This window comes from Acomys minous (genome assembly GCF_964271855.1).
Source record: "Acomys minous genome assembly, chromosome: 4".
NCBI classification, from domain to species: Eukaryota; Metazoa; Chordata; class Mammalia; order Rodentia; family Muridae; genus Acomys; species Acomys minous.
The window spans coordinates 11,344,016-11,488,194 of NC_140486.1; the positions used below are offsets into that span (position 1 = coordinate 11,344,016).

Consider the following 144,179-nt stretch of genomic DNA (forward strand, 5'->3'; position numbering starts at 1 on the left):
GCGTTACCACACTCAGCTGCACACCTTCAGTCAACACGCAAGTTCTCACTCTACAGCTCGAGACTTAGATGTTCACTCTCTCCTACTCCTGGGGACTTGGTCCTGTTTCTCTTTCTTTTCTTTCTATTGGTTTGGTTTCTTTTTTAAAAATATATTTTATTAATTTATTCATATCACATCTCAATTGTTATCCCATCCCTTGTATCCTCCCATTCTTCCCTCCCTCCCATTTTTCCCCTTACTCCCCTCCCCTATGACTGTGACTGAGGGGGACCAAGAACAGTGGTTAGATGCCACGATGTAGGTGGCAATGCCTTAACTGTATGTGTGTTGTGAGGCCCAAGGGCCTCTTCCATCCGTGTCAAGGGGAGGGCTAACCTTCTCTCCTTTCATACAACACTTTGTGTCCTATATCTTGCATGGGTATAGGGAACACTGATCAGAAGAAAAGACGAGAACCTTAGTAATGCCCACACAAGCCTACGAGGCCACACAGTGCTGGTGTCTTTCGGTGGACTGAAGATATGGCTTTGGGGGACAGAGGGTAGGACAATTGAGAGGGGCGATGGGTCAAAGCACTTAGCTCCTGGACACTGATTCCATGTGTGAAAACCTAGTTTCTAGCTCATTCCTTCACCCAGGCTTTCAGCATGGGTATTCAGGCATAACCAAAGGCATTTCCAGACTGTTCTGTAATGGTAAGGCATGTATAGAACTTTTTGTCTATAATTTTTCAGAAAGATGGGTGGGGTGGGGTGGGAGGATTATGCATTTCAGCCTCAGCAGTTGTTAGAAAGAGTCAGCTCCCTGGACAAGGGAGTCTCCTTCAAAACATGGGGTGCATGCGCAGGAGCCCAGAGATTGAGGAGGAGTCAGAAGACAAAGCCAGGATGTGTGTTTACCAGGCAGGAGACTGGCTGAGAATAGCAGAGAAGAGGAAACATGGGCAGCCCTGATGTCCTCGCTCACCTTTGTGATGTTGCCCCTATGTCACCTGGTTATTCCTGAGGCTGAAATCATCCTGGTTATCACCAGGTGGCCTCTCCCTCCACAGTGGCGGGATGGCTTCCGGGCCATAGCCTCCTTCTGAGGAGAGAAAGGCTTAGCTCTGATTTTTGTTCCTGTAGAGGCCACAGCATGAAAGCAATGGCAGACAGAGCATCTGGTAACCGGCTCAAGGATGGTGTGGTCATACTTCCTAAGCCTTCATGTCCACTCGCTGAGCCGGCTACTTAAAACACTGGGTTTGTTTCTAATTTCTAAGGGAAATGGAGACAGAAGGAACTTCAGTGACTTGCCAAGGTTGTAGAACCAGGACACAAGATTTGACGTAGACTCTTATCCCTTATTCAGGCTTTGGTGTCATATTCCAGGCATGTCCAGGGATGCCTAAAGGAACTAGAAGGTGAGGGAAATGTTCCTCTCTCTATTAGGGTATGTTATTAAAGATGCTTCTCTGCCCTGATGTCTAAGAGACGGTAGCTCCCATTTGCTGCTCACTTCGGAAGCAGATCAGTAACCTCAAGCCCTTGCCTCCCATAGTCTTCTCTCTGTCAAGAAATGGCGGCTCAGATGGATGTGGTAACTCATGCCTAAAATTCCAGCACTTGAGGGGCTGAGGCAGGGGGATCACCACAAGTTCAAAGCCATTCTGGGCTACATAGTGAGTTTCAGACCATCCTGGGCTACACAGTGAGACTTTATCTCCAACAAACAAACTGACGTTGAGTCCATACTTTCAGATGCACAGCTAAGTCTTCTTGCTTTCATCAGCTTCTTTCCAGATCTCACGTTTCATGTTCAGTTGTTCAGGAAAGCATGTGGCTCTGCCTTCCAGGAAGATGCACAATCATACCATTCTGAACTACTCTCACTGCCACTGCTCTCGTCAAAGTCACTCTCTTGTCTTGCTTAGGTGATTGTCACGGCCTCCCATCAGGTTTCCCTACTGCTGACAATGTAGCAGTCTGGTACTGTCAACACGTGAGTTAGACAGTGCCACCCTCTGCTCATAAGCTCCAGTAGCATCCCATAGCTGCCCAAGCACATGGCAGAGACCTGCAGGTGCTCAAGAAGTCTTCTGGAACTTATCACTACTGACCCTGCTAAACATTCGGCTCCTTCAAGCTTACACACCTCTGTCACGTGTCCATCTTAACGTTCTTCCACATTCACAATTCATGCTCGCTGTTTCCTTTGCCCTGAGGGCCCTTCCTTCTGATGCAGACAGGACTGGTCACCTCTCCGTTAGGGGTTGATTTATTCCATATCATCTCTCCACCACTTGAGTTAAAGTGCCCTACAACCCACTTATATCTTTTCCTTTCTTTATTTTTCTTTACTATAAAATGTTGTGTGACATAAAATAAAGTTGGGTTTATTTATAATTTTTAATTAATAGACTTTAAGTAGCAGAAGGGAAGAGTTTTATTAGTGTTTGAATGAGAGTGACTTCCATAGGCTGGTATATTTGAATGCTTGGTTCTGAGCTGGTGGAACTGTTTAGGAAGGATTAGGAGCCATGGCCTTGTTCAAGGAGTTGTGTCACTGGGGGCTGGCTTTGAGGTGTAAAAACCCACACCATTCCCGGTTAGATTCTTCTCTATTTTGTAGTTGTTGTCTCAGCTTGGAAGCTCTTAGCTATTGTGACTGTGCCTGCTTCCTGACTGCTGCCATGCTCCCCACCATGATGGTCATGGCCTAATCCTCTGAAATTACAAGCTCAATAAACTCTTCTACACATTGCCTTTGTCATGGTGCCTTAGCATAGTAGCTAAGATACATAATATCTTTTAGATGCTCAAGAAATGGATAGTTCTAGGCTGAACCAGGAATTCTGGCATTCGCCTTTCCCAGCCCCAGCAGTACACATGTGCTCCCTGAGACAAGGGCTTAACATGAGATTCTCCTGAACAGTCTTTTCTTTCATACACTCCAGAAGCAAGTTTACGGAAACTACCAGCTGATACATAATATGCATATTCCAAGTAAGATTTGCAATCTGGTATTAATGAATTTAAGACTTCCATTAATGGAGAGGTATGTTGCAAGCAGATTAGGCCAAAAGGCCTTTGGAGAAATGACTCAGACTGGCTAGGAAGGGTTCATATGGAATAGTTGAAGGATCAAGAATGTTTTTTTCTTGAAAGAATTCTGGCTAGAAGTAATAAAATTTGGCCTCCTCAAGACCTCAAGGTAGGACAAGTCTCAGCAAAGAGGGTATTCTAAATACTGAAATAAATTCATATGTTTATATCCATCTATTTATCCTCTCAAGAGCACATCTAACCACCTCTCCATCCACTCATAATGTACGCATCCATCAATGTATCCAACCATTTATCCCTCAGTCCACCCACTCACTATCCCATCCATCCATCCATCCATCCATGCATCCATCCATCCATGCATCTGTCCGTGCATGCATCCATCCATCCATCCATCCATCCATCTATCCATCCATCCATCCATCCATCCATGCATCCGTCCGCTCATCCATCCATGCATCCATCCATGCATCCATCCATGCATCCATCCATGCATCCATCCATCCATCCATCCATCCATCCATGCATCCGTCCGCTCATCCATGCATGCATCCATCCATCCAGAGAGACGTCCTTTCCTCTCCTCCATCTACCACCCACTCACATACACAAACACTTATTTACTCACTTATCCTTCCTTCCTTCTTCCTTCCTTCCTCCCTTCCTTCCATCCTTCCTTCCATATACTAGTCTTCCAGTACCACATAGGTTTAGCACACACACTATGTCCTGGGCCTTATGATAAATAGGATTACAAACATGAATTGCACCCGATCCTTCCTGAAGACTCATGGTCCAGTTAGAGAGGCAAACCTCCCACAACATACCATTCATAGATGTGGGCACAACATGAGGCTCCCCTCCCCCGCAGATCTATCCATGAGGGAGGGATACTGGAAAGATTTCCTGGCAGTAAATAAAAACCCTGAGCTGAGACAAAGAGTGTAGAACACTGGCCCTGGTGAAATGGAGGGGTGGATGGGCAGCAAGGAACTGCCCAGCAGAGAGGAGAGGCACGGGCAGGAGGACAGACTGTGAAGGCCTGCTGGAGATCAGCATGCTGGCTGGCCTCAGAGCTGTAACTGACTTCCCCAAGGTAGGAGTGGACCAGGTCTCAGGAACCTGGGGAATGGGTGGACGGGAGAAGTAGGAGGGGCCCTGTGGGAAAGAGTACACCCAAATCAACAGAAGCATCAACAGTTTAATTGAGAGTTTTCAGTAATGGTTTCATCAGATCCCGATAAGCCCTCTAAGGAATGTAAAGTAAGAAGGCAGGTTGAAGATGGCACGAAACCTGGCTACGTGTGGTACACGGTAGGGCCAGGCTTGCTCTGTTCCAAGAGCATAAGATCTCTTCCTGCCCTAGAGACGGTAGATGCCACATTCCACAGTGACACCACCGTGGAGCACTTGTTAGAAGGAAGTGGTGTGGACTCTGATCGGCAGAACCTCTCCACGTTGTGATGGGGGAGGAGGAGCTGAAAGAGCAGAGCAGGACAGACAGAAAGACAGACAGATGGGGCATGGGATGGGGATTAATGTGTCAGAACCTGAGAGCTCCTGTTCTCTTGGTCTCTGTAAAGCGGTGGGAAAAAATTATCTACTTTTCACAGGCTCATTGGTCCCCCAACACTTCCTCCTGATTTGGTTCTGCATTTGCCCCTGGATTTGATGGAACTGGGGAGAAAAAAACCACGTTTCTCAGCACATAGATGCCCAGCTGCGTTCTCTGTGGGGTGTGGTTGGTAATAATTTAATTAGCCCAGCTTTTTTTTGGGAAAAAAGTGTTAATTAGTTTTTGCTTAAAATACACCATCTTGATAACCTCTCCTTCCCCACTTGTCTCCCCTGAGTGAAGCCCCAATTTTCTAACTACACCTTGCAGCAAGTCCTAGCTTGGGACCATTGCTATTATTACACAGAAAGGAAATTTTAAAAAGATAGTTTGTAGAGTCATGGATTATGACACGTGATGAATATAACTCTCGTATGTCTGAGAGACGGAGAAGGCAGAGCCCAGGATCCCACAATGACATTTGCAAGGCGCAGCCTCTGGCTGACATGAGACCTCAGGTCTGCCGCCCTAGTCCCCACCCCTGGAGCGCTGCGTTGATGGCTGTTGAACACAACGCAGAGGGTAAAAGGTGAGGCCAGGGCATTCTCAGACAGATGGGAAGAGCTCTCGCCAGGTGAGTCCATCACCCCTAGACTTGTCCAGCCACCTGCCACAGGAGAAGATGGTGGCCACTCCAGTGCTAGTGTTGGTGACCTCCACCTTCTCCACCAGCCAGCCTGAGTAGTAGCCGCTGCTGTCATGCTCCAAGCGAACCTTGCGCAGCTCTCCCAGCTCCAGTGTCTCCAGGAAGAAGCGGTCCGTGCTGCCCCGCTCGAAGAGGTTGCGCATTTTCTGTTTCAGTTCCCGCTTGCCCGTGTCCCCGTTAGCTCCAAAGATGGTCACGAAGACGTTGGCATCAGTGCCTGCCCCTGGTTCATAGCCTGTCGTCACGATGACCTCGTACTTGACTGGCACCAGGCTCTGGACCTTACTGGCGAAGCTCTCTGTAGTTTTAGTAACCTCAAATACCTTGAAGTACTTCCTCTTCCTCTTGAGGGGGATGAGGCAGTCACAGTTAAAGAAGTACCTGACAGGGATAAAGAGCACATAGACATCAGCTCTGGAGAAACCAGCAGAGGGGCCCACAGCCTCGAGTTCCACCCAAGATACCGAGGCCGGATGTCCCATCCTTCCAATTGCTCCTTGCTTTTTCTAATTCTACCCCATCCCTCGGCCCATTCCTCATATACTGCTTGAAATCTACAGCCCAAACCTGTTGGTCCTGTCTTTCAAATGTGCCTAGAACGAGTGTTTATAGGCAGTTAACCATCGCCGAGGAGTGTATGCGTGTTAATAAGATCCCGTCCCTCCTTGAGAACTTATAGGCAGTGAATGGTTCTGAGGGGGAGTGGTCTCATGAAGCCACGCCCCTCTCTGAGACTAGTTTGTCCAGTTGTTCAGCTGCTCATAACTTTCCTAGGCTCTGCTAAGAAACCCCAATTAAACTCACTGGCTCACCAGTCCAGATGTGGATGGAATAATTTCTTTGTTCTGCCACTGTTTTTTTTCCCCTCATCTCCCCAGAAAAAGGTCCGCTTTTTCTGCAAAGGGGAAATTTAGTTTGAGTAGTCCCCCACTGGACACATAGAAACAAGGCCAGCTCTGGCCTTCCGCCTTGTGGTAGCCTGCAATAAAGGCAGGACCTGCACCTGCTGAGCCTCCAGGAGAACTTCCCACAGGAAGGATTTATACCAGCACCCCACCAGTGAGAGAACACACGCATGACCAGCCCAGCACCCATGCCAAGCATCTGTCTATGTAATAGACAACAGAAGTAACACCAGCACTCATACCCTGGGCACACCAGCACACACGCAGAGGCAAGTCCACAACTGAAGTGACTAGCAAGCACCAGTATCCTTCCTCTATGAAAACATCAGTGAGTCCTCACATAGGCAGGGGCAGCACCAAGTCCTGCAAGAGACTGGTTTCACTAGCAGACATGGAATTGGGAGGCTCCTTGTCTCAGTTTTCTAAGTGTTGGAATTGTTCTGGGTGCTGATTGCCTCTCTCTCTCTCTCTCTCTCTCTCTCTCTCTCTCTCTCTCTCTCTCTCCTCCCTCCCTCTGTGTGTGTGTGTGCGTGTGTGTGTGCTCATGCACATGTTGACACACACATATAGAGGTCATAGGTCAACCTTAGATGCAGCTCTTCAGGTGCTACCTACCTGAGTAGGGTCTCCTTTCTGAGTCACAGTCTCTCAGTGATTAGCCTATGCTGGCTAGCTAACGAACCTCAGAGATCTGGCCGTCTCTGCTTTCCCAGCTTTTCCTGGGACTCAGGCTCAGGTTCTCATGCCTGCGTGACAAGCACTTCCTGGCTGGGTCATCTCCCAGCCCCGACTGCACTCCTTCCCACCTTCTCTTTTCATTCTATATTCGCTTGCATCTACCTTGTCTTCTTCCTTCGTCCTCTTCTTCTCTGATTCACCTTTCCCTCTGCATGTTCCCTGTTGCTCGAATACTAATTTCTGACATCACTCTGCTTATTTACTTCCCTCCCTCCCTGAAGCAGCTAATATCTTAGGACATGGCATTCCATCTGTATTTCTTACCACCTCCAAATTTTTGCAACGGAGGGTGATTGCTTTCATCTGAATTCTATTGTATTTTTTATAAGTCTATGTATTGTTTATAGCCACTGATGAAAACAGGATTTTACTGTTGTAGCAAATTTGAGAGCTAGCAGACAAACTGAGGTGGTTAGCCACACACAGGTCAGTGAGGATAAATGACATATTGATCTTTCCACAACCTGCTACTACCCAAATATTTCAAATACTAAGACTGAATAAATATGCATGACTAAAAGTAAGATTAAAAGCATCTAACCTACAACCTAATGCATAAAACCCAATGCAGAAACACAAGAAATAAAAAAAAACAAGCAATGCAACTCCTTAAAACCACTAATTCCACCATAATGAACTACAGCGAGAGTGGATGAGGTGTTATCCTGGATAATAATTTAAAATTATTATAAGAATGTTGTACAAAATCAAAGAGGGCATGAAGAAAACCTGGAATGATAACAAAGAGAACACAAACTACTGAATAAAATAAAGAAGTTAATACAGGATGTTAACAGAAAATCCAATAGAAAGAAATACTATAATTAAAAAAAAAGAATGGAAAAGAAAAGCTCAATAAAGGAAAAAAACAATGGAGAGTTTCACTAATAAAATGAATTAAGTAGAAGACAGACTATTAGGGCTTGAAGACAAAGTAGACAGAACATTCAGACAATTAAAAAGATAAAATAGTAAGAAAGCACAGCCGAACACTTGAGACCTATGAGACGCCATAAAAGACGCAAACATGGATGGTGTAGAAGTTCAAACTAAAGGCACAGAAATCATATTCAGAAAAAGCAGAGCAGAAAGCTTCTCAAACTTAGAAAAAGTGATGACCAACTAGACACAAGAGACACTGAGAATACCAGACATACAGGACCAGAGAAGAAATTCCTCACATTATACTTTAAATAAAGCATTAAGATGACAGAGATGAATGTGGAAAGCCACAGGAGAGAAGAACCTAGGAACACACAAAGGCAACTCCATCAGAGCAATAGCAGGTTTCTCAACAGACACTCTCAACCCCATGGACATGGGCGTGGACAGTATGTTTGAACTCTTAAATACAGTAACTCCTGATGCAGATTACTATATCCAGCAAAACCATCTTTCATAGTTTAAAGAGAAAGAAACACTTTACATGACAAAATAAACTTAAAAATTCATGGCTACTAAACCCTGAATGAATCTACCTACCGTAGTGAAAGAAATAACCGCCAGGTCACAGGAAAAAATAAACTACACCAGAATAGCATATAAACAAATAAGAAAAAGGAAAACCTCAAATATCACAAAACAACAAATGACATGCGAAGCCTTTCGTAATAACTATGAATACTATGATTTTGGTCCTCTAGTCAAAAGACACAGACTAGTAGATTGGATTTAAAAATAAGACCCATCTATTTCTTGAAACCCACCTCCCTGGAAAAAAAATGAGCACAGCTTCAATGTGAGAGAATGGAAAATTATATTCCACATAAATGGAATTAGAAAGTAAACAGGTGTAGTAATACTGATGAAACAGGCGACAAAACAAAATTAATTATAAAGATAAGGAAGGTCATTTTACATTGGTTGGAGGGGGACAGTCCACTAAGACGATGTGGTAATTGTGAGGCTCTATGAGCTGAGTATTGACACAGTATTATAGAACAAACACTAATGGATGGAAACGTACAGATATTCTCCAACACAATAACAGTGCCCCACGCTCACCAACAAACCATCTGAGAAACTAACCAGATTAACAAGGAGCATCACAGCTAAAGGGCACCGCAGATCAAATCAACTTAGCAGAGACGTACAGAATGTTTCACCCGAACATTACATAATATACGTTTTTCTCAGAAGTCCATGTAGCTCTCCCTAGAATAGATGACATTTGAGGACACTAAACAAATTTTTAAAAATACAGAAAAATTCAAGTAATTTCTTATATCTTGTCTTTTTAAGTTTTGAGATTACAATTCAATTAAACACTTCTCTCTGTTTGCTTGCTCCAATCCCTGCCCTCCCTGCTCTCCTCCGTTATATCCTGTCTTATTGCAACAAAATCAAACAAGGACCAAGAGAAGTGACAGAACTGACAGAACAAAACTCGTGCGGGCTGAGTAGCACAATACTGAATGGTCAGTGAGTCACCGAGATCAAGAGGGTGATTAAAAAAATTCTAGAATCAAACGAAAATACAAATGCCACGCACTAGAACTTGTGGAGCATGAGGAAAGCAGTATCAGGATGTTTTTATCTACAAATGCTTACATTTAAAAACCAGAGAAGTCTCAAACAGAGAGCTTAGTGATGCACCTGAAGGCTTGGGAAAAACCAGAGCGAGTCAAACCCAACTCGGTAGACGGGAAGAAATAGTAAAGACCAAGGCAGAAATGGACAGAACGGAAACCAAAGGAATAGCACAAAGAATCAATGAAATAAAGAGTCGGTCCTTTGAAAAGATAAACAAGATGGACAAACTTTTAGCCAAACTAAACAGCTGAAAGAGAAGACCGAAATCAATAAAATTAGAGTTCAAGAGGGAGACATCACGACAGACAGCAGTGAAATCCAGAGGATCTTTAAGGCACACTTTTAATGCCTCTATTCCAGCTTGTAGGGTAGCTAGATGCTAAGGGTGCCTGCTAACAAGCCTGACCGCCTGAGTTCAATATCTGGAACTCATATGGTGGAAAGGGAGAACCATCTTCCACACGTTCTCCTCTGTGTGTGTGTGTGTGTGTGTGTGTGTGTGTGTGTGTGTGTACTAAAAAATGAAAATACAGAATACATTTCTAGATATGCAAATCTACAAATATTAAACGTAGATGATATAAACAACTTAAATAGATGTGTAACAGGCAATGAGACTGAAACATAGATGTGAGGCTTCTCAAGCTCAGATCCAGATGGTAAATTCCACCAGACCTATAAAGAAGAACTAAGAGGGATATTTCTCAATGTAGTCCATAAATCAGAAAGAAAAGGAGTGCTACCAAAGTAACTTTAATATGGTAGGATCACCCTGAAATTAAAACCAGATAAGACACACACACACACACACACACACACACACACACACACACACACTAATCTCCCTGATGAACATAGACAAACTACCTTGTAGAATATATTCAATCACACATCAAAAATACCATGCACCACCACCAACTGGGCTTTGTTCCAGGGAAGTAAAAATAGTTCAACATCATAAATCAAGAAACGTAATGCATCACATTATAGATTCAAGGACAGAGATCACATCATCATCTCAATGACTGCAGAAAAGATTTTTCTGACAAATTCCAATATCCCTTCATGATAAAATCCCAGAAGGAACTAAGGCAAGGACAATGCAATAAGAATTATCTATCACAAACTTATATTTAACATGGCATTAGAGAGGGGGAAACTCAAGGCATTTCCACTAAAACCAGGAAGAAGACAAGAGTTCCCAGTCTCTCCGTGTTTATGCAGTACAGTCTTTGAAATTCTTTGCTAGAGCACCAAGACAGGAGAAAGAAATACAAGGAGCACAGATGTACATGAAAGAAGGAAGTCAGATGATGTGCAGATCATGTGATGTTACACATACTGCACAGGACACTAAAGAGTGGCATATATCACTCTGAATCGATGAACACCATCAGCAAAGCATCACAACAGAAGAAAGCGAGCAGAAGACTCTATACAAAAGCTTTGAAAGACCCAAGTGAAGGTGACAGAAGACAGATTTACTAAAATTAATTTAGTAAATTAATTTGCAATAGAGATTTATTGCAAAACCCATTAAATTCCCATGACATTCCTCACAAAAATAGGAACAAAAATCCTACAACTAACACAGAAGAGTACAGAAGGCCCTGGTGGATTGCACAAAGCCAGCCCGAGAAACATGAACACCTCTGGAGGCATGCTCATAACCACTTTAAAGATATAATTCAGAGCCATAGGAACAAAAGCACAGCACCACAGAAAAAAGGTAGTGGGAAAGATTTAAGGACCCATATTTAAATTCACAGCTGTAGACACCTAATTTTATTTATTTATTTTTTACCAAGACACCAAATAACATACACTGAAGACCAGACAGCCATTTTGGAAGATTTTGCTAGGGAAATTGCATATTCATATGTAGGAGAACAACCATAGATTCTCATGTTTAACTGTACCATAATCATCTCCAAATGGATGAAAGACCTTAATTATGAGACCTGAAACTCTGATACTGTTGGGAGACAGTAGGAGAAGGCTTTGAAGATACAAGCACAGGCTGGGGCTTTCTCAAAAGGAGAAACTCAGGGAAAATGCTAATAATTGGCCACAGGAAACTGAAAGTACAGCAGGTGCTGGAGATTTGGGTCAGAGTCTTAGGGTACTCTCCCAGGGTTCCCAGGGTTCAATCCCAGCGCCTACATGGTGGCTCACGACCATCCATCGCCCCAGTTCCAGGTGATCTGACACTCTCTCCTGACCTCTATGGACACCAGGCATGTGTGTGTGTGTGTGTGTGTGTGTGTGTGTGTGTGTGTGTGTGTGTACATACATACAGCCAAAACACTCCTACATATAAAATAAAATAAATAAATCTAAAAGAAATTAAAAGCACAGGAAAGGGATCAGCAGGGAGAAGTGACAGTCTATAGAACGGGAGAAAATATTTGTTGCTTCTTTATTGGCTAGAGGGTGACTATCCACATTATATAAAGAAATTTAGGGAAAAAACTGAATTCCAAACAAGTAACAGTGTAGTCAATACATGGACTAATAAAATAAGCGGTTCTCAACAGATAAGGTAAAAGTGGCCTAGAAGTATAGGAGATGTTCAACAGTCTTAGCCTTCATGGGAACACAGTCAAAACTACACCGAGAGTTCCATATAACTCTGGTCAGAATGTCTATTACAAAGAAAACAAACAGCAACAAATGCTAGTGAGAATGTGGGGAAAGGGGAAACCTTTACACACTGCTGGTGCAATGTAAACTGTCCAGCCACTATGCAAGTCAGTATAGGGCTCCTGGAAAAAAAAACCAACTAAAAATAGAGGCATTGCTCCTTAGGTATAAACTTCAAGGACTCTAAGTCAGCACTCCACACCCGTCACTGTGGCCACACTCTGAAACCAGCCTGTCAACACGAAGGAGTGAAAGAATAGGGCATGTGTGTGCAGTGGAGTTTTATTCCACCACAAGGAAAAGTGAAATTGTGTCATTTTATGTAAACTATACCGTTAAGAAAATAAGCCAAATTACAAACTACAAAAACAACATTTCCCTTCATTTACAAATCCTAGTTTTAAAAATATATATATTCATAAAATCAGTTATGTGTGTACATGTTGTGAAAATAGAACGAAGATTCAGAGAAGGCAGACGGCTGACAGAAAGGGCACAGGGAGAAAGGAAAGAGTAGCTATGGTAAAACTTCATGATATACTCAAAAAAAATTGCCTTTACAAAGCTCAATATATGTGAATAGATGCAAACAAAGAATTAAACATTGCTTACGTCTGTTCATTTATTTTATATGTATATACTTGGATGTGGGTAAGCACGTGCCATGGCATACATGCAGAGGTCAGAGGACAACTTGTACGAGTCAGCTCTCCCTCCCTCTGCCATATGTGGCCGAGGCATCGAACTAAGGCTGGCAGGGTTGGTGGCAAGCAACTGCCGAGCCAACCCTCTGGCCCTTGATGCCAATAAAGGAATTTTAATTAGAAAGAAAGCAAGAAAGAACATTTGAAGGAACAATAATGAAAGTGCCTCACAGGAAATGTTTCGTTCTGTTTTCAGATCTCTCCTCCTCAGATTTGTCACTTGACGTAGTTGGATTTGTATTTCTTTTTTACTTACCAGAATATCTTCAAAGGAGATGTATATTCATTGTTCAGTTCAAAATTATTCTAAAATGTGTTTTTGCATAGATTCAGTAACATTCATAATTGGATGTAAATGCACAAATTGTATGTTCACATGCATGGGTTTCCAAGAATGGTATCTTTCTTCCTTTCTGTCGGCTGTGCCTTCTTTCTCCCTGGTTCCTACTGCAGCACCCTACTCTTACCTTAGATAACCCTCATAGCAGCCGAGGGTGCAGCCTGCCAGACTTCCTTCCACCACTGCTGACAGACCCACGTACACACAGACATATGGGGACATCAGTGTTCTCTTTTCTGCACAGCGTCATCGTACAAAACGTGTTTCCCTGCATCTTGGTTTCCTCACTTGGTAATACTTCCTGGGAGCCGCTCCAAGTCATCTGGTACACATTTAGATCATTATTTTAAATGGCTGGAAAATTCCCCGGTACAGATACAAGGACACGTTTCCTAACAGACGGCTGGAAACACGGCCCAAACCAAGACCTGGGTCTCATAGCCGGTAGAGTCAAGGCTGTGGCTGGACGTGGATAGGGTGTGGATAGGTGGGCTGGCCTATAAGACTAAACGTGAAAACAGTGAACAAAAGAGAAATGAATTGTCTTAAGACCCAGGTATAGCATGGCCACCCTTCTGTGAGCGCTGTGCCCATAAGGGATCAGCAAACTAGAGGGGAGAATGAGGTCGTCAAAATACTCACGGTGGCTACACCTGATGGGTAGGACCTTAGGGAAATTTTGCTACCATTTACCCACTTTTGGGTCTTATTTGAATTTCGTAGTGATTATCTATTGGATAAACTATTTGACAAAACAACATGTATCTTATGTTTTAAAACACAGACAAAAAAAAGCCTCTCTGTGTCCTTCCACTGGAACCTGGAGGGTATTAACAATGAACAAAAATGCCGGGAAGGCTGTGGATGCAGCTCACTGGTAGAATGCTTGTGTAGCACATGCATGGCTGTAGGTTCTACACCCACGAGCATCCTACACACACACACACACACATGTACGCGCACACACACACACACACCTGTATACACACATACACACATGTTTGGGGAGAGAGAGTTAAGTGATATTACCCTATTCAGAGGGTTAGTGCATTTCTGAGATGCCATAGGTTATGAAATAAAAAAACCCTAGTGCCAGGCGAGGTAAACTTTTCTTCACACTGTTGGTCAGTGAGGACCCATAGACTCCCAAACAGTACGTGTTCCCGCCATTGTTCTCCTTTACTCCCTGAAGCAAGGCGATAAGACCCTAGCACTGCAGGACTACTTACTTGAGCCATAGGAGATGCTGACACCTGGCTGCTGCTCCTGTGTGAGCAGTGGCCTCCTCCCCCTAGGAAGCAGGGGCTTCACTGTGTGGAACAAACAGGGACAGTTCCCGGAAGCAACATGGTGGGAGGAAGGCCAGCAATGGCACTGGGTGAGATGCCCTACAAGCAGCCAATGGCACGCTGGCCTTGTAGGCTGCATATACCTCTATCTTATCTCGCCAAGTAAACCTTGGCCTTGGCTCCATCCTGCTAGGCTTTCTTGGATTCTTCTCAGCCTCTCCCAGGCTTTCTAGCGCCTTAAGGGAGTGAGTCTCAACCCTTTAATACAGTTTTTCAGGTTGTGGTGACCCCAACCATAAAATATTTCATTGCTACTTTATAATTGTAATTTTGCTATTGTTATAAATTTCAGCATAAATATTTGTGCTTTCTAATTGGTCTTAGGTGACTCCTGTGACAGGGTCATTCAACCTCCCCCAAAGGGGTCATGACCCACAGGTTGAGAATCTGTTTAGGTTCCTTTCTGGTTTGCCCTAACCTTACCAAGTGGTTTAAAATAAGAGTTGATATCTGTACCTGTGTTGCCCAGGTAACTAGGGTTCTCACTCTCTCGGAAATGGCTGAGTCTTCAGAAGACTCTGATGGTAGAAACGCAAAGCCATAGGTATCTGGAAAGCAGATGTGCTATTAAATTGCCTTGCTGGCTTGTTCCTTCCCATAAGACACCTCCTCACTGAGACCTCCTAAGCCACTGGCATACGAGCATCATTTCTGTGTCATAGAAGGAAGGAAGGAAGGAAGGAAGGATAGAAGGAAGGAAGGAAGGAGGGCAGGCAAGGAAAGGCTCCAATATTGGCCACTATGTGCCCTCCTTGGTGTTCTTATAAGGATATCTCCCTGGACTGAAAAGCAAGAGACACCCAAGGTCACTCAATCGAACCCCCCATCTCTGGTAGTAGATACACAGTTCAGATAACTCTAGCACAGTGGTTCTCAGCCTGTGGGCCCAAACCCCTTTGGGAGAGGTTGAGTGGCCCCCTTTCATAGGGGTCACCTAAGACCATTGGAAAACACAGACACTTATACTGCAATTCAAAAGAGTAGCAAAATTACAGTTATGAAGTAGCAACAAAAATAATTTTATGGTTGAGGGTCGCCACAACATGGAGGGCTTTATTAAAGGGTCGCAGTGTTAGGAAGGCTGAGAACCACTGCTCTAGCAATAACAGCTGCTTTCTTCTGTCCTGTTTTATAGGCTTATATTTATGACCAGGGTAACCATGGCCTTGAAGGACACACCTTCCCACACACTGCCCTCCCTCACACATGCGGTTGAAGTTCCCACTGCACCCCGGGCTCAGCTCTGTACATACACGTTGCCATACTCCATCTCGGTGATGGTGATTGTCTTGACATGCCAGACTAGCTCTCTCTTGGGGATGAAACGTTCCTCCCTGGCCAGGTGGCCCACACAAAGAGAGGCAATGTCTCCCAAGAAGATGCTGTCAAACTCAAACGTGTCTGTGGTCCCCCTGCAGGAAACAGAGGTGCGAGCAATGAGCTGCCTGTGCATACTGGTGCAGTACACATTTACTGAGAGCCTACTGCGTTCCCGGATGGCATGGAAGGAAGGACTTGCTGTCAGCCTAGCGTTCCTTGAGGAATTCCAGCTAGTTTTAAATCGAGACAGCAGCAATGAAAAAGCATTGCCCGCAACCTGGTCCCTACACGTGGATGGCAATGCCACTGAGCAGGCTGAAACTTAGCTAGGTTTGGAGCTGCAGTGGGAGGAGGAGAAGGAAGAACCTCCTAATAAGGACATGTTTGTGTTTTTAAATCATACAATGGGAGTAAGGGGTATTGGGGAAACTACTTGGACCAAATTAGGACCCATGGGGGCATAGTAATGGGGAACGTAGGGCATGGGCAGTCTCTGGTGGTCTGCCAGTACTACTAGTCTATGGGGCTCAGACTCTGTCCTCACAGAAGGAGAATTTGAAAAAAAGGCTTGTGGTAAACAGAACGGGGTATCCTGCCAAGTTTGCATGTTGAAGCCTAGTCCCAAGTGATGGAATTTGTAGCGGGGGCCTTTGGAAGTTGATTAAGCAGGTGAGAGTAGAGCCTTCGGGAATGAAATCTTGTAAAACAAACCCCAGGGAGCCCCCGCACCCTTCTGCTGCATGAGGACACAGTGAGAGGAATACCCTCCCCCCACAACCTGTAAACTAGGAGACAAGTGTCACCAGACACTGGATCTACCCGCAGCCTCAAGAAGATGGGGAAGATATTTCAGTGGTTTGTAAGTCACTGCTTCATATGGCAGCTTGAATGGGATAAGATGGAGGAAGTTGGGGCGGGGGGAACCTTGTAGTTCTGGCCAGAACAGCGATGAAGTGGACACAACCACAGAGGCCTCCCAGAAGAAACACGGGGAGAAGTGGGTGGGGCTGTGCGATACCGCTCTCAAGGGAATCACAGGCCCGGCACACAGTAGGCACTCTATAACCCACTTATAGACCACCCAGTGAGGGTCTTTGGCTCACCCTCCCCACCACCATTCCATCGCACACCCTTCTTCTTACTTCCGAAAGGCCCGCTGTCTGCCCGAATTTTCCACAAGGAACTCCTTGGATCTGTTCTTCCTGCCTTCCAGGATGAGCCAGACATTCTCCCTGGTCTCGCCTCCGTTGCCGGTTTCTATGACAATCTCGTAGGCTGCATGGAGGCCGTGGGAGAGGGTCAGCAGCAGGAAGCACCCACTGGAGCAGCAGGAAGCGGCTGCCTAGGGGACTTTTCTCTGGCCTTGGCCACAGTCTGGATGTAGGAGGCAGGTTAGCCTTGCTGGGACCCGGGCACCATACGCAGAGCTGGGGACTCTGGGACTGCAGTGGGCAACTTCTTTGCTGGCAGATATGGGAATGTAGCAGCCACAGGGAAGGAAGCAGGTGGTATGGGGTGAGTTTTCAAGAGTGTGGGTCTCACAGCTGAATGAGCTACTAAACTAAAATGCAGCATAGAAACCACATGCCCAGAAGAGGAGGGAAAGGAGGCAGGCTTGGCTGCAGACAGCACAAGGCAAAGACCCAGCAGGGTAAGAACCCCAGAGAGCATTGAACTTACTCTAGCACACAGCTGGGCCCCACTCCCATCATGCTTTACTCTCCGTGCCTTGCTCTCCTCAGCGTGGCTGCACTGGCACCTTTCCACCAACCGTCATATAAGGGGTGCCAAGTGTCAGGGGTACCAGACCAGTGACTAGAACTCATGTGATAGCATTGTAGCGAAGGGCCCGATGCCTGGGGGTAGGAGGAGACCTGTTTTCATGCCTTCTCCTGTCTCAGCTCCTAGCACTTACTCTCTTTCTGCCTCCAGCCTCTGACCACCCAGCCCCTGCTTACACTCTGCCGTGTTCCCTCTTTTCACCTGACACTACTCTACACCTCCTTCTGCTTATGTCCGTATTTAAAGTGGTGGCCTGGTCCCCTGCCACTTCCGTTCCGCCTTGCCTCACTGTTATTTCCTCTTGTTCTCCTCATCTTCATGCATTCGATATCATTTCATCTATTTATTATTGTTCATTGTACCTTCTTCCCCTTCCTAAAGGCAGATATGTTCATTACTGAATGCCCAGCTGCCAAGAACTGTGCCTGACACATGGTGGGCCCTCACTAAATGTATTTTAAAATTTAATTATATTTATTTTGTGTATATTTAGTATATTTATGTCTATGTAGTGCATGTGGATGCTGGAAGAGGGTGCTGGGTCCTGTAAAAACAGCTGTGAGTCACCACATAGATGCTGGAAACAGACCTTGGGCCTTCTTCAAGAACAGCAAGTGCCCTTAACCACTGAGTCATCTCTTTAAGCCCTCCCCGACCCCCATGAAGGGATGAATAACTAAGTGGACCAATCACTAGGAACCTCATGAGGAAGGAAGCCCTGAGCTCGGTGTTGCAGGATAGCTGTGATGCCGCAAGCAGAGGATGGAGGAAGGTTCCCAGGAAGAGGGAGGAATGTGAGTGAGGACACAGAGGGTGCATGTCATGTGACCCAGTCCAGAGATGGAGCCAGCCTATAGGAGCACTCATTAGATGGTTGTCTGAGATGGTCCTTATGCATATAGAGTAAACGGATAGGTAGACAAGACTGCCAGGAACACATGACAGCCATGGGAAAACGACGGGAGAGGACAGTGTGCTTCTGGTCAAAATCCAGAGTTTTACTGCCCTCCTTTGTCAGGACTCTTATGGTCTGGGGAGCTCCCTATCACGTGCTAGGATGGGCTGAGAGTCTCTCCCCAGGGATGTGCTGTTTCCTCTTCTTTGGAGGCTATTCAGCAGTAAGAATCCAGCTTGGTGCTGCCAGCAGCCATCTATCTTCCTGGGATCCAGAGAAAACTCACACTAAACATACTGCGGGAAATTGAGCTGAGAAGAAAGAGTCACACTGACAGCAAAGGTAGAACCAGTGCCACCTCAGGTTTGCAGGTGCTGGGAGCCAACACATTTCTTGCATCCAGCAAAGATACGGCTTCCAGGCATGTGCTACCAAGAGTCCTATCCATTCCTAGAAGCTTCTCTTTGACCCTGCTGAGCCCTTCAAAGGATGGAAGCTTCAAGAACATACATGTGAGCCAGGCGTGGTGGTGCACGCCTTTAATCCCAGCACTCAGGGAGGCAGAGGCACGTGGATTGCTGTGAGTTCGAGGCCAACCTGGTCTACAAAGGGAGTCTGGGCCAGCCAAAGCTGTCCTGTTTCAACCCCCCACCCCCTCCCCGAAAAAGAACATACATGTATGGATAGATTCTACTGCCTGTTGGAGCCTTGAATGTTGTGTCCCCAGGACTGGCCAACAGAGAAATGTATTAGAGCTAGAAACAGTGCAGATAAATGGACAAAGCAGCCAACCTAACGGTCAAGAGTAGTGGATAGAAAATGAAGGCCTGGCTGGAAAGGAAGGGCACCCGTTAGCTGGAGGGCATTCCAGCAGGAGAGATGTGTGTTTGTGTGTGCATTTACACACACGAGCATGTAATCTGGAAAAACTGCAACCCGATAGATGTCTGACATACGGACACTGCCCGGGGCTCTTGGCCTTGGATATGTGTTGGAGTCAGCTGCAGAGGTGAATGCCTTCAAGACAGCCGGAGCCACTTCTAGGAATACTTGAGAGAACCGGAGATGGAAGCCAGGAAACAGGATGCTGGCTGATAAGGGCAGCTGATAGGTAGATCTGCTGTGCCAGCCAGGCCAAGTATGGAGACGGCATCCTAGAGCCATGCAGTGGGCCTTGCATAACCTTTCTGAATGTTTGCTTTCCTTACTTTTTGTCACAGAGGTGTAAACTACACCCTGCCTTCTCCTTAGGATGGATGTGGGGTTTCCAGGGCTTAATGAAAACAGGGTGTGGAACGCCTTCCCGCAGATGAGGCTTTTCAAGACTGAGTACCCCAAAAAGACCCAGGGTCACCAGAAGGAAAACCCCAGGGTGTAGGAATGTCCTCTGAAGTCAGAGTATGATATGACACTTATGACGCTCACTGTGGATTTGTCCCGCCATTAAATGAAGGCAACTGAGAACTGGGATGAAGGGAGATCAGTGCATGCCGCCTCCAGGACCAGCTGCCACCTGGGAACAAAGGTATGGCTGGCTCTGTTATACTCCCCGAACACTCGTGGGTTCGGGCCCTCTCCTGGCTCCCTGTTCATTCTCCCCTATTTTCCGCCGACAGAACTCCCCCACCCTCAGCCCGAATGCTGTAAGCATCAACAGCTATTTGGCTGTTTGGAAACCTGAGAAGAGATGTGGCGATGGAGGTGGGATTTACAGACTCTTTCTCTCCTAAGCTCCAATGGTCTGAGCAGTCTCCTGTGCTCATCTTGGTTCTGTGTGAGGAGCTTAGGCTCCTCCCTCTGAGAAGCTCTTTCCAATGTAAGGGTCTGCATAAAGAGAGCGCAGCATCCTGTCACTGAGCGCCAGTTCACTGAGCCCCAAGGTCCATAGTACCGAAGTCACACAAACATGGGTGACACTGTCCTGAACCTGTGTAGGTCACAAAGCAAGGTATATCACTCATAGCATCTCAAATAAACTGGGCACCCAGTAACTCCTTAGTTCAATTACGGAAGCAGAGAGTACGTTCTCTAATCAGGCTATAAGTTCTCGCCCTTGCAGAAAACTCAACAGATAGGTGCTCTGCCTCCATTTGCGTGTGTTCCCAGGCACACAATGCTCACCACCTCTCAAGGCAGCTCCTTTAACCACTGGGCAGTTTGATGGTAGGTAGCTTTCAAGTGGAGAAGCACACGTCTCTCTCACAGTGTGTAGTGGTCGTGCAAAGAGCTTCCCGGTTAGGCCCAGGTACCCTTGCTTCTGGTAGAGCCATGAGACTAGTGATCCCAAATAACATGCAGGTTAATGTGCTGAGATCACACGGGAGGGCTGTCTAGTTTATTTTTGTGTGATTAATGTGGGAGCCACAGCTTAGAGATGGTGGAAACATAGACAGAAAGATCTCATCTCGAGCTCCTGAATCTCCGTGGAAGACATCCCACCCCACTCCCACACAGGACTATAGATTTCAGAAGCTAGAAAGAAACCGTGTGGTGCTAAGATGTGGGGTGTGTGCGTGTGCGTGGGTGGGGCAGTGTGCTGCCTTAATAACTGTGGTTGAAAATCCCTTTGTCAAATCAGATTCTGCCTTTGGTGCATTTTCCTCTAACCCACGGGGCCCAGATGCCAGCATGGGTACCAAAGAAACGTCTTCTGAAGCTTTGATGGCCGTTCACCTTGGGAACTGGCCACTCCTTTCTTCTCTGTATCCTTCATAGGAGGGAACAGCATGTGGGGACGTCTGCTGTCCATGCTTTCTGTTTCTAGAAATTCCAGGTTGGCTGCCATTATCACAGGCATCAGTTGGAACCGCCCATGACATAAAGATAGCCCAAGGGAGCTAGCGTCACGGGTACCCAGCCTGGCCCCTGGCTCAGGGAAAGCCTGTCCCCAGTGGGTTTTACTTCATTAGCACTCATGACTAAGGGCCAGGAGTGCCTCGGCAGTTCTAAGAATTCAGTGAGCGGGGTTACTGAGGAATCTCCCCCACAGCCACATGGAGGCACGTCCTTCCCACTTTGTTCCCTGCCTCCTCTAGACAGCCCTTCCTCAGCTAGGAAAGCCAACCCTGGTCTCATGGCGGGCTGGGCCCACACAGTCTCATTACGTACTGGTTTCTTCCAGCTCATCGTGAATCTCATTGTTGGCACATGCAAAGTCTCTGACGGTTTGTCTGTCGCCCTCGCTCTTGGACAGCCAGCAGTCGCACTGGAAGCGGAAGGTCTCGTCACGGGAGTTGTCCTTCACGTCAACATAACTCAGGTGCCAGCCAGGAAATATCCCTGTGGAAGAGAGAACTTGGAATGGAAGGAATGGAAGGTGCCCCCTTCCCCCTGTCAGGACCTCTCTTCTTCACCCATATCTGTGTGACCTTGGACAAATTCTTGTCCTCTCTGTGGTCTGCTGTCCCCATTGATGACGTGACCAGCTGGGCTTGGTGGTTTTAAGGACTCCACCAATCCCAGGAGCACAAGGGTCTTTGTAAAACGCATAGAGGACTCATGAATGGTATTTCAGCTGTGGGCGCCAAGAAACTGCACTACTTTGCTCCTGCAAAGTTCTCCCACGGGAATCTATCCAACATGAATATTTCACCAAGTAGAAGGCTTATTGCTCCCGTCTGATCCATGGTAGGGGTCTTCTAGACCTTTCTAGAGCTCCTCAGCTGAAGAACGGCTTCTGTTGTTTTCTGACCTGTGTTCACTAAGCTCTTGTCAATGATCATTCAGCATTGGTTTAGGTATCAGCTCTACCAGGAAGCCTTCCCTCATGTCCCCCATCACTCTAGAGGCCGAATCAGAAGTTCTCCCCCATGCTCCGTGGTACCCTGCATCAGCCTTCGGCGCACTTTCAGGTTTGTGTTGCCATTATTTACACATCTCTTCCCTGTGACCAGGCCTGTGTGAGGGCCGACTGTCTTCATGGAGCTTGTTTTTCCAGCACGTAGCCATATAACTGGCAGATCACTAGTTGCTCAATGAACGCTGGGTGGATAAATATGGTTTGCGTTGGGGTTCTTGGCTGAACTGTTCAGCAGTCTTGGATGGCCCAGAAGCTGCCATTTCTTGGGATGTGTTCCTGAATTTGACACATCCTGGGCTGATCATGAGCACAGAGCTGCTCTGTTGTAACTGGCAGGGCTTTTCTCAGAAGTGTCCCCACCACAGCAGAGTTGGCAGTGTGGGCTAATGAATGCGGGTTTGCTGTGGCAGCTGTGTGTGCCTTACACTGCTTCCATCACACTCTACTCAGATCCCCTGAGACAGAACGTGGAGCATCACAGGTCCTACAGAGAGAGCAACCTCAGTGCTCTGGCAGGCTCGATGCTAATGTTTGCTACTCATAACATAGCCATGAGGCAGCCCTACAAGCTGCATGCAGTTGGGCCTCTCTCACTGACACCTCTGTTTCTAAGGCCACCTAGGGCTCCAGAGACATTCTGCTATGACCAAAAAGCCTTTCTGTCAGATCAGACACCATGCAAAGCAACACCTCTGGAGATCCTGCCTCTGCTCCCAAGAGTACATGAAAGTATAAATTCCAGGATGCTGATGCCAAGCTCACGTTTGGGATACATATGCTGGCATTATTTCAATTAAAAAATATTGTTTGAGAATCTCATACATTAAGTGTTTTGATCAACTCTATCCCCACCCCTACATTACAACTACTCTCACATTCCCTCTTCATATTCCACACCACGTTTCCCTTCCAACTTCATGTGTCCTTGTTTTTTTTTTTTTTTCTTTTTAAAACCCACTTAGTGCTGTCACTATTCAAGTGCCTGTTGGTCCATGCACTGAACCATGGGTATCCTGATCAGGGGCTGAACCTGAAGAAAACAGAGCCTCTCTCCCTTAGCACCCACCAACAGCCCTGGAAATGGTGGGGCTCTAAGTCCCTGCCCAGCCACATTGGGATCTCGGCTGGCTTGCTCTTGTACAGGTCTTATTCTTGAAGTCACAGCCACTGTGAGCTCATGTGTGCAACAGCCCTGTCATATACATAAGATACCGTGACAGGAAGTCTTCTACTACCCCTGTCTCTTACACTCTTCCTTTCCCACCTTCTATGACAATTGCTGGACCCTGGATGTAGGGGTGTGGCCCAGCTGTCACATTGAAGGTTGTCACTCTGCATATTCTCTGCACTTTGACTGGTTGTTGGTCTCTGAATTAGTCAACATGCGCTGTAAAAAGATGCTTCTCTGATGAACGGTGAGAGATATACCAATCTACTAGTAATAAGGCAAGAATTTCAGAGGCAGTTTAATATTGTGCCCATTAAGCTAAATTGTCCCCTAAGACCTGTAGCTTGCCCAGCCATGGGTTCTTGGCCCAATATCACAGTTCTGTCCTGTGCAGTAGGTCTTAAATCCAATCTTAATGCCATTGGGTAGCCTCAAAACAGTGTCACTATTGTAGGCCATGGGCATATCATGCTGGGCAAGTCATTACTGTGTCTCTCAGTGTTCACAGCTGAGTAAGACCACTGTTGACTTTTCTCTCTCAACACAGCACCTTCTGGCACTGTGAAAACTAGCCATCAGGGAGGAAGGCTCCAGGTTAGTACCAGCTTGATTCCTCTGAGCATTACATGGCTCAAAGTGTCTTCAAAGTAGCATCAAATTAGCAATGCCAGTAGTTTGTATTGTTTTGTGGGTTTATGGGCTCTCCCACTGTCCAACAATTTGAATGGAAGTAACCCACACCCGGCACTTGTCTTTATGCTTTATTGCCTATGACATCTGAGAGGCATTACTCCCCTGTACAAGGTAACGCCATGTAGACCCTTTTATATGCTAAAATACACTATTTTAGAAAGCTTCTACAAGTGTGAGCTTTCATATGGCCTTTTCAAAGATCCTGGAGTTGGTTATCTCTCACCATATTTCTTGGGTTTTGTGAGATCAGACCTTTGCTGAAGAAGAAAACAGTGTGAGCTAACAGAAGTGAGAGTGGAAAACCCTTCTGTTGAGCTGTACGGTAGGGATTTGAGGTGGTTTAGTCACAAACTTGCTCTGTAGTCGACAAATCTTTTTCAGCGTTATGGCCAGTTCCATCTGGAAGTTTACAGATTGGCTGCGTCAGGCATGGTCCTTGGAAGTACCACGAAACTGATCTCAGAACTTAGCAAGTTTCCAGGTATGCAGAACGGAAATGGTGAGCGAGATGGTCGGAGACGTTTTCTCAAGGATTCTCCTTAGAACACAGAAAGGAAGCAGCAGGCAGAGAAGAGAGGACACATGGTTGATTGTGTTGTAAGAGATCCAAGTGGGAGAGATGCTGGGTTTTCCTCTTCCCTATATGCTGCCGTGAGCAGTGTGTGTGTGTAGGTTGCCTCACCCTCTACCCAGCTCCCTTTTCCAGTTAAAATTGAGCAATGCAACTCTTACCACGAACAACAGATTATCCCCAACTCCCTTTACATAAAAGAAGCCTTACAACTCTCTGCTGGTTTTCTTGCCCTGCTTTGGAAATACAGAGTGTAACTGATGGACTTTAACTTAACAGTTTGTGCTACTAAGATTGTATCCAATGTGCAAATGGGAACATGCAGCTTTGTGCAGTCTGATGTCGCGCACATTTGCTGCTGAAGGCAACAGGATGGGAGACAGACTCACAGGCACAGCATGCCTAACTGACAGCCAACTCCAGTAGTCTGGTAGATCAATAGCGCATCACCTTAAACTAGTTTTTAAAGAACCTATTTCTTGCAAAGTGCCTCTTTTGGTGTCCCCATGCTTTTGCACACAGAGAGCAAAGACTTCACACAGTTCACCACAGTAGAATGCAGGTGTGTGTGTGTGTGTGTGTGTGTGTGTGTGTGTGTGTGTGTGTGTGTCCCATTACTTATCAGAGCTGCACAGATCACCAACTGCTTACCTTGTCCTTGCTGCTGGAAACCTACTGAACTCCCCAGACTTTTGCATCGTGCTCTTAGAAACACCCTGTGCATCATAGGGATTTTTAAACTCACAGACTGTATTTTAATAAACTTTCCACTGGGCTTCTCATCAGTACAAGAAAAAAAAAACATGGGATGTTCACAGAAAACTGTATAGAGTGACACACCAGACTCCACTTCTCTATGTGGACTCCAGACTACTCACAACCTCACTGACTATGTCACACCTACGTTGCACTTCCTCTGAAACCCTGATTACCAGAACCTTTGATGATCCCCGGGCTCTAGGCACCAATACCACTTTTTTTTCTTTCTGAGATCCCTGGGAAAGTGCTTGTTTGCATGATTTCCTTGAGCTTCAGTACTTGCTTTTGGTCTCCGTATACTCATCACCTGATCTGCAATCACTCTGCTTTCATAGCACCGTATATTGTTTCCCCTGTCTCCGTCAATGAGGTTATAACCCCCTGAGATCAAGAGGCTGGCCTCATCTAGGTGTGCTATCCAATAAAGCTTATTGCATGCACGAGTCCACACCAAGCCTGAAGAGGAAAGAACAGGAAGCCATCGACGGTGGTGGTTTTAAGGCAGGAACTTATCGCCTTACCTAGGAGGAATGGTCTGTCCCAGTACTATAGGTTATGATATCCCAAATGTCCTAAATTCACTTTCAGTCAAAGGCCTAGCAACCCTAACCTCCTGTGGGGTCCCAATGTCCCAGACAGGAGGTGACAGGCGGAAGGAGAGTGAGGCCGCTGGACTCCCATATGATACTTACTGACCACGAGTCTGACAGCTTTCTGCATCTGGTGGGACGAAGGGCCCTGGGCTCCCTTTAGCCTGTTTCAACCAGGCATCCATTGGGCATCCATTTGGTATCTCCTTTCTCCTTGTTATGTCTCCAAGCTATTCCCCTATGCTTAGCGCCTGCCTGTTTTCTTCACAACACGGTTCTCACTGCCTCTGAGCCTCTCTGCTGTGCCCATGTCAACAATGTTCCGTGAACACAGTATTAGTTACTTTGATTATCACCATGACCCAGATACCTTACTGGAACACCTTAAGGAAGGAAGAACTAATTTGGGCTCACTGTTTCAGGGGATACATTCTTCCCTGCAGGGAAGTCATGGCAGGGTTCACACAGTAGGGAAGTGTAGTAAAAGACTCTCACATGACAACAGACTCAGAAAAAACGACACAGCCCTGTTTCCTCCAGCCAGGTCCTGCTTCCTAAAGGTTCCACGGTCTTCAAAACTGTGCTGCTAACTGGAGACTGTTTAAATTTTAACCCCTTGGGGATGTTTCAGATTCAAACCATAACATGTATATTCTCTTAGTCATGGGCCCTGATATCCAGAGAAATCTTTGCTGCTGAGGTCATAACTATACCTTAATTCTTTTAAGACCATTTTTATATTTGGGTCTGACTTCTCCAACATCAGGGAGCGGAAACCGTGTCTTACGACCTCTTAATTATATTACTTAGTATTCAATGATCATAGAAGCGATAAATTATTTTCACTATCAAAAAGCCAACTGTCAGTATTTTTATCCAGTGCAAACCATTGAGATTCTTCTCAGGTAGAAAGATTTGCTTCACCAAGCAACACCTTCCCTAAAAATAACCTGTAAGAAGCTAAAAGCCCATATGGGTGACTCACATTTTCTCATCAAGTTCATGGATGATTTGAAGTGAGCTACAGAGCCATCAGAGAGCCCTGGGTATGACAAAGTACAAGGCTAGCTATCATCTTTTCAAACTCTCTCAAGGGCCTTATCTCGGAGGCTGGCCCAGGTAACTCCCTGGGATTTGGCAGATCTGAGTTCAGGCCTCACTGCCTAAGTAAGCACGATATGACATCCCTATGATTATTTTTGAGCTCCTTCCTATTTCAATGGACTTACATTATTTAAAAACTGTCAATCAATTTGTGGTTAATATAATTTTTTTTTTTTTTACTAAGCAGAGTTTCCATTTAACTGGAGGAAGCAAGAAGAACAAGATGGATTAGAAAACAAACACCTTATCATAATTTGCTCAGTACTGTAAAAAGCTATCTGGGTAATTAAAATTAAGTAGGAGCATTAATCGTTTATCTTGATTTTCTTCTTCAAACTGTATTTTGTGGCAATCAAATAGCCGCAGGGAAAAATTTTTAAAAAGAAAACCCCTAGCTGGCAAGTGAAGAAGAAATGATAGAATTATAACATCACATTTGTAATTCTAATTGACCATCAGCAGATGAAGCCATTAGCTAGACAGTTATGAGGGAAATTCACAATAGAGCAACCAGGCTTGCAAGGGCTGAATCCAGAATTTGACATTCACACAAGCAAGAGCGAAACGTTTTCCTACATACTATCCTATTAGTACACAACATTTCTTTTCTGTTCAGTATGCTTTTCTGTGTATGACACACACATTTATCAGTAAGCTTGCCTGACACATGCACTGGGAAAGTGTGTTATACATATTCATTGTTATACATTAATCATTGTTAAGTGCGATGCTGGTGGTGTGGCTTTACAGAAAAAAAAAAGTTCATTTCCAAAGTAGAAACACACCAAGTGTGACTGTGCTTGGAGTGAAGTGGCACAAAATTTAGGATTTAGCTTCATATTTTCTGGCAACCAGAGAGGAGTCAAGAATGAAAGACAAAAATCCAACAGTTAAGTTGATGTGATAATGCATGATAGTTTTTCAACTAAGCTGATAGACAGGTGGGAGTTGGCACTGCTGTTTTCTTCACTTTTGGGCACATTAAAAAGCTTTTACTAAATTAAACACACCCCCAGAAGGTTAAAAGTTTTTTACTAATTTAACACTTGCTCCCCTTCCCCCAAGCAGATCCAGAGGATGAGAACACTAGGATTTAACTTAGCTAAACATTTGTAGCCTCACTTATATATTTGTTTAGAAATATTTACCTTTTGGTGGAATAATTTCAAACAATACACTTGTTCTCACAAATTTTTATGCAAGGAAAAGATGAAGTTGGAAGGGTGATTTTTTTTTGTATGCAGAAAGTCTGGCGAAGAGAAGCGTTAGTGTGCATGAACATGTAAATTTCCATCCTTGAAAGTGAAAGCTACCATAGAGAGGAATTGAGTCCAGGCACTGGCTCTTCTCAGGATTTGAGTCCCAACCACATAGGTTCACCTACACATGGTTTTATCTCGCTTTCAGGACCAAAATCTGCCTGGAAAGGACACCTACTTCTCTCTGCCTACAAGGGAAAGAGGATCACATCAATGACTCAAAATTTGTTTGTACCCAAGAGCCATAATAGGGCCAAGGCCATCAGATAGTCTTTGATATCCAAAGCAGGACTCAGTATTGGGCTCTGAGGAGTCAGACTCAGTTTTTTCTTTTTTTTTTTCAGGTTTAAAAAAATTTGTTAATTCATTCATATTATAGCTCAATTGTTATCCTATCCCTTCTATGCTCCCATTCCTCCCTCCCTCCCACTTTCACCCTATTCTCCTCCCTTATGCCTGTGACTGAGGGGGACCTCCTCCCCCTGTATATGATCATAGGGTATAAAGTCTCTTTTTGGTAACCTTCTATCCTTCCCCTGAGTGCCACCAGGCCTCCCCATCAATGGGACATGGCCAAATATGGGGCACCAGAGTTCACGTGAAAGTCAGTCCCCACTCTTCACTTATCTGTGGAGAATGTCCTGTCCATTGGCAAAATCTGGGTAGGGGTTCGATGTTTACTGCATATATTGTCCTTGGTTGGTGCCATAGTTTGAGCAGAACCCCTGGGCCTAGATCCGTCCATCGTAATGTTCTTCTTGTAGGTTTCTAGGACCATCTGGATCCTTCTATTTCCTCATTCTCCCATACTTCTCTCACCTAGGCATTCTAGGTGGGAGTTGGACTCTTAAGGACCATGAACAGCATCCAGCACAGCGTGGAGGAGGCTGGCGCTGTCCGCAGTGCTGAATGCCCTCCTTCCTCTTGCAGGGTTTTGACAGTGATGAGAAGAAACTGGATAATTGGGTGTTTGCATAGTAAAATATACATCAAGAAAGCCAAAAATACTCTAGATATGTGCACAGCAATCTAAATACTGGGGGTGTAGACATCTAGAGAACTTAATCATGAATTCAGCTGAAGTTTATGGTCCCCCTCCTGCCACTTTTTCTCCCAATTAAGGCACAAAGAAATCTTTAGCCCTGGAGGAAATCAAGTCTCCTATGATGAAAGCATGAAATACAAGGAAGGACTTGAGGGCCTTAAAGAAACATGTAATTGAATTCCACTCAACTATATAAATTCCCTGTTATATCACAGGTAGGTGAGTTGGCATCAGAGAAAGAGCAATGGTCAAGATAGTGGAACTCATAGAGCTACAAATCAAGTGTGCTGGCTGGTTTTACATCAACTTGGTACAAGATAGAGTCATTTTGGAAGAGGAAATCTCAGCTGAGAAAAGGCCCCCAACAGACTGGCCTGAGGGCAAGGCCATGGTTCATTGATTAATGATTGATGTGGGTGGGTCCAGTTCACTAGGAGTGGTGCTTTGGCATGTGGTCCTGGGTGCTATAAGAGATCAGGCTGAGCAAGCCATAATGAGCAAGCCAGCAAGCATCACTTCTCCATGGGCATCAGTTCCTGCCTCCATGTTTCAGCCTTGAGGTGGAACAATGAGCTTTTAGTCCAGAGGTGAGGAAATAAAAGCACTTTCTAACTAAAGGTAGGAAAGTACAGTTGTGACTGGGTACACACCTGGGATCCTGACACAAGGCAGTAATACCTTTGGCTGGAATTAAGTGGAAAGTCCAGAGTGGGAGTCAGAGGTAGTTGATGACACCTATCACACCAGACTGTTTCCTTTTTAAAGCTTAGAGAAGGCCCAGTTTCTGTCCCCCCAGTTCCCGAAAGACTGATTTCAGGGCTGTGGAGACTCAAGCTTTGAAAGTTGATGCCATCTTAAGCATTGTTCCTGGACCATTCAGCCTTGTTGTATTTAATTTCCAGCACTTAGCTTCTCTGACACTGAGCTCACAATGGAACTGTACTCTGGTGTGCTGTGTTTTCCTTGGTCCATGTGGCCTTGACTCTCTTTCCATCGGCTGCAGATCCTGAAGTAGAATCTCTGCAGCATGCACATGACTAAACTGGGACTCCAGGGAAGTCTTTACTTTTCTGTAAAGGTTCTTCCTCACAGTTTTATTTTCCTGGAACTACAAAACAACAACAACAACAACAACAACAACAAAAACCCAAAAAATAAAAAAGATCACCATAGATCGATGTTTAGAAAAACAACAGAAATGTATTATGTGAATATTCTAGAGACCAGAAGACTGAAGACAAGCTGTGTCCATGGCTATTTTCTTTAAGTAAGTGCCTCTGGTTTCCCTTATATTTAGCGGCTCCAGCAATGCTTGCTGCTTCTTGGCTTGTAACTACTGGCTAGGTCTACCTCTGTTCCCACATTGCCTCAAGTGTTACCTTCCTGCATCTGTCCATGGTCTCTCCTCTTCTAGAAGGAACACACATAGCATTTGACTTTAAGAACCACTCTAGATCAATGATGATGCCATTTAAAACCAACTCCATCTGTAAAGACTCCATTTCAAAATATAATACTCTGAGGTTCTGGGTGGGCAAGAATTTGGGGAACAGGAGACACTATTGAGTCTACGACACCTATGCTTAGAAAATTACAAACACTTTACTAAGTGCCAGATGTGGTTGCTACATCTAGAAATTGCTCAAATATTTGGAAAAGAGAAAGAGATCTGCATGGATGTCTATAACAGAGTCTGGAGACATTCATATCAGATCCAGAAGCTGACACAGAACATCAGCCTGTTCACTCCCTCAGATAATTATTAGGGACCTACTAAGTAAAAACTTGGCACTGGGAATATAAATGTCAATCAAACAAGGTCCCCATCCTTGAGAAAATGGAAGTCTGTCAATTGTAATTGGCAAGACTGTTACGATTTGGCACCACGCTACAAACAGAGGTATTTATAGAAAGGAGAGGAGCAGAGAACAGAGAGCATTTGACCTCATTCAGGGCATTCAGGTAACTTTACAAAGAACTTGATAACACTAACATGGATTCTGAGGAGTGGATAAGAGAATAGAAGAAGGGGATTGTGGATATACAACTATCTCTTGGGAATTAACTTATGAAAAACTTGATTAGGAAAAAATATGTGAGTTCTTGTAAAATAACATTTAAACAAGGTTTGGCCTCCAAATGTAGGGAGATATTAAAGAAAGCAAGGAAAAGAGAAAGCCTTTAGAATGGGAAAATAGTCGTAGGGAAAAGTGCTCTTAAGATTTCTACCACAAACTCAAGTGTACCACATCATTTTGTGGATGGAGTGGAATTATCAAAAATAAAAAAGGCAATTCCACATTTCAAGGGCCAAAGAGCAGAGAGAGTGTGGCTTTCTGAAGGTGGTTCCCTGGCCTTGTGCATGGTGGAGAGGGGCTCCCAGGAGACAGTGAACAGCAGTTTTGTTTGATGAACCTAGGTTCTTAGAGTTCATAAATCACAGAAGCCTCTGTTCTCTCCATTTCAGGGGCGGAAATATCTTTCTCTGTGACAAAGCTTCTCAACAAGAAATTCTGGGAACTTATAGGAAGAAACAGACCTTTTATTGTAGGATTCGTTTATTTTATTTTATGTATATGTGTGTATATGTATGTATGTATGTATGTATGTATGTATGTATGTATGTATATCACATGCAGGTCTGGTGCCCATTGAGGCCAGAAGAGGGCATGCGATCCCCTGGAACCACAGCTATAGACAGTTGTAAGATGCCATGTAGGTGCTGGGAACCAAACCTGAGTCCTGCGTAAAAGCAGAAAGTGCTCCTAACCATTGAGCCACCTCTCCAGCCCCAGAGAAACATTTAAAACATTTTAAATTGGTTCATGATTTGAAAGCACATGCTACTTTGTATTTCCTCTATTCAGTTTATGTCCAAGAAACTATGGAGTCAGAACCAGCACATCACAGCTTGGGATCTCACGGCCAGTACTCAGCACTAGAGTTCTCTAGATGAGTCCCTCCCCCCAAAACACGCTGTAGTTTAGAAGTAAAAAATTGTAGAGACAATTTCTCCACCCCTCCTCTTCCGCCTCTTTAGTCATCCTACTCAAACTCGACCTTCTCTTAGCCACCTCTGCCCTGGTTATCCTGCGTTTTATCTCACTCAACCATGCAAATAGCTTTAATCCTGTCTGCTATAGTGTGGATCTTAACTGTTCCCTGAAAGACCCAAGGCTAACAGCTTGGTCCCCAGGGTGGTGCTACTGGGAGGTTGTAGAGCCTTTACGAGGTGAAGTTCCTTAGGTATGTGAGGATGTGCCTGTGAAGGGGATGGTGCACTTCTTCTTCTTTTGTTTCCTTGGCTCTGCTATTGGTGGCTTTGCTCTGCCAAGAACTCCAGCTGTGATGTGCTGTCTTGCCACAGGTGCAAAGCAATGAGGCTGATCAGTCATGGGCTGGCACTGGCAAACCCACACAGCTACTTTGGCTAGCTGACTGTCATGATCTACTAACTGCTATTGACATTTGAAGGGCTTGGGCTGCTGTTTGTTTGTTTGTTTGTTTAAAGAGTGGTCATACAAAATAAGAGGGACAACCCACAAGAAACATGTAAAATTGGAATCACTGCAAATAAACATTGTCCTCAACTTACGAAATGTTCCTGGAAGACCTAAAATTATCAGAGATCTGAGCCTTTTCTCTCTTGGATTGGAAGGAAGGGTACAGAATGAAGTCAGAAACACCCAAGAGGATTCCAGAATGTTCTTCATGAGAAATATACAGGGAAGGAATGTGGAAGCAGACATTGCAAGGGTTGGCAGCCCCAGGAGAAAATAGATGAGGGATAAATAGGTAGATAGGATGCAGATTTGGATAAGATGGAGCTTTTATATATGGAGGGCAGAAGTGTGAGCTATGACCATTGACCCACAGTCCTGTGCCTTTCATGCTGTCAGCTTGGGACAGGATGCATGAGATATGGACCATTTTGTCAAGCCTCTGAGCATCCGCAGTAGGGTCAGGATGAAGATAGCCACACCTGGGTACCACAGCTGACATCTTTAATCATGACACTCATGAAGTTGAGGCCAGAGGATTGTCAGGCCAGAATGAAGTACATAATGAGTTCCCTGCCAGCCTGGGCTACAGTGTGAGAACTCAAAACAAACAAACAAAAACTCAAAAAAGCGAGCAAGAAATAAAAGAAAATAAGAAAGGAGGGAAGGAAGTACACAAACAAACAAAGTAAGTCAATGAATCAGTTATCAAGTCACAAACGCTGGTTGTAAAGTCCAGAGTGAACAGAAACTAGGAGTCAGAACCTCGGACAGTCCCCACACCTTCCCAAAGAGGGCTGGTTTCTCCAAAAGCATGGCCTTTCCTAAACAAAGACACCCCCAGTCTTTCTGGTTATGCCTCTAGTCTCATCCTATGAATTAAACACCCACTTTGTAGTGTTCCTTGTGTGATTTCTTTTTTTTGAGAAAGGGAGATGGGCTTAGTTGACACAAACTCTTCCCTGCCTACTCTGCTGACCTGATGGAGGTTACTAAGGAACCTGTCTTGCAGTGCGGCCAATGAGTTGGCTTGCTTGGGATTGCAATCCTTCTTCCTTGGGCACTAGGCTTTGGTTCTGCTGCTTCTGAGGTGGAGGATGCAACAGAACCATCTCAAAGACTGTCTTCTGCCCCCTTCCACACTGGTGCCACTAGTCTAGTCTATCGGGTCTTTCTAAAGAGGCCTGTGCAGACATACGCATGTGGCTTTTGGGTTGGCACGTTTTTCCTTGACTGAGCAAGTCACTGTGGTGTGTCCTGCTTGGGGCTGAGCATGATCTTTTGAAGTGTCTGGGGCAGAAGACAGTCTTTAAGACCATGGTATCATTCATTTGTTCATTCATTCATTCATTCATTCATTCATTCATTCATTCAGACTTTGGGCTGCCATCCAGCTTTCTGACAGGACAATCATGGCAGGTGGCAGTGGGGAGAGAACTCAGGATCTCTGTGATAGCTCCTCTGTGAAGGAAGAGAGACCTGCTATGGATCCGTGAGATAGTCTCACCGGTATGGGTCCCTCCACAGACTTGTGGTACTCCTCAAGGTGACCAATCTTTTAAAACTAACTAGACCAGGAGGTCTAGTGACCTAGGACCTAGTGAACGAATTTAAAATGTAAACAGGTGAGCGGGAGGTGCTGGGACTGTGCAAGGTGGGGCCTGGTGGAGGAGAGTGGGTTATTGGGGTGGGGGTAGTTATTGAAAGGCAAGATCTCAGGCCCCTTCCTGTGTTCCTTTCTGCTTCTCTCGGCTACTGTGAGCTGAGCACCTTTCCTTGTAGATGTGCAGCTGGCTGCTGAGTCAGGTTTGTCAGTCAACAGCTGCAGCTGGATTTGAAGAAGTAAAGCACAGTGGCCTCAGGACAGCTTTGTAGGAGGCGAGGAGACCACAAAGGCAGGAGAGGACCTTGAGCAGACAGCTCGGGGAAGCTAAATTTGACTCAGGACACTACAGAGATGAGTCAGAGGAAGCGGCAAACATGAGGTGGGTGAGTCCGATAATGAGCCTTCAACTCTGATATCAAACAGAAGTTGCAGGTGCAAAGCCAGAATAAAGAGACGCCTGCAGAGAGCAAAGCGGTGGTCAGAGGGCTGTGAGGCCATGGACCCCATCACAGCATTGAAAAGAGTACTCTGTGAGTGCCTTGGAGTTAAAAAGTCAAGGTCTCCCTTGGCTTGTATCCTGCTTAAACTTGTGCATATGGCTGCCTCCAGACTCAGTGTTGTAGGTGAAAATATGTAACAGTGATAGAAAATCCATGGGAAGTGGACTTGATGAACCTTTCTCCCTCCCTGCCCCCTCCATCCACCCATCCTCTCCCCCTCCTTCCCTCCCTCCCTCCCTCCATCCATCCATCCATCTCTCCCTGTCTCCATCCCTCCATCCATCCCTCCTTGCCTCCATCCATCCCTCCCTCCCTCCCTCCCTCACACATACTGTCTTTCAGGCATAGAACACAGGGCCTTATGCATGCTAAGCAATTATGCTACACTTGAGCTACTGACCTAGCTGAATCCTTTTTTTCCTTAAGGATTTTTTCCTTATGCCTGAACTAAGTAGAATTCATGTTCTGATATTGCGAAAATGAAGAATCATTAATCTCCAAGGGAGAAAGTAGAAGGAAATAAGTTACAGGTATAGCAACTGCCTGGGAACACCAGCCCTCCAGCCGATGGTACATCCAAATGGCACGAGGGTGGCTGACTCACCTCCCTGCTGGAGTAGGCAGAGCTTTCTTACCTAGAGAGGCAGGGGGCTCAGGGAGCACCGTCCCAGGGAGACCCCTTACCACCCTTGTCTCAGGCAGTAGGTACCTTTGTTGTCATGCCAGACCCTCAGTTTGCAGAGGTGGCCCAGGCTCAGCATGTCAGAGAAGTTGAAGGTGTCTGTGTTGTTGCGTTCAAACTTGTTCCAGTTGGCTGACTGTTTCAGGGCCAGGGTCCCGCTGTCCCCATTTTCTCCAAAGATGATGATGAATACATTGGCATCTGTGCCTGCCCCTGGAAAATACACAAGGTGAGACTCTGAGAGTCGGCATTTTGTCATAAAGCCCTCTGCTTTGGCCTTGCTTCCAGACATCTGGGGCACAGTGGGATCTGTCCCTACTCTGTCAAGAGTCAATGAGACTAGGGGTGAAATCAGAAAGGCCAGGAGTGGTCTGGGCCTCTTAAGTGTTTCAGGGAATCATGGAGTTGGATTGGCCTAAGTGCCTTGAGAGGACTCTAACCTAATGGTGAGTTAGCTCTATGAATGTGAGACTTATGGGGCCCCTGGAGTCACATGTCTGTCCTCAGCCCCCGGGCCAGAGTCACACACTGTGAAGCACAGACATGCCAAGTGTCACAGCACTGGGGTGGGTGGCATCCAGCAATAGCAGAAGCTGCAGGGCTCTGAGCTATGCCAAGGGTGTGTACCCGAAACTATCTTCTCCGTTTCTATGAGGGGTCGTGGAAGAAACCAGCTTGGTTGCTGGGAGGAACTACTTTGTTCCTACAGACAATGCGGAGATGATTTGGCTACAGAAGTTTATGTGAAGAAAAATGCCCTGACCAGAAGCTGGTCTCGAGTCATGACTCAAGAGCAGAAGGCAAGAGGAAGTGGAGGTTGGGGGCCACAACCTACCCAAGATGTCACTGGTCTTCACCGAGACCGTGTAGGATGTCCACTCCATCATCTCCTCTTCATCGATGACTGCACACATTTCACACACCAATGTCTTCTTGCCCTTCCTTTGGGACAGCCAGTCCCCGTAGTAGAACATTGTCAGGTCTCCTGTGTTCATGTTCTTTAGCAGGATCTAGAGAGGGCCCGTGTAGGCATGTACTCCCCATTCCCTGAAAACCCGCCTCCCCGAGCTCCCTGATCCATACTTGTGGGTGTGGGCTGGGCTCTGCTTATGTGCTTTGCTGAAAGTCACATGCCACCTGGAAACTGGAAATTTATCTGCAAAGGCTCCCACAGCAATGCCTGGAATGGTGTGTTAAATTTTTTTTTTTTTTTTGCAAAATAAATGATAGGAAATAAAACTAATCAAGCCGTTCCCAGCCTGGGAGTAGGGCACTGATACTTACTAGGTTGGCATGGATGCAATATTGTTGGCCCAAGGAAAGTCTGCAATGGCTCTACAGGGAAGGGGGGGCGGGTCCTGAGGAGAACCAGAATAGACAGCCTTGGGTGGATGAGGGATGGCAAGACTGTTTCAGACAAGCTTGCACAAGCGTTTGTATTATAAACTAAACCATGTTTCCCAACCCTGAGTAAGTACATTGAAGCTCTAGTCGTCAAACTCTTGGGGGAAGACCTTATTTAAACTAGGGTAAGAATCGGTTAAGACGAGGTGACAGGTGGGCCCTACGCAGAGCAGGATGGGGGAATTTACACACAAAGACATGTGCACATGGGGAAAGTGCTATGTGACACCAGCTAGAGCTTGAGGACAGCCGAGGTCAGATCCGGTGCTGTCTTCAGAGGGCACGAGGCCTGCCTGAACCTCCACAACTGCTCTTCTGATCCCCAAAGTCTGGAGTGTTGTCACACAGCTGCAGGAAACTGTCTCACGTTGTACAAGGAGGGCATCTGACACCAGCGCCAGCCCATTTGACACCGGAGCATACCTGTGGGACTGTCATCTTTGTCATTTGTCCTCATGAAAACTTAACAAGCTGAACTGTGCACTGGGAGCCCTGTGCTCCATAACAGTGTCAGTGCCTGTCCCCTGGTCCCCAGCATCAGAGTCTCACAAGGCCAGGGGAGGTTAAGCAAAGGATGATGAGGAGTGCAGACACCTTCTATCCTTGGGAGAAGCTGAGCCTCTGACTGTGTGTGGCGTGTGATGTATTCTCTATCCTGTGTGCTCAGGAGGGGAAGACGGAAGCAAAGCAAGAGACATCATGCTTCTGCTAGTTTTAAGTTTCTCCTTAACTCTGTTCAGGATGCAGCCAGCCTGCCTGAGAGCCCAGGGATGGGCCATAGCCTGGCTGCCTGCATGAGCTCAGGCTCCTCCAGAGAGAGAAGACAGGGGCGAAGAGCAGCTACCTAGCAGTGTAGTTACAGGGGGCACAGGAAGCCCACCGCCCACCCAGCTCTCACTGCCTCAGTCTGTTCTAATTTCTCCACATCTCTTGTCCCAAGTGACATTCACTCCAAACCTTCTCCATCCCAGGCTCTGCCCACTGTGCTGTGTTCTCTGGCTGTAAATCAGCTCTTATTAGACACAAACAAAACCTTACCACCCCACCCCACCCCGATTAATTCACACAGAAGTTCATGGTCAGGACGCCTGCATTACAAGAAGGTCACTTATAACCCAATGGCATGGAGGACAGGTGGGCAGGGACAGAGGGAGGGCATCACCTTACCCTCTCCAGGAACCACTCTGGCCGGCTACCCATCCCATCGATGCGGATGCGCATCTTGGTAAAAGGAGCAATGTCCAGGATCTCCATGATGAAGGTGTCATTTTGCTCCCGCTCAAACCTGGAGGTGAGGCATGAAGAAGGGAAGTTGGTAAGCTAACTCCGGCCATAGACTAGACGCCTCCCGGCTCCCGGCAATTCCCCAGCTGCCCAGCTCTTGCACCCCAAGTGGGGTCCTGAAAGAGTGAGTTAAGAAGGCATGGCTGACAGACACAGCTCCTAACCAAGAGCTTTGGGTTCTATTCTACTTTGCTGGTTTCCTACCTCCCTTTCTGGGACTGGGGTTCCTTGCTTCTGGTCTAGGAAGAGTGACACCCTGGGATTTCACAAAGCTATCCTGGAGACCAAATGGGTGTGAAGCAAAGTTTAAAGGTCAAAAGAAGTTCATCAGGAGACATTCTATGGGTGACAAGGGCCACCTGAAGGGTGGGGTAGGTTGTACACCTCCAGGTTGGCCTTGCTTCTCTGTGTGCAACTGTGCAACGGAGTGCACAATGGCTCTGGATTGTTCCATATCCCTGTCAGTTGTGAAGTGGCAGCAAATGGAAGGCAGTGTAGCTTCTGTGGCTGCCATTCTCCTGTCCAATGGCTCCGTCCTTTCAGAGATGCTCTATCTTTTTGTCTTTGCTGCTCTTCCCGCAAGGTCACCTGCACGATGCAACCTTCACTCATGACTGACTGCTTGGGTGCTGACTGACTCTATAGTACTGCTGATGGGACCCTGGGGTGGTGCAGGTGGCCCTGAAGAGGTGACTCCAAGGGTCAATTGTTATGGTTCTTTGGGTACAAGACACACTTTTAAAAACAGACCACACTCAGTGCGAGTGAGACTATGAAGGCGTCCTTGCTTTGGAGACAGTGTTAGCTCACAGGTCATCTCTCCTTTGACAACTCATGGCCATGCGTTTCATGACCATTAGAGTTCTCTAGAAGTGGGGCACTTAGATGAGGAGAGAGGACGACTTGCTCCTGACTGCTGAGCACACAGCATCTGACAAGAAGGGCCTACTGCAAGCACCCTGCGGCGTCTCTGTACATGTGTATGCACAGGCACGTGTGTCCTGGCCTCCATCCTGGCCACACAGCTTTTCTTGGAGATAAGTGTCTCCTTGCACAGCCCCATGCTGTGATGATGACATGTGCCCAGTGCTCTTTCTGTCCTCATCTACCACCCAGATGTCCCTGACAATGCCTCTCAGGCATGGGGGGGGGGGACACCTTCTGGGAGTGGAGGCAGTAAAGCAAAGCAACGGCTAAGGGAGGGACAGCATGCCATATCAAGTAGGAAATGCGGCTCCCCTCCCCTCTCAGCGTTAAGCTCTGCAGAGAAAGTCCTTCCGCCTGACCAGGCCTCACGGTGTTTATAGTGTGGCCACTTATGACAGGACTGCAAGCCATGGCGCTAGAATTAGCACCTGGAGATGTCTGGCTTCCCTCCCACCCTCCCTTCCCTCTGCAATTAGATGTTGGACTCTGCAAATCAGGTAGAACATAAGAACGAGAGAATAGGCCAGAGAAAAACCCCAGAAATTTTAGTTGGGGTTGGGCTTGGATTAGAGGGAGGACACTAGCAGGAATCGAGCATGCTATGGGGCATAGCCAGCCATGCTTGGACATCGGGCTCTGACCCACAGCATCTTTGGCACCTGACTCACAGTGGCCACTTGTCTGGTAACTACCAGCTTTCTTATTTGGTTCCAGTTTCCCAGCTCAGGGACCAGAGGGAGAAACACAACACTTTTCTTAAATGTGGGTCATATGGGTTGCCTGATTTTTAGCGTGCCTCACTGTACCACAGTGATGCTTTACAACACATCTGTCCACCTTACCACACCTGGTAACGTTACCTGACCTGTGTTACAGCAAGCTTTAAGTAAATGGACTCTGTCCCCACCAGTGCTTCATTTAGCCCCAAGATTTCTCAGTCCAAATCCCAGTGACCTTGAACTATTTACTTTATTTCTTTGTGCCTCAGGACTTCATTATAAATGGTGGGTGCTAACCATGCAAACTAAAGGGAGTGCCCTGAATTAAAACAGGTTGACAAAGCTCTTTCAGCAGAGCCTGGCATGGAGTGGGTACTGAATGTTAGCCATCTCAAGGTTATCACCATAGGAACTGCATAACAGGAAGGTGGAAGTGCTAAGAGAGGCCATGAAAGGATCCTTACCAGACCCCAGAGATGAGCTGCTCTGTCTGTGGGGAGAAATCTCTGCCTGGTCCGCATTGCTTCAGTAGCCTAGTCCCCATAGTCACCTCCATCACTACAACCATCACCCTCATGGGCCATTTGTTAATGTTTTTAAAAACTGATCATTTTTATTTTGCAATTATTTTAGATGCAGAAAAGCCACATAAGTAGAATTCCATGCAAGCTTCATGCTGTTTCTCCCACTGGGACATCTCACACTGACACGGTGCATGGAACAAAACCATAAAATGAGCAAGATGCAGCAGTGGCAACCATATGGGCCTTAAGGTGAACAGTTTTGAAAGATCAAATGAGCAAACAAAAGAAGAGAGAACTGGGTTGCAGAGACAGCGTCTAGGTTAAGAATATTAGCTACTCTTCCAGAATACCAGGGTTCTAGCCACAGCACCCACATGGCAGCTCATGACTATCTGTAACTCCACTCTAAGGGTGTCTAACACCCTCTTCTGGCCTCCATGGGTATTAGGCACCCAAGTGGTATGCAAACATACATGTAGATAAAACACTAGTACACATAAAATAAAAATAATTAGATTTTTTTTAAGGAAGAAAAATTGCTATGGGCTTTGGTACTCAAGGCAGGCTTCCTAGAGTAGGGAAATTTAATCTGGCTCTGGAAAGAGAAAATTGTTGAAAAATAGCAGCAAAGGTAAGGCAGCTAGGCCTTATGGTGTACAGTAGGTGGGACGGAGCAGTATGGCTGAAGACAGAGTTGGGTGGGGGTCGGATGTGTGCAGGCTGTGGGGTCAGCTTCCCGCTGGGTACCTGGCCTTCTTTTTGTCCAGCTGCACCTCTTCTGTGCTTCCATTGATGCCATAGAGGGTCATGAAGATGTTGGAGTCGGTGCCTCCACCTACCACGTCACCGGTCCATACAGTCATTTCATAAAGCACCTGCCATGAGAGGGGTGAGTTCCTGACCCTCAGCCCCACCCACCAAACCACCTGACCCACCTCAGTGTCCCCAGGGAGAAAGGACATGATCTCCAAGCCCTGAAGGTCTGAGCTGACTCTGGCTAAGCTGACTGCACATGTCTAGGCGGGTAGAGCCGGGCCAGCCACCCATGGCCTTACCATACTCTCACAGCTGGTGGGGCTCTGGCAGAGGCTATAAGTTATGGGAGCCCATCCATGTGTGCCCATGTGAAGGCAGGACAGTGGTCTCGGGAGCATGTAGAGCTCCATCTATCCAGGTGTGCCCTCTGCTAGCTTTTCATCTGTGACAGATGTCCCAGCCCTATCCTTGCTCCCTTTATGGAGAGTTGTGGGGACATTCCTTAAAGACTCATGAGATACTCAGGTTGACCAAATACAACTGGTGCTGGCCCTGGGACTACCATGTATGTGGTGTAGGTAGACAAGTACATGGTATGGTACCACGTGAAGATATCCATATGTGTATATGGTATAGGGAGCATTTGTGTAGTATGGTGCTATGTGTGTGGTGTGACACTTTGTGTATGGTAAGGCCATACATGTGAGGATGTCACAGTGGCTCTAAGTGTCCCCAACTTCCTGCCATACCCAGCTCACCTCTGATGTCTGTGAGCAAGGAATGCCATGAGGGTGCTTTGAGGATTCTGCCTCAAGCTGCTTATGAAGTGGGCAGTTATTTACCTCTTCATCCAAATGCCACTCTGCATGTGGATTTTGCTCCTAAAGAACCAGATTCCCTTTATCTGTAGGCCCTGAGGGGAGAGCAGAGCTTGCCCTTCCTGAGTGTCTGAGTTGAGCACTTGGAGGGCTCTTCTTGAGAGCGGGCCTTGGGTGCAGGTGTCACCTGTGTGTGACATCTTGTGGTCCTGGGTTTTTACTCATCCCTTCTTAACAGGTACCCACAGACCAAATAGTAGGTCTGAAAGTTGGAGAGATGGGGAGAAATTGCAAGTATGCCACATTCTGCCATACATAAGCAACTGCCCAGGCCCCATGCTGTTCAGGAAGATTTGGACCATGAGCTGTGCGGGCTATGTGTGACTGTGGTCATGTCCTGGCCACTGTTCCATGTAGCACCTGGACTGTTCTCCAGAGCAGGACAGGGTCGGGGTAGCATGCGAAGGCTTGACTCACAGTAGGTCCCAGGACATCATTGTGGAGAGTTGACCCGTAGGACTGGGAGAATTACTGACCACAGGCAGAGACCTGTCCCTTCCTTGCTCTTATCCATACAAGCATAAAACAATAGAAAGGGTGTTGATGGCCTGGAGGAGACCAGCTTCTGAGGCCAGGCCCAGCTAGCCTCTGTGTTTTCTGTGTCCCTCATTCCCTCCATTTACAGACACATATTTTTATGTAATTGGCACATTTCCAAAGCAGGGCTCCTGGAGAGAGGCCGGCACAAAGGGCCCTGCAGTGTGTGCAGTGGCTAGCCTGTGTTGTTTGAAGGGCCCTGCAGTGTGTACAGTGGCTAGCCTGTGGTGTTTGAAGGGCCCTGCAGTGTGTGCAGTGGCTAGCCTGTGTTGTTTGAAGGGCCCTGCAGTGTATACAGTGACTAGCCTGTGGTGTTTGAAGGGCCCTGCAGTGTGTACAGTGGCTAGCCTGTGGTGTTTGAAGGGCCCTGCAGTGTGTACAGTGGCTAGCCTGTGGTGTTTGAAGGGCTCTGCAGTGTGTACAGTGACTAGCCTGTGGTGTTTGAAGGGCCCTGCAGTGTGTACAGTGGCTAGCCTGTGGTGTTTGAAGGGCCCTGCAGTGTGTACAGTGGCTAGCCTGTGGTGTTTGAAGGGCCCTGCAGTGTGTACAGTGGCTAGCCTGTGGTGTTTGAAGGGCCCTGCAGTGTGTACAGTGGCTAGCCTGTGGTGTTTGAAGGGCCCTGCAGTGTGTACAGTGGCTAGCCTGTGGTGTTTGAAGGGCCCTGCAGTGTGTACAGTGGCTAGCCTGTGTTCTTTACTCTATGAATAGTGGGACGTGGATGTGAATTACCCCAGGCTGAGCAGGGAGGAGCTGTAGCTACACAAGGTGTGCTGTGCATGGGCAGGTGGGTGGGGTACATCAAAGACACACAGAGGCTGGGAAGTGGGTCAGGGAAGAAGCCCAGGATAAGCAGCAGGTTCACCCACACTATCCATCTGGCCACAGAGGAAGATGTCTGTGCTTCAGAAACTCCCCCTGCCCCCCACGCCCCTGCTGAGGAGGGGCAGGCACATGCACAATTTCCTGTGGAGGATTTGGAGTGCAGAGTACAGCGCCTCTTGCTGCTCCCATCACAGGACAGGCAGGCCTGCTTGACCTTGACCTCGGTAGGTGGCCTGACTGAACAGAGCTGGGCTGTTGTTGGCTCTGCAGCTCATGAAGGAGAAAGAGATGCACAGGGCCAGGTGACAGGAGGCCTCGGGATCACTAACCAGATTCTTGTCTTTGGACTACCTGCCTCCCGCCTCCCGCCTCCCGCCTCCCGCCTCCCGCCTCCTGCCTCCCGCCTCCTGCCTCCCGCCTCCCGCCTCCCGCCTCCTGCCTCCTCTCTGACAATGACCTATGAGGTTTTGCAACTTGTCCCAGCTCATGTGACCCATTAGACAGAAAGTAAAGCTCCTGCCTTCTTGGCTTTTCCAGATGTCACGTGACCAACACTGCTATGAGATCTAAAGGCCCTCAGTCTCTGGTGTCCTTCGCCCTGTTGCTGTGCTGTGAGTGTGGAGAACAAAGTGAGGCACATCTGGGCAGAGCTCCTCAGGTACTGTCAGTGGTCTCATGTGTTTTGGCCATGACTGAGCACAGAACAGGCAGTGAAGGGAAATGCTATTTGCCTGTGGTGTAGGAGAAGACCAAGGCCCAGAGAAACCAGGAGACGTCTCCAACGTCACCCAGCAACAGACCAAAAGAGAGCAGTCTCCTGGCCTGAGTCAGTCCAGCCATCTTTCCAGGCGACAGTTTTTGCAGTATCCCAGCGCTGACCTCCTACTTCCTTCACTTTCATCTTTCCCGCGTCTCCCACTTGCAGGGCACACACACATACCTTCACCCCAATGTTCACAACCATGGCATCCAGGAGGTCAAAGACACGGGAGGTGACGCCATCGCCTCGGTCCTTGGCAAGCCAACAGTTGCAGCGTAATGTGTACTTGGTACCCTGGGTGGGCACTGCCAGGCACAGCTCCTCTACCAGCCAGCAGCTCTCAGGGGAGGCTCCATCGTGGCCCAGCTGTGAGGCACACCATCCCAGTGAGGATCTTGGCAGAGCTGAGGAAAAAGCCTTCCCTGTTCAGGGTCCTTTCTCTGCCTTGTGCTTTCACCCCCTAGTACTTCCTCCCAAAATGCTGGACACTCGTTGGCCATGGGGCCTTCCAAGGAAGAGAGGATACTTAACTCGGTTAATGAAAACATGACCTCGGTGGGCCTGGCCTCATCAGATGAGCTATTTACAAGAGATGGTGGGTGTTAGGAATGGAAGAAGTCAGGGGCATTGAAGACAAGGAGAGAGCTTGTTCCCTACTGGCCTGGAAGGACACGGACAGGTTTTGTTGAGTGCCACAAGGCAAGGACTGACCAGGAACTAACAGCCTGACTCCTACAGCAACAGGAGAATGGATCTGGCCAACAGATAGTAGGCGTGGAGGGGATCGAGGCCCAAGAAGACATCACAGGCCTGGTCACACTTTGCCTTCATCTTAGGCGGCCTCGAGAAGTCCGAGCCAAACTCCGGACCCAGGACAGTGCACCCACACGAGTTGTTTTCAGTTATGAACTTAACAGTAACTTGTTACACAGCAATGAGAGAATGGGGACATGGGATATCTCTACTGATCAGGCAGAAATGGGAAACCTGGGTTCATCCCACCCTCTGACAGCGGAGGCTGGAGATCTGCCTCTAACTCAGAGGGGCTCTGGGTCATTCTTCTGTCTGTTCACAGTTCCCCACCCCCACAGGTTGGCCAGTTTTTTCCCCACTCTCCAGAGGGAGTCACCATCATGGGGACCCAGGGCCAGCACCTCTACTTTCTTGATGATGCCCACATCGAGGCCACCGAGGTAGAACTCCTCCACGGAGCCACAGCTGAAGCCTCGCTTCCCCTGGGGGTAGTCCAGCCAGATGCGGTTGGTGCGCTCATCATCTTCCCCAATGAGCAAGACAAAGGCCCGGCTGTCAGTGGCCGCGTCCTTGTGCTTCCCGGTGGTCACCGACACATAGTAGGGGATCACTGCAAGAGATAGATAGTGGGGAAGGGGGTAGCTTCGCAACAGGCCATGGGGGCAAATGTTCTGTCCCTGTGGGCTTTGAGAACTTGATCTTAAAGGGTCCTCTCCTTCCTCCCTTGCTCAAGAGACCAAGTGCAACAAAGCCTTTCAGATGGGCTGCAAGCTCATGGTGTTGTGTGTCTGTCCTGTGGGGATGAGGCAGTCAATAATGCCCAATGAAGACTCAAGAGAGTGTCAGTGTGTCCCTTGGAGTGCCAAGCTTCTGAGAGCCTCATTGACCAATTAACTTATTTGAATCTTTCCCTCCTGGACAAGGAAGATGAAGGACAACTTTCCACAGGTCTGGGGGTCACATGCCTGAAACACTAAGCACTGTTGAGAAAGAAGGTCTCATGGAAAGCAGAAATTGGAGGATGCTAACCAAAGTGTACCAAACCTGTAAACACAGCCAAGGAGGTCCTTGGAGGCAGCCATTCCCAAGCCAGACCACATTGGTTCGGTCAGCAGACAAACTCATTCAGGTCATGTGGCTTAGATTGTAGAGACTCAATCAGGATTCATTTTCCTTCCACTAGGGGCGCTCCGAATAGGTAAGAGGCAGTTGCTGGGTATGGTTCTGGGGTAATTGTTTTAAGGGTCTGCCTCTCCTGAAAGGAGTGTCCTATTCATTCTGTGTGGGATGTGGATGTGAGGACTCTCGGCTCCCATCTGGGAAGGCTACCTTGAGTAGCCTTGAGGGTGGTGGGGCCAGGGTTTCCAGGTTGTAGGAACAGTGCTCCTTAGGCACCCTGGAGCTGTTGCGTTAGCTTTAGATGGCTTGCCTTGGAATTTTTATGCACTAGAAAAAATGCTGAAGTTGTTTAGGCAACGGTTTCCAGGTCCCTGTCATTTGCAGTTAGGAATCAGTAAGTGAAGAAGCCTCCTGGCCTGTCATTCAGTTGACAGGAGTCACTTCCCTGCTGCAGTGGGCTTAGGCTATGTCATCTGTATCTCTCTGGAAGGTATCCAGGACCAGCATCTCCTGGCTGGAGCCCCTGGCACTTGTTTAGCTCCCCTGGCCTCCCCACAGGTGATCACAGAGCTGGGTGAAGGACAGCCACCTGTGGGTCTCATCGTTTTTCACACAATGAGAAGGGGGCATGTAGGAAGGATGTCGGGGTCTGACTCCATAGACCTACACCATGCTGTCCTGGAGGGTGACATCATGCTGGCCACGCTCCTAAGTCTAAGAAGGCAGGACCTTTAAATATTCAAGAAACAAACATAGAACTGTATTATCTCAAAAATGTGATTGGTGAAATGAGTTTCTCGAGGACACTGCTTCATGGCGGAAGCAAGCACAAAGGCCAAGAGACTGACTTATCCAAAGCTGGTTTTATTGTCAGAACAAGAAATGGATCTTGAGTTCCCAAACAAGCAGCTTGGGACATCTTTCCTAGACCCAGGAACACACCACATGAGTCTTTGGGTGGCAGATTCCTGTTGATCCTGCTTTCTGTTGGATTGTCCCAGGTCCCCCGGCCAGAACTCAGGTTCTGAGTGTCCCTGGGTGGGGGCAGAGTTTAAGAGAGCACCCTTCTGGTGGGTCAAGGAGGCCATCACCACAACTTGATCCACTGCTTCAACTGTAGGGGGCTTCTCTCTGCCTGCTCACCTTATAGGACTGTTGTACGTGTAAATGCCACAAAGTACAAATCTCTAAACCCACTTCATCAGTGACAGTACAGTGACATCCTGTCTAAGAATAGCTTAAGGCCACTTTCCTGTACCCGTTCATCTTCCAAAGAGCTCTCTGCTCTGCTTACCTGGGCCATCCTGAACATAGTCAACCATGGGTCCTGTCACTGTGGCGATGTCCACGTCTGCCATCTTGGAACTCAAGGCGATCTCCCAGAAGTCAGCAGGGCTGCTGCAGTTGCTACTGCGGTCCCCAGTGTACTCCTGCAAGGAAAAGCACAGCCTGGGCTCACGGGGTAATGCGGACACCTTTTCCACTCCAAGGATCTTCCCTGAGCATAAAGTTGACCACAGGCTATGGCGGCATGGAGGTCCCAGCGCCCCCTTGTGGTACCTTCTCATAAAAGAGCCTCTCCAGCCGCCCATCCTCCTTCTTCAGGGACAGCCAGCGTCCGCACAGGAATAGAAACTCGTCCTCGTTGGTGTCATTCCAGATCTCCACCTTTTCTACATACCAGTCTGCACACCATTTGGTGTTGTCATGGCGGAGCTTGATCTTGTAGATGACGCCCAGGTCAGCGGCCTCAATGATGAAGGTGTCAGCCTGGAGAGACCAAGTATGGAGACTTGGCGGGGACCTCACTTTGAGCCCTCCAATCCCATTCTCCTAAATTACTGGCTTGAGTAGAAACTCCCAGCTGGAGATCCCCTCTAGAACAGAACCCCAAAGATCAGTGTTTAGTGTCCACATTCAAGACTTGCTTCTTCACTTGCCCCGTTATACAGTCCACTCATGTATGTCCCCCTTTGGGGAAGATCACCTTTCCTGGATTTCTTTTGGGATGAACCTTTGGGTGTTTGAAGAAAATGTCTCCTGAAGTGGGTCAAATACCCGAAGGTTATGGCCAGTACAGATGAGAAATGTTGGCCCAGGTCTGTTAGCCAGAAGCTGCAGCCACTGAGTTCATGAGAGTCCAACTGAGTGCAGCGTCTACTTGACTGCCTGGGTGTTAATGAAGGATCTTAACATGTGCACTACAGTGTTTGCAGCAGGACAGCTCTGACAGAGGAAAGTCAGAAGCCATCTGGGGCTTCACCCCTGTGGGAACAGCAGAGTGATTGTGGAACAACATTCTCCGTGGAGTAGGTGGTTACAAAGAAGCACCAACCTCTGACCCATTTTAATATCTTGGTGTAGAAAAAGATTTCCACTGCATCCTATTGAATGCTAAAGGCCAGATAAGGAGTAATTAGACAGTGTCATGGCTTTTAGGAATAATTAGGCATCCATGGCAGGTGGGAGCCGGGAACTCCCCTAAGCCCAGCATAGCAAGCCAACTGGGCACAGGTGGACATCTCATGGTCACTCAAAACTATTTTATAAGACTCAGAGATATTAAATAAGTTGTCCAAGATAATATAACCAATTAGCATTAGAACTATCACCTAATTCAGGAGATCTGAGCCCAGTGTCTGGATACTTGATCAAACATGTACCTGATCTAGAGCCAGTGACCTCACAGGAATTCACTTTGGCTTCTTCGCTTTCTATTTTTCTAAAGTGGAAAGAGAAAGATAGGACCTCTCCTGTACCTAACTAGTTACATCTCTCTTGATGTGTGTGTGTGTGTGTGTGCGTGTGTATGTGTGCGTGTGTGTGTGTGCGTGTGTGTGTGTGCATGTGTGTGTGTGTGTGTGTGTGTGTGTGTGTGTGTGTGTGAAGGAGGGGGAGGGAGAGAGAATTGTAAATTATCTTCTTCAATATGATGTCCATTTCCTCTTTCTCAGTGCAGAGGTCTAATTGGGAATCACGTTATTATTCCTGATTCAGAAGCAAGAAAGTGAAATTAAAGGCGGATGGGTCTTATCTAGCTGGTGATAAGAGTGCTGGGACATGCCTTCTGAGGGCCCAGCAGCAGGCTGGGGCTCCTTCTTTGAGCTTGGCATATGGGGTCACCAGGCATTACAGAGCCGCTTACAGGGACACCTGCTGCTTCTCCCACAGCTAATTCATTCCTCATCAGTGGCAGGTGGATCAACACAAAAAGGCCTGTCTGGGTGGGAATTAGGCTCTTGGGACATGCATGTGTGCCTGCGCAGGTACGGCCATTGGCAAGGCAACAGCTGGACCCGTTCCATGACTCTTCTCTTTGGAGATCCCCTGGCCTGTGAGGTTTCAGGTAGGCATAGGCACATGGAGAGGAAGGAGAGGAACTGAGGGTCCAGTGAAGGGTGTGGCGGGGGCACAGGGAAGGGAGAGGAGCTGTGGTGGGAGAGGGAAGCTAGCTGCATGGAGGGAAAGTTTGAGTGACTTCACCCTTCCTGTGATCACAGATCAGAGCTACAAGTGCTGCAGATCCTGCCTGCGTGTCTTTCAAGCCTTTTGTAGTCACAGAACCTTAGTGGACAGCATGCATGGCCCTCAATAGGCAGGTCAGGGTCAAAGGGAATCTACCCGGGGGAGCAAGTGACCCTTTTGTTCCCTAGTATTATTCATATTGTCCCCAAGGGCCCCAGCAATGTACAACACACTTTAGCAGTTATATATTTGCTTCCTCATCCTTGAGTCAGGGAAACTAAGGCCAGCGAAGTTGAATCAGACAAGGAGATGAAGGCAGAGCCAGGCTTCCAGTCCCCTAATTAAGTCTCTGTCAGGCCAGCCACTGCCACCGAGCAAGCTCTGAGCTGGCTTTCTGAAGAGGCCGTTCCCACATAGAACACAGTCTAGAGCTCAGGCTGAACCTCCACTCCACCCCATGGACAGGACCCAGAGAGGTGCATTGGCTGGAAAGGTGGACCATCTCTGCTTACAGAGGGAAAGCATTGTCAAAAGCCCAAAGGAAGATGCATGGCACCTCACAGAATACCAAGATACCCTCAGGACTAGAAGATCTGGCTCTCAGATGGCTGGACCCAGAGGGGAGACAGGTAAAATGCACCCGGTGTGTCTCTCCTACCGTTCCTTTCTCAAACTTGTTGGTGCGGTTCTCTGACTTGCCAAGGTACCGCTCCCCGGTGTCCCCGAGGTCTCCGTAGATGGTGATGTAGACCTTGGCATCTGTCCCTGCCCCAGGAACATTCCCTGTGAAGATCTGCACCGAGTACAGCACAACTGCCCATCAAGTTGGACAGACAGACAGACAGACAGACAGACAGACAGACAGACAGACAGAGGGAAGGAAAAAAAGGGTGGCAGCACATTAGCTCTAGGGAGCAGGGCTGGTTGGTACACAAAGGTCTGCCCCAGGCCTGGAAGCGGCAGCAGCTTCCTTTTGCTTCTTGGCTATGCATGATTAGCCGCACACTGCGTAGGGTCTTCAGTCAGAAGTCACCCATCAGATCCGGACTCAGGAGGTTCTCAGAGAACCAAAAGATGGGGTTTTTGGAGTGCCCTACAATCCATTCACCCTTTCAAGCCAGTCCAAGCTGACTGGCTGCCTTAAGTATGACATCACTATGGCCACCAAGCCTTTATGCTGTGATACTGACAATGTAAGGCCTTGCAATTTAACCACACCAGTTCCTTCTAAGTGGATTGGAGGGGTGGTGTGTGTGTGTGTGTGTGTGTGTGTGTGTGTGTGTGTGTGTGTGTGTGTGTGTATAACAGTAGATGTTGTCAAATAATCATCATTGTTCTTATCGTGATTTATTCTTCAGCGCACTGGTACCACTTACCTTGCCACAGTACCCCAAACTCTTCACCCCAAAGCCAGTGACTGATGCCTTCTCCTTTGTCCCCATGGTGCCTGGGAAAGGGCTCAGTGTCCTGGGTGACTTGTATACAGGGATTTTGAGGGGAATGGAAATGAGTGTGGCGTCTTAGTTTTCTCTGCTGATGTGGCTCAGCAAGGAGAACGAGAGGGCTGCCTCCCCAGCCTCCACCCTGTGGACAAGCAAGTCCTCCACGTGCTCCTACAGATGCTGGGAAGGCTGTGCTCCCTCTTTGTATCTTTTTGCCCTGGGAAATTCAAGGGACCAGGATGGGAAGAATCTTTTGGAGTAGTTCTTGGAAACTGGGAGGAGGGAAGGTTCCTGCTGTACTGTTTTTGGTCACCCAGAGAATTGACCCAAGTGTTGGTACAAACCAAGAGTGTATTGGTGCTGTATGGCAGGGTAACTAGGGGTGTGTGATACCTATCCTGTACTGAGACCTATTCCTGTGAACATTGGAGACTTACAAGACCTTAGAAATGGCTTCTCTTTGCTACAGTGACCGAGATGAGCTTTCTTTTCAACCCCTAAAAAGCAGACCCACTGCCACGTCTAACTCAATGTGCTATAGACAGCATAGTTAGGGACACCGTTACACCCCCATATGGCTCCTGATGTACTCCTCTGCCTTTCTCGGGTCCCTCACCTTCCAGGCAGACCATGGCCTCTAACTTCTTTAGTTTCACCCTCACCCTTCTGCTCTCACTTTGTACAACCTGGTGCTGTCTTCCTTGACAGCCTGAGTCTCTATCTTCAGTCCGGGTCCCTGGGCCTCAAATTTCCAACTCCTGTCACCTAGTGGGCTACCTCCACTGTGACTAGACACCAGCATCACAAACTCACACATCTACGTGGGAGCTGGTCCCTCCTGTATCCTACACCTTCTCCAGACCCACCCTTACCTTCCCCCTCTTCATAGCCCATTCGCCCTCCTTCTCCCAAGCTCCTTGTTGTTTCATGAGACCTGATGGACACAGACATGTCCCCTGATACAGACAAGGGTCGGGGACCAGTCCTCTGTGCTCCAGCTTCACCCTGCTCAGCTTGGCGCAGAAGCAGCCAGGTTGTCACGGGCCTCAGTAACCGATGATGAAATTGTCTCTTTGTTGCTTAAAAGAGGCAGCAGTACCCAAGTCTGTCGGGCCAACACCAACATGAGGTAACATTAGGAATCTTGTCACAGCTTAGACACAACAGTTGATGACTGTCCTCTCCCTGCCACCCTCCCTCCACTTCTGGCTGCATTCAAGCCTGTTCCGCGTGCGAAATTATCACAGGTGGGTGGACCTGCTAGAAATGCCTTTTCTAGGCGCCCTTGTCCCAGACTGAGATGAATGATCTTCTAACGCCCCCACCACACCTCCTGCTGCTTTCTCTGGTCCTCTGGGAATTAAGAAAACCAATTCAGCTTCTGGATGCTGAGCAACACGGGCATCCAGCATCCAGCTATTTCTGGATCCTCCTCCCTCCCATCCCACCCAGGCCACCCAGCTTGTCAAGGAAGAGGTGTTTCCTTAGAAACCTCAGAGTGGCTTCTGTGAAGTACGGTTTATACGGAACATCCTGAGAGTGATGCTGGGAACAGCAGCCCGGGGTGTCCATCTGTGGTCCAAATAGAAAAAAAAAAAAGATACAGCTCCCTGACTGACTAGCAAAGAAAATTTGAAGAAAGGGATGTGAGTGGAGAAAGATAAACTCTTGGACCAGATGGCTCAGATTAAAGAAAAGCAGGGGCTGTCGCCGCTTTACATAAAAAGGAAAACATGTTTGTCTCTTGGCTGACTCTCATTAGCAGAAAGATCTGTGTCCCACCCCCACTGGCTTCCTAAGAGAAGCTTGAACTCTACTAGAATTCTGGGTTTTTTCCCAAACCATTTGACTTGGTTTGCCAAGTTCTTGGAGCTCCTATGGTCTGTGCAGACTGCCCTGCTGGGGAGAACCATGGCCATCCTTTGTGTATTATCAGGGGTAGCTTGCCCAGAGCTGAGTCGGTGGTCAGTGCTACCCATGCGGTAAGGGAAGGACACGTGTGTGTGCATGTACATGCGTGCACCCACCGTGTAGTGAGAGAAGGCTGGGGAGTGAACCTTGAATGCCAGTAGGCACAAGAAAGGGCCAACTCTCATCAGACTATTTAGAGAGATAGGAAGATCACCAGAATATGGTGATGTCACCGAGACCAAAGGAAGAAGCACAAGAGGTGGGTGGTCAGGATGATTCAAGCGCTGCAGAGAAATAACATCCATGGCTGACAGGGAGCAGCTCATGCAGAAAACACAACCTCACGAACCTGGACAAGCCCATAACCTGGACCTAACCCCCAGAAATCTCTTGTCAGGAGATTTCAACCTTGTTTTCTTTCTTACAAAATGAGTCTTTTATAGTACGGGGTTTCGGACTAGGTGCTCAGGTGTTAGGCAAGTACTCTCCCACAGAGCTACACTCCAGCCTAGACTGTCCAGCAAGAGTAGAAAGGGCCATGCCACACCAACTAGTGGCCAAATGAACTGAGCAGCACAAAGCCAGGAGCAGGGTAATCCAGGCAGTGGGTGACCTGTTGGGATATATCATGCTATACAAGTAGGAAGGGATTTGAGCACAAGCTTGCTGTGAAGTATGCCAGACTCCGAAGACTGGTTTGCCATCTACCAGCTGTGTGAACTTGGCAACTATGTAACCCCTGTGAGCCTCAGTTTCCCGGTGACAACATATATTATGTTTCTGTGTGAAAAAGGCTCAACCTGGCAGGGGCAGGTGCTCTATGGGGAGGAAGGCTGTGGTCCTGGCGCTACTTGTGTGACAAAGGCCACCTTTCCTGCCTGCACTTACTGTCTAGAGGCTCCTCCACTTCCTTGTAGACTTGTCTTAAGGATCCATCTTTCATGTACTTCTCAGTGAAGATGTCATAAGGGACCAGTTCTCGGATGGTCTTCTTGTCATCCTCAGAGGTGGCAAGCCATCGATCACATGGGAAAGTCAGGGTCTCTGTGCCCTGGTGGGGAGGAAGAAGGAGGAAAATTATTCTGTAATGAGGGACCACCAACTCCAGAGATCTCCAGCACGACCAAGCTCATGGTAGACAAAGACAAAGGAGATGTTGCCTCACAGGGAACCTTCCTGGCCCTATTTCAAAAATTAGCCTTAGAGACTTGCACAACCACAGCAGGAGGAGTCAGATTTTAAAGCCTGCACTTCTTGGTTCATTTAAAATTCAATATCTGAACCCTTTCTCAGATACATGGGGTTAATGGGTGAGGAGAGGGCTCCATCTTGTCACCGGCTGCTCGCTGCCTCCTAACTGTGGAAGTTTACATTTATCTGGTGTTTTCCAAGTTGTTCAGGTTAGGTTTTCTTCTGGAGCTGACCACCTACTAGTCCTGTTGCTTTGGGACTTGGGCCAGAGACATAGACCAGACTAGATTGACTAGACCAGTGGCTCTCAACTTTCCTAATGCTGCAACCCTTTATTACAATTCTTCATGTTGTGGTGACTCTAGACATAAAATTATTTTTGTTACTACTTTGTAACTGTAATTTGCTACTGTTATGGATAATAATGTAGATATCTGATTTACAAGATATCTGATATGCGGCCCTTGTGAAACAGTCCTTTTACCCCCAAAGAAGTTGGGACTCACAGGTTGAGAACCACTGGCCAGACTCTTCTCTTTGATCTCTGGAAGATTCCACCGTGGACCTGAGCTAGTTAACATGCCCTGGAGGCGGAAGTAGCCAGCAAGTCAGCATGCTGTGAAAAATCAGATGAGGCAGTGGGACAGATCCATCTCAGACTTACATCTTTATCTGGGAGGAGCCTGCGGATGTCCACATGGGAACAGTGCCACCCTGGGTTTATGCCTGTGTTGTCATGACCAATGCGAATTTTTTCAATGATTTCACCCACGTCTTCTAACTTCAGAGAGGAAAAAAGGCACTACATGTTAGTAGAAAGGCTTCAGTCACATTGCATATCCTCGGGGGCATCCATGCTCAGATCCCTCTGAACTTCTGGGTGTTATTACTCTCCTCGTGTCTCTACTGAGCAGCCAGGCCAAGCACATGGCACACTAATGCTACTTTCCCTTGGTCTGGAGATGGTTGGCCCTGATTTGGCACTGGGGTCTTTCAGGACTCTGTTACCTCTGCCACTTTCCACTACTATGGACATAGTAGCCATAGTAGCACATTCTCTGAGAACTGAGTTGGGCCTCAGAAGAGGAGATCTTGTACAGCCTGTGCTCCTGTCTCGCTGGGCAGGCTGTGTTCCAATCTTCCAATTCTTAAGAGCCCCAACACTTCTGTAATTCTTTTTCTCTATTGCTACAAATTCTACTCCCTCAAACTTACAGACAATGGTGTCTTAGTCAGTCAAAGCTGGGATCATGGCTGGGGCAGCCCACTGAGATCCTGACTTAGGGCAAAGACCACAGCATGGTTCTTTTTGTCACTTGTTCCCTAGCTTTAATGGCCTGGTCATGCACCATTCTACTCTATAGAGTGAGAAGGATGTCACAGCTGCCACAAAGTTGCTGCCCTCCCAAGATGCTCCACTACCTGTCACCTTCTCTGAATCAGAGAACAGAATCCATGGCCATAAATGGTCCTTAGAGGCCCTGTAAGCCCAGAGGGCTGAGTCACTAAACAAAGATGAGCGCCTCTGGGTGATGTAAGGCTTGTAGAGATTTTTAATGGATCTTATTGTTCTCTGTCAGAGAAGTGCAGATGTCCCAAGTGAAGGCTGTGGTCCACAGCATCTCAACTGACCACCTCACTGCCTGAAGTAGCCAGGAAATGAGGGGTCCTCTGGCTTTTCTTCCACCCAGGGGCTTTTTTTCCCCTCTCCTCTCCCATAGGCTTTAAGGTTTGAGACATGTGGCTTCAATGGTGCTTTTGTAAACTAGGTTGCTTGTATCAGGGGACCATCTTGGCTGTGGTACCATAGACAGCAAAGAGGTCTTCAGATGACTGCTAGTCAGGGGTGTTGGGCCTCAGAGCGGGGCTCAGAAGACTCAGGCATCAGAAAAGGCACTGGCACCCTCCCTAGGGAGGGGTGAAGGCATTGTCCAAGAAGGCTCTGGAGCCAAACTCCCTAGCTCGCTGTGTAATGCCACCTTTGTAAGTTTCAAACCTTTCTTGTTCTGGGTGCTTATGTGTGAGGATTATTATACCACCACCCTGTAGGAACTGCCACGAGGAGTCAACAACTTAGAACATGGCAGACATTTCAGAAGATCTCAGGAATCCTGTCAGTGTTCGTCTCCCAGGCAAGCCCTCAGGGTGGACCATAGAGATGGGCAGCAGTTTACTAATGGCTGATCCAGAGTCAGGACTGGATGGTGAGTTGGGGACTGAGAGATGGATGGAGCATCCATCAGAGTAGAATAGAGAGGGTGAAGATGTAGGCAGGGAAGAGAAGCTAGGAGACAAAGCCTTTTCATTTGTTCAAGCTCCCTCATTCCCCTAAGATCCACACAGTTGAGAAAGAAACACCAACAGCAAATTAACTAGTAAATCATAGCTGCCTACTAATGGGGACCTCACTGATGAAAAATCCCCAGCAGTTCTGCTGAGGTGTAACCTGGGCACTGATGACGTCAGGCTCTGTGATGCACCCATACAGTCTTGTGTGGAGAGATGTTAGCCTATGTAGATGAGTGAATCAGTTTTCCATAACAGACCTCCTACCAAAGCTGACAGGTCCCAGAAAGATGGGGGGAAGGGATGTAGATTCCCTGGGGCAGCGCTGAATGAGGATAAGAACAAGCTAGACACTTTGTTTCCCATCAGAATACAGGCATGCTACCACTGGTCTCCATAACCCAGCCAAGGTTCCTGGCTCCTCCTCCAAGCTGGCTTCATCCCTGCCCTCTTCCTAAGTCCCACCATGCTCCTCCTGTGTCCCCAAGCTCCATGTTCCCACCCATGGACTATTGGGCATGATGTTCACTTCCCAGAAATGCCTTTCTTCCTTGTCCTGAGAATGCCTACTTCCATGCTTGGCTTTGCGCCATCTCCTCTAGGACCCTTTTTCTTCTCTGAACACTATCCACTTGGGAGTCTTCCATGGGGCGTAAGAACACACATGCCAGAGCCAGCTCCGCAGGTTTCATCACGGTTCCCCTGCATGCTGGCTGTGTGGTCTGGGGAAAGCCACTAACTTTACTGTGCCTCAGTCTCCTCCTCTTTACACAGGGCCAGTATATCACAGAATTGTTACAATGGCCCAGTGAGTGGACATAATTAAATCCCATATGCCTGCGCCTCTGACCCATAGGATGGTGACCATCACTAGATTTTCCATCTTGTGTGGAGGGCTGGGCTCCTCAAGTATACCACAAGCTCCTTGCAGGCAGAGTCTGGACTCTTCTGTTTTGTCTCCTGCCCAAGCTGCTCATGGGAGAGGACAGGGAAGGCATAATGAGTTGCTCTGCAGGCATAACGAGTTGCTCTGCAGGCACATGGAAGTTTCAAAGTGCTGGAACCCACATTTTCAGCAAAATCAGATGACAGAACCCCTTGCCCAGACATGATAGGGGAAACACAGCAGCTCTGTGTCCAACTGGCTTCAGCTTGAAAGCCAAGCAAGAGACATGGCTCTACATGATCCCCTCTGAGAGATTTACACCACCCAGTGCCCCGGCTCCTGCCTGCCTGGAAGCCATGCTGTACTCATGGGAGAAACTGGAAGATGTCCCGCTGGTGTGCCTTTTGTTCCCAGGTACTGGTCATTTCTCCTCACCTTTACTCAGGACACTTGTTCTAGAAGGCCCGGCTAGCTTTATCACCCTCCCCCGTCTGGCTGGATATAGAGAGGCTTAGCAAGGCTGGGCAAGCTAGTCATCTCCTGTTGGCTGTGGCCCATCTAGATGAAGGGCTACGCCAACCCCACCCCTCTGTGGTGGTGCATGGAGCCAGGTACCTCCACAATGAAGCGGGAAGCAGACTTCCTCTCAAAGAACAGCTTCTGCTCCCTCTTGTTGGTGCACAGGAACTTCTGCTGGGTGCACACGGCATCACAGCCGTAGATGACAATGAAGATGTTGGCATCGGTCCCAGCAGCAAAGACATCGCTGGTGTAGAGGGTGATCTCATAAGGGACAACTGAGAGGGGTGGCAGAGGGCAAGGCCAGGCATGGCAGGAAGAAAAGAGAAGACACAGTAGGTCAAGTTCTTTACAGCATCAGCGTCTCGTGCCTCGTATCCAAAATCAGGCCCTGATCCTTCAGACAGTGGGCTTACTACAGCAGAATGGCCGAAGATATAGATTCTGAAATTGGAAAAGCTCAAGCCGAGATCTAGGACCTAACTTGATGATCAGTGTAGACCGGACACATTATTTAGGAGCCTTAAAGTGGCCCCAACACGAGGCTTAGCAGCATTCTGTAAGCCAGAGCTTTCGACTTCAGAGGCAGACCGTCAGTCAGGTGAGCCAGGCTGCAGTGGGATGCCAGTCTCTCCTCATCCTGCTCTCAGCCCCTCATTTGCTCCCTTGAACAATCCACATCACACCTGGCCTCTCATTTGGCTTCCCTGGTTTTATAGATGTTTCTTATAGGGGAGTGGCCAGGAGGAGGAGAGGGATTCGCTATTTTTTTTCCCCCATAGCTACAGGACTATCGGCCCTTAAAGGAGAGTAAGCACATCAGAGCGGCTGACAAGCAACTTCCCAGTGCAGCTGCTCTGTGACAAGTGGGCTGAGGATCTTCTCCTCGGGAGCTCTTGGAGGGATTGAGATTGGAGGGATTGTCTATGGGGTGGGTCTAAATCACACCTCACACTATGAAGCTATTAATCTAAAACAGCAGTGTTATCTACAGGGTGAGATTCATTAGCAGGTTATGAAAGGTAAGTGAGTAGTCAGCAATGTTCTGGGTGTTTGTTTGTTTTTTTGTTTTGTTTTGTTGAGACAGGGTTTCTCTGTGTAGCCTTAGCTGTCCTGGACTCACTTGTAGACCAGGCTGGCCGGGAACTCACAGAGATCCGCCTGCCTCTGCCTCCCTGAGTGATGAGATTACAGGTGTGTGCCCAGTGGTCAGCAGTATTCTGAACAAAGAATACAATTGTGTATCACAAAGAGTGAAGTAATTTTTGTGACATGTTTGTTTGTCACACATGTACATGAATGAATATACTCATTATAGATTCTGTGTGTGTGAGAGAGAGAGAGAGAGAGAGAGAGAGAGAGAGAGAGAGAGAGAGAGAGAGAGAGAGAGAGAGAGAGAATGAGAATGAACACAGTCTGGGAAGAAGGCTCAGTGGGTAAAGTGTCCGCCATGCAAGCATGAGGACCTGAGTTCAAAGCCCCAGAACCCACATCAAAAGCTAGGCACCGCAATCAGGATTTAAAGTGAATAAATTAAAATTTTTTAAAAATTGAGTTTAAGCTAGGCACTGTGGAGTCACATGCCTATAACACCACTAGCCCTGTGGGCTAGGTCAGAGATGGGCGGACCCCTAAAGTTCAGTAGCTAGCCAGCCTAGCCAAATTGCTGAGAGCATCCGGTTCAGTGACAGACCCTAGCTTGAAAAATAAGCGGCACAAAGCAATCGAGGAGACACACAACACTGATGCCTGACCTCAACATCCAGCTACATACATGTACATATAGTGTATCATGTACATTACCAAAGAAAGAAAGGACGGAAGGGAGGGAAGAAAGGAGGGAGGGAGGGAGGGAGGGAGAAGGGGGAGAGGAAAATTAAAGCCCCAGAAGGGTCCACAGGCAAATACACCTTATTTTGTGCTCTTGGATCTTAAAAGAAGCCGTCCATATTAGGAGCTACCTGCTCTTAAAGGATCCCAACCTTCTCCAGGTGAGGAACCTGCCTCCATTGTACTAAATAGGATTCCCTGAAGAAGGACAGAGGCATCCAGGCCTGGGGCAGTGCTGGTCTCACCCACTGGGAACACATCATGTGCCAGATCTGACACTATACCTGGACAGTCACTTTAATCCCCACAGTGCCAATGGAGCGGGATCATGCTGACTTTATCAGAGGAGAGAGCAAGGCGTAGAGAGGTGAAGTAACGTGTTCCAGGTCATATGGTGGAGCCTGGGCCCAGACTTGTCTACAAAGTCTACTTCGGGGTGAACTGGAGAAAATTACTGCTGCCCACCCACAAGGCACAGGACGAGGTGATTCCTGGACACTTCCAGATCCCTGACTGGAACAGCTGGAGGCTGTTTTCCACTGTCCCTAGGCACAAGGCTTCCTCGTGCCCTGGAGCTCCTCGGTTGTGGGCTCCCTCACCCTGACGTATTCTTCAGAAGCGTGTCTGATCCAATCCCTTCCTCCTTGCTTCCTCTTTGGTTGCAGTTCAGTTCTTTCCTCAGCCCATATCCCTTTTTAAAAGGCAAATGTGACTCTAAGATCCCCCTGTTGTGGGTTACGATAGAATGCTACGCCAGTTCATATGAAAGGCCCGAGCATCCACTGTTGTCTGCAGGGGTTGTAGGTTACAATAGGATGCTACGCCAGTTCATATGAAAGGCCCGAGCATCCACTGTTGTCTGCAGGGGTTGTAGGTTACAATAGGATGCTACGCTAGTTCATATGAAAGGCCTGAGCATCCACTGGTGTCTGCAAGGGTTGTAGGATGTGATAGGATGCTACGCCAGTTCATATGAAAGGCCTGAGCATCCACTGTTGTCTGCAGGGGTTGTAGGATGTGATAGGATGCTACGCCAGTTCATATGAAAGGCCTGAGTATCCACTGGTGTCTGCAAGGGTTGTAGGTTACAATAGGATGCTACGCCAGTTCATATGAAAGGCCTGAGCACCCACTGTTGTCTGCAAGGGTTGTAGGTTACAATAGGATGCTACGCCAGCTCATAAGAAAGGCCTGAGCATCCACTGGTGTCTGCAGGGGTTGTGGGATGTGATAGGATGCTACGCCAGTTCATATGAAAGGCCTGAGCATCCACTGTTGTCTGCAAGGGTTGTAGGTTACAATAGGATGCTACGCCAGCTCATATGAAAGGCCTGAGCATCCACTGGTGTCTGCAGGGGTTGTAGGTTACAATAGGATGCTACGCCAGTTCATATGAAAGGCCCGAGCATCCACTGTTGTCTGCAGGGGTTGTAGGTTACAATAGGATGCTACGTCAGTTCATATGAAAGGCCTGAGCATCCACTGGTGTCTGCAGGGGTTGTAGGATGTGATAGGATGCTACGCCAGTTCATATGAAAGGCCTGAGCATCCACTGGTGTCTGCAAGGGTTGTAGGTTACAATAGGATGCTACGCCAGCTCATATGAAAGGCCTGAGCATCCACTGGTGTCTGCAGGGGTTGTAGGTTACAATAGGATGCTACGCCAGTTCATATGAAAGGCCTGAGCATCCACTGTTGTCTGCAGGGGTTGTAGGTTACAATAGGATGCTACGCCAGTTCATATGAAAGGCCTGAGCATCCACTGGTGTCTGCAAGGGTTGTGGGATGTGATAGGATGCTACGCCAGTTCATATGAAAGGCCTGAGCATCCACTGGTGTCTGCAAGGGTTGTGGGATGTGATAGGATGCTACGCCAGTTCATATGAAAGGCCTGAGCATCCACTGGTGTCTGCAAGGGTTGTAGGTTACAATAGGATGCTACGTCAGTTCATATGAAAGGCCTGAGCATCCACTGGTGTCTGCAGGGGTTGTAGGATGTGATAGGATGCTACGCCAGTTCATATGAAAGGCCTGAGCACCCACTGTTGTCTGCAAGGGTTGTAGGTTACAATAGGATGCTACGCCAGTTCATATGAAAGGCCTGAGCACCCACTGTTGTCTGCAAGGGTTGTAGGTTACAATAGGATGCTACGCCAGCTCATAAGAAAGGCCTGAGCATCCACTGGTGTCTGCAGGGGTTGTGGGATGTGATAGGATGCTACGCCAGTTCATATGAAAGGCCTGAGCATCCACTGTTGTCTGCAAGGGTTGTAGGTTACAATAGGATGCTACGCCAGCTCATATGAAAGGCCTGAGCATCCACTGGTGTCTGCAGGGGTTGTAGGTTACAATAGGATGCTACGCCAGTTCATATGAAAGGCCCGAGCATCCACTGTTGTCTGCAGGGGTTGTAGGTTACAATAGGATGCTACGTCAGTTCATATGAAAGGCCTGAGCATCCACTGGTGTCTGCAGGGGTTGTAGGATGTGATAGGATGCTACGCCAGTTCATATGAAAGGCCTGAGCATCCACTGGTGTCTGCAAGGGTTGTAGGTTACAATAGGATGCTACGCCAGCTCATATGAAAGGCCTGAGCATCCACTGGTGTCTGCAGGGGTTGTAGGTTACAATAGGATGCTACGCCAGTTCATATGAAAGGCCTGAGCATCCACTGTTGTCTGCAGGGGTTGTAGGTTACAATAGGATGCTACGCCAGTTCATATGAAAGGCCTGAGCATCCACTGGTGTCTGCAAGGGTTGTGGGATGTGATAGGATGCTACGCCAGTTCATATGAAAGGCCTGAGCATCCACTGGTGTCTGCAAGGGTTGTGGGATGTGATAGGATGCTACGCCAGTTCATATGAAAGGCCTGAGCATCCACTGGTGTCTGCAAGGGTTGTAGGTTACAATAGGATGCTACGTCAGTTCATATGAAAGGCCTGAGCATCCACTGGTGTCTGCAGGGGTTGTAGGATGTGATAGGATGCTACGCCAGTTCATATGAAAGGCCTGAGCATCCACTGTTGTCTGCAGGGGTTGTAGGTTACAATAGGATGCTACGCCAGTTCATATGAAAGGCCTGAGCATCCACTGGTGTCTGCAAGGGTTGTGGGATGTGATAGGATGCTACGCCAGTTCATATGAAAGGCCTGAGCATCCACTGGTGTCTGCAAGGGTTGTGGGATGTGATAGGATGCTACGCCAGTTCATATGAAAGGCCTGAGCATCCACTGGTGTCTGCAAGGGTTGTAGGTTACAATAGGATGCTACGTCAGTTCATATGAAAGGCCTGAGCATCCACTGGTGTCTGCAGGGGTTGTAGGATGTGATAGGATGCTACGCCAGTTCATATGAAAGGCCTGAGCATCCACTGGTGTCTGCAAGGGTTGTGGGATGTGATAGGATGCTACGCCAGTTCATATGAAAGGCCTGAGCATCCACAGGTGTCTGCAAGGGTTGTAGGTTACAATAGGATGCTACGTCAGTTCATATGAAAGGCCTGAGCATCCACTGGTGTCTGCAGGGGTTTTGGACCCAATCCCCCAAAACACAGAGGGACACTGTATACTCAGTCAGTGCAGAGCATGGCCTGACGGTGCAGGATGGGAGCTGGGTGCCCTGAATACTGCATTCTCTCACTCCTGCTGAGTGCTGAGTGTTGAGTCTGACCAGCCCAGGTAGGTCCTCGGGCAGGGGCTAGACTCAAGCCTTGACTAGTGCTAAGGTCGCTTCAGTTCAGGTTTTGGACCAGAAAATCTGCCAGTGTCCTTGGTTCCTCCTTTGACTGCTTTAGCAAAGCAAAAGCACTTTGCTGACCCATACTGTTTAAGTGTGAGTTGTTTGAGGGAAAAAATTTTTAGTACAGTTCATTATTTAGCCAGAAAAAAATTGAACGTTCTGTGTGGGTTTCATATTTCACCAAATCCTGACAGATTTTCACAGTTGGGCTGATTTCACTTCAGATGTTAGCACCAAGCGTGGACTTAGGAGCACATGAACATGAGGCGTGAACGTTTTCATGACAGGGAGTCACTCATCCACCTTCCCTTTGATTTGTCCAGTGAAAAGAATTATATTTACCCTCAAGTTCTACCCCCACCCTATCAGCAGAAAATCTCAGAGCAGGAGTTTCTCTGGCTTGGTGGAATGTAATGAGGATTGTGACCGGGTGGGCCATGACTCCTCACGACCACCCTGCATCGCTGTCTACTTTACAGATGAGGAAACTGAGGACCAGAGAGGCTGGACGATGTATCAGCAGCAGCAACTGCTGGGTAGACTTTGGAATAAATCCCTTATTATTTGGTGATGGGGAGGAGAGGGGTGGTCCAGGGCTAAGCCCACAGGACTCCCTCAACCCTGGAGCTTAGGACATTTAAGGAGAGAACCAGAGAGGTGAACAGAATCTCTGAGGTGGGTTTCACCCCAGGCCAACTATGGAGGAGGACTAGGGGCTGAGTTGGAATAACAGGTTATGGGGTCCCCCAGGAGGGCCAGCCTTGCCGTGAGGGTTCCTACATGGCGTGTAAAGCCTTGTCTGAAGTTCTGCATGGAAGAGGTCCCGAACGATGGCTCCGTCATCCTCATTCTTTGCCAGCCAGCGGCCACAGGGAAAGGTCATGCACTTTCCAAGAGATGGGGCATCCACCTCCACCCAGTCTACAAACCAGCCTGGGGCCTTGCCTGCAGATGGAGAGAGAGAGACACACAGAGCCCATTAAGAGTACAGGCTTTCTGGAGGTGAGCTCAGAGATCCCCCAATAGCCTTTCCTTCTTGAGGTTGACACCCAGAGCTCCACCAGAACTGAAACACTGTTTTGCTGACATCATTGTCAAGATGACGCTTATGAAGATGTGCATATGGCTAAAAAAGCTGCATCACAATCGAGGCTGGACCAGTGAAAGAAGTGACAGTGGCAGAGCATCAGCAGAAGGTAGCTCCTGCCATTGATGGTCTTGGGGAATTACTGGGAGCGGGTAACAGGAGGATGGGCAAGTCTGAGCAAGGGATGCAAGGATGCTGCCCAGGGTGGGCAAAGCTTTGACAGGAGTTCAGGGATGCTGTGTTCATGCAGACTTTCTCATATCATCATATGTTAGAGATGGTACCCACAGCTCCCTGGTTCTATCTGTGATGGATGAAAGGTGAGGCAGCAAGTGCTCAACCTAGGGAAGGAAATAAAAGCCAGGTAGACCTTATCCTACAGTCTACAGTCTCTGCTTCTAGGATGGGGATCCTCCTCAAGCTAAGAAATGGAGCGTTGGGGAACAAGAGTCCTGCTTTACTATAGAAAAAATGGACACATCCTTTGTCTGCTTTGTCAGTGGGCTCCATGAAGGTTTAGCTGGCTCATTGGTTCCTATACTAGGCTCCTTAGGTAGCAACTGTGTATGAGCAAGGGACTAGAAAGATAAACACAGTCTCAGAACCGCCAAATCAGAGATACAGTGGTGGACCCTGTGTCATGTTCTAATGTCCCCTCCCACTCTGGGTGATGTCAGCTCAGAGGCCCTTTGAGCCATTTTGGGGGGCTTTCTAATCCACTTGCACATTAAAATCTCTGAGGTTGGGATCTGGAGAAAGGCTCCCAAAAGCAGCTGTGTCCAGGTCCCAGTGCAGATCAAGCCCAGAACCTGTGGCAGCCAGGGCTCCGCTGGGCGAGTGGGGCTCAGAAGCCCGATCATTATGGAAGATGTGCAGCCCACACTGTTGACTTGTCCATGGGCTCTCTAGTGCTACCAGAGGGCAGAAGGGAGGGAAACCAGACCTGTGTTGTCATGGCCGATCCTAACTTTCCACAGGTCTCCCAGATCCAGCGTCTCCACAGTGAAGATTTCAATGCTGTCCCTCTCAAATTTGTCACTGTTGGTCTTAGAGGACTTCAGAAGGGTCATTCCTGCCAACCAGATACCTATCGTGACTTTCCCAACCTGCTCTCACCCACCGTCCTTTTTTCTTCCTAATGATGACCAATCTTCTGAACTTCCATTAAACTATCAAAGGTGCTGTAATGCCCACAATGTGTGTGTGTGTGTGTGTGTGTGTGTGTGTGTGTGTGTGTGTGTGTGTACACATGTGAGTATGTATGTATGTATGTGTGTGTGTACACATGTGAGTATGTATGTGTGTATGTGTGTGTGTCTGTGTACACATGTGAGTATGTATGTGTGTATGTGTGTGTGTGTCTGTGTACACATGTGAGTATGTATGTGTGTATGTGTGTGTGGTCTAGTTCCTCCCTCAGAATGCCTCCTGACACTCTGCTTTCTGGCAGACTGATGTAACTGCTCAGGCAGGCAGGCAGATAGACAGAGATCCTGTCCTGGTGCCTGACTTTGCCTCCCACCATCCATTGCTCCTGCTTGGTGTCTCTGACTCACTACCTCAAACATCAGAAGGAGGTGACCTGGTGCTTTCCCTGCAGAGCTCTTGTGAGGCCCGAATAAGACCACAATGATGAGTGTTCAACAATGTGATTACATCAGAAAGCCCCAGGTAAGAAAGGCAGTGGTCAGAGCCCTTCACCTCCTTTGAGCATCACTCAGGAACCATCACAAGCTCACTAATCATCAGCTATGACATAATTTTTTCATTATACACCATTTGCTTTATTCAACCTGCTAAGCAATAGTGACAGTTGATGTTTTTGATTGCCACTTTGACCCCCAAATGTTAAGTGTTCTGAAACACACAGCCCTGTAAGACACATAAAGCTTTATCTCTATTTTACAAATGGGGAAAACGAAGGCACAGAGTGGTTAAGCAACTTTCCCCGCATCACAAAGCCAATATTAGAATGAAGTTTTGAACTAACCAATCACGCTCCACAGCCATGCTTTGAGTTAGCACGTCACTGACTAGAATGGAAGCATCTCACAGTCAGGAACTATGTACGTTAGTTCCTCGGTGGTGCTTGGCCCAGGGCTTCAAGCTAATGCATGAAGACCGTCTGAAGAATTGCTTCCTCTATAGACTTGGGCAGAGTGGCTGGGAGAATAGAATCCTATTGAGGGGAAGGTGACAGCACTAAATTGAAGGTGCCACCTGCCCTGAGTTCCTGTGCAGCTTCTGGAGTGACTCTCGCCTTATAGTGAGGAACCCTGACACACCAAGGGCTATTTACTAAACTTGAATAGTCCTTTCTTCCACATGATTATTGGGGTACAGTTAGGGCAAGAGCAACAGGAGCAGGCTGGCTCCAGGCAGAAGAGAAGCCTTTGTGTTGTGGGGCCCAGTGCTGTGTAATGCTGTGAGACGGGTGTGCAAAAAAGTTTACAAAGGCAGAGAAACCTCCTGCTAAGTCTACCAGGGTGCCCAGAAAAGCCCTGTGTTTCTTTCTTACCATTGTCGTCTTGTGTGCCAAAGAGTGTGATGAAGACATTGGCATCTGTGCCTGCATTCTTCTTGTCCCCAGTCTTTATGGTCACCGAAAATGTGGTTGATTTATCTGCCAGGAGGAGAGGACAGAGATGTGAACCATAGATCACCTGGGGATCCCAAGAAGTGGAGGGGGGCGCTACTTGATCTGTCCTGTGTGGCTCTGCCACTCCAGTTAGTTCTCTGTATCAGTCCTATACCTGTGAGCCCCTTGGCCAACAAGAAACATGTCTGTTCTTATGGTTAGTTCTGCAAATTGCTTTCCTTGCAGTGCTGTTAATTCCAGAAACTCCCCCCAACTACATAGAAATGCCTCTGTCCTGGGTTCCTACAGGAAGCTGTCATGGTCTACAGAGGTGGCACGTGGTCAAGGAGACATGAGCTGACTGCGCTTCAAAAGTCAGAAGTTCTGCTCTGACCTCTCTGGGCCCCGCGGGGCGTCAATGAATAGAGATGGGCAGAATGGGCCTCTAGCTACATACTGCTAATATTTTTTCCTTAGATATATGCCTCAGGAGCCTAAAGATATGCCTGGAGGGAAGACAAAAGATAAGTCAGAGCTAGCACCATCGTGTTGCTTAGGAGCACAACTCACAGCTGTGGACCTCCTTGTTCGGAGCCCTATGCTAGGCATCCGGGAGCACCCCTCCCCCAACCTCTACAGTCTCTCCATGGAGGGAGAGAGGGCAGGGCAGCTAGAGTGCCAAGGAGGAGTCCAGAGGAAAAGGATAGAGCGATAGAAGTCGGGAGGAGGGGGAGAAAGGGGAGGAAAGAGAGAAGACGTAATGGGGGAAATCCTCTAAGAAACCTTTTTGTTCCAGAGCCAGGTTGTCAAGGGGGTTATTGTCACCATGTCCCCCTTCCTCCTCATCTTCACTGGGTAGCACGTAGGACTCATCCACTGACAACAGCTCCCTGGACAGCTGGCCGTCATCCTCCTCAACAGCTAGCCAGCGCTGGCACGGAAAATAGTACCTGTAGGGGTAAGGAAGATTGGGGTGTCTCTTTGGAAAGATCTTAAGAATTATCTGCATGTCTGCCTGGGATAAACAACAAACCCAGAGACACTCTCAGTCTGTGACACATTGGGTTGGAAAATATGGCACGAGAGGGACTTATGATACCATTGTCACATCCTTCTTGGGCAATCTGAGTCCAGCTCCTGTGGCACAGTGCTGCACAAGAAAAGTGTTCCACAGCTATGAATGGAGCCCATGGACTTTGACCGCATGAACCAAGTGTGCTTATGGGAGATACAGAGTGTGGCTAAGGAGCAGAGCGTGACGTCACAGCCATTGAGGGAAAGGATGTCCATGAAGGTCCTTCCATGGAAAAGCAGTACCTGGCACAATGGAGGGGCCTGGAGAGGAAGGGGGTGATGATTGGGTTACTAAGGACTCACTCCTGCAATTCAACTCTCTGATCCTATCTCCTGTAGGCTCCAATGCCTGTGTGATCTTGAACAAATTCCTTCCTAGGATTGTCAGATTTGGCCAATGGTGGGCCGGGACTCCCAGTTATACTTAAACTTTGGACAAACAATGGGTAATGTTTCTGTGTGTGTCCTACCTGACATCTGGAACATACTTGTGTGGCTAAGGGTGGGGGGAGAAACTCTCTGTAGGAAATTGCTAGTTCAACCTCTGTTGCTCTTGTTCCTTTCCTTCCTTCTCTTTCTTTCTGCTCAGCTCGGGCACTCATGGAGGCTGTAGGCCAGCAGCCAAGCTCCAGAGCAGCTCAAAGGGTCTGAGAATGCAGCAAACTCGACAAACTGGGGACCATTGCTCTCCGTCATGATCTGTTCTCCTTGCCCTGATATGAAAAGGCCATTTATGAACTAGTCCAGTTCTGGGGTGGACAGTGGCAAGGCTCTCCTGTTGCTGTCCATGTCCTCAGCACCTCCAAATGTTACAGAAGCAGACCAGAGGGTGTGACGTCAGCCCCACACTCAGAAGGGTAAGGAAGGGTGTTTTATACTGATAGACTGGGAGGACAAGAGTCACTGCGCTGGGGCGACACAGAGTGGGGTAGCCATGACAGCAGGGCTTCCGTGGGAACCGGGCACTGCTCTACTTCTTAGCCTTTAAATGTGTGAGTCAATAGGTTAAACCTTAACTCAATCAAATGGCTTAAGAATAGTAGGTTGAGGTTCTAAATTATGTGAGAGATGGGGTGGGTTGGGAGGTTTTGTGGCAGAGACAGTGATAGGCAGCAAGGACAAGGACTGAGACAAAGACAGAGACACTCACAAAGAAAGAGGTGAAGGGTGTGGGCACAGAAGGCAGGAAGGAAGGCTCATCTCTCCCGTAGGCACCTGCTGAGCTCGTGCAGCACCGAGGAGTGACTGACTGGCTTTGTGGAGTGTCATTGTCCCTGACACACTTGCAGCAGGATTCTGAAGGCCGCCACACTCTCATAGCTGCAGCAGCAGCCAGCAGAGCTCCCCTTGGAACCTGCTTCAAACAGGCACAAGCAGATCTGAGCTGGAGCCAGGCCAGGATTGGGGGTTTAGCTCTCTTCCCCCAGGGCCAGTGATCACACATGGAAATCCAGGGGGACTGGGCCGAGTGACCCTTCTGTCTCCCACAGAAGTAAGTCCTGCTCAAACAGGTCCCTGGAGCAAGAAGATGTAGCAGTAGGAACTTGTAAGGAGTAAAGGAGAGAGGCAAGCAGGCATTCTGGGCCAGAGGCAAACTATACATCTTAGGGTGGGGCAGGAAAGAGCTCCTTGCTGAGTGAGCAAAGGGTTAACATGGCATCAAATCTTGGGACCAGTTTAAATCACACACACACACACACACACACACACACACACACACACACACACACACACACACCTTACTTGAAAGTGAAAACTGACTGAGAAGATTGCACACTTGAGCACTGTTAAGTATAAATAGCCAGCCAGGCCTTGTGGTACGAAATCTGTAATCCCCACTGCCAGAAAGGCTGAGGTAGGAGGATCAGAAGTTCAAGGCCAGCCTAGGTAACTTAGTGAGACTCTGCTTCAAATTAAATGCAAAAAGAAGGCTAAGTATACAGCTTGATGTACAATGAATGCCCCAGGTAAGTAAGTAAATAACTATAGATGGTATCCCCACGTTTTTGTATAAGTGACAGATGGTGACTCTAACAGCGATAGCCCTAGTCTAGGGCTCAGGAACTTTGAACTTGGCTATTACTTTACAGCCAAGCTTTCTTCTAGCTATGGAGGTGCCATGGTATTAGCAGCAGAGAGGAAGTAGTTTCTTACATGTGCCACTGTAAGAACTGATAACAAGTAAATAGGTCAGATAAAAAGGGACCCAGAGAAAAGAGTAAGGACCGCATGCCAGGGGTCCATGAGGCAGTGACAGCTAGGTGGAGACCTGCCTAGATGCAGGGAGAGGGAGGTCTGGGGTGAGAATGATCCTTTTTTTTTTTTTTTTTTTTTGGTTTAAGGAAGAATAACAAGAACTGAGAAAAATGGAGGTGGGCCCAGGGCATGCTGGTATAGAATTAAGAGCTAGGAGAGGAGATTGAGAGATTATACAAGCCACATAGAACATGCTTGTATTCATCCTATAGAAGACAGGAGCCTCTGCAGGTCTTAGAGCAGAGGTCTGAAGATTCTGGTCTGGGTGACACAAGATGGCAAGTCAGGAGGCTGTGCTCGGAAGGGTGAAGCGGTAGGATGCCACCATGGACTCAGACTCATGCTCTTCTGGGCCAAGAGCTACCACATTCTACTAGCACACTGGGGCAAAGGTGTGAGACAGAGAGGGACCCAGGAGAACCAAGTGGAAGGGACGTTGCTGTCATGGTCCCCAGGCAGGTGAGGAGTGATGTTAGTGTTCTCAAAACCCCTGACGACTGGGCATTACCCTCTCTGCCCTGTAAAGGCTGGGAGAGCAGAGGGGAGGCCCTGGGACCCCTCTCTAGGCCAGCAGTGTCTCTCTGTAGACCTGCTGCTGGGACTCTGTCCTCTGTACTCCAGTGAATTTCTCTTTTTCCTCCAAGATTAAGCTGTGCTCAGCATCGGCATGAAGGCTGTTGAGGCCAGCTCATTTCTTATTAATGAAGCGCAAACCAGTGACATGTGCACAGAAAGGGGTGGGGCAGGATGGAGAGACGAGGCAGGAAGGAAACAAAGGGCAAAGCAAGACCAGTGAGAGGACTCCCTGCCCAAGAGCAACAGAAACGCACTCTGCCTGGACATAGCCTTAGCCAGAACCGGTAGCCGTTCAGAGTAGAAAATTGTTGCAAATTATTGAGATATACAAAGGAACAGTTGGACAAGAAAGGAAATGTACCCGGGGGTAGCACTTTAATTTCTAAATATACAGTCCCCCACAAATTCTTTTAATGGTAGAACACTCAGACACTCAAGTGGAGCTCCCCCCCTGCCCCCCCTGTCCCAAAATCACTTAATGTCTTGATTTGAAAAAGGCAAGAATAGGATAATGAAAGAGGACAGATGCTGACAGATATTCAAATAGATTACAAAGCTACAATAATTTTAAAATTGTTGGTCTGGACCAGAAATGTCAAACTAACAGAAGAGGGTAACTAACCCTGATGGAGCAGGAGGGGAAGTGGGGTGCTGTCTCCCCGAAGCCTGTCTCTCAGCAGCACTCTGTCCCTTCCTAGCTCAAAAGCTTCTGACTTGGCGGGGACATCTTGGGAGGTAAGCAAGGCGGTGTCACTAAGCTAATTTGTTGGAAGAGGAAATGGCAGCCGTATAGAGGTAACCTAGCATGAGTTTGGCAGAGGATCCACCCAGGTCAGGACTCCATGGTCCCTGGTCACAGGATGCTTTTGGCAACCAGAATACTGAGCTATCTGTGAGGTGCGCTTCAGGTCCCCTGGGAATGACCACGTAGGGTCTAGAGGAAAGTAGGAAGAGTCCTGTAACTCTACGTCCTGTAATGGAGCCTACGCAAGAAAAGGACATGGCCCAAAACACAGCAGGATTTAGGCCAAGAAATGTATTCAACAAATATTTATTTATTAAGTGCTCACATACTGCCAGACCCTCAGCAGTCCTGATATCACTCCAAAGCCAGCATGCTTTCCCGTATGCCTCTGAAGTCCACAGGGAGGGACCTTCTTTCTGCTCAATTTCTCTGGACTCCTTCATCCAAGAGGCAGTGCGATCCAGAGGAAGGAAACACACCAGAGCTCACACCAATGGTCTGGATGTCAAGTCCTGCTCTGGCACCAGCTAGTTCTGGAGCAAGGGCTCCTTCATCTATGGTGAGGACAAAACACCCCCTTCCCAGGCTAGGTCAGAGGGTGGCTACGCGACTCCAGCAGGTACCAGTCCAGCCCATCACCTGCTTACATACATCAAGCTAACCGTAGGTTTGCATCTAAAAGTTGTTGGGAAGAAAAAGTTGAAAGAACAATAGCATGTTGGGGCATGAAATTCAAATTTCAGCATCCACATATGGTTGGCACACAGCCCCATCCCCCATTTCAGTGCCATTTAAAGCTGCTGTTTTTGTTGTTTCTGTTTTGAAGCAGGGTCTCTCTCTATATAACAGCCCTGCTGTCCCTGCACTCACAGAAGTCTGCCTGCCTCTGCCTCTCAAGTGCTAGGATTGGGGCGTGCAGCTGCACACTCAGCTAAGGCTGCATTTGTGCTTTCTACAGAGACCAAGTGCTGTTCAGAACTGGACATGTGTTCTGTGTGGCTGTTTTAGAAGAGTTTACTGATCTCTGGTCCTCGGAGCATTAAAACCAGGTGCTCTAAGCTGTGGGTTAAATGAGAGGTTGAAGTAGGTGTTCCGGAAGACAGCAATCTGACAAGGCAAGAACCTCTGGGAGGGAGAGAAGAGAAGCAATGCTCCCTCAGGGTCCTTTATGGTCAAACTCATCCAGGCCTCAGCCACCGCCCCCCCCCCCCCCCAGAACACCTGGTCCTCTCTCCAGGACAAGACAAGCCCCAAACATGACCTCCTCTTCTTCCCCTCAAGTCTCACTCACGTGACGTCATTATTCATGTCAGTGATGTCCACCCTGTCCAGGAACCAGCCCGGCCTGTTGCCTGTGTTATCATGGCGAATCCGAATCTTGGTCAGAGCCCCCAGGTCAATGGCATAGATGGTAAAGGTGTCTGTCTAGGAATAGAGAAACTGACTCAGAGGGGTAACGCATGTCCTTCCTCCCCTTGCCATCGGCTCTAGCCTCTCAAGCGCCCAAAGGAAGACCATAAAACTCAAAGTGACCAGAGCTAGAGTGTGGAAAAAGGCAGCTCCTTGGCCTGGTGTTTGCATTCTTCTGGGTTTTGTTTTTGTTTTTTTTTTCACTCTGCTTGTTGCTTAGGTTGGTCTTGAACTTGTCGCCATCCCGCCTCTGCCTCCCAAGTGCTAAGATTACTGGTGTACTTGACTATGCACAGTTCTTTCACTATTGCTTTCTAATCTGGGCCCAGGAGAGCATCTTCTGTCTATTATTGTATCAAAGAAGGTAGAGAAATGAGAAAAATAGTGACCTTGAGAGAGGCAGAGGAGAAGACAAGTAATTTGGCTTTCACTTTTTTCTTTTCTTTTGTTTTGTGTTTTCAAGATAGGGTTTCTTTTGTGTATCCATTGCTGTCCCTGAAACTAGCTCTGCAGACCAGGCTCCACCTGTCTGTGCCTCCTGAGTGCTGGGATTAAAGGTGTGCGTCACTACCACCCCACTGGATTTCACTTGTGATGAGTATGTATGTGTGAGGAGGGCTAGGCTAAGACCCTACTCTCAGTGTACACATGTGTACAGTTTCCTTCTACCCTAGGTTTGTGTTCAATACCTGCCATGAGCCAGGCCTGAGCAAACCCACAAAGACTGGCAGAAAAGATGTGGGTGTGCTCCTCCCTTTGGTTGAAGACAGATGGAACATGAGCCATGCACAAGTCAGTGGGTCACCATATGCATCAGAGGAAGAAGATAAAACAGAGACCCATTAAGTGAATAGGGTCTTCTGGATATTGTCTGAAAACTCTATTTTTAAAGAGTTGAAACCTTCAGAAAACTTGCAGGAATAGATATAACCATGGTCGGCTTTCTCTTCAATGCTGCCCACCCCCCAGCATTAGCTGAATTTCTCTCTCTCTCTCTCTCTCTCTCTCTCTCTCTCTCTCTCTCTCTCTCTCTCTCTCTCCTGTCTTTTTTTGCCTGTTTTTTTTCTGGATCAGTTTAAAGTAGGTGGCAGATACTATGATCCTTTACCTCTAAACACTTCAATGTGTATCCCTAATAACAAGGGCGTTCTCGTTCCATACCTTGCAATGGTCAGATTTAACACAATACAGTCATGGGCTCTTAAGAATAGAGACAGCGCTTTGTGTTCACACAAGCTGAGGTGGTTCAATGTCACTAGGTGATATTCTCTTAGGGGACCACAGCGCACATGCCTTTCACTACCGCCTGCAACGTTGCATGGCACATGGCTGTGCTATTATCCAACGTGCAGTCAGTACTAACACAGACCGCACCAACTCTACCAGTCTGTTCTCTCTGGCAGTGCCCTGGCGCAGGAACACAATGGCTGTAGTTTTCCAAGGTGGCCACTGTGATGCAGAAACAAAACCCAGTACGGAATCATGGGAAGGATGCTGAAAGGAAACACGGGATTGAAGGGATTGGAAATAGCCCACGGTGTGAGCTTGAGTATGATAGTATTATTTGAAATGTGCTCCCTTCCTGTGTTGACAAGAGAATCTCATCTGGAGAGAGAGGCAAGACTAGGAGAGAGGGACAGGCGCTCTTTGTGCGATCTTGAAGGACCGGAAACCGCGTTCTTTTTCATATTTCCTTTACACTTGGAAGAGTGAGGTGCACACATTTTGTTCGTGGTTTCCCTTCCTCAGAAGAGGCTGCAGGCTTCACAGCCACTATTTCAAGGTCATGGCAAGAATGGTGTTGTCCCTGTCATACAACTACACCATACTTATCTGTCCGGATTAAGTTATTCCTGTCCACCAAGCCTCCCCAAAGTGTCTCTCTGTTTTGTGAGATGGAGTCTCACTATGTAGTCAAAGCTGACCTCAAACTCAGAGGCTGGAGAAATGGCTCAGCAGAGAGCGTTTGTCCCTCTTCTAGAGGACTAAAATTTGATTCCCAGCCCTCACATGGTAGTTTACAGCTGTCTGTAACTCCAGTTCCAGGGGCTCTTAAACCCTCTTCTGACCTTTAAGGGGACTGCGTGCACATGGTGCATAAACATACACACAAGCTATACACCCATACACAAAAATGTAATTAAATATATGTTTAAACCCTCTTATCTCACTTAGTCCTACTGGGCAGTATTCTCAGGCTGCCTCCGAGGACCAATTAGCCTCTGGGATTTCCTTGCAGAAATCTGCCTCTAGTTTCTTCGTAGTTCTCTGCAAAACACTGCTGCTTACAGAGGGGTAGCTGTAGCCAGGCCTCCGTGGCCTGAATGCAACCCACACACTCTTAGACGCACAGCAGCCATGGTGTTTGCTGAGGTTGCCATGGACAAAATAGTCCATATCTGGCTCTCACCCACCCAGAAGCCAGAGAGTTCTCACTCTACCTGGCCCTGCTCAAACTTGTTGGACTTGTCTGATTTCTTCAGGGGCCGCTCCCCTGTGTCCCCGTATTCCTCACCGTAGATGGTCAGGTAGACGTTGGCATCAGTGCCAGCCTTGGGCACGTTCCCTGTGATCACCTGGACCTCGTAGGTGTTGGCTGCAGACACAGAAAGATGCAGCAACTGAGAACACTCTGAACCGCAAGTTAGAACCACAGCCCATCCCTCGTACCCAGGTAGGTCCTGGAAGCAAGAAGGGTCTACAGCTACGTCCGTAGCAGCCTACCCGCTATCACCCAAGACTTGAAACCAAGAGCAACCCTCCTACCTTAACCCCAACTGTGACTATCTCAAGGTGTATGGGAGTTCTTCCCTAAGCCAATGCTTCTCCCTTTGACAGGCACAGGCCAGAGGCTGTGCTTGGCATCAAACAGTTGGGGTCAACGGTCACCTTCCAGGTGCAGGTCAGGAGAGCTATTTATGAACCACAGTGGGGTCTCGTCTACTCAGATTCTATCTAAGGGACACTGAATCACCCCGGCCCCTCCCTGGTTCCTTTAGGGGAAATATGCACCCCTGACCCCCTCCAGCTTTTTTTTTTCCAGGCTTACGCTCAGGACCAGGCCGACCAGCTGGGACCAATTCCACGACAAGTTCATTGTCTTCCTTGCCCCGGGCCAGCCAGCGGTTGACTTCGAACTTGTACTGTTCAATCACCTCCTCCATCCCTGGCCCATACTCCTCCTCTTCCTCCTCCTCCTCTGTCTCCTCCTCTTCTTCCTCCTCGGATGAGGACTCTTCCGATGATGACTCTTCCTCCTCGTCACCCTCATCCTCCTCGTCACTGCCTTTCTTCTTTTTCTTCTTCTTTCTCTGCAGCTTGGCCTTCAGCCTCTCCTTCTTCAGCAGCTGCCGCAGCTTGTCTTTCTCCTTCTTCTTCCGGGCCTCCTCCTCCGGCGTCAGGTTCGCCTCCTGCACCACCAGGTGCCGCAGCCACACTGCATCCACAAACCAGCTGGGCCCAAAGCCCTCGCCTGTGTGTCCCAGCCGGATCTTGTAGATCTCACCCACGTCTGCCGCTTCCAGCTGTGCAAAGTGCAGGGCAGTAGCTGACATGGCTCCTGCCATCCTTCCAGCCTCTCCCCCCACCCCCACCCCCCGCCCGTGAAGCCAGTGCCGAGCTGCAGTGTAGAGCAGTCTGGGCCTCCGCTCAGAAGTATGGAAGTTCCCCCTCTCCCGCTATGCCTGCCTCTTCCCCAGGCTTAAGGGAAAAAAACATTTCTTTCTAACTCCCACAGAGTCAGTCTCCCTGTTCTTTTGGGCTTTTTTGTTGTTTGTTTGTTTGTTTTGTTTTGTTTTGTTTTTCATCTTTTCGCCCTTTCTCTTGCTTCTGTGTCTTCACTCAAACAGCCCCCTCACAGCGCCAGGCCTACTGTTATTCCCTTCTTACCCCCAACTCCAACTTGTTCACAGTCCTGGGTCTCAGTATTACCTTAGAAACACACAGACAGAGCCTGGTACTGGCGGCGGCGCACACCTTTAATCCCACCACTCAGGAGGCAGAGGCAGGCCGATCTCTGTGAGCTCGAGGCCAGCCTTGTCTATAGAGTGAGTTCTAGAACATCTAGCACTACACAAAGAACCCCTATCTTGAAAAACAAACAACAAACCCCCTCTCCAAACTCAGCCAGTATCTTCCTGGTTTTTCTTTAGAAATGTATGCACTATCACGAAGATGCTATTTTGGCAGTAACAAATAACATTGTCACCCATTTCCTCAGAGGTCCTCATCCCTCATAGTTACCCATCCTTGGTTTACCAGACCCTTGAGCTCAGAAGGGGCTGGCCCAGGACTTAGCTGGCTCTGGTCCTATCCTGCCACCTTGGGCCTCTAGAGCCTGTGTTTGGTTTGAATATGAAATATTCCCCATAGACCTCTGTGTCTGAACACCCAGTCTTCAGATGGTGGCACTGTCTTGAAGGCTGTGAAACCTTTAAGAGGTGAGGCCCTTTTGAAGGGACTGAGTCACCAGAAGTGGGGCCTCAACTTTTTAATAGCCTGGCCTCACTCCCTGCTGCTTTCTATGTCGTCACGGTAGATGCAACATGGCCTCACATTTCTGCCACTTTGCTCCCCATGCCACAAAGGACCTTATCGTTCTGAAACCATAAACAGAAATAAATTCATTTGTCCTTAAGTTGATTTTTTTTCAAGTATTTTGTAACAATAATGAGAAGATAAACTAATACATGCTGTGAGTTCCTTTTAAGGACCAAGACCATCATTTCCGGTCTCTTTCCATGGGCCTAGTAGTGCACAGCGGCTCATCGCAGCCTCAGACTGCATTGTCACTGTGCCATGTCTCACAGTCTCAGGAAGAGGGGAGGGCCTGAGGCTCAGACACTGTGGGTAGCCTAGCCTGAGTTCCTTTCTGGATGTCTCTCCCGAGCCCCTTGATATTGAGCCCATCATTTCAAAGTCCTGCCAGTTACAGCATCTGAGTGCCAGGCATCGGAGACGCGAGGCTGCTGTCCTGAGTCAGTCAATGTCCTACACCCTCACTCCAGACCTAGGTGAGAACCGACTCCCCCAACTCCATAGCGAGAAAACCACAGCAGAGCTAACCCACCTCTGGAAGGGAATCATCAAGCAAGATGGTGCTTAGGGCCCAAGTAAAGCAGAATTTCTCTTTCTTTGTTGCTTAGGGAATGGCAACTGTGCTCTGTTCAATTATGTTTCTATGACTGCTCACAGTTTCCCAGGTGCACATCTGACACTGGCTCTTTTATTGCAAAGGGGACTGTGACGCAAGCCAGGCAGTAATTACAAGGCTGGATTATACTGACAAAGAGACTGAGGAGATCTGGAAAGGTCAGATACATAGGCTCAGGCCTGTCAGAAGTGTTGTGAGGACATATGACCCAATGAGGGCCCTGTACCTGTAATATTCCAGACATTTGTGATCATGGCCTGACTCCAACTAAGCTAGGACCCTTCCAGGGCATTGGAGAAGTCTCTTCACTGAAGACCAAGGTGTTTATGGCACAAAACCACACATGGAGCACCCAGCATGATCATGTTTCCTTTACACACATCTGCAGATGCACACACATGTGCCTGTACACATATATACACGCAAACATGTTTTCATGTCCAGCATAAATTACCCAATGGCCTCTGCATCCTCCTCCCGTACCAACAATATGCTCACATTTACATCTTTTTTTTTTCCTTCTAGCCAAAGACTTGAAATGTGAAGGGAGGAAGCCCAAGGTCATTAAAAACTCATTAGCAAACTCTGCCACCTCTCAGGGGCCTGCCTGAGAAATATGGATTTGTTACCAGCCTGGGAGAAGTTCAGAGTTACAGCCACAGGCGAGGAGTAAGCAGAGGGACCCAGCACTGGTGCTATTATTGGTAAGAAAAGAACAAGTCCAAGTCACAATAGAGCTTCTGAGAGAACCCTATCTCAGAGAGCACACCCCACTTCCATAGGCTGCTGTGCCTGGTTTGGGGTGTGGCTGAAGCAGCACTTCTCCTGAAGGGTCGATCACCAGATAATTCAAGCATGGAGCCAGCGTGGGACCAGGAAGGACTCAGTCATTTTAGGCCCCAAACTTAGGTCTAAGAAAGAAGTTAGCACTCAAGGTAGAACATGGGAAACTGTCCATGTTTTCTCCTTCCCAGGCCACAACTCTACACCTCGCTCCTTGCTTCCAGGGACCCCACCTGTCCTTCAGGTAGCACCTCCTATTCAGCTGGAGGGAGGCAGTGCATTCTCCTCCAATGGATGTTGGCCGAGGAAATAAGATTACCCAGCACATAACCTTAGCGACTGACTGCCAGGCGTCAGTTGGCATCCCCTTTGCCTCTCTCTCACCTACCTGGAATATGTCCTTGGATGCCCGATCAAACACTTTGGAGCGGCTGGAAAGGAAGAGCACTTCAGTCTTGCCTTCTTCCCCATAGATCTGCATGAAGACCCGGGAAGTGGTACCTGCACCACCCACGTCCCCTGTCCAGATCTCAACCTCATAGTGGACCACTGGTGGACACGAAGGAGAAACAAAGTGGTCAGTTATAACAACAATGGTAGCAACAAGCATCCCTCCCCAACCCTTCCCCCATGCGCTTGCCAAGCCCATCCCCCATGCCTGACCCGTCACAGGCACCATCTTAGCTAACCCCACCCCCAACACTATGAGCCAACATTTCACAGATGGACAAGCTTAGGCGTAGAAGAATTGAGTAGGTTGTGGAAATGGCAAACCTATGCAATCAGACTGCTATGTCTAGTCATCCATTACAACGCCTGTGTCCTTGGAGACCAGGGATGAGGGAGACTTCGTGCACCAGCTGGCACTTTCTATTGTCTGCCTGCCTGCTACAGTTTGCATGTTTGTTCCCTCCAAGACTCTGTTGAAATCTAATTGTTATTATAAGATGTACAGGCTTTAAGAGGTGATTGTGCCATGAGGGCTCAACCCTTCTGGCTGAGATTGAGTCTGTCCCCTTCTTTCTCCATCCCTACCTACCATATTAGAGTGCATCAAGAAGGTTCTCACTAAATGCCAGCACATTGGCACTGAACATCTCAGAGTATGGAACTGTAAGCCAAGTGGTTTGTGTTCATTTCACGTTATATAGTCTATAATACTATACACTACTACAGTGTATTAATGCTACACTGTAGCAACAAAATAAATTAATTATAAAGCTAAAGATACTGGGAAGACACCACAGGGCAAGAAGAAGCAAAAGCTACGTTTATTTTCCTTAATTTTAGTAAAGGGCAAGAGGCTGGAACGACAGTGTTATTTAAATGTAAGCACCTATCAGACTATATCAACACATGCTCTGTACATAAAAGGCTGTCCATATTTTGAAATGATATTTATCAAGGTGTTAGAAGGTGGTAGAAACATGTTATTGGTAGGTGACAGTTGAGGAACTGAAATAGACTTGATGTGTCCCTCAAGGACTATGATGTGACTGCTCTAGGAATTGTTGGAAGACAGTATAAGAATTCTTGTTCAGGTAAAAGAAATTCTGTGTGTGTGTGTGTGTGTGTGTGTGTGTGTGTGTGTGTGTGAGACTGTTGTGGTATGTGTGTGTATATGTGTGTATGCATGAGTATGTGTGTGGTGTGTGTATATGTGTGTATGCATGAGTATGTGTGTGGTGTGTGTATGTGTGAGCATGTATGTATATGTGTAAGTGTGTGTGTATGTGTAAGTTTGTGTGTTGTGTGAGCATGTGTGTGTGGTGTATATGTATGAGTGAATGTGTGTGAATATGTGTATAAGTGTGTGTGTATGTAAATGGAATGTCATCTTCTATCACTTTTTACGTTAATTTTTTGAGACTGGTTCTTTCTCTGAACCTTTAGCTTATCAACTTAGCTAGTTGACTACCTGGCCAGTGAGATCCCGGGATCCATTTGCCACACCATCACACATAACTGTTTAGTAAGTGCTGGGGATCCTAACTTAGGCGACCCTGTTTGTTCATCAAGCCCTGCACTGGAAGTTTGGCTGTGGGAGAGTGGCCTGAGCTGCTCTCAGGAGAGCTGTGGATATACAGAGGCCATGGAAAAGCGATCTGCTCCACTGCCTTCTCCAGCCTCCAGCGCCCTGGGAGCCTCTGGCCTACCATGAGTGAGGACTCACATGGACACTGGAAGACAGAAAAGGACCATCCTGACCTTCAGCTCCTCAGGAAAACCCTATTCACAAAGCTTGTCCACTTGCCCCACCACTACCTTCTTGGCCTGCTCCATTTTCCCCAGAGTTCTCACTTCTCTATTGGACAGAAAGAGAGCGAGCACTCACTCACAAGGACAAGGCTTTGGCCGGTTTTGTTAACAGCTGCCGTTACAGAGTCCAGGGCAGGCCTGCCTGGAGAAACCTCACAGACATTCACTGAGTAAAAAGTCTGACCTCCTTTCCTAAGGAAAGATGGACACTATGCCCCAAATTTCCCACAGGGTTGAGAATACACATTTCCTAGTTTTCTTTTCTGTATTTCTCCAGGATAAAAGTTTCATCCATTGGGTCCTCATTTTTCCCATCAGTTGCCTCCCAGAACCACAGGACTAGGACAACCGGAAACCCTCGCCCCACCCCCATGTCTCCTCTCCCCATACCAGGAGGTAAGACTCAGGCACCACGTGACACCTCTTCCTTCCTCTGGCCTCTCCTTCCTATTAGTCCCCCATTCTCCCTCTCCTATTGGACAAGAGGCCCCACCTAGCCAGCCCCACCCAACCCCCGCCCCACCCACCCCAGTGCATACATTTCTGGATCTCCACCACTTCGCTGGGATAAAGCTCCACCTCCAGACGCCCATCAGCCTGGTTCTTATCCAGCCAGCGATTGGCAGGGAAGGTGTACTGCTTGCCTTGGCGGGGCACGCGGATCTGGACGCTCCCCAGGAACCAGCCGGCATGCATGCCAGTGCTGTCATGCCCAATCACCAGCCTGTTGATCTGGAAGGAAACTCCAGAAAGAGTGTGTGAACAGCAGTGTGCAGAAATAATCAAGCCTTCACCTCCCTGAGCACTGGGGCAAAAAAAAAAAAAAAAAAAAAAAAAAAAATCTCCCCTCATATGGGGCCTTCAGATCCATGGGAAAAAGCTCTATTCTGGCAATCAGGAACCTAGGGGTCAGCCTACCCCGGTGGTCTTTTCCTGCCCAGAGGCTCCATGCTCTCCTCCCTAATCTGACTCACTTCCAGGGTCAGTGGCAGAAGCATGTAAGGGGGTAGAGTCGGCGAGGACTTTGAAACCTGTTAGGTTTACAAACGAGGCTGTGGCCGCAGAAGCAGTGAAGTGCTCTGCCTGTCTGGCGACTGTCAGTGCTTCACACTGGTTTGATGTGAAGTAATAACAGCATTGTGCACATTTCCGCATTGTTTCTTCGTCATCTGCATCCTGTAGGGTGATAGAATTTGCAGGCAAGGTCTCTGGACATGGTGGTTCCCTGTCTAGTCTGCTCTTACTCTTGGACCCAAGGAACATTGTTCTCCAGCCATTAACAGCCTATAGTTGCTTGCTTTGCTATTTGACACGGCAACATCTTTGCCTGTAGACAACAGAGATGAGCGCTCAGATGGTCCCATCAGCATCCTTACGTGTCGTTGGTTTCTCAGGGTGTGAACTGCTTTCATTTTTGTGGAGCTGCTGTACACAGGGTAACTTTAACATTAGAAGGGATCAGCAGATGGCCTCTGGGAATCCTTCCAGCCCTGAGCTCTTCTCTGTAATGGTTTAGAGGGTGACACTAACGTTGACTGTTGCTCACAGTCCACATTTAGACACTTGTCCACTCAGGCCCTGGTTTTTTGCTTTCCCACATCCTAAGTGCCTCTTTGCAGCTGTTTATGAAATACTGCCACAGCTGAGTGTGTGCAGCGCAAGCCCCTGCAATGGCTAGGAGAAAACCAGCTAAGATTATAATGCCCGAGAGCCCTCAAATGCAAAGAGGAAGAGCAAGGACAAGGGCACGTGTCTGCTAGTGAGAGGGCTTTAGGCTCCCTAAGGACATGGATTGTCACTCAAGCATACATCACCTTGGACTGGAGGTGTCGTCACTGCTTAACAGCATATACCTGGCCTGACTATAAGCATGTGGGTGTTTTTAACATATGCAGTACTAACAGCAATCCCCAGGCACCTCCATCAGTCGGAATGAGAAAACTGATGAAAAGGTTCAGTAACTTGCACTTAGCAGCTCAGTGGAAATGCTAGGCTCCCAAGCTCTTGGCCGCACTATTCACTGAGGGGGGTTTCACTAACCTGAGGACAGGTCTCCATGGCTTTCTACTGTCAACCCCTCCCCTCAGGCACCCAGACATCCTTCAGCAAAGGGAACAAACTATTTCGTTTCACAATTATTGATTCGGCTTAAAATGTAAATGCACTTGAAGTTCATTAACCTCAATGGATAAGTGACTGTCACGAGATCTTTCCCTAGAATGTGGATTGACGAGAGAGGAGAGCTCTAGAACACCTGAAAGAGGGGGAAGCACCCACAGGAGAGGAGGGATGGACATGATGAGGTCCCGAAGGGAATGCCCCACGCAAGTGCTCATCAGGTGACACTTGGAGATTGGTAGGTGTGACACAAATCCTGATGCAAACAACTTGGACTGTGTCCCCAATGCTAGTGTCATCATTTAAGCCAGTCTCTCCAGGTGAAGTCAGGAAAGAGTGTCACCTGGACCAGACCCTCCCTGATCAGGCTACTTCTTGACTGAGTGTCAACCTTGACCTATAAAGACTTAAGCAAATCACTAGTAGAGTTTAAGTGGCTCACAGGCACATTTCTAGAATGACCCTTGGCCCCTTACCTGAGAAAACTCAGTGCTGTCAATACAACTGGCTATTGGTCCCAGTCTAGCTGAGCTTTCAGCCCAGCTCCTGGCTCTGGAGTCTTGGAGCATAAGAACCTAATACTGATAGAGGGTGATTAGCAAACTCAGTTGTGTTCCCCATTGTCTGCTCTTCCCCTCACCCCCTTCTCTCTACTCTAATGCTGGCCAGCTCCTACTGACCATCCTCTTAGCTTTTCTCCCTACTTTAAGTTCCTTGCAAACCTCTGTTCAACTCAGTTGAATTCAGTTTACTCTGGCTCTGCTTTTTCCCTCTGTTGCAGTCATCTGCCTTCCCAGTTAGTGGCCAGCTTGCTCAGACGGCCCACAGCAAGGCCACATGAAACCTTGAGACACAGACTCTAGGGACCAATTTCTCAAGGCAGCATTTCTCAGGAGTGCCCATGAAGTATGCACTTTGGAACACAAGTCAGAAGCACACTCAAGTCTGGGATTGGGAAATATTTTTAGCCCTTCCATTTGGTTCTTTCTTCTCTCTTTTCCCTCCCTGAACCCAGTGTCCTCTCCTCTAGAATCCCTGCTCCATCTATACTAATCCTGGCAATATAGGCAAAATCACTGGGTGTAAAGTTACTAAAAATGTGTATTATGGCCCCAAAGAGGTTCTAGAACCGTAACTACTGCTCATGCATCTGCAGCTGCTCTGGCCATGGGGGAAATGAAATACCTCACTAACAGCCCTGAAGTGTGCAGTTCTTTCCCCTCAGAATGGGCTCACCCATGTGCACAGCAGCGCAGATGTGAATGTTGATGTGGACGCATACAGGTCAGTGTAGGAACACGGTGGGTCGATATCACCTAATTCTAGGATGGACACTTACAGTTCCAATATTCAGGGTCTCCAGTGTAAACTCATCAACGCGGCCACGTTCAAAGTAGTCTTTGAGGTTGTTGTCAGAGACAAGAAGAACCTGCTTGATGGTGTCAGCTTTTTCTCCATAGAGTTTGATGTACACCCTGGAATCGGTGCTGGCTCCAGAGACATCCCCGGTCTTTACACTGATGTGGTAGCGGAAGTCTGAACAAGCAGAGGCAGAGAGAGACGGGGAAGCTAGTGCAGGCTGTACAAGGAGCGAGGTGTTGAAAAGGAGGGGAGGGAAGACCCAGGCTAGGGGTCAGAACCGTGGAGTCTGGAACCTGGATCCTGTAACTGGGAGTAAGGGCTCCCTCCATCTCCGTGGAGCCCCCTCATCTATTAAACCAGGGCCTCACCTCCTCCTATTCTGTAGGAGATGAATGTGCTGAGAGTAGGAGAGTAAATTTTAGACAAGAGCACCCACATTTCAGAGACAAAGCATCTCCAGAAACCCCCTGATCCAACTTCTGATGGGGGAGGAATTGGCGCTAAAGGCAATAGCGCTTTCTAGTATTTATCACTTTGGGCACACATTCTATGCCATTACTACAAGTGCTGTCATCCTAGCCTGGTGCAAAGCTCAGGTCAAGTGCTTGACACAGGCGGTAACAGTGAAGTCATCCAGGAGTAAACCCTTGATATGTATTTAAAGCTGTACCCTGCCTTAATGGAACATCATGTAACGTCTCATTTTATCTCCCAGAAATCTTTGCACCAGCCTGTGTGCAAGGATAAAGAGCACCAGAGGAAATGATAAGTTATGGAAGAGCACGAGCCGCACTCTAGTTGTCCAGGTAGGTCCCAGGGTTGTCTCTTAGACAAAGGAGAAAGATTTCAAGGCCCATCACCCATTGCTTCTTCGGGGGGGGGTCTTTCCAGTGGAATTAGGGGTCTGGAGAAAACAAGCTGAGATGCCATGCCTGGGGCTATCTGCAGCCTAGCCCTTGTCAGATCAGCTCCACCAGTGACGTCCATGGGCACTGGAAGAAACAATGATGAAAGATGCTGCAGGAGCAGACGTCTTCCTTATGCCCCTTTCCGTGCAAACTTTGTCCAAGGCTATGACGAGGAGAGCAGAAGGGTGGGGGCCCTATGCAATGGTGAGATGAGAGGGCTGCTGAAGCGGGAAGAACGGCCATCTAAGGTAGAGATGCTCTGGGAACTGGTCCTGGCCACAAGTCTGAGTGTTCTGGTCATGGCGTGTCCTCTTGTCGGAAGCATGGGTGACCTCTCCTCTCGAGCACTTCCCTGTCCCCCCACCCCACCCCCCATTTTAGGCTCTGTGATGCTGAGCCCAACACTGGGTATTCCACTTCCAGTTGTGCGATCTGACCTTAGTAAAGGTAAATGTCAGTGTCTATGTCTTCCAGACCTTGGTTTCCCCATCTGACAAATGGACAGCCTCAGCCCTGCCTCCCCTTGGGGGGTTATTGCAGGGCTCCGATGAGCTACACCCTGGAAACATGAAATGCTGCATTGTTGGGATTCTGGGCATATTTTTCTTTTAAATTTCATCTAAAGCTCATGATCAAAACATGGGGCATCTGAACACACAACACTAGGAAGGAGACCAGGGCTCCAGGACAAGGCTCAGCATTTAAAGGTCCTTATTCAACAGTCCCTTCAGAATGCACCTCTGCTCACAAAGCATTGGTCCATGTGCTTGGAGCCACAGCTGGTGTTATTGTTCTTATTACTCTGTTGACACATATGCATTCAGGGCCTAACACCACGCCGCACTTGGGCTGTGCATTCAAGCACAGACAATCAAGAGTCTTCCGGACCACAAGCGCCTCTTTTCTCTACCACCCTGAGCTACTTTTCATGAGATATAGTGAAGATGCATCTTCTTTGAGCTGAGGAACGGCTACTGTCATGCCCAGTGGACACCCATCACCTGGCCATCAGGACAACTCACTCTTGAGCGTGGCATTGCTGTCACTGGGTAGCAACTCTCGAACCAGCTGTCCATCATCCTTGTCTTTGTCCAGCCACCTTGAGAGAAAGGGGATGGGGGAGTGTTAGGTTTTTTGCATGGGATGGACAGACACTCCAATCATCACATGCCTGGTGCAGAGTCACCAGGGAGGCCCAGAGCTTTGAGTTCAGCAAAAGAGAGTGGGTCCCTGAGATCTCCTAGCAAAGTATTGCAAGCCAAACCAGAAGAGGGGGACTCTGTAGAAGGCTGGCTGCTGGCCGAGTTTGTAAAGATGGCAAGATAATGGCCAGAAAACAAGAGATGAGCATCCCAGGGGAAAAAATATCCTGGGATGGAAAGTCTAGAAGTTGCTAAAAGGCCCACATAGACAGAACTCAGGAAGTGAGAAACAGAGTTGCTGGGCAAGGTCACAGGATCATGATAAAAGGCCACTGCTGTTGTCAAACACATTTTCTCAGGGTCAACTGTGAGTTTGTGACCCTGTGACAAGGGCTCTAAATGGGAGAAAGCAGAAAGGGGGCCCATTAGGAGGGCCCAGCTCAGGCTACTCAAAGCCTACAATAGGACAGAGAAGATAGGATAGACTGACTATACCAGGTACTGAGCGCAGGGCTGGGCAAAGTGAGCGCCATAAGGAGTTAGAGAAAGAAGAAGGGTTCGCAGTGACGGGGTTGGACTGGAACCTTCAATAACAGGTGAGGTTTGACTTCACGAAAAGATAAGTCTGTGGCCTTCTGGGCTCAGGTCCGCTATCTATCCCTTGTCAATGTGTCATAGTAAGCATGGCCCTCTGCTGGTGGTCCCCCAGAGGAAGAAATGGGGGACATCCACCAAGACACTGTCCCCTTAGAACACAGAGGCCATGCCTGAGAAACAAACCCTGTGCAAACATGAGTTGTTTATAGGCCGTAGGCAGGCTAGTTTGTAACCTAGTGCCAATCACGTGCTCCAGGGTGAGGCATGACCCCACAGAGAACTGGGGTGAGTGTCCTGGGATTGAGGCAGCAGCAGAGTGGTTCTGACATACAACAACCCAAACTGAATTAAAGAAAATTATAATAAGAATGATAAATATAAGAATTAATAATAATAATAATAATAATAATAATAATAATAATAATAATAATAATAATAAATCCAAGGTGGCAGTGCTTGCCTGTGCTGTGTGGGTGACTTCACATTAGTCTTAGCTCTGAGCACACAATATGCATAATTTTCCTGCATATGTTATCACATGTAATGACGCCAATGCAACCTGAAGCTCTTTGGACCCAATCTGAGACCACTGTATGTTGTGAATTACAGTGTTTTTTTTATTGTACATACAACTCCTTTCTGCTCTCACAGAAGCATAATGGCTTCCTCGTGAAACACAAAGACTTTTAATATTTTCCTACCATCGTTTCTCAGTAAAATGCCAAATCAGAATTTATTTGGATTTTATTGTGTTAGAACATCTAAGTTTTATAGTTGATGTTTGAATTTCTGACTTGAGTTTGACTTAAAGGTTATCAGATGAACGTTGGCTTGGTGTTAAAACAGAATTTCCGGCAACTTCTGAAACAATCCTAAATATCTTTCTGCCCTTTTGCACTACCTATTTGTGCAAAGCAGAGTTATCGACATTGACAGTTAGAAAGCCAAGATGTCAGTCAGTGAAGATTTTCACGGGACATGCCCCTTGGGCTAGTGTCTAGATATAAGTGAGTATATACCATTTGACTCTTTCTGCTTCTGGGTTAACTCACTCATTATGATCATTTCTAGTTCAATCCATTTGTCAGTCATAGTCATAGGGGAGGGGAGTAAGGGGAAAATGGGAGGGAGGGAGGAATGGGAGGATATAAGGGATGGGATAACAATTGAGATGTAATATGAATAAATTAATAAAATATTTTTTAAAAAGATATCAGTCAGTTCTAAAAAGTACTGAAGGTACTCTACAGACAATATTTAAGTTTTTCTTGTAAAAATAAACAAATGTATATACCTCATTAGCAAATTAGATAACCAATTTAAAAAATAATTTTAAAATTGATTGTATCTAAAAAATGGTAAAAATGTATGTATTCCAAAAATTGTATGTATTTCAAATAGTTATTTTACTACAGATTTCTTTATGATTTAGTATTCATAATATTGGCTTTGTATAGCTATTTTACTGACCTAGACACCCAGGATAACATATAAATTTCTTGGGCAAAAAGAGACCATGAACCTTGTGTTAGAGACTCACAGAGACCAAGCCCATTTTGTCTCGGCAGAGTATCTCCCCATTTCATGCCTTGATGCTTGTCTTCAAAGCCCTTCCCTTCACACTGCTGAGCAGGCAGAGCTCTCCAAGCCTGTGATGATGGAATATTCAATATTATAATAAAAATATCTCTTGCATTCTAAAAGACTGGAACTTTAGTTGGCCCTCACAGGCAAGGTTGGTAGTACATCAGTAGGGCACCTAAGACTTAAGTCTGTGATCCTACTGTGTACAACACACCTGTTTAACTTGTCTTTAAGAAAATAGTGTAACACCAATCTCACTTGCTTTAGACTTCCCATTAGCTTTTACAACCTAAGCAAGCATAGTTGTGAGCTTAGTTATCAACTCTTCATGCCGCTGACCCAAGAGTAATACATGTGCGTTTATATGTATGAGTGTTATAACTATTTGCTGAAAACAGAAGATAGGCTGAAGGCTGCCTTATAAAATGAATATCCCTTATTCCCCTCCCTTATGACTGTTCCTGAGGGGGATTACCTCCCCCTGTATATGTTCATAGGGTATCAAGTCTCTTCTTGGTAACCTGCTGTCCTTCCTCTGAGTGCCACCAGGTCTCCCCCTCCAGGGGACATGGTCAAAGTTGAGGCACCAGAGTATGTGAGAAAGTAAAATCCCACTCTCCACTCTACTGTGGAGAATGTTCTGTCCATTGTCTAGATCTGGGTAGGGGTTTAAGGTTTACAGCCTGTATTGTCCTTGGCTGGTGCCTTAGTTTGAGCGGGACCCCTGTGCCCAAATCTGCCTATCATAATGTTCTACTTGTAGGCTTCTAGGACCCTCTGGATCCTTCTACTTTGCCATTCTCCCATGGTTCTCTCATCTAGAGTCCCACTAGAATGTCCTCCCCTCTGTCTCAGTTTCCTGGTAATGGGAGGGAGGGAAGAATGGGAGGATACAAGGGATGGGATAATCATTGAGATGTAACAAGAATAAATTAATAAAGTAAAAAAAAAAAACAGGCCCACAGGCAGACCTACCTAATCCAAACATTCCTCATTGAAAGTGGCTTCCCATGCCTGGTGGCACTCAGAGGAAAGATAATAGGTCACCAAGGAGAGACTTGATACTGTATGAGCATATACAGGGGGAGGAGATCCCCCTCAGACACAGACTTAGGGGAGGGGAGGGGAGTAGGGGGGAAGTGGGAGGAAGGGAGGAATGGGAGGATACATGGGATGGGCTAACAACTGAGATGTAATATGAATAAATTAATTAAAAAGAAAAAAATAAAAATAAAAAATAAATAAATAAATAAATAAATTTAAAGAAACAAAAAAAATAAATAAAATAAAATAAAATGAATATCCACTGTAAATGCTGGAAGTGGCATTTGAACATATGGCTTCACGGTGTCTGCTTGCTATCTGGGTCAGCTGGGGTCAATGGTGGTCTCTTGTAAAACTCTGTGTCCCTCATTCCTCCCCCACGGATAGTCTGTGCTGCCCAACAAAAGAGAGAGCAAAGCCCTCTGCTAGGGACATGAAGACTCAGAGCCAGGGACAGACAAGTTCACAAGATGGAATTCAGGCCAGCACAGATTCAAACTCAGACAACAGACAGACTGGAACAACATGATTCCAAGAGGGAGAAGTAAAGAATTCAAATCCTGCCTCTCTTTAGGTGAAATTATACCAAGGGTGAGCTTTTAAATTTATTTTCTTTAATGATACCCCTATACATTATTGGTGACTGAGTTTGCGCTTAATGCAGTCAAACAGACACACAAGCTTATAAAGGAAGTCAAGGCTTCTTTTCCTCCCTGCCCCTTCTGGCACACAGCTCAGGACTCCCAAAGAGCCAATGAGGCCACACCATGCTTTCTTCATCTCTTCTCATTTAGCCCAAATCCCAAGAGCCTCCACTCCCCAGGGACCATGCCATCAGCTTGTGTTAGCTAACACTAAAATGCTGTTCACTCATGCAGGGTTTAGGGCTATGATGGAGAGATGAAACAGAGACTCCAAAACACACAGGTTTGTGGTGGCATCCTAAGCCTTGGTGACACAGGATATTGAAACCACAGACTGCTATCTACAGTCACGTAAATCGAACCATTGTGGCTTTCCCTTTCTCTGTCTTGCCAAGGTCACTGACGGCTCCCTTAGTCACAGAGCCTGCAGGAGAGATGGCTGGCGCGTCGCCTGGCCATTGATGGAAGCAGATAGGTCACCAGCCACCAGAAAATCCCGCCTGTTGTTCCTTGTCCCTTCCATTCACCTAGCCCTTAGTCCTTCCCAATTGGTAAAAGGCAACCATGACACATCCTTTTGTTGCTACCCAAATACTTTTGAGGTATTAATAGACGTAGCTTTAAAAAGCTATTTCCTTTCAGCTTCAAATGCTTCAACCTAGTTTTGCCATGAGGTGTTGCTAAATAGATGTCAGCATGCTGGTAGCTTCACGACTGTCTCCTAGGAGCCCACAGGAGTCTGCACACTACACACACACACACAGAGAGAGAGAGAGAGAGAGAGAGAGAGAGAGAGAGAGAGAGAGAGAGAGAGAGGAGGGAGAGAGAGACATACATACACACACTTGAAATGGCTCAAAACTGCTTTGCCCTCCCTACCATGAGAATTAAGCAGATCAGGTGAAGAGTGAATCCCTGTGTGAGCTCAGGCCCCAAGTTAATCTGGCGGCGTGCTCCTCCCAGGTATTCACACAAGTGACTGAGAAACACTGGGCTTTCGCAAAATACTGATATTTCTCCTTGTTCTAAAATGTCTCTGTTGACAACTTTAGGAATCACCAGGAGCTGCTGGCTGTGCACGGAATGCTTCAGGAAAAATCACACAGCAAGTCCTCTCTCTTAAGTTGGATGAAGGGAATGCAAACAAAGTCAGCTTGGTGGCATCCTACGCATTGGTGACACAAGATTTGGGGACCACAAACTGCTAGCTACAGTCCCTTAAGTGAAGCCATTGGGATTTTCCCTGTCTGTCTTGCCAAGGTCACTGAGCTCCCATTGTCACAGAGCCTGCAGGAGAGACAGCCTGAAATGATGTGACCAGGGAAGAGATGCGGTTGGATTATTCAAACTATAATCCAACTTGTATCCACATTCATTCTATATCTAACTAGTTCTCCAATATCCCACTTAATTTCATCATGTTGGCACTAGGTGTGCACTGGAGCACCTCTGTCTATCAGGGGTGAAGGAGAAATGTGAAACTCAGCTCTACACATCTCCTACAAGGCCAACTCCTTCTTGCAGCAGCTGCCACCTTGTGCCACTGTTTTTCTTATAGTTCCTAGTAAGGGGCATGAGGCTTTCTCCAGTACAAGCTGGAAGAAAGGGTGGCAAAGGACATATGTACCTGAGGCATGGAAACTCCACATTGTCGCTCTCAGGCTGCCCTTCCTCTCTCACCAACACCCTGTCCAGGTACCAGCCGCTGCCTGAGCCTTTGCCATCGTGTCTGATCCTCACTCGCTTCACCTTCCTCATCGTGACAGACTCAATGGTAAACTCGTCAGCCTTCAGGAAGAAAAAAAAAAGTAAGCAAAGTCATGTAGAGGGTGGTTCCCTTGAGACCCAACACCAAGTGGGTCCACACTCTGGAAGTCAGAAAGCAGAGCTGAAAGGATGAGGCACAGCTCTTTACACGTGTGCACAAGCTACTGCAGGGAACAGAAATATAAAACACATGCAGCGATCATGTCATTGGCCCTCCCCAGATGGACAGAGTCTACCTGCAACCTCCTGGTCAGAAGGGCTTTAGCAGAACAGCCTGCAGGTGCCCAACCTTGGGTTGGCTCAGACAGAGTCCTCCATTTGCATCCCAAGGCTCACCCCTCCCTCACCAAGTAAAGGGTAAATGGAGGCGGGAAGAGCAAAGACATCTACCAATCCCTTTCACCTGTAACTCCTCACCAACTTCACATCACTGAAGCACTGACTCTTTACTGGGCATCTACTATATGTTGTGAGCCACATCTGACCCTCACTCAGTCTATCGGTTCTTTATAATCGTCATAATAGCAGGCCACGGGTAGGCATCCTTTCCCTCCTTTTAGATACAAAGAAAGTATGGCACAGGAGGGTGGAGTGAGTGGTCCAAGGCTGACTTTCCCTGGACCTATTTGGTTCCTTCTGCACTGCTTTACAGCCCTTGGGCTGACAGTAAATACACTTGATGGTTAGTGTAACATAGGGTTATACCTAACACGTTATAGCGTGCCTAGCAATGCACCTCAGTTCTCTCACATCTATGTTCAGTGTTTTTCTTGGTTTCTCTTTAAAAAAAAAAACATATGAACAAGCTGCCCCCAGTGACCATGCCTAATAGAGAATATTTATTTTCTTCTGGTTTCTTCCAGTCTGGGTCCTCTAGGACACGCTTGAAATGCCCAGTGTCTTTCCCAACCTGAGGAGTGCATAGGAGACCACATTTTCCCTATGGTGGCTCTCTGGCCTCTAGCTGCACAGCACAGGGAGCCCTGCAGCTGCCATCTAGGTTAGCAAATGCAGTGAGCCAAGTGCTCAGGTAACCAATCAACCAGGCATTTCTGTGCCCTGAAGTGGCTCCTACCTGGATTCCTTAGACTCTACTGCCCTCATTCAGTTATTATCTCATTGCTGAGGTCCTATCACTAGCCATCAGCTCTACTTTGAAAGCGTAGGGAAGACAGGACAAAGCCGGGGTGGGTTGGCACTGCAACTTACATTGCCTTTCTCAAACAGGTCCGTGTTGTTCCTGCAGTTGTAAAGCAGTCGCTCTCCCGTGTCCCCCACATCACCAAAAAGGCAGAGGTAGACGTTGGCATCAGTCCCTGCACCTTCGAGTTCCCCTGTGCACACAGTCACACGGTAGCGGGCCACTGACAGACAGAAATGGGACACCATTGGCTGGCTGCTTCTGTTCCCATGCCTAAGTTCTCCATCCACCTCTTCTGTCACCTAGGAAGTCATCCATTACCTCCCAACCGTCCCAAACCCCACTGCAGTGAGCCACTTGGGAGCTAAGCTCTGGCTTAGACAGACCAGAGGCTCTTAATGACCATCAGTCATCAAAAACCCATGGGAACTGTTTACAAGAATTCACATTCCTGAGGCCTACTTCAGACTTCCCAGACCTTAATTTCCAGAGGTAAGACTCTTAAATCTGCAGGGAACAGAAATATGAAATATATGTAACGATTGCCTCATTGTCCCTTCCCATATGGGCCAAGCCTAACTACAGCCTCCTGATCAGAGTTATTAATAAGCCCCCTCTGTGGAGTCTTGGATGAAAAGAAAAGAGTGACACTTCAAGCTAAGGTTCAGTGGAAATGGAGAGAAGGCAACAGTTACACTGATGATGTAATTTAGGGACAATTGTTGGTAATGAGTCAGAAAGAGAGAAGTCAGCTTTTGGTTTGAGCAAATAGTAGAGAGTTGCTCATAAGGAATAGGAGGTTTGGGGTAAGGAAATGGTTGGGATCTGGGTGTCGTGGCACATACCTTTAATCCTAGCACTTAGCGAGGCAGAGGCAGGTGGATCGCTGAGAGTTCAAGGCCAACCTGATACACAAATTGAGACCAGGACAGCCAAGGTACACAGAGAAATCTTGTCTCAGGGAGAAAAGAAAGAAAGAAAGAAAGAAAAGAAGGAAGGAAGGAAGAAAAAAGGATGTTGTTGGGAATAGAAATCAAGGCTCGATTCTGGTCACTGTACATTTGTGATGCCAATTAGATATTTTAAAAAGCAGAAGTAAGATGGCAGTTAAATATATCTGAAGGGCCAGGTCTTGGTGCTATGACTTTGGTCATCATAGGCAGATGCATTCCATTGAAAGCCATGAAATCTGGTGAGAGCCCTATAAAGAAGATGTAGACAAGGACTAAAAGAATGTTTGAATATAAAATGGTCCCAAAATCCCCAAATTTGTGTTTAAAATATTAACCTGTGTATTTGAGATTTTATACAAAATGAAACCTGAGTATGAGAAATCCAAAGAGATCTACTTGTAAACACATCATAATAAAACTTCTAAGAGTCCAAGACAAAAGAAGATCTCTAAAAGGAATAACAGAAAATTGAACACAAGGGATACTCACTAAAAATTAACAGACAACTTTACATTTAAAACTATGGAAACCAGAAAGCACTGGAATGCTATATTCAATAAGCTGAAAGAAAAAGTCCATTGTCCATGGACTGTATATCCACTAAATCTACCCTTTGGATGAAAGATAAATTAAAGCATTCCAAAATAAGCAAATACTTCAAGAATCTTCCATCACTAAAAGACCATCTCTGTAACAAATATTAATGGGTATCTTCTCAGTAGACAGTAGACAGTAACTTGAGTTTACCTGGAGTATTATGAGTCATCAGAAAAGATAAAGCGTTAATGGCAAAGACACTGTACTTGTACTTTGTTAACACCTCCTTCTCAGACTTTATATAAAACACAACAGAGAACACTAACTATAAAATTGCACCGGTAAGTCTGTAATATGTAAGGATACAAATTCCCAATATTGGGAATCATATACGCAAGACAAAGATACAATTTACTTTTTCCCTTTTTATTAATTCATTCATATTACATCTCAATAGCTATCCCATCCCTTGTATCCTCCCATTCCTCCCTCCCTCCTGCTTTCTCCCTACTCCCCTCCCCTATGACTGTGACTGAGGGGGACCTCCTCCCCCTGTATATGCGCATAGGGTATCAAGTCTCTCCTTGGTAGCCTGCTATCCTTCCTCTGAGTGCCACCAGGCCTCCCCATCAAGGGGACATGGTCAAATATGGGGCACCAGAGTTCATGTGAAAGTCAATCCCCACTCTTCACTCAATGGTGGAGAATGTCCTGTCCGTTAGCTAGATCCGGGTCAGGTTCAATGTTTACTGCATGTATTGTCTTTGGCCAAAGATACAATTTAAATGACAACAGTTGTAGTTGTGCAGTGGAGTGAGGTTTTATATACCACTAAAATTAAGTTGACATTACTTTGAACTAGATTCTTCTAAGTTAAGCTGTGGATTGTAATTTGGGGGAGACTACTTAGAAAGTAAGTGAAATAAAATGTAGTAAAAAGGCTGGCCCCACCCCTCGCCTGAGCAAAACCAGAGAGCTGGCCAGGTACAGGAGAACTGCCAGGATGGCCAACTCAGCTACCTCCCAGGCCCAGACTCAGGACTGTGAGCTGACCCACGCCCACAGCTACCCCGTCCATGAACTGCTGGAGCGCCTGAAGGGGCTGGGTCTGCAGATCCAAAGATGCAAGCTCTCCATGGCACGGGGTGACCACAGGATATCAGAGAAGAGTTGTGACACAACACAGCTTCCACGGCAAGATGTTTGTTGCCGTTGTTTGCTTTGTTGCTGTTGTGGTTGTTTTCTTTTGTGGGGGGGGGGGGGAGGAAGGTTGCAGTGGAAGTGGGCAGACATGGAGGGACAGGGAAATGAGTGAGATTGGGGTGCATAAGGTGAAATTCACAAAGAATCAGTGAAAAGTTTTAAAAAAATCATATGACAGATATAAATCCTAAACATGATACATGACTCATAAATGGAATTAATGTTTCAGTCAAAAAGCAGAGCATGATGGGTACCCTGCAGAGAAGAAGGCTCATGATGCTGCTACACACAACCGGCCAATGTAAGATGTATCGTTGACATGGTGAGGTGTTCTAGGGAAAGCTTGCCAGAAGAAGGTCCACACATATCTTGAGGTAGCAAAGAGCTTCAGAATTTATGGTAGGTAAGAGAATTTATGAGATTAAGGCAAAAAGATCCTGTAAGGGGCCTGGTAGAACAAAATTTCCATCAGTGCCAAGGAGCAGAGAACCCATATATTCCCACCAGCTTGCCTAGGTATGGGGCAGAGAGAACAAGAAAAAATAATAGAGTTGAAAATTGTCCTCAGCTGAACAACACAAGGACATCTATTATACCAAGACTGTGAAAATGGACGTGGATCTAAGTATCTTATCACAAACAAATACACTTTAGCTCCTGCAACATGAATAGGGTGGAACTAAAGAAAGACTACCAAAACTGACTTGAAACAGACTCCTAGAAATTTTTAAAATGAATAATTTTAAAAACTACCCACAAAGAAAGGCCCATGCTCAGACATTTTACTGTGGATATCCTCTATACATTTAAAGAAAAAAGATGCCATTTCTTCTGAAGATTATGTAACAAGAGCAGGTATATTGATTTACTTTTATTCCCATTGTGACCAAATACCTGACAAAGAGGAACTTAAGGGAGATGATACTTTCTATGGTTCAGGGATTAAAGAGACAAAGAGCATCCTGTAGGAAGACTGAGCAAGAATGCCTCCCAGCTGTGGCAGCAAGTGCACGAAGCTGCCTGCTCACAGCTACATGGCCAAGAAGCAGAGAGACATGATGGCTCATGTTTGGCTCACTGTCTCCTTTTCTTTCTTTTTCTCTGTGCACCCCTCAGCCCATGAGATGGCTTCACACCCATTCTGGATGGGTCTTTCTCAATCTGGGTGGGTCCCTGCCCCTTAGTTAATCTCCTCTGAAACAACCTCAAAATATATCCAGGAGTGTGTGTCACTCTCGTCTGTGATTCTAAGTCCAGTCAGTTGGCGATAAAATCAGCCATCACAGATCCACCCTGTGTCAACTTGACTTTTTAACACATCACTGCAACCCATTATGCCAACCTCATAGCCCCAAATGTATTCAGTCAAACTTCAAAAGCTACCACAAGCCTTACTGTTCCCTGGGTAGGATCTTACACCTGAGGCACATTTTTGTCCTGGTGCCAAGTCCCTGAGTTGCTTTAATGTCACTAATGTCATTTAACAATTATAGCCATTTTGTCCACACATGCGTTGTCTGTGATATTACCTGGGTTCACACTCTTTTTCTTTCCTATGTATGTTTTTACTTCTGTCTGGTCCACTTTTTGCTTTGAATTCTCCCTGTAGACCTCGCCATGCCAGGGTCTGCATGCTATCTTGAAGTGAGTAGTTTCTTCTCATCAAGTAGATGATGTTTTTTTCTTAATTTCTTTTTTCTTAAATTCAGCCTCACTTTAGTTTTCAGGACATAGGTAGAATGGAGCCAGTTTCTTTGTCAGAATCTAACATTCATGACCTCTACTCCACTTCTCTACATGGTCATCACTTTCTTCTGAATCCTTGTAAGCTTAGCCTTGTCTGTCAGTGTTTTTATTGGTACCCTGGTCTTCCTCACTCCTGGTGGAATAGCTTGCAGAGTCCGGGGCTTCCCTAGCCTTCACCTCCAAATTCAGCCATAGTCCTACAAACCAGTCCCAAAGGCTTAAGAACCACATGCTCAGGTTTCTAACTACAACAGAAGCAGCCTTGCTCCTCGGTACCGGTTTTCTGTATTTGTTGTTTTTCTCATTGCTGTGGCCAAATACAAAAGCAAATGAAGAAGAGGCTTGTGCGGCCTCACAGTACAAGAAAATATAGCCCATCACAACAAAGATATAACAACCACAGGAAAGCGGCCGTGGCCCCGCAGGAACGTAGTCTCACTGGTTCAGGAACAGGCAGCAGCAAGAAACTAGTGTTTAGATAATGATTTCCTTTTCCACTTTTAGTGCAATGTAACCCCCAGCTACGGGATGGGACCATCTCAGTCAGGGTGGGTCTTTCTAAGCTAGTCCTCTCTGAAATGACCTAGGAGATGCACTCAGGGTGTCTCTCATCTCCTGGTTGACTCACTCAAGGTTGTAAGAAAGGATAATGATCATCTAAGGGAGCTCATTCTATGATGCTCACACGTTCCTGGTACTAAAGCTGATAAAGACATCATAAGAAAATAAATGTATACGGGGCTGGTGGGATGTCTCAGAGGTTAAGAACGCTTCTGCTGGCAGCTCTTCCAGAGGTCTGGAGTTCAATTCCCAGCAACCACGTGATGGCTCATAACCATCTATAATGAGATCTGATGCCCTTTTCTGGCACACAGGCAGAACACTGTATGTTCAATAAGTAATAAATAGATATTTTTAAAAAGAAAATAAATGTAAAGATCAATACCTTTTATGAATATAAATGCAAAATTCCTCAACACAATAGCTGCAAAACAAATAATGCAACATGGATAAATAATTATACGCCACGAATTAGTGTGATGGTTTCTCAGGAAGCTGGGAGTAGATCTACCTCAAGATCCAGCTACACCACTCTTGGACACATACCCAAAGCACACTCTGTCCTACTCTAGAGATGTTTGCTCATCTATGTTCACTGCTGCTCTCTTCATAATAGTCAGAAATTGAACACAGTTTAGATGCTAACAGATAAATGAATAAAGAAAATGTGGTAACAAATATTGCTCATTTGTTAAAAATAAAATAACGAAATTCACAGGTAAATGGATGGAGCTAGAAAGAAAGCCAGGCACCAAAAGACAAATATAGTATGTACCCCCTTATACATGGATATTAGCCTTTAAGCCTTTGATAGGCATGCTAACATCAGTATAACCAAAGAGATTATGTATAGAGCAACGGGCTAGGGACAGGAAGGATTTCTCAAGGAAGGGGACATAGAAAGCACAGTTATGGAAAGACAGAGGAGTGAGTGGGACAGGAAGATTGAATGGAGAACAGGAGGGAAGCAGTAGGTAAGGGAGGGAATATTAGGAAGAGCAACTAACACCATTTGAGTGGTTACATGAAAAACTACTACAAGAAAACATCATATGTGTAGATATGTAATCTAAATGGGCCACTAGATAACGAGGAGACAAAGCCCCAACTAGACATCTTTTGCCAACCATGTGAAAACTCCAGTCCCAGAAATGAGTTACACATAACCGAATTGTTGGCCAAGAGGGCCCCATGAGAACCCCCAAACAACTCAGACTATCCCAAGGGTATTGGTTTCTCTACACAAATTGATGGCAGGACCCTAGCACTAAAGACAACACTTACCTATCTCATCAAATGTGAAGAAGTGGCACTAGTGCCTCAGTAGAACCTTCACCCCTAACTGACCGACGTTTATGGTATTGGAAGGTAGTCTGCATGCTACCAGAGGAGAAAGGTAGACACCAACCCAACTAAAACCTCGCAATCTGCAATGGTGACCTGCCTGAGTGATACTATGATGCAATCATGGCACAAATAATATGGGAGTAACTAACCACTGTCTTAGAAGATTTAATGCTTATTCCATGAGATAGGGCCCATGCCTAAAGTGTTCAGAATCTGAGACTAGATAAGCCATGGACCTAGGGTAAAATCCAAACATTATTGTTTTGCTAAAAAAAAAAAAAATAACAAAATTTACTCCTGATAATATTCTGCTTTATCCACGGATGAGTGTTTCACTCAACCATCATCAGAGAAGCTTCCTCTTTCTATAGATGGAACTAATACAGAGACACAGTGTGCACAGAGTGAGAGACCTTGGAACACTCGGTCCTAAATGGGATGCCTTCATCAAACCCCTCCCCTCAGGTATTAGGGGACTATGCAGAAGAGGAGGCAGAAAGACTATAGGGGCCAGAGGGATGGGTCACACCAGGGCTGATGCACATGTGAACCTAAGAGCAAGTGCACGTAGCAGCATGCACAGGGCCTACATAGTTTCAGGCCAGATGAGGTCCCAGCACCATGAGGGGAAGTGCACGTGAGCTCTCATTCCTGCTTTGTTGACTCTCCTGGCCTCGAACTCACAGAGATGCACATGCTTCTGTCTCCTGAGTGCTGGAATTAAAAGTGTGTGCCACCATGCCCGGCTGAGTTCTCATTCCTAATTAGGAAGCTACTAACAATTGACAAATGCAAGCAAGGAAAAAAATCAGTTTTCTCCAATGGAGGCCTACCAGATACACAAATTGTACTTTAGGGTAGGCCCTGTGCCTAGCAAGGATAGCCAACACACAAAAAAATTCAATGGTGATTTAGGTCTTTTTTTTGGGGGGGGGTGTCATTATTGCTTTGTTTTAGTGCATTTAAAAAAATATATTAGTGGTCTTTTACTTGTATATTAGCTTGCAATTTTACGTGTTATGGGTTTGGGTTCTCTCTCTGTCTCTCTCTCTCATATGTGCATGTGTTTCTCATGTGTTTTCTTTTTTAAAATTCTGCTTTGTTTATTTCACATGCTTGTTTATTTCTAAAGAGAGAGAGAGAAAGAAAGAGTTGCATGGGCGGAGAGGTGGGGAGGACTTGGGAGGAGTTAAGAGAAAGGAAACCATGATCACAACATATTGTATAAAATTATTTTCAATAAAAATCAAATGTATACCTCAAATAAAAAATTTTGATAAGTGAAAAGTTAAATAAAATACAACACCAAATTGGAGTTCACACATTCACAAAGAATGGAACACTCTGACAAGATAGGATTTGTCCTAGGAATACAATTTGGTTTAACTTCTAAAGCCCGATTAATGTAATATGTCATACTAATAGAATAAAAATCAAAAATCACATGATCATCTCAATAGACACACAAAAAGATTTGACATACCCTTTCATGATAAGAACTCATTTTTAAAAAGGAACAAAAGGGAATTTCAGCTCATAAAGGTCATCTGTGAAACACCTACACTTAAAAGTTCAACATGATTCTAGAACTTTTTGAGCAAGGCAATAGGCAAGTAAAGTTATACTGGTATCCAGATTAGAAGGGCCACAGCAAAGCTGTGTCTGCTCATGGACGGCATGACTGTGTATTTGGAGAATCATAAGGGACCAGCTAAAGAATGTTATTGTAGTTAATAAGTTCAGCAAAATTATAGAATATAAAATCAACATCTGAAGAATCTACTGTATTTCTATTCTTTCATAATAAGTAACTTGAAAATGAAATTAAGAAATCATTTCTGGGCTGAGGATGTAGTTCCTGTAGAAGAGTGCTTGCCTAACATGCACACAGCCCAGGACTCAATCCCCAGCGCTGCATAAACTGGGTGTGGTAGCACATGCCTATGACCCTCCCACTTGGGAAGTGGAGGCAGGAGAATCAAGAGACTAAGGTGGTTCTCAGCGATATAGTGAGTTTGAGGCCAGTGTACAATACATGAATCCCAGTCTCAAAAGAAAATGTATCTAAGAAGAAAAGAGAAAAGGAGAGGAGAAAGGGGAGGGGAGGAGAGGAGAAGAGAGATGAGAGGTTTTTTTTTTCCCACTCTCAACAGCAGAAAGAATGGAATGACCAGGAGAGATGGCTCAATAATGAAGCTAAGGGTGCCTTCTGCTCATCAACAGAATCCAAGCTTGGTTCCCAGCACCCACATCAGGCGGCGCACAATTGCCTGTAATGCCTTCTGCTGGCTTCTGCAGGCACTCAGGCATATGATGTACATGTGTGCATACACACATAATATAAAAGTGTAAATAAAAGTTTTTAAATGAAATACTTGGGAATGAATTTAACAAAACAAGTACGAATTTTATACTTTGAATATTGCAAAATATTACTGAGATTAAAGATTCAATAAATGTCCCACATCCATAGACTGTGTGACTTAGCATCGTTAATACAGCAGTAGGCCCCAAACGGAATTACTTTGATGTAATCGCTATTAGAATTGCAGTTGAGGTCTTTTTAGAATTTGATAAGCTCTTCCTTAAAATCATGTAACATTGCAAAATAAACTTCAAGGAGAAAAACAGCAAGTGCCATGAGATATAGACAAGCAGGGATCTCCCATGATACTGATGAAAGTGTGCCCATCTTTTGAAAAATAGTGCAAACTGAACCACCAATCAGAAAGCATGCTTGGGATGGACCTACACATGTGTAACAGATGTGCAGCTTGGTCCTCATGTGGGACTCCTAAAGGCGAGTCCCTGTCTCTGACTCTGTAGCCTGCCTTTGGATCCCTCTCCCCTAGCTGGGCTGCCTTGTCTAGCATCCACAGAAGACACACCTAGTCCCATTGCAACGTGATATGCCAAGGCAGTATGATATCCATGGGGGGCCTCCCCTTTTCTGACAAGAAGGATAGGGTGGGAAGGGGGAAGGAAGATGGGGGAGGGGAGAGGGAAAGATGGGGAGGAGTAGAGGGAGGGGAAATGCAATCAAGATGCCAAGTAAGTTAATTAATTAACAAAAAAAAAATCTAGAAACATAAAAAGTAGCTCAATGGTTGGATTACAAGTTAGGAGGAGAGTTGCTGTCTGACTCAGGTTACACATACAAAGACCTGAAAACATGTTTATATGAAGGTCAGAGCAGTGGTGCTCATGGTAACCAAGAAGCAGAAACAACCTAAGTACTCAACGGTTGAGCATGTTACACCCATATAATAGAGTTTCAGTCATCAACTAAAAAGAAATTATGGACCAGAAAGATGGTTCAGCAGGTAGAGGCACCTGTACACAATGATGGTGACTTGACTTGGATCCCTGGCTCTCACCAAGAGGCAAAATAGAACCAGCTCTCAAGAATTATCCTTTAACTGCCAAACACGAACCGTGGCATATGCACACCTGTGTCCCTGCATGCACATGCATGCACACGCACGTGTGCACACACACACACACACTACAACATGGGGGAACCTTCAGCACATATCAATGAAAGAAAAAGTTGTATGATTCCATTTGTATGAAATGTCTCGAAGAGACAAAGCTGCTGAGATAGAAGCCAGGTTAGTAGTTGTCAGAGTCAACAGTTAGGTGGGGAAAAGGTATGGGTGCTGATGTGTATGGGTTTCCTTAGGAATATGAAAATGTACCGGAATTTGACAGTGGTAATGGATGGATAGATCTGCCAAATATAGATCGAAGGCCATTGGCTTGTGAAGTTCTACTGGGTGAAAGGAATGACAGGTGAACTTATCTCAATAAAGGGGTCATTTTTAAAAAGAAACATTATTCAGTGAAACTTCACCTAAAGGGAAGATGAAATGTAACAGAAATGAGACAAATCTCTAGGAAGTTTGGTGCACAAAGTCAATGTTAATCATGGGCTCATTTTCATATAGAGACATCCAAAAACTCAGTCTGGCTAGGAATCACGTGGGTGGATGAAGCTGAAGTCGTGGTATCTGTGCCGAAACATTTGTCAGAAGTAGGGCACATGGTGTCCTCCCTTCAGTCAAATGGGTGCAGGCAGACATGTAGAGCTCGGGTTGAAGTCCATGAAAACATCTCTTGTCCCTCAGCATTACCTCCCCACAGAACCACAGGAAACGTTCAAGATTCAAATGCTACATGTCTTTATACAAGCAGCACTGTGAATGCTATGCTGTGCTCTGGATCTTATGTGTCCCCCAAAATCTCATGCGGTGAAAGCTCTGTCCCCAGTGCCATTCAGAGGTGGGGCTTCGGGAGTGACAGGACCACAAGGACTCTGACCTCATGATTCCATCACGGCTTCCAACCTTGGGCTGCTCCTGGAAGGTGGCAGGAAATTTGTGAGGTAGGGCCTACTAGAAGTGGGTTTTAGGAGGCGTGCATGTTTTGTACCTGGCCCTTTCTCCTCCATCTCTGCCTCTCTTCCTGTTTTCTAGCTCTCGTGAAGTAAGGAGCTTTGGTTTGCCACATGCTCTGTGCCAGGATGATCTGCTTCCTATACGCCCAGGAACTCCCATGGACTACCCCCCTCTGAAACTGGGAGCCAAAAGAAACACTTCCTCCCTTTAACTTGTTTACTTTAGCTTTTCTGCCCCATTGACAGAAAGCGGACAGGAGCATGCTGTCAGTGATATGATAGGATAACAAAAGGAACGGGCAGCATTGGCTGGTGTGTGTCAATACAAGGAACCATAGGGAAATCAAGGCCCCAGCCCACAGCCCTGTCCCGGCCTGATTCGATGGTAAGACTTGCTTTCTTAATAGTCTTGCTAGGAAATTCCCCAAAGCAAAATGGTAACAAACATGGGAATTCCTTTCCCAGGGATCCCGTCCCCTTTGTCCCAGAGTTTTAAGGTCTGTTCCATTGGAGGCCCTGATAAATCTTTACTCTCTAAAGGTCCCTCTGAGACCCCCCAGCCACTAAGGTCTCAAATTCTGCCTGGAAAGACATCTGTGGACAATTGAAAATAATTACATTGTTAGTCATCAGCAGTGAGAGACGTTAAACAGATGGGCGACTACCAGAGCCTCTCGGGCTTTAATTTTAAAATTACAGCTCAATCAGATTAACGAGCAGCAACAATATTCAGCACTTGTGTCCAGTGGACTCTTGCCCACTCATGAGGAGTGTGTAATCACAGTGAAGAAAGTAGATCTCATTTATTCTGCCATCTCACGTACCTCCTGAGGGAAAGGCAAGGTGGAAATAAATTGTGAGTTGGTATGCACTTTATCCACACCTCTAACCATTGCAATCACCCTAGAAAGGCCTGAGCAGCTAGACATGACATTAATTGCTTATTTGGCTGGCCGCTGTTTTGTAAGAAAACTGGGAACACACAACTTCAGACTCTAAGAATTGCTTTTAAATTGGTATTTAACTTGTTGTTCATGATTGCAGGACTCTCCATCAGAGGTTCTCTGGGAAACCATGCACACTATTTGTTACCTACCAGAGGAGTGTGACTTTGCCTTTGGCTCTGTTTAGTGGTGCAAGGAACAACACAGACCACCAGAGACCTGGGAGAAGACAGAAGTGTGTTCTAAGCACAAGAGAAAAAGTTCATGCGCCAGAAAAGAACAAGTGAATTCAAGGAATTTGAGTTAGTAAGTTAGTAGAGGCACCAGAGAACTACCAAAAACTTGCAGAAGGCATCAAACTGGCTTTATAGCCAATACAGAAGTATAGCCGTTCTACCTGTATTGATCGCTAGCATTTTTCTCATTGCGTTGGCTCTTTAACAGTACAGTCATGTATAGCCATGAAAAAAAAAAGCCTGTGTTCTATGCAGAGTGAACACAGAATCTGTGGAAACGTCCTTCCTCCCAGGGCCTCGACCATCAGAGCCCTTGCTTTCCCTCACTTGGATGGAATTTGTCTGCAGCTTGGGACAACAAATGGCCAGACAGGAAGTTTATCACAGCTGGGGTACTTCAGCAGTCTCAACCAAGCCCTACCAGTTCCCCCTTCAAGTGACGGCTTGAATGTATCATTGGTCCCCTAGATGCCTCAGCCTCTGACTGGTTTTACAGCCTTTTCTTCTCTGGAAAATCATCTGTGGGTTTGCTTCTCAAACTCATGCCCTCACACCGAGAAGGAATGTGGACGTGAAGGTGCTAGAGGGATCCGAGGATGGGCTGCAGCGAGTCATGTGATGAGAAGGCTGGGAAGGAAAGGGACGTGCTTGCTAATGTTCACACTACCTGTGTCTTGGTTCCATTTCTGTTGCTGTGACAAGCACCCTAACAAGCTTTGGGTAGAAAGGGTTTATTTGGCTTATAATTCCAGGTTACGGTCCATTATTTCACAGAAGGCAAGGCAGGAACTTGAGGCGCTAGTCACATTCATAGCCACAGTCAAGAGGAATGTAAGAATAAATGCATCCTTGCTTGCTGGCTTGCTTGCTTGCTACTTATTCCCACACAGTTTGGGACCCACCCACTGGCTGGGTATAGCAACTACCAACCAAGACAAATCCCAAAAGACATGCCTACAGGCCAAGCTGATCAAAACAATGCCTCCTTAGGACTCTCTTTCTAACTAGCTGGCACATCAGGCATAGCCGTGAGAGTCCAATCACCATACCTGGGGTCTGGCCCAAGAACACTCATTTCAATAAACACTGTGGGAAATTCGATATAAGTTGACCCTGGACCATGTGCTAAGAGATATTGCCTATTTTGGGCTGCATTGAAATCCCCACCTCAAATTCATTTGCTAAGATTCTAATTCCCAGTATCTCTAAGACAATTTGGAGATAGTATCTTTAAGAGATAATTATGGCAAAATGAGGCTATAGCGATGGGGCCTGATCCATTATCCTGATATCCTTGTAAGAGGAAGAGTCTAAAACACAGATGAGCAGGCACCCAGAAGACCATCTGAGGGCACACGTACTTCTTCTAAGGGGATGATAAAGATGCCAGTAGAGATGAACCTTGCAGATATCTTATTCTCGGGCTGTAGATTCCAGAACTACTTGGAAAGAAATTACTGTTGTGTAATCTACCTAGTCCCGTAGTACAGCATTTTCTTACATGGCTGCTCCAGTAAGCCAACGTAATATCCCAGGATCATGGACCACCAAAAATTGATGTCACTACTTTCAGGTGGGTCCCCAAAACCTACAGCAAGGGTCTGGAGATGCAAGAGTGAGTCAGGTTAATGTGTCCCTGTGCCCTGTGCCCTGGGGTTTCTGGGGACAGAAAAGAGGATTCTTGAGAGAAAACCATGCTTCAGTCAAGGCAAAGAGCAGATAATGTTCTGGGCATTCTAGGTAAAACTGGCAGATGTTTCCTTAGGATATCCTCATTAAAATGAGAATCTATAAGTGGCTTCAAAGATGTAGCCAAATAAAAGGTTCCACCAACATGTCTTGTGGAGAAGACAAGTACAGAAACAGCAAGAAGATTCTAGAAACTTTTACAGCAGAAGAGTGGCACATCCTTATAATGGTGGCTCTTAGTGTGCTTCCTTGGGGCAGGGCTGGACAAATATGTTCTGGGTCCTACTGCAGACCCGCTGAACTGGAAATTCTGTTGCAGGGCCCAGAAATGTGTGGTTCAACTAATCCTCTGTGCAATAGGGCACCCTGAGGAAGCTGGTCAGACTGTGAGTTGAGAAGCATTGAAAAGCAGCCCATTTCCCAAAATGCTCAAGGATGAAAGTGCTAGGTAACTTCAGAAGAAGAGACGGAGGAGGTAAAAGTGTAAGAACCATTAGAAGATTCAGATAGCAGCTGGGTCCCAAGACCCTCTTCCTGAGACCTGCAGGAACAATGCTGGCATAACCACAGACATACGCATAAGAACGGATGCATTTCTGCCTCAATGAACTATGCATTATGTAAAGTCTCCACTGGATGGAGGTCCTTTGATGTTAACTTGTGCAAAGAAAAATGATAGCTTTGTTTTCGAAGCAAATATCAAATATACAAAAGTTCTAACAGATGGAATGACCTAATTTTAGATGTTTGCTATCTGGAATATATTCAGCGTGTGTGTGTGTGTGTGTGTGTGTGTGTGTGTGTGTGTGTGTGTGTGTTTAATTCCAATCAAGTTTTTTCAACAAATACACCCAAAGCTTCTACTAAGTATACAACTACAGAGTATTCAGAAGTATCACATGATCACTTGTGAACTGAGTTTATTGAAATACTTAGAAGGGCTCCAGGAAGCATACCTGGTTATAATTTTCCATGTGTCTTTCACTTCTTATGACTTTTCAACCAATATCACTTTGAAATATTCCTATTGAAAAACTAAGAACAGCCACAAGGATAACAACTAGGTTAACTTTCCTCCATGCCAACTCTGATTGATTGGTGATGTCTGCGGCAGAGCGGCAATGGCTACCAAGCTCAGGTCCGACTGAATGAGAATGTTATGATCATTTAGTAAGTAGTGTTTCCCTGAGAAAGTGACAGAGCACACTCTTTGCATTTGCCACTATGCTGCTGTTATATCCCAGAGGCAAAATGGCCTCCCTTTGGCCTTTTGAAAGTAAGTGCTGGACTCCAGCTTAAAAGTTTAACCCTTCTCATACTGGCTTCAAACAGAGATAAATGGTTCATTGGGTACCAGCTTAGTGTGTCATAAAAAAAAATCCCAAGTCAAGCATTTCTGTGTGGAGAGGACTCACCCAATTTCATAATGTGAAAGGTCAAGAAGTCCTTTTCTTTAATTTCTAGGAGGTTCTGGGTAACTTTTATTTCCTCAAGACTCCTCATGTCCTCTTGTGGCCAACTTGACGACCTACCCATCTCCTTTTCCTCCATATCATACCCATCAGAGAAGAGTTCTAGCACCATGCCCTGGCGTGGATCCTTCCAGCCAGTCTTGAGGCTGGAACCTAATTAGTCCACTGTAGCGTTCCGAGTAGATGGTGCACCATAGACAAGACTGCCAGCCCCCAAGTAGCACACCAAGCAAAGCCCCAGACCTCCCCGCTACAGCAAAGAGCTCACTTACTTCCCATTATTCTCCGCACGGTTGGGCCCTCTGCAGTCATTTCCCTCACAATTTCATTGTCATCCTCGTTGGCATCCAGCCAGCGATTGCAATTGAAGTTATACTTGTCCTTATTCAGAGTATTCATCAAGGTCATCTGCAATGAGGTAATCTTGAGGTGAGCAGGTGGGGCCATCAGAGACTTTCAGTGTAATCGTCATTCTGCTGTCTGGTATGCATCTCTCTCTCTCTCTCTCTCTCTCTCTCTCTCTGTATGTGTGTGTGTTCTCTTTTTATTTTTATTTTAGCTATTTTGTTCTTTCAAGACTGGGTTTCTCTGTGTAGTCCTGGAACTCACTTTGTAGACTAAACTAGCCTCAAACTCAAAGATCAGCTTGTCTCTGCGTGTGCACCCCCATGCCAGGCCTGCTATCTTAAGGAGACTAAGCCGTCTCCTGACTCTTTTTTTTTTTTTTTTCATCTCCTGACTCTTGAAGTAGGCAGGTGACTAGATTTCTGTTTCTTTCCCTGGTCACCTAGAAGCCTATGCTCACCCAATGTCTGGGAGACAGGACAGGATGCAAACCCCATGGACACCTGGGCATTTTCTCTGCTTTGGAGGGACTGTCCCTATCAGAACATATAGTCCATGTCCACCCTTCTCGCCCCCAATCCTAACAAATACAGAGGCAAAAATATGTGACATGATCGTGAAAGGAGACAGGACCAGCCCCTCCTCACACCTCGAGGGCACACCTTACCTTTTCTAAATGCCATCCAGAGCCAGGGCTCTGCCTATCATGCCATGCCCGAATCTTATAAAACCTGCCAAGATCTGGAAGCTCCATCTGCATGGAGAAATAAAAAGCTCTGTGTTGACACAGTCATGGACATGCATCTGTCCTCATAGCTGACCACAGGCAAGTGGGTACTCATTTGGGCTGCTTCCCCCCGCCCCCGTCCCCATAAGGATGGGTTTGCTTCTTGCCCTACTCAAACATTCCATTCTCTCATGTTCCTGGTAACCAGTGGCTCAAGGGGCCAAGACAGCTACATGAAACTAATGTGCAGTCTGGGCTGGTGAAACTGAACAAAAATAACTGACCCACAGTGGGATTCAGCTGAGCGATCTTCCAGGAACAAAATTCCTATGGCAGCCCCACAAATTAGCACAGGGCCATAGCCCCCAGGAGTCTTGCGGGCTCTGAGACAGACAGAAAGATCAATCCAGCATTCCTGCCCTTTCCCCAGGGGCCTGAGTCCAGCACAGAAGGCAAGTACATAAAGAGCAATGAACTTGCTGGTGGAATAGAGGTATCAGTTGGGCGCTTGGGAAGGTCCGCAGCAGATTACAGATTCTTCCCCTCAAAGGTTGAGCAGCACTTCTGACTCTCTCTCTGCATGCCTACTGCAAAGTTCAAAGCTGGATTTTTCTCTCAAATGCTCCCAAATTCATGTTTTCCCTTAAAATTGGTCCTTGTGCCCAAATGCAGCCAGGTTGAGAAATCTAAATGTGCTCTGGGCCTTTGAGGCCACAATTCCCCAGTTCACCCCACTTCTGAATGCTCCAAGAATTCCATCGTGCCTCTTTCCTCTAGACTGCACCCTAGACTATTTCAGATGGAAGGCCAGATACAAACTGTATTTCTTTCAGTAAATAGCCCATAAGTCATCACATTTGTCACTGCTGGGGGAGCCCAAAGTCTCCAATGTGCCTTTTGTCTTTAAACCTGGTCTAAAATCTCGTGTAGAGACTAGGAATGGCACGTGCCTCCTCCATCTCCTTTCCCCATCTCCCTCCCACCTGTCCCGTTTCCTTCCTACCTTGAACTTCTCAATGACGCCTGGTTTGAACCACTTGTTGTTGGGGTTCAGAAGAATCTCATCTGTCCGCCCCTTCTGCCCATAAATCTGGATGAAGATGGGTGAGTTGGTGCCGGCTTTCTTCAGATCAGTCGTCCAGACCCAAAGTGACCAAGGGAATTCTACAACACAGGTCAAGGTGCATCGGGGTGGGAAGAAAGAGGGGGGAAATCAAGTGATCAGGATTGGAGTTTATACACAACCACGCCCACTCGTAGAACTCACCAAACAAGTGCCAGGTGTGAAGCCAAGAATGCTCTGCCGCTAAAAGCCAGGCCCCTTAGCATCTTATTTAATGGATAGAGACTCACAGTGTTTTAGCAGTGGGGACGGGTTGGCCCCACTATCCTATGACTGGTACATTCAGGGTTCCCTGAGAGGCTCACTCAGTTCAGCCTGTGCACACCACAGCAGCTCCTTTAGTTTGCTGACACTGGAGTCATCTCTGCAACAGTGTATGGCCTGCACTTTGCAGAACTGAGCTTCTGTCTGGGAGACCCCCAGATTCCAAGCCCCTCAAACTTACTTTTCAGCCGCTTCTTCCTCAGAGACACCATCTCATAGAGCTGCCGTTCAATCAGGCCGTCCGCTTTCTTCTCATCCAGCCAGTTGCTGCAGGGGAAAGTCTGCTGGATGCCAGTGAAGGGGCACAGGATCACCACCTGGGAAGGCGGATGGCAGGCGTCTCCTGTATTAGGTCCACCGGCAGGCCCACCCATAGTGCTAGGCAGCCTCCACAGCCCCAAGTCCACAGGCATCTCTGACAGGACCTTCAAGGCATGCCATTTTCCATGCTACCTTTCTCGTTAAATCTTAATAAAAAGTACCTCTTTCAAGAAATATTTTGCAAATTAAAAATAAACGCTTTTTTAAAAAAATTATTATCTTAAGAAGAAGTCATTCATGATAGCTGCCATCCATCCTCCAATTCACTAGCCCAAATCCCAAATCTTGTCTTCTATACACTGCATCCTCTTTGGAAAGCACATTTTTTTTCATGTCCGTCATAAAATCTGTTAATCTGAACCAAATGGCCTATTCAACCCAATTAATTTTTGTAGGAAAAAGGCGAAGCACATAAAAGCCAATCAGTTCATATCTAGAGTGTAATGTGGAGCCAAATGCCTTCTCCATAGACTTCATTTCTATTAACTCCTGTCTCCTAACCTTTACCGCCCACACTCAGGGTTTGTGGGTTTAGGGCAGGGAGCCCTGCCCTCTTTGGCCACTCACATTGTGGCTGTGAGAAAAAAAAACATGGCCCTGGCACACTACTGAAACTTTCTAGGCAAAGAAGTTATAAAGTTTTATCTTCTTTTTAACTTGGAAACCAACCTGAACCTGCACTGCTTGAAGATCTTTACTAATTATCATTTGAGTGGATCTTTGTTGTCCGTTCTTTAAAGTGATCACAGTTGACTGAACCTTCCTCAACTTGACCCTTAGCGCATGTTAGACAATGACAAAGTCTCAGTTCACTAGGAAGGATGTTTGTGCCTAAAGCATGCCTCAAACCACACCCAGCAAGAAAGAAATAGCACCAAGGAAATAGGAGATTTAAACCTCAAAGGTAGTACAGTTGAATAAACAAAACCAAACTCCTGAATTCAACTGTTAGTACACATACACATGTGAATGTTCTCCACAGCCTGTAAAAAGCATGTCATAAGGGGTGTGTTTAGTGAGTAAAATCACATTAGAGTATGCTTTGGAAAGATGATTCTAATAACCATTGAAGCCAGTGATACGAAAGGAAACAAGTGTCAATGTTATTTGCATAGGACAATGTCATATTAAATGTTGGCGAGTCAATTATAAGAACATGTAAAATTGCAACCCAGCATCACAAAGTTTGGCCTAAAGAAGCAATGCAGTGTTGGCTAAGCATTGGAAAGTGCAGTCAACCAGTGCACAGCATATCAACTTAATAAAAGAGAAAGATCATAGGGTGAACTCACTGTGGGCAAAAAACAGCTTAAACACAACTCAATACCAGCTCAGAAAGCAACCCTTAACATTGAATAAATAGAAAATAATACATTTAATCCGTTTAATAACATACACCAAACCCCTCAATCATAATTAACTAAATAAAACAATATAAGCAGTTACTTTTCAATACATAATAAAAAGCTAGAGTGCAGTTCACTGGCAGAATTTACCATGTATGATGCTCTAGGCTTGATGCACGTACACACACACACACACACACACATACCAGTACTATCTCACACACAATTAGAAACAGACCAAAAGTATACACATGCTACTGTAGATCTTAGGCTATGAGCTCATCATTTAAAAAGAAATAGTAAAGCTAGTGTGTGGGTATGGAGACTGAGTACCAACCAAGCTGTGGTAATTCTTGCTGACAGACAGAGAAAACCTTCAAAGACTGTATGGAGAAATCAATAAAACTAATGCAGAGTTTAAGAGATGGTTATATGTGAAGGCAGTACATGGGAAGTGCCTAATCAGCAACAAACAGAAAAGATGACGTATAAGAGCATTTATGACAACACAAACCGTAAGGCCTATATGATTATACCAACAAAGACATACACTATCTTGAAGAAGAAAAAATATAAAACTACACTGAAAAAACAGTTTAAACACCTAAATTTCAAGAAGTATGCTGTGCTCATAGATAAGGTGAGTTGGTATGTTAAAAATATATATTAGTGTTTCCAAGGGACTCTGTAGATCAGACATCGTGCATATCCAATATTTACATTACAATTCATAACAGAAGCAAAGTTACAGTTATGAAGTAGCAAAAAAATGATGTTATGGTTGGGAAGGTCACCACAGCATGCGGAACTGTGTTAAACGGTTGCAGCGTTTGGAAGGTTGAGGACCACGCCTTGGCGCTGCATCAAGTTGGGGAGTTTCTAAACTCTTATGGGATAGTAAATGATGACAGATGCCAATCTACCCTTTAAAAGGGGTCAGCTGGATTTTGTGGTAGCAGAAATAGCACAAATGTGTAAAATGAAGACTATAAATACTGTATTGGTGAAGAAATTAACTAAATCAATTCATGGAACAGAGTTAGAAAGCACAAAGGAGCTGGGGTTTTGTTTGTTTGTTTGTTTTGGAAAGCACTGGTTTTACTCTCAATGGAAGACAAATCTTCATTTCCCACTGAAAGTTAATCCTTGCCTCCAAAACTTCCTTAATGACAAGAATTATCAAGTGAACCCTGGCGGTTCTGGCCTGTGATGCTGCTTATTAGGGAGTCTCCCTAGGCTGCAAAGCGAGTTCAAGGCCAACCTGAGAGAAGGTGAGATTTAGCCTCAAAACTTATAAGAGAGAGAGGGGGAGGGGGAGAGAGAAAGGGACAGAGAGAGAGGGAGGGAAGGAGGGAGAGAGAGGGAGGGAGGGAGGGAGAGAGGAAGAGAGAGAGAAAGAGAGAGAGAGAGAGAGAGAGAGAGAGAGAGAGAGAGAGAGAGAGAGAGAGAGAGAGACTCTGAGAGGAGGAGGGAGAAGAGCACTGGAGAGTTTGTATGAGGTCCTGGTTTGGGACCCTGTATCCTCTATCCTCCCACCTAAATCTAAAAAAACAAAAAACAAAACAAAACAAAAAACTTGTTAAATTGCCATAGTCTCTGGAAATCTGACTCAGCCAGTGGGTCTGGATTGAAGTTCAGAAATGTATTATTATCAAGAACTTCAAATGATTCTTAAGATCTACTCATGTGTGTGTTCATGGTTTGCTGGCATGTGTTTATATAACATGTGTATGCGGTGCCTGTAGAGGCCAGATGAGGGCAGCAGAGTGCCTGGGGCTGGAGTTACAGACAGTTGTAAGCCACTACGTGAGTTCTGAGAACCAAACCCAGGCCCACTGGAAAAGAAGTTAATGTTCTTAACTGCTGAGCCATTTCTCTAGCCCTGTAGTTTTTAAATCCTTTAATAAACATTGCATATATATATATATATATATATATATATATATATATATATATGGAAAAATCTACCTCACAAAAATAATTCCTAGCTGATTTAAGAAAATGGAGAGGAAAACCAAAAACTTACCAATCTTAGAAGGGATGCAGAAACTTGTTTGTTTATTTAATGTGCATGAGTATTGGTTTGCATGCATGTTTGTGGGCACCCTGAAGACCAGAAGAGGGTAACAGATTCCCTGAAATGGAGTTACAGATGATTGTGAGACACCATGTGGTGCTGGGAACGAATCTCAGGCTCTCTGGTAGAGCAGCCAGTGCTCTTAACTGCTGAGCCGTCTCTCCACCCCCAGACCCAGTGTTTTCATAGCTTTAAGATAAATAGACTTCTTCCAACAATACATGTGGAGGAATGCTGAGTGGATGTATCAACTGTCAATAAAGTGCTGTTTAGCCAATCAGCTGGGCAGAAGGACAGGAAGTGGAAGGCGGGGCTTGCTGGGGAGGGGAAGAGCAAATTTGACAGTTGAGGGGAGAGATGGTTGACTGTGTAGGAAGAGAAAGGGGAGAATGGCCTGACGAGCATCTTAGTGGCAACTGCTTGGGGTATATGTATTATATATCAGTTTAGAGTAGTTTGTTTACCTTAGTTTAGAAATATACTATTAGTATAGTTTCTACACAGTGTAGAGCTGACAGCCTAAAAGTACGCTTTAGACTCTGTGTCTTTTATTAGCAAACTTAGGCCGAACGGATACATTTTTAATGTAACAAATGCAAAAAGTATTAAACTTAAGAGAAAGTCTGATAAACTGATTATAATTTTTTTCTCCACTTCCTCTTCTTCCTTTGTGAGACAGGGTTCTATTCTGTAACCCAGGTTTTCTGGAATTCACTATCAGACTAGGCTGGAATCAAGGCAATCTACAGGCCTCAGGCATATCCTTTAAAATTTTTTGGTGGCATTCGCCTTTAATCCCAGCACTCAGGAGGCAGAGGCAGGTGGATCCCTGTGAGTTTGCTGCTAGCCTAGTCTACAAAGGGAGTCCAGGATATCCAGTGCTACACAGAGAAAACCCTGTCTTGAAAAAAAATTGTTGATTGTTTCATAAGCCAAGGAGAAACACCAACAGCATGTAGTCTGTAACTGGCAGGTAAGCGCCTATGGTAACCTATGCTGTGTTGGAGACAGTCTCTACTCCCATAAGCCCCTACTAACAAGACAAAAATGGGTGGTCATTATCTTATAGAAGGGATTACCATGTGCTCCATAACTGGCTTGTTTAAGAGAAGTGGAAATAGGAGTATTTTAGTGGGGGTCCTCTAGAGAAACAGAACTGATGAAATGAATATGTACACATACACATATATGTATATGTATGGGATTTATTAGAGTGACTTACAGGCTGTGGTCCAGCCAGCTCAACAATGGCTGACTACTGACAGAAAGTCCAAATATTCAGCAGTTTCTCAGTTCACGAGGCTAGATGTGTCAGCTGCTCTTCCGTATACATCAGAATCCCAAAGAAGCAGTCTCTAATGCCAGTAAAGGAATGGATTTGCCAGAGAGCAAACGAGCAAAGAGCTTCTTTCTTTCCTGTCCTTTATATAAGGCTGGCACCAGAAGGTGTGGCCCAAATTTAGGGATTTACCTCAAATGACCCAGTGAACTAAAACTCCCTCACAGGTGTGCCCAGTGGCTTGTTTTTAGTTAATTGCAGATGTAGTTGAGCTGACAGCTGAGGACAGTCATCCCAACGACACAGGGTACAGTTTGCACTTAAAGGTTAAAGAAGAAGTGGATGAGACAGAATGCTCACATGCTGGCACCTTACCTTCTCGCAGTACCAGCCTCGGTTGACGCCCACATTGCCATGCCCAATGGAGACCCTGCTCAGGGGGCTAAGGAGGACAGCCAGATCGATGTGGAAGATGTCTGTGCGGCCCCTGTCAAACACGCCACCCTCCAGGAAGATTTTCCCACTGTTCTTGTTCCCTCTGGCTCCATACATGACCAAGTAGATTTTAGACTTGGTTCCAGCTCCACGGACATCCCCCGTGAAAACAGTGACGATGTAGGTTATGGCTGGCATGGGAAGAGAGGCAGGGAGAGTTCAAAGTGGCTCCGTTGGACTATCCCTCTGTCCCCATCTTGGCTACGACACTACTCTACTACACTCGTCTATGTGCCCTCGTGTTTCACTCATGCCGACCAGTGTTCCTCACAACCTCATTTTGCTTTTCAACATTGTGCTAGGATATGTGGGGTTGGGGATGAACTGTACCTATTATTTCAGGAAACTGTCAGCACTCATTATGGGAAACAAAGAAAAGAAGGAAGTTGAGCTGCCTAAAAATAGTACTGATTATTAATGTTAATTACCGTGTGTACATTATTAATAGCTGCTAGATAAATTTTGTTATGTCTAATTTAATTATAATAGTCAAGTCCATTGATGGTGATTTATTTCTAGACTATCTGGTTCATTTAGCTCACTCTTTTGCTGAAAAAAATATATATATATAACTTTGGAGAGGAGGACACTAACATCTTTCTCATCACCCCTAGGCCGAGGAAGAGAGAGAGACACAGTAAGTTGAGTCATCTTGCGTTTTGATCACTCAGAAGGCTTCACAAGCCCTTGGAATTCTGCAGAAGAACCACCAGGGCTATGTAAACCCCTAAATAGGGCAAAAAGAACAAGGAGAGAGCACCAGTATTTGAACCAAAAACTCTGTTAAGGGCTTGTCGGCATCCTTTCATTCTGTCCCAGGGCTTAAGAACAAAGAAAACAGCAAACATGGCAGGGAGAGGAGAGAGGGGCAGGCACAGAGATGAAGATGTGCAGAAAAGCAGAAGGCGTGGGGGTTAGCAAGAGTGAATCATGGGCAGAGGCAGCAGGGGAGACTTAGGGGCTAGGATGTGGTAGGGGAAAGGTGGGGAAACCGGAGCTAGTTTGCAGTGCGATCTGCATGTTGCACTACTGAGCTCTAGGTGTATGGCCCACCAGTCAGGGGGAAAGGGCCCTTGGGGGAGGGGCACATTCTCAGATGGATACAGCATGCATGAGTTACCACCTTTGACAGGTTGAGTGGGGGACATTTCCTGTGGAATTTACAGTAATAAGAGGATGTCAGGAGGCAGATGAAACACCAAGTCTGTCTCCAACAAGCTGTGTGACCCTGGACAGCGTCCCTAACTTCTGTATGTCTCAGCTTTCTCATCCAAGAGTTAGCAAGAAGACAATGCCTATGTCTTAAGGGGCTGTAAGGATTAAAACACAAGAGGGTCACAAATTCTCCTCTTTTAATTCCCTCTACCTATAGCTAGTAATGTGTAGGGCCATTACCCTGTCTCCTCAGGCACAGCAGCCTTGGCTGCAACCCAGAGAACCAGACCATCTTCTGGGGAAGCAAAGATGCTGTCTTCAAACCCAGCTGACTCTTTCTTGAGCACAGTTGTAAGGCTACAAACACGGGCACTGACTCTCAAGAAGAAAGGATGATTCAGGGGGGACCGCACTCTCCCCAGCCTACCTGTGGTCTCAGCTCCACCCACTAAGATGTCTCTTTGGATTTTACCATCATCTTCATCCAGGGCCAGCCAGCGGTTAAGGGGGAAGTCATATTTCCTTTTGTTGCCAATATCTTCAATGATAATCTGAGAAGGAGAAGAGAGGAGGGACTGTGTCCAAGTGACATTGAGGGCACACCTGCCAATCTGCCACCCATTCCGGTCATGGAGTATACTCCAAGAATGCTCTTGAAACTCCTCACACCTCAAGGAGAGCTGGCCATGGGACACAGCTGCTCTAGGAAATCCTCATAAAGCCACCCAGGGATGAATGGCAACCACCCCCACTTGACTCTCCGGCCACCAGCCCTTCACTGCCTGAAGGCATTTTAGGGAAGTGAAGCAATAAGTGCATCAGAATACACTCAGTGAGTTGGGATGAACAGACAAGGGTGGAGGGAGCCCGGACTTGGAAACTGGCATATGATCATGTCTCTCTGTTGAAGGTTGGACTTCTGACTTTCTTGGTGACAAGTGGAGTCTCTGTAAGGAGGACTGTGGGCTGAAAATTTGGACCGGGAATCCTGGGACATGGTGGTCATGTCTGAAAACATCAGGAACTGCCGGCGAGGCAAAGGTAAGTGGCCATAGATGAAGCCTCTCCACCAAAGCAAGCATAGGCTTACTATGTCATCAGGAACATACTATAGAGCTGACAGTACCTTCCAAGTACCCTCCTGGACCCAGATATAAGACAGGAAAGACAGACATACTCTATGATGAACAGCAAAAGCATATATCATAGGGCATTTGGTGTGCAGGCGTGTGTGTGTGTGTGTGTGTGTGTGTGTGTGTGTGTGTGTGTGTGTGTGTGTTTTGAAAAGCAAAAGCCATTGTCTAGAAGGAATATTCTCGACCTATCAACAAGCCCATAAGAAAAGCAAATCTTTTGAGAGGCATGAGGGAAATAGAGTAATGAGTCCTTTTGGGGAGATTAAGTCCAGAGAAGGGACCTGCCCATAGTGGAGCCCACTGTATTCTGTGGCTGCAGGGACACAGCACACCACAAGGCAAGACTTCCCAATGAGAAAGCCAAGAAAGATAAGACATCCCCTAAAGTAGACACGAAAGGGTGAAGCTGCCAAGCAGAGGCGACTTCTTCTTCTTCTTCTTCTTTTAATCTTATGTATCAGTGTTCTATCTGCATGTACACCTGCATGCCAGAAGTAGGCACCAGATCTTGGTTTAGATGGTTGTGAGCCACCATGTGGTTGCCAGGAATTGAACTCAGGACCTCTGGGAGAGCAATTGGTGCTCTTAACCACTGAGCAACCTCTCCAGCCCCCAGAGGCGACTTCTACTTATCCTTCCTAAAATGAGCCACAGATATATTCAGTGACGCTGGGCTACACAGCCCTCACCTCCTCTTACACAGCCTCAGGACACTTGAGTGAAAATATGGAGTGGCCTTTGAGTCAATATGTTTAGGGCACTATGGAGTGTCAGCTGTGACTCAGAGCTGGAGTTATGTCATATAGCCTGGGTGAGTAGCATTCTGGACTTCACAGATGACGGAGCTACACCCGTGCAGAGCAATCAGGAGCTTCGTGGTAGAGCCTGGAAGGATAGTTGGGCCCTGGTTGAGTCAGATGAGAGAACCAGGATTCTAGAAGTTCGAACAAAGTCAGTCTTGAAGTCAGGCCACCAGGAGGTCAGCAGGCGTGGTCAGGATGTAATGATTAAAAATGAGGTGCCAGACAACAGATATGATATGGAGACGTTTACTGTAGGAGCGTGGGAGAGCGGGAAAGGGGAAAGACACCCCAGAAAGAGACAGAGACAGCAAGAGAGAGGGAGAGGAAGAGAGAGAGAGAGAGAGAGAGAGAGAGAGAGAGAGAGAGAGAGAGAGAGAGAAGGGAGGAAAAGAGAGAAGCAAGAGAGCAGCAAGAGAGAGATGAGGTGGGCTTGTCCTTTTTATACCTTGGGTAGCCGGCCCACCTAATGGCCGACAGGTAGTGACGCCATAGGTTGCTAGGCAGACTGGGGGCAGTGTTCTAACACAGTGGACTTAAACAACAGAGTAGAGGCAGGCAAGTCTAGAGTGTGAAGTTAGGCTCCGCATCAGGCCTCTGTGGAGCCAGACACCCGCCTCCCGTGCCTCAGGCTGCAGGCAAGCCCCTGGACCTACCTTGGACAGGAACCAACCTGCCGAGCCCCCCTTGTTGTTGTGACCCACATTGATCTTCATCAGCTGCCCCAAATCCGGGGCATCCAGCATGAACTTGTCTTCAGCTCCCTTTTCAAAGTTGTCCTTTTCATTTTCCAGCCTACGCTCCCCTGAATGCACAGAAGCAAGCAAGGGGAGGAAAAAAAAAAAAACAGAAGAGAAGAAAGAAGAACCGGAAGCCTTAATGGTCCACCCACTGAAAGAGCTCTTACAAAGTCAAGGGCGGCTCCCTGCTGGGTTCTAACAGCTCCTTACATCCCTCCAGCCTCCGGAAAAGCTGTTTGCCTCCTGTGTGCCTGGTGCCTGGATCTCATAACTGGCTTTCTCATTTCAGCCTTATTCTGCAGTCTTTGCCCCTGTGAGCCAAACTGTACCCCTATCCTAAGACTAAGGTCCCATCTTGCTTTTGCCCATTGCTTGTCCTAAAGCAGTGAACAGTGACCATGGCACTTGGTATAGCGGCTGCTCCTGGGATCCTGGCCCCTTTGCTCACCCCACCCCCACCCCCGCCCCGCCATCCTAGACACAATGCCAGTAATTAGCAGCAGACACTGTGTCTGTCATGGGTCTTTTTCTCTTACTCCTTGCTACAATCCAACACGGATGCACTATTAACTCGCTCCTGCAAATGAAAAAACTGAGACTTAAAAGTAAACAATTTGTCCCTTTCTAACCTGTTTCTCTGCTTTGTGATTCTCTGTTGTCACATTCCCGTGACCAGAAGTACACTAGTCAGTCTTTCTCATCCTTTCAAAGCACCAACTTTTTGCTCAAATGGTTTCTCTTTTCAAAACTTACATTTTTTGACATCCAGAAAAATATAAAATAACTACCAGCATTCATACTACCCACCAACCAGGTGTGGCACTGGCCAACATGTTGTCTAGTTGGTTTCAGCTCTTTCATGTTTTTTGCAAAAGATTTATTTGCTTCTATTTTATGTGCATGAGTGTTTGGCCTGCGTGTGTGTAAGTTCACTTTGTGTGTGGCTGGCACCCAAGGGAGCTGGAAGAGCATGCTAGAGCCCATGGAGGCAGAGGGAGCCCTGAGCCATCTCTCCAGCCCTGAGACCTTTCACCCCTTTTTTGGCAGCAGGGAAGGGAACAACCCTGGTAGACACTTCTAGGCTTCCCTGTTTGTCACTCCCTCCTACTCACGGTCTCTCCTTGGTGTGTACCGTGCAGAATCATTAGCACATACATGCATCTCTATGAGACAAAGGCCACTTCGTTTGCTATCTCTGATCTCTACATTAATGATGGCATAGTGTGTACCTCACTACCTCCCGTCCTTCATCGTCAACAGTGACTGTGTCACGGGGTGTCTGTGGGTGAGCTCTCCTGCATCCCCACATGAGGCAGCCCCAAAGCACAGCAGGAACCAGCAGTGCCACTGTTGCACACCAGTAAAGCTGTGCTCCGCACACATGCGCATGGACAGTTGTTAACTCAGTATGGTCATCTTTAGTTTGTCAGGCAGCACTGCTCTCTAAAATGCTTACGCAGTGCTAATTTCCACCAGCAATATATGGGCATTTCCACTGACCATAATCACTATTAAAATCTGTATTTTAAATTGATTCTGTGTAGAATGGTGTCTCATTGAAGTTTTAGTTTGCATTTCCCTACGTTTTTGAGACACTGACCATGTGACATATATACATGTATAATCTGTGTTGTTTAGGCACTGTGTTTCAGACATTCTTATTCTAATATCTTTTGCTCCACCTTTTATTAATTCACTATTTTATGTATTATATTCCAACCTCAGTTTCCCCTCCCTCCTCTCGTCCCAGCCCTCTTCCTCCCCTCCCCTCTCCCCAGTCAATCCTTCTCTGTTTCCCTTCAGAAAAGGGCAGGAGGCTTGCTGTCATCCTTTAAACATTTCTTAGACTATTCTGTTGCTTGTTTTCTTTGGTGTGAGTGTGTGTATACACGTGTGTGCACATGAGTACATGTGTAAATGTTTGTGTGTGCTGTCGCAAATTGCCTAAATTAAAATCGAAAGACACTATGTTAAATTTTCTTTCAAAAATTCTGATTTTTTTTTTCACATTTAAGTCTTTAGCCCACTGGGAAGTTATTTTTGTGCAATGTGGAGAATAAGAATCTAATTTCATCTTTTCTCAGATGGCTAGACGATTCTTTATTCTGCTCCATTGGGCAGTTTTAATTGTCCTTCTTCTTGTACCACACTGTTCTAATTCTGAAAAGTACTCTGATTGGCTAGTGATACGGCTCCATTCATAAGGCCATTTGCTACTGAGCTGCACAACCCTGAGTTTGGTTCCTGGGATGCACACAATGGAAAAGAAGAGCCAACTCACAAAAGTTGTCCTGCCACCTCACCTCTACGTGTGTCTCACCTCCACGTGTGTCTCACCTCCAGCTTTGGGTGTTGGCTTTTAGGAATTTGATCACAGTAGCATTACACTTATAAGAAGAACCAGTAGATCATGACATCTTAGTAAATTTGAGTCTTATCAATGGGCACACCTCTTCATTTTTTTGTATATTCTTATACTGTTTTTAAAAACTCTATTTCCCAGAAAGCTCTTTCTTTACAGTCATTCTTACATACTAATTTCTAATGTAAATATTATGTTTTACACTAAATATTTAAATTGTTTGTTGTTTTAATAATTTTTCTTATTTATCTTTACTCTAGCATCTTTAGTAAACTTTTGTTTTTTGTTGGTTCTGAGGATTTTTAACCTACATAAATCTTCCTGGATTTGGTGGGTGATATTATTTATGAAAATGAAATCTTGTTAATGGTTCGTTGTACCTCATACTTATAACCCCAGCACTCAGAAGGCTGAGGCAGAAGCATCAGTGTTATATCACAAGACTTAGAGGAAGGGAGAAAGAGAAAAAAATGAGACAATGGAAAGAAGAACAAAGGAAATGGAGGGGAGAGGAGGGAAGGACAAGGGAGGGGAAGGGAGGGGAGGGGAAGGGAGGGAAGATAAAATAAAAAAGAAACAAGTTCTTTTATCATCAGTTGTTGTAGCTTTTATTTTTTACTGCCTTTTTCTGGCCTTAGGCGTTCTGTAGTATGATGAATAGAAACCATAATTTGCCCAAATAAATATAAGATAATTCTATATTTTCTTTTATAATGTGATACTGTGAGAAAAATGAATGAATAATGTGACTAATGTTAAATTGCTGTTGACTTACTGGAATAAACCTTGCAAAACAACATTCTTATCATTTATCTATATGTCTATTTACAAATTTCATGTGCTAATATTTTACTTAGGCTTTAAGATTTTTCTTTCATAAATGAATATACCATATAGATGACCACCAATTTTAACTTTTCCAGTTAAAATATAGTTTGGAATATACTCACCTTATAAGACTACCCCTCTTCCAATACACACCCTGTACAGGCTGAAAACTCTATATTTTATTTGGAAAAGTTAAAGGCTGGGTCATCTTATACACAGGAAAATATGGCATATACTTCTCTCCTAATTTTACCTGCCTGGTATTTTCATCAACTTCATAAAATGAACTAGATGTATTAGCTCTTTTTCTTCCTTTTAAAATAATTTCTAGATGATAGACATTAACTATTCTTAAATATTTGGTAGATTTTTTTAAATATAAATGATTTGTGGGCCTGAAGTCTTGGGTAAGTTTTAGTGGATGTTCTCAATTGCTTTAGTGCTGGAAACCGGCTTTTGCAAGCCCTTGAGAAAACCAAATCTTATAAGATGCTAAGATGAAGGGCCAAGCTATGACATCCAGTGGCATCTACTGGGCATGGACCTCAGCGTCTTATCACGCCACAGGAGAACCCTGTGCTTTTCCAAGTATGACTGCTAACATAGAGAATTTGGATTGGTGGCCAAGATTCTTCCAGGTCAGTTCTTGTGAGACTCCAGCTCCAGGACAGAGAAGAGTGCTTCTCCAGTGATGCAGCTGGAAGATTCCCAGCCACTAAGCTAACACCCCTCTCCAAAGTCTGCCATCTTGCCTGGCTGCATCTTTTCTAGATACTTAAATGGGACAGCTAAGGAAATGCTTCCACACTTGCTATCAGCACTGTCAGCATCCTGCAATATGTCAGATGATGATGTTGATGAGAAGGTGATGGTGGTGGTGGTGGTGGTGGTGGTGGTGGTGGCAGTGGTGATGGCAGTGGTGGTGACTGTGATGTTGATGCCAGTAATATTCCAACAGTGTAGTTTGCATACATCTTGACATTGATGGATATGGATAGCGTTACTCCAGCTTCCTGGTGAGAGTCCCCCAGAACACTTCATGCTGCTTGATTCATTTCCAAATTTCTCCTTTCATATATTTAAGCTGGATGTTTTATTCATTTTTATATACTTTGAGAATATCTTTTATGAAAGAAAATCATGTTAATAGCTGAGGTTGGCCTCAAACTCAGGTTCTCCTGTGCATCCTTTGAAGTCCTGGGACTCTAAGTGTGTCTGGGAGGACTCCCTGTTCTTCACTGGCAGGTTTCCTGTGATAACTGCATTTACTTTTGCTGTCAGCCATGTTTTCTCACTGCTTTTTTTGGATTGACTGGGTGTTTGGATCTTTATTCTCTTTTATTCATTCTTTTCACTTATGGGTTATATATTTATGATTTGGATGTTTGCTTTTATAATTTTAATGTTCACGCTTAGAAGTATCAGTTCATAGTCCTAACTCCTTTGGATGTGGGGAGACGGGTAATGGACAAAACTCTTCATAGTGCTTTATCCAAATTTCTCCTCATATGTTGACCTTAAACATTTTGGATAAACATTTTCTCTTGTCCCTTGTCTTACGTTTTATAGTTGATACACACTTAGATGTGTTCCACGGCTCTCAATGTTTTGTTCACTTTTGTGTGTGTGAAGATAGGCTGGTCGTGAACTCGATATGTAGCCCAGGCTAACCTCAAACTTCTGTTTCTATTGCTTCAGTCTCCCAAGTGCTGGGATTTGCAGGCTTCTGCCACCAGAACACCCAGCAGTACATCCTGGTGGCTGTTTAACCACAAGCATAGGACACATATCCACTTCTCTTTGCTAGAATAAAAAAAATGTTAATTTTCCCCCATACCTGAAATTACAGTTTACCTGGCATGGAATGGATGGTTGACATACACTCTTGCTGAGAATATTAATGGTGTGATCACATGAATTTATAACCTCTGTTATAAATCTTGATGACGGGAGTTTTCCGTATGTCTGGAAAACCGCCATCTGACCTGCCAAAACTGCATCCTCTCACATTTCTCTCTTCGGTTGTGGTTTTACATGGTAATACAGACTCTTTCGTTGGTTCTAGTCCATGAGACATTTAACTGCTTTAAACGGATGACTCAGATTTGTTGGATCTTGATAAATAAATAAATAAATAAATAAATAAATAAATAAATAAATAAATAAAAACTTTTGGCCATTATCGATTTGAATATTTCTTCTTGTCTGTGCCCAACACCCTCTGGTTCTGGAACTCCTCCCCGACCTCTACAGACCCCACTGGCTCCCCCACTCTCACGGCGTCTCGTGTCCCCTTCTCAACACTTTCTCTCTGGGCTCCACCTGAGGGTTTTGCTTATGTACTTCAGCTCACTCAACTGCAAGGTGCTTGTCTTCTGTAGGTGTATTTTCACTCCCTGTGGTTTTGTTTGGTTAGTTTTCCTAATGTACCTGTTTTTAATGGTGTCAGACCTTTTCGATTCCTTCTTTCCCGCTGTTAAACCGTTTTTAAATTTTTAAGCGATAGGCTATCCCACATCATGCCATTGTCTGAAACCCCTGGGGATTTCATTCTGGTTGTGTGTGGGTTACAGCTTTGTCACGGTGGACTGTGTCCTTAAGTGTTTTACACTTTTGGAAAATAAACTTACTATAAAACTTCATTTGTGGGAGTTTTATGCAGTCTTAGAAAGGTTTTTGCAGAATGCTAAAGGAGATTTACTTGCTATGAACCAAGCATTCTATTTTGGTTTTGTAGTGTGTGTATGTTTTGAGAGAGGATCTATTATATAGCCCTGACTGAGCAGGAGCTCACTGTGTAGACCAAGCTGGTCTAGAACTCACAGAGATAAGCCTGCCTCTGCCTCCTGAGTACTGGGATTAAAGGCATGTGCCACCATATTCAGCTTAAAGCAAATATTCTGTATGAGGGGAGAAGGGTTCTGAAATCACACATCTAGTGTGTCAGACCTCAAGTCCAAGCAGAGCATAGATTTTCAGGTGTTTGTTTTTATTTCAAGTTTTTGCAGGGATACAATTGACTGTACCCAGGAGCTGCTGGTCTGCATTTTCTCTGAAGCTGTCTCGGTGATCCTAACTTCATCTGTGCTTCTAATTTCTATCTCTTGCCTCATTCAGGACCTACACCTCATTTTCTGACCCACCCAGTGGGCATAAAAGCCTGTCTTCTAGATTGATGAGCATGAAAGCCCCTTTCTTGTAAGAGCCATAGGATCGATTCATAGCTAATACTTTGGGTTTGAGTTTCTCCTTCATGTCTGGTACCTGAAGAGTTCTTTTTCATTCAGCAACACATGTTGAATACTTCGGAGCATTCTACCCCAAATTTACACATCTCTGTAACTTTTCTGGCTCCTCTGTTATCCTGCTAGATTGGCAGAAGCAAGAGAAAAACACCTGCTATTTAGAGTCTAAGATGTTTTTAGGTCTAGATAGATGTTTTAATTTGACAGAGGTGAGATATGACAGATAGGAAACACCATGGATGTAACATTCATATAATCCCTGATTGTTTCATGGTTCTTGCTATATGTAATTTTTTATTTATGTCTAATTATATAAATGTATATGCCAATAAAACAAAATAAAATCTTTTGGAAAAGAAAGGAAAACCACCTGCCTCAGTCTGTGACCAGAACTTCCTTCCAGTACCTGCCTTAGATGTACTCTGGTTTACCCCACTTTACTACATTAGCTCAGACTACACCCCACTACAGCCCACATAAGCAGAGAGCTCATGGCAATGAAGGCAATAAAGAAATTAAGTGAGAATGAGTTCCTGGGGATGTGAAATTTGGGGTTATTCATCGTTTAGAATGCAATTTTAATCAATCCAACCCCAGGCATATCTTGGCAGGAAGTGGTACTGGGTGTGGGGTGGGAAGAAAAGTTTCCCATCCATTACCTGTGTCTCCGTACTCTCCGAAGATATTGATAAAGACATCAGCATCTGTCCCTGCACCAATCACGTCACCAGTGTACACCTTGACTTCATACTTGTTTCCTGGGAACAAGGACAGAGAAAATCTTGCCTTATTAGGGTCCTGAGAAAACCATAGATACATACATAGCTACCAAAGCATCCATCATCTCTACAAATCTCCAGAAGACAATGAATCATCAGCACTGCTGTCAATAACAGCGCAAGAAAGAAGTCACTTAAGGTTGGCTCCAAATGGTCATCAGTAAACTCTGTGTCATACTGAGGTCATAGATAAAGGAGACTTTCTGTTTTCATCCAATATATTCCCAAAGGGCCACCTGAGCCAACACCCACCATCCTATCTTCTCTGAGCTAGTGAAATGACTAACTGGACCCCCTACTCACCTATCATCTTTTTCTGTCCATTTTCCACACTGTATAACAATATCAAAGTTCACTGGGTGGGATTGGATTCTACAGATGAGAATAAAATCTACACATATCAAGCCCATAGTCAACACAAAGACTAAACTAAAATCATCAACAGTGGCCAGCAAAATGCATGTTAAAAAACCCACATCTGCTTCCTCTGTTGTTGCTGCATTCACTAGACAAAAAAATCAATCCATTGTAACCCAAAACACAGCCCCAGCCATGGCCTCAAATAGGGTAGGGTCAACACACACTTGACAGCGTTCTGAGCTCTGACCAGGTCTCACCATCATGAGCCTGCCTTGGGGTGGAGAATAAAGGTCAGAAGATAGTGTGTATGGTTAGGGTAAGGAAAGTCATCCAGGGTTTCTTGGATGGCTGAAACAGTTCATCCTTCCCTTTTCCCTTCGTATGTGGCTTTCTAGGTTTCATGTAGTAAAAGAAACCCTACCAGATATATTATGACCAACTTACCAAGCTGTTTAAAAACTAGTTATTCTAGCCAAAGCTCAGAATGCCGGCCCATCTGCCCACTTCCTCCCTAGACCCTGCCCTGCCCTCCATCTCCAGCCTCCAAAGGTATTTGTCCTCTGTCTTCTCCAACTATGCCAACAGCTGTGTGGTGACGCTGAGTTTTGCCACCAACTGCCTTGTCCTGTCTATTGCCTGAAAGTCATTTCCTCTGTGACTTAAAAAAGGGGGATGCATTCAGGACATCCTCCCTCCATCCCTCCCTCCTCCTCTCCCTTTCACATCCCCTAGTGCACTACTGAACCTACAGGCAGTGTGTTAGAATGCAAACTGAATCCAATTTCCTAAAACATAAAGTCCCAGGGAGGTTGCTGAGAGCAAAGGACTAAGGAGAAAAGTGTAAGCCTGCCCATTTCCCAATATTCTCTGTAGCACAGGATCATCCCGGAGAGGTGACATGACAGAGCACCTGAAAGGGGTGCACAGAGGACACCCCTATCCCTACAGTGCACGGCTGACAACAACATCAAGCCTGTAACAGAATGTTACCTCGCCACAATCCTCACTCAGAGAAGCCCCCAGAGGAAGAGGTAATGGTCCTCTGACCTCTGATCCTTGTCCCCAAATAGAAGGTTCCAGGAGGAACAGTTGCTGTCAGAATCTACCTCCTCTTTATTAACCATGAACACTCCTTGGCAAAGCAACCAGAACCAAAGCCCTGGGGAGCCTATGGGACCTGGCTTGACACTTGGACCTCAAGGTTCCTGGAGAGTAGGTTAAAAGACAGAGACCATTCCATGATGGTTTCTAGGTTATGTGGCTTAAAAGGAAGGCCTTAGTCAGAGTCAATTGCTTCTCATCACCTCCAAGCTCCAAAGGCTCCAAACGCCCTCTGGGACACCGATTCAATTCACAACCTGCCTTAGTTACTTTTCTATTGCTGTGCTAAGACACCACGACTAAGGCAACTAACAGAAGAAAGATTTTGCATGGGGCCTATGGTTCTAGAAGGATCAGAATCCATCATGGCGGGAAATCATATCAGGAAGTGGCAGAAACAAACGGCTGAGACTTCACAGCAGGAAGCACAGAGCACTAACTCGGAATGACAGAATGACACAAATCTCTACACTCTCAAAGCCTGCCTCCTGTCACCTCATTCCTCAGGAGTCCTCACCACCTATGTCCCCCCAAACAGCTGCACCCACCGGGGACCAGGTACTCCACTGCCTGAGTCAATGGAGGGCATCTCATTCAAACCAACCTTTGCCCGTGCCACTCTAAGGCTCCCAGCTCACAAGGCAAGAAAGACCCTGCTTAGTGGTAGCAAGATGGAGGTTAGTGAAGCTGATAGTGCCAAGATGGCAACGTCTCTAAAGGCTGTTTCCAAGCACCTCGCAGTAAGAAGAGGCAGTGGGACTTCACAGGGACCCAGCGTTGTGGAGCAGGGGTAGGAAAAGAGTGGCAAGGAAGCATTTGTAGAAAGTGTGTTCTGAGTCATTCCAGAACACAGACTTGACACCCCTGGGCCAGGTTATAAGGAGGGCAATTTTAACTCTTAATGATTTGAAAAACAAAAAAAAAATGCAGCAAAGGAATGGGGTGACCTTTGGGGTATCCCCCATCCCTCAAAAATCCTAAACAGTTACTATGTGCCACACAGTGGGGTGGAGAGACATCACTCAGAGACAATACAGCAGAAATGCCATTGGAAAGACTGGGGACACCAATCTCCTGGACGTTGGCTGAGGAGAGAAACCAAGGCAACAAGGGAACTATCATTTTTTTAACTGTAAAGTGCCCAATAGGATATGTTTTAGGAGTTGTAGCCATTTGATCTCCATTCGATTACTTGGTCAGCACAAGGCAAGCCTGGCGCCAACAGAGGGCTTTGAGAATACTGTACCCATGCTCTGGGAGAGTCTGAGGAGGCAGGAGATGCAGCCAGAATAAAGCAAGCAGAGACAGGCCAAGGCCAGGGCTCAAGAGGCCAGAACTAGGGAAGCTTCAGGGTCTTTAATGCTGTAGTGACAATAGATCTGAAACGACGTATCAGGAAATGAGGTGGGCACTGTGGGAGGGAAGGAGTGGGCTGTCTTCTGGCCTCTCTGGAGCTTTCTATGTTATGATAGGGTTATGAGTCTCTAGGTGGTTTCAAGGGTGAGCAGAAGAATTTTGAAATTAAGTGACTGCTAGTCACACCAAGGGAAGAACGAGGGCAGCCGCAGGGACAGAGAGGCTCGCCTCACAGTGCCACTGTTTCAAAGTAAGTGGGCAGTGACGACTGCTCAGTGCTCTCGCCTCCTCCTTCTCTCACGCCCCTCTTTAGCCGAGCTCCATGCTGTCTAAGCTGCTAGTTTCCAAAACAAGGCCCAAGGGCACAGCACCCCCAGTGCAACCCTAACTGGTGACTCAGTGTAAAACTGACAGAAGAGCAGGTCTGAGCAAAAGCAAACAGTGCAGCATGTGGAACCTCTCCCACAAGCAGATGTGCCTGCACATGATGCTACATGTGGACATGAAATGTCCCTTGCAGCCTCACATCTTAAGCACTTGGTCCCTAGATGCTAGTGTTTTTTGTTGTTGTTGTTGTTTTTTAAAGAAGATTATGTCTGAAACTCAAGAACATGTGGCCACTAAGTTGCCTCCAGAGCGATAGTTATCTGCTTGTGGTTCAAACCCAAGCTCCCTGCTTTCCAGTCAGCGGCTGCATGAGGAGTTCCCACCAGCATCCAGCCGCTCCGTGATGCCTTCCTCACTAGAATGGGTGGAAATCCCCTGATGCTGGGAGACAGTAAGCCCCTTCTTCCACAAATGAGTTCTGTCGGGTATTTTGTCACAGAGAAGTAAAAAATAACTAACACACGTGGGCTTTTGTATGTAGAAGTCACCCCGAGATCTGCTCATCCCTAAGATGGCAAAATGTTCCCAGCCTTGGACGGAGGGTCCCATTCTGAGGCTGGTAACCTGACAACCTAAAACTGTCCAGAACAAAGGGGAGGGACATAGAAGGCCTGAAGAAACCCTGCCCAAGGCCAGGAGGCAGCGGCAAAGCAGGGAGAAAGATGTTATAGAGGAAAGGCTGAAAGGGGATGCTCAAGAGTAAGGTCACATCCATGACGATGCCATGGGGACCCACTTTCTTGGGTGGGGGGTACTCAGTATACAAGCCTTTGCCGTGGACAAGGCACTTGCACACCTTTGAAGCCATCTGCTCCAGACCATATGATACATGTAGGACACGTACAGTCATCATTGTCATTTATAGAAAAGGAAACCAGAGCTTCAGAGTGTGGGGTGGCCTGCTCAGGATGCACAGCTCTGGACCATGACAGTCTCTTGTCTTTGGACTCAAGGTTCTTCCAAGACGCACCATGGCACATTTCCTGAAGAGTGCCGGCTAGGATGTATTTTAGGTGTTTGTAAGCCTTTCGGTCTCTGTTACAACAACTCAACCCTGCTGCTATGGCACAAGTGCAACTGTGTGCTTCTGATTTGGGGTGGGTGAGGAAGGCTGACCTTAATGGAGCATGAAGAACTTTCTGGATGACAGAAGCTGCCAGTGAACTTGTGGTAGTGTTTATATGGCTGTATACCTACCTTTCCCCAAGTCATTAAACTCCACTAAATGGACAGGTGTACACTGTATCTCAAGAAAGCTCTTCAACAGCTTTTTAAAAAACAAAATGGGTGTAACAGTGACCCAGTAAAGTGTTCCTTGTTGATGCTTTATTGGAATCTCAGAATTTTGTGTACCATAAGTAGCACTCTTCCTTTGGCTTCAAATATGTGTGTGTGTATGTGTGTGTGTGTGTGTGTGTGTGTGTGTGTGTGTACTCATATATGTATGTAATATATTTTATATAATATGTATAATATAATTATATATATAATATATTATATAATTATATAATTTATATATAATTCTTTGCCCACACAAACACAGGTGGCAGCTGGGATTGGCTCGTGGGCTATAGTTTGTTCCCAGGTCTCTATGTGTATGTCAGGCGCTCAATCTTCACATGAGAGCAGAGCTGCTAGGTCACAAAGTGAGCTGTCCCTACCAGATAACAGGCATTTTGATCAGTGACTGAGCTGACTAGGACTCTGGAGACCGAGGACTAGGCCCTTTCTCTGGAGCATGTCTCTGGGGTGATGACTGTTTGGGACCAGCTCTCTCCGCCCACTATGCAGCAAGAGTGGGGACAGACTCTGACATGAGCTCTGGTGCCCCATATTTGACTACCAAAATGAGACTTGATAACCTATGACCACATAGTGTGGGAGGAGGTCCCCCTCGGTCATAGACCTAGGGGATGGGAATAGGGTGAAAGCAGGAGGGAGGGAGGAACAGGAGGATACAAGTGATGGGATATCAATTGAGTTGTAATCTAAATAAATTAATAAAATTTAAAAAAAAAACAACAAAAACAAAAAACTAAGTCCGGAAACTCAATATGACACGTAATAACAGCACCAGTGCACCCCATTCCACACACACCCTGCCTTTCATCCCTGTCCTGGCTCAGAGCTAGCTGGGAGCAGAGACAGAAAGGGGGTGGGAGGACATTAAATTGGAGAAGGAGAGAGAACCCACGAGGGACAGGCTGTGGGAACTGCCGCTTGAGCCAGCTCTAGAGTTGGCTTGTGGTTTGCCCATTTGGTGTGCCACTTGTTGTAAAAACCAAAACTGACTCTGCCCTTTCAGCAGGGTTACCGTAAGGCCATCCAGGAGCTTTGTGCAAATAAGAATCCTTTCCTCAAGACACTCTGGTGCCATCTGTTGGACAAGTGTATTGAGCACACAAACATATAGCTGATGTGAATTGTCTCCTTCAAAGTTGTGTATTGTTAATCAAATACATCTTAAGCCAGCAACCCTACCATGAGGGCAGCAGCCTCCCTTCACTAAAGGTCAGTGCAAGTTCAGAGAGGCTAAATTAATCCGAGTGTTACTCTGAACAACACACAAGGAGGGACGCGGAGCCCGCCTTAAAACAGTGCATGGTGCCTTCCAAAGCAAGCGCGGCCCAAGCTGTGATGTGGAGTTAGAGTCTGTTTGTACCTCACAGGCCTCTTGTCCTGCTTGGTGGATGCACACACATGCTTGGCCTTGCCCTGTTTCCTCTCTGCAGGCTGGAGGCAGAGTTGTACAAGAGCTGCCACCCTTCCAACAGGAAATCTGTCCCTGAAGGCCAGCGGAAGTGCCTGCGTGGGCTTCCAGAAAAGGCAGAAGCTGGCAGGCCCTGGCTGCCTAAGCCTGGTGTGCCAGCCACCCCCGCAGCCTCCCCTGCGCTGTCTGGAACAGTCAGCACACAGCAGCGACACAACACGTCTCCAGAGAGCACCCTGGTGGTGGGGGAGGCTCAGGGATGAGGAGTTGGCTCCCCAATTCTTGGTGTACAAGTACAGGTGAGCTTGGAGAAGCGGGGGCATTCTCCCACCACATGTTGAGTACATGCTTGTGTCTGAACCTTGTGGACCCCGAAAAAGATGTCTCACACCAACACCAGCTAAGCCTAGGCAGGAGCCCTGAACATGGTCAACTTTTTAAAAATTTTTTCCTAATAGTCACGAGTAAACCCTGTCCTTCTCTTCCTACTAACTGTCCCGGAACATGTGTACGGACCGGAGCCACAGCCTTTGGGACTGCTGCGGAGGAGCTGGGAAGCTGGTGGTGTCGCTCACCCCACAGCCTGGAGCTCACACCAGCTGAGGCGCTGCAAGGGAGAAATCGCAGGCGGTGCGGGGGAGGAGGTGAAAGCCGCTGAGGGAGAGATGGGGGGGGATGGGGGAATGGAGGTGGGGGCGGGGACTGGGAAGGCTCCCTGGAAAGTGGGGGTTTCTCTCCCAGCCAGACAAAACTAGGTGGGCCGGCAGCAGTGTGGCAGCTGGCCGCAGTCCCTAGGATTCAGCCCAGAGACCCTTCTCCCTGCCCCTGCCCCAGTGCCTCCCCTCATCTCCACGTCAGTCTCCTCTATCCTACCCACAGCTTCTGGTCTGCCTTGGCAGCTCCTGGGTTCAGCGACCCCAGGGGTCTTCCTTTGCTTTTCCCGCACAATGCCCTTCTTTGCTTTCTCACTTTCTCAGTCTGGCAGATAGGAGTAGTGTTTCTGTTTTCCTTAAAACGGTCTCTACTTCACTGCTATTGCAGACATACCCAACCAAGGGCCCCTTCGTACTGAGGACCTTTGAAGGGCCAGTCACACCTGTCACCTACCATGCCACATCTGACTGGAAGAAAGGAGGTGAAGGAACTTGACCAAGACCATAATTTGAGAAGGGGTTAGGTCTAAAATGGAATTCCAGAGATCCGAACAAGCAGGCTCCCACATGCCCTATCAGCTCACACAACACGCTCTTTCAGAAGCACCGGCCCCTGAGATCACCTCGCACCATCCTGAACTCCCAGTGTCTGTGGTACCCTTTGGCACTTACATGCTCAAACATGGGCTCTGGGTTTAATCACACCACAGTCTGGTTGATAATGCACTGAAACATTACTTGGGAGAGGGAGAAATGGCTCAGTCAATAAAATGCTTGTCTTGCATGCATAGGGACCTGAGTTTGACCCCCTGAAGCCATGTAAAAGAACTAAGCACGGTGATATATGCTTGTAATCCAGCACTTGAGAGGCAAAGATGGGTCGATCTATGGGGCTTACCAGCTAGCTGGCCTAGCCTAGTCGGCAAGCACTAGGCCACTAAGAGACCCTTTGGTGTCCACATATACATGTACCAGTGCGTGCATGCGCGCGCACACACACACACACACACACACACACACACACACACGTTAAATGAATGAATAAAATGTCACGTGGTCTATAAATACACAGTGTATCTTCCCAATAAGCTCTTAACATATACTCCATCATTAATAATATAGCTCTCTGAGACAGGTGTGGTGGCTCACGCCTGTAATCCCAGCACTCTGGGAGGCAGAGGCAGACAGATCACTGTGAGTTTGAGGCTAGCCTGGTCTACAGAGTCCAGGACAGCCAAGGCTGCATAGAGAAACCGTATCTTGAAAAACCAAATCAAACCAACCAAACAAACAAAAACAGTACGGTACTCCATTAGAACACAGTGTAGAAGCTTCCATTCCTCGCCGTTCCCCTTGCTCCCCTCCCCCCATCCCCCTTACCCCGCCCCCACTGGCGCACAAGCTCTGCAGAGCTCTCTTTACGTGCCCCTTGGTGGCCACACACCCTTGTTCCCACACCCGCTGCTCTGAGCAAACTTCCCTAAGCACCTTTGCTCCTTCTTCCCTTAGGAACTATGCTCTTTTGTCCCAAATTTCTCTGCATTGCTGCAGTTTATCTTCCCAGACACTTCTTACCTGTGGCATGAGGAACACACTTTCCTCGGCCTTTCTGGGAGTCAAGTGATTGACATATCAGACACGCAGAAGTGTGAACATGTGCAAACTGTGGGGCTAACTGTGTGATGTCTGCACATAACAGTTTACAAGAAAGGAATGGTTCTGTTCAGTGTGCCTATGACAAGCCTAGCATTCTTTTGTTTTGTTTTGTTTTTGAGACAAGGTTTCTCTGTGTAGCCTTGGCTGTCCTGGACTTGCTTTGTAGAGCAGGCTGGCCTCGAACTTACAGAGATCTGCCTGCCTCTGCTTCCCCAACTGCTGGGGTTACAGGCGTGTGCCGCCATGCCCGGCAAGCACAGCATTCTTATCAATACTAAAATATCCAAAATCGGAGACTGATGGGTGAGCTGTGATGTTATTATGCTCATGGGCCACTATGTGGTAATTTAAAATAATGGTTAGGTTAGGTAATGTTGTGCTATGACTATGTGTTATGGTAAAAATATCTCTTATATTCTAAGAGACTAGAACTTTTGCTGGACTTACAGCCAAGTTAATAGTCTACCTTGAGGTCTCTTAAGACTTTAGGACTGCTTTTCTATAGTGTGCTCAGCCCATTAGGTTAACCTCCTTTTAAAGAAACAAGGTAACAACCAACCTTACTTGCCTTGGGTTGCCCATGTAATTGGCCTTTACAACCTAAGCAAAGACAGAGCTGTAATCTTAAGCCATATACTCTTCCATGCCCTTGGTCCAAGTATAATGTACATGTATGCATGTGTGTTATGATAATTCTTTGCTGAAAACAGCAAATATAGGTTGAAAACGTCCTTATAAAATGAACATTATCATTCAGTGTTGAACACAATATATGGACATCAGTTGATAGTGTTGTTCTGTTCGTTACCTGGGTCGGTTGTGGTCAGTTAGCGTCAACAATCAAATCCCTTGTGAAACTTTGTTAAATATTTCAGTAACGTTTCCCCTAGTCCTCCCCCATGTGCTGCTTCTGTGCTGTTCAGTGGAGAGAAAGATCCTTTGTTAGGGACAGACACACAGACATAGAGGGACAGATAAGACAATGTTTGGGCAAAGCATCCCTATACAAGGGACAGGCAGGGACAGTGGAAGCCACAGGGAGAGCCAAGTAGAGAATTGAAATTTGAGCTTGCTCTTGGTCAAATGCTATCAATGTGAAGTGCTTTACTGATTTCTGTCCAAAATGTGACACCAATGCATTCTCAGTGACTGCGTTTATTATTAATGTGTTCAAAATGACTGTAGTGTACAGCAGCATTGAGTAAAAATATGGCTACAAATCTGAGTCTAAATCAACATAATATGTTTAATACATTTATGAATTCAAATTTGGGGGGTGGAGAAGGCAGGAAGGAAATTCACAAAGGCATGACTCCATAGCAGTCTTGCACAGGGTCTGGTTTCCAGCAATGGGCTTACTCCTGGCTCTGTGTTTACACAGTGGTAACTGGAAACATCACCTGTAGGGGGGAATAGCAATGACACCTTCCTCATAGGCCATTGTGAATATTAAATGTGCTTTACGATAGATAGATAGATAATAGGGTAAAAATAGATGATAGATAGATAGAATAAAAGATAGATGATATTTAGATAAATAGATAGATAGATGTCAGACAGACGGATGATAGATAATTTTTTTAAAAGACATACCTACCATGAGTAAGTGTCAAACAAAAGTTGCCTACTAGCATCTTTGGATGATAATATTATGAAAATGTTTATTAGGTTTTGCATATTTTTCAGTAGCTTGAGTTTGTAGGCCGTGCTTTTTCCTGTCGCTGGAACTAAAGACTAAAGCCACCTACTGTCAATGCTATAGCCCTAGCCTCTGGTTGAAAAGAAACCCCTGGGAACCTCTGCCAGTTTCATATGCTTTTGTGTTGGCTTTGAACCAAAGATCTTCAGGAGCTTGGAGGGAGGACTGAGGACTGGGTGGTGGAAGAAGAGGAGACTCAAGAGCTGAGGGGTGGATTTCCAGCCCCCAAGAAGTAGGCACCCTTCTGAGACACTCACCGGGCTCACTCCGACCCTCACCTGGGATCCAGAGGAGGGCTACCAGAAGCCACTGGTGCTGGACTGGGCACCCAGGTGGGGTTAGGGCCAAGGCAGACTCTGACCACAAGTTCCTATTTCCTTGGCTACAAAATGTAGAACAGAAACCATTCTATTTCCATAAATGAAGGGGTTGTTTTCAAAATACCCATTTAAGAATCAAAATAACCATTGGGCAGTGGTGGTGCACTCCTGTGATTCCAGCACTCAGGAGGCAAAAGCAGGCAGATCTCTGAGTTCAAGGCCAGCCTGGTCTACAGAGCAAGTCCTGGGAAATCCAAGGTTACACAGAGAAACCCGGTTAAAAACAACAACAACAAAAATCAATATAACCAAGTTTGGAGAAATCTATAGTTTCTTGCCTTCTCCAAAGGTTCTGGTTGCTCAGAAGGAAGCTGTCGTGGAGTGTGGTACAAGCAGAAGCCTAGGTGATGCCACTCTTTTCCCAAGGGCTCTCACTCTGCTGAAGGCCTAGCCTTCCCATGCAAATCAGTCTGAACTCTGCCTCCTCCATGAAGCCCTCCTGATTCCCCTTCCACCTTGCTCCTATTAGCCTAAGCCACGCCCACTTAGAGCGTATCAGCTCTGTCCTCTGAAGCCTCTAAGCTCAGAGGGAGAAAGAGAGATTTGCACACATCCACCATGAGCATGGGATTTGATGCACAGAAATAGCAAAGCAGTTCATTCATGGAGTCACTGAATGAATATGCTTAAGAGCGGTGTGAGCCAGCATCATGAGCCCAGGGCTCCCGCTCTGCCCCACAGTCAGGCTATGTGACCAACAGCAGGTTGCTTGGCTCCCCCTGGGTTTCCATTTTCTCTTCTGTAAAGTGGAGGAGGAGTAGATAAAATCCTTTTTAGTCCTAAAATTCTCTTTTATGCTTCACCAGAGTCTCGTTGTGAGCCGTTCTCTCTTCCCACTCTTTCCGGAGACGATCTTCTGCAATGCTAGGTGGGGAGCAGATGGGGTGGGCGGGAAGACGCTATAAGGTCAGGGGAGGTGACTGCTTCGGGCGTGGCCCTGCTCTCCCTGCCCAAGGCCCTTTCCCTGTCCCTGTGGGAGTGGAGCCCCTTCCAAGGGGTTACAAGGAATGAATGACGATACACCCTCGAGCAGCACCCACTGCCAACAGAGCCCTGGCAAGGTTTGAAGCTGGTGATGAGGAAATGTCAACGAGAAGGAGGAAAGCTGGGAAGAGAGGCTCTCTCTACAGGCGCCAGATGTTGTGGGGGCTGAGAGCCCGTTCACAGTTGTCTTTAGTCTGCCCGGATCCAAGAGCGGATGATGGCGCTGATAGTCCTTTCCTGAGGGGCCAGAGGCTGCAGACTGCGTCTCCATCACAAGAACCTGTTCCGAATGCCCACTGGGGCTGCTTCAGGCCTCCCTACCACCTCCAGACTTCGTGCTCTGGTCCCCAGCTGACCAGAAGAGAGAAACTGATACTGCTTCTGTATTAGTGACTTCTGAATCCTATGACCACAAGGCCTATCAGAAACAGCGCCAAGGAAGAAAGATTTACCCAGGGCTCACTGTTTCAGAGGGTTCTTAGAGCCCACCGTGGCAGGAAAGCCACAGCAGTGCGCAGCGCAGTACACGGAGGTGGGACCACGTGATGGAGGCTGTTCAAATCACAGTGCCCAGCTGTAGCCTTCCAAAGCCCTGCTCTAGCAATCCACCTCTGCCTGCCTGGCCCCACCTCCCAAAGGTTCCATGGCCTCCCTAAACAGCGACATCTGCTGGGGAACAAGGGTTCAAAATATGAGCCTGTGGGGGAACATTTCAGGTTCCAAAAGCAGCGCCAAGTGTTCAAGTAAGAGCAGTACAGCCCTCAAGCGTCTGCTAGTGTTAGTGGGAATGGTAGACTGGTACAGCTTAGGCTCGGAGCACAGAGACTAGGGGTCCATGGGGGTAAGAGGATGAAAAGAAATGAGGGAGAAGTGTTTACAGCAGGAGAAAAGCACCAAAGGCGATCTCTTTCTGCCCTACACCCACCCGGACTCTGTACATAATAAACTCCAGAGCACCAGCTCCAGCCATTCCACAGAGAAGACGTGTATGGGAGAGGAGCTGGAAAGGGGCCCCAGGCCTCGTTGCTACTGCCTTTGGAAAGCTAGAGCCAGAACTTGGGGTGAGCATTCATTTTGTGTACCTTCTGCCTTAGACCTTAAAAGTTACAATTCGATTACTCTATGGTATTATTCCCTGGTACCTAATACGACTATTTAATTATTCAACAGTGTCTAGAAGAACTTGAGAAAGGCCATAACTACTGGTTTCCTTGGCAGAGCCTCATAGCTGTTTCTTCTCATCAGTCACCTAGCAACTATCATTTGGCATAGGTCTAAGTGCCACACAGTCCTCTGGAAGGTTGTGATCCATTGCGGGTCAGTACAGTTTGCAGGTGCCCTTCCAATGCTAACCACATCCCCTACTTAGTCTGTCCTCTCCTCAGATACACCCCGGGCGCTCATGTGGTCCTCGTGAGACTTCCTGCATATCTATCTCCATGTCTCAATCATAGTGTAGCGCAGCCCTGGCCAAAATGAAGTTATGATCTAGTTACTTGATGAAATGCCACAAAGAAATAGTGGTGGTGAGAACAGACACAACCCATTCCTACCTGACCTGAAGGTCTGGGCCACTTTTAGCCTCCAGACTGACATCCCTGTTGGCCATAACAGAAGATGTGGAGGGGGCAATTAGACTGACAGCTCAGATGAAATTGCTGCCTACCCTTCCATCTTTGAGAATGTGCTTGTGCTTCTTGAGAGAACTGTTCCCAAGGAAGCATCCCCTGGGCTCTATGAAGCACGTGACGAGACTCCATGCACATATAGCACAAGAGCAGCTGTCCTTACTATTAATCCAACAATGACAGCGAACTGTGTCTCAGAAGGCTTGTTCCCAACAAAGCCTAAGAAACAGGTACCAGCTGGGAGTCAGGGAAGAGGAAGCCTGGGTCCTCCAGACACAAGGACCTTCTCCTTCTACTCATGACAGGGTCCAAGTGTCACAGGTTCACGAGCTGTTAAGCACGGATTCCCACAGCCTGCACGATGAATGTCTTCCCAACCCGGGTTGAATGTGACTCTGCATCTCAGAGGCCTGTCACATGCTCAGATGATAGAGCTTCCACAAAGGGATGTGACGTGGGATTGGTACTAGTTTAAGCAACACAATCACCTCTGCTTTTCAGAGTGGAAGCCTCTGTAGGTTGGAGCTAGACTGTGTCCAGAAACTGTAAGTAACAATATGCTGGCAGTGAGGAAGGCAGGCAAGGGCTGCCCTACGCTGGTCATGTTTATGCTGCCAAGACTATACAGACTCCTAAGGCAGACTCTTTAAGACCCAATTCTAGGGCACCCCAAATCTACCCAGAGAGGTAACACTGTCTTGCCAAACCTTGTTAACCTCAGACATCTCTACGTTGTCTCCGTCAGTACTGCCCCACACCCTACCTCAACCTCAAGAATGTGTCCTGAGTACCTGCAGATCAGTGAGGGCCTGAAGTTCCAGCCTGTGTAAATCTGCATCAGGCTTACCAACTGCCGGTAGTTCCTGTAACCAGGAATGTCACAACAGAAGTGACAAATCATAGTAGAAGTAGGTGAAATCAGGGAGCGAGAAGCCTGGGACAGGCCAGAAAGACAGCATGAGAGAAAACCAACACAGTACGGGACCTCAAGGGATATCTAGTATGGTCTCCTGGTAAGACAAGGAAGCAGAAATACAGAGAGCATAAGTGACTTGCCCAAAGTCACATAGTGATAGCAGACCCTAGAGCTCTGCCTCCCAGGAGAGAGCTCTCGGCACCTGTCTGTTGCTTCCCTTATGGGTAAAACATCACACATAGCCCTCCCCCCATATACACAAGCCTATTGCCAACTGATGCTCATACAGCCCTTAGGAATCTATTGAGGTGGCAGATGGTGGGGCGTGGGCAGGAAGACACTCCAGTGTTAATTGGGAGTGGCCTGAGCTTAGAGAGAGACATAGACACATATTTGGTCATTAGAGTCAAAGAGGCAAGCAGCCATCCCTGCAGTGTGGTGTCTCTTAGCTATTTATCCATCTCAAAACACCTGGGAGTTGCATCCCACACTGTCAGCCCGGGAGGCTTGCTTTGGCAGCTGCTAAGGAGGATGCTGTGTCTCAGTGTGTGGGAGCCTGAACTTGGCTTCAGGCCCAGGGCTTCCGTCGGTATGGAGATGGTACCATAGCTGTTCTGCCCCCCTGCATCTAGGTTGTAAGAGGGTGAGCCACTCCAGACAAGATACTAGGACCCTTCTAGGAAGAGAGTCGGGCATTCCTGATGATGGAAGGGATGCTGAGAGGCAGATGGAAAGACGGAAAATTCACAGCACTTCTGAGGCAGTTGAATGGCTAAGCCTGAGTTCCTAGGGATAATAAATGCAAATATGCTGGAGAGGTGGCTGCCAGCCTTCCATAAGTGCCAGAAGATGCCAGGTTCCCTGGTCCCCCTCTCTAAGTGGAAGACAATCCTGGAGATGGCTGCCAAGTCCCTGTGCAAGCTCCACATGTGCCTGAATTGCTTAATTACGTGTGATGCCTGCCTGGAACATATTATTGCAATGCTGGGGAAGCCAGCCAGTATGGGGCCCCCACTGCTGCTGGTTCACATGCGGATGAGTTAGGAGAATTCAGAATGTTTCTCCAGTGGCCTCGATTTAAAACTTGGAGTGCAGCAGATGCTCTCTTTTCTCTAGGTCAACAGAAACCTTTGACTGCAAAGTCAACATGATGTAGTTCATTGTTAAGAACATTTAATGACCATGCAGAATGAGTCAAAAGAAGTGCGCCACCAAGAGATGCTGAGTAGACAAAACAACGTTAAAAAGAAGAACGAAAGTGCAGGCCTCACACTTTCTGATTTCAAAGTTTACTATAAAGCAAGAGGAGTACACTGACTTAAGAATGAATATACTGACCAATAGAACAGAACAGAAATAAACTTCAAATATACAGCCAGTTATCAAGAGTGAAAGGCAACTGGGTGGGTGGGAGAAACGTTTATAAATCTTATATCTGATTAAAGGCTAATACTTAGAAAAGTAAAGAACTCCTACAACTCAACAAGAACAAAAATCAAACCACTTGATATCTAAGACATGAGCAAAGGATTTGAATGGATAGTTCTAAAATAAAATGTGAAAATGTGCAATGGAAATGAAAATGAAAACCACAAAGAGGCACAAATTTGTGCCTACTGCATACTATTATCAAAACGATAAGCACTGGTCACGATGTAGGAAATTGGGAGTCCCTACATTGTAGTAGGGGATGCAAAAGTGTTGCAACTATCATCCAAAATGGCATGGTGAGTCCTCAAACTTCATTATAGAATCACAATGTGATATAACTCCAACTCTAACCTACCTCTAGGTGTGCATCCAGTGGAGCTGAAAGCAGTAACTTGATCCATACTACTGTCTTCTCAGAAATTTTATCAACAATGGCAAAAAGTACTGACAACCTGAATGTGAGAGACTCTGTCTCTCTCATAGATAGATAGATAGATAGATAGATAGATAGATAGATAGATGAGAGATGGAGTATGTGTGCGTTGTATGTCAGAGTCAGAGAGATAGAGATAAAATAAATTAATAAAGATGCAGTAAATATTCAATTAAATACAATTTTCCTTAAAAAGAAATCAAGTTGTGACACATGCTACTGGGTATGCTTTATAGCTTGAAGGCATTGTGCTAAGTGAAATAAGCCAGGTATGAAAGGAAATTTATTACATAATTCCACTTACATGAGGTTCTTAGAGTCTTCAATTTCAGAGAAACAGAAAATAGAACTGAGGTGACTGGGGCCTGGGAGCAGAGATGTGTGGAGTTAAATAACAGCAAAGTCAACCCAGACCCAGGAAGATATAAGTGGTATACACTCACTTATAATTGGACACTAGCCCACCATGGATGGCCTCTGAGAGTCTTCACTCAGCTGGGGACTGGGACAGATGCTGGGGCTTGCTATTGGGACTCCAGGTGAGAAAGGTATAGGAGAATGGAGAACTAGAAGGATCCAGTGGGTCCTGAAACCCTACAATAAGACC

The 144,179-nt window shown here is 46.6% G+C and overlaps 2 protein-coding genes across 2 annotated transcripts; both read right to left on the reverse strand.

The window, feature by feature from the left end:
- Positions 1-4,269: 4,269 nt before the first annotated feature.
- LOC311596177 (lipoxygenase homology domain-containing protein 1) lies at positions 4,270-44,706 on the reverse strand. Its single transcript, XM_084779390.1, has 9 exons — positions 44,584-44,706; positions 41,398-41,525; positions 38,364-38,481; positions 36,628-36,802; positions 35,820-36,005; positions 21,625-21,795; positions 16,982-17,114; positions 15,773-15,931; positions 4,270-5,689 (listed from the first exon to the last, which is right to left on the reverse strand). Exons 1-9 carry the CDS (start codon positions 44,605-44,607, stop codon positions 5,209-5,211), a joined length of 1,575 nt encoding a protein of 524 aa, XP_084635516.1. The 5' UTR covers positions 44,608-44,706; the 3' UTR covers positions 4,270-5,208.
- A 429-nt stretch (positions 44,707-45,135) lies between these two features.
- LOC311595787 (lipoxygenase homology domain-containing protein 1-like) lies at positions 45,136-121,239 on the reverse strand (the record flags this gene model as incomplete). Its single annotated transcript, XM_084778754.1, has 28 exons — positions 120,581-121,239; positions 118,416-118,539; positions 116,714-116,964; positions 111,497-111,632; positions 110,932-111,092; positions 109,869-109,955; positions 109,129-109,264; positions 93,841-93,995; positions 92,492-92,652; positions 86,876-86,952; positions 84,923-85,119; positions 82,005-82,197; positions 79,595-79,755; positions 76,321-76,795; positions 75,713-75,867; positions 73,153-73,286; positions 67,994-68,160; positions 67,151-67,255; positions 65,576-65,704; positions 64,326-64,490; positions 58,072-58,253; positions 54,949-55,065; positions 53,982-54,144; positions 50,399-50,553; positions 47,836-48,045; positions 47,570-47,705; positions 45,533-45,766; positions 45,136-45,323 (listed from the first exon to the last, which is right to left on the reverse strand). Exons 1-28 carry the CDS (start codon positions 120,668-120,670, stop codon positions 45,136-45,138), a joined length of 4,644 nt encoding a protein of 1,547 aa, XP_084634880.1. The 5' UTR covers positions 120,671-121,239.
- Between the last annotated feature and the right edge of the window lie 22,940 nt (positions 121,240-144,179).

Bases quoted from the DNA above. Each gene is read 5' to 3' on its own strand.
- LOC311596177 (XM_084779390.1), bottom strand. From the start codon at position 44,607: ATGGTTGTGAACATTGGGGTGAAG. The intron at 41,526-44,583 runs GTATGTGTGTGT...CTCTCATGGCAG, and splicing joins TTGTGAACATTGGGGTGAAG to GTGCTTTATGAAATGACTGT. The intron at 5,690-15,772 runs GTATGTACAGAG...TATCCCTGTCAG, and splicing joins GAGATGGAGTATGGCAACGT to GTACTTCTTTAACTGTGACT.